This window comes from Mytilus edulis, chromosome 1 (assembly GCF_963676685.1).
Source record: "Mytilus edulis chromosome 1, xbMytEdul2.2, whole genome shotgun sequence".
Lineage (NCBI taxonomy): Eukaryota > Metazoa > Mollusca > Bivalvia > Mytilida > Mytilidae > Mytilus > Mytilus edulis.
This window is the reverse complement of record NC_092344.1, coordinates 78,832,913-78,977,091: the sequence shown is the minus strand read 5'-3', so window position 1 is coordinate 78,977,091 and position 144,179 is coordinate 78,832,913. Positions and strand designations below refer to the sequence as shown.

At 32.1% G+C, this 144,179-nt stretch overlaps 5 protein-coding genes across 11 annotated transcripts in view; 2 read left to right on the top strand and 3 right to left on the bottom strand.

Moving 5' to 3' along the window:
* Positions 1 to 34,322, bottom strand: part of LOC139490879 (uncharacterized) — a gene marked incomplete in the record, with an annotated part of 58,493 nt that extends 24,171 nt beyond the window's left edge. The window contains 4 exon segments of the mRNA XM_071277999.1: positions 821 to 1,251; positions 2,616 to 2,701; positions 16,351 to 16,381; positions 34,172 to 34,322. Of these exon segments, the coding sequence (XP_071134100.1) occupies positions 821 to 1,251; positions 2,616 to 2,701; positions 16,351 to 16,381; positions 34,172 to 34,241 (618 nt within the window).
* A 12,379-nt stretch (positions 34,323 to 46,701) lies between these two features.
* LOC139490878 (uncharacterized) lies at positions 46,702 to 61,778 on the bottom strand. Of its 2 annotated transcripts, none has more exons than XM_071277971.1 (5): positions 61,603 to 61,778; positions 58,031 to 58,394; positions 57,336 to 57,430; positions 54,062 to 54,170; positions 46,702 to 47,138 (listed from the first exon to the last, which is right to left on the bottom strand). In XM_071277971.1, the coding sequence occupies exons 1-5, from the start codon at positions 61,759 to 61,761 to the stop codon at positions 46,921 to 46,923; spliced, it is 945 nt and encodes a 314-aa protein (XP_071134072.1). In that variant the 5' UTR covers positions 61,762 to 61,778; the 3' UTR covers positions 46,702 to 46,920. The 2 variants fall into 2 exon arrangements, with proteins under 2 accessions (XP_071134072.1, XP_071134083.1); XM_071277982.1 differs by having other exon boundaries at positions 61,615 to 61,778.
* Positions 61,779 to 64,047: 2,269 nt separating this feature from the next.
* On the top strand, positions 64,048 to 86,139 carry LOC139490860 (uncharacterized). 3 transcript variants are annotated; one of them, XM_071277949.1, is made up of 6 exons: positions 64,048 to 64,214; positions 65,552 to 65,627; positions 70,961 to 72,385; positions 81,613 to 81,715; positions 83,378 to 83,447; positions 85,312 to 86,139. In XM_071277949.1, the coding sequence occupies exons 2-6, from the start codon at positions 65,594 to 65,596 to the stop codon at positions 85,531 to 85,533; spliced, it is 1,854 nt and encodes a 617-aa protein (XP_071134050.1). In that variant the 5' UTR covers positions 64,048 to 64,214; positions 65,552 to 65,593; the 3' UTR covers positions 85,534 to 86,139. The 3 variants fall into 3 exon arrangements, with proteins under 3 accessions (XP_071134050.1, XP_071134058.1, XP_071134041.1); XM_071277957.1 differs by having other exon boundaries at positions 64,098 to 64,218; XM_071277940.1 differs by lacking the exon at positions 64,048 to 64,214 and adding an exon at positions 64,227 to 64,617.
* Positions 86,140 to 91,739: 5,600 nt separating this feature from the next.
* On the top strand, positions 91,740 to 92,924 carry LOC139490849 (uncharacterized; the record flags this gene model as incomplete). The annotated part of the gene is made up of 1 exon (XM_071277930.1): positions 91,740 to 92,924. A coding segment is annotated over one exon (831 nt), but the record flags the coding sequence as incomplete, so codon positions are not given.
* A 5,885-nt stretch (positions 92,925 to 98,809) lies between these two features.
* LOC139490835 (prostaglandin reductase 1-like) lies at positions 98,810 to 137,613 on the bottom strand. Of its 4 annotated transcripts, none has more exons than XM_071277900.1 (9): positions 137,232 to 137,534; positions 136,183 to 136,228; positions 131,816 to 131,875; positions 131,372 to 131,533; positions 130,292 to 130,409; positions 126,278 to 126,430; positions 125,857 to 125,962; positions 100,138 to 100,256; positions 98,810 to 99,084 (listed from the first exon to the last, which is right to left on the bottom strand). In XM_071277900.1, the coding sequence occupies exons 1-9, from the start codon at positions 137,335 to 137,337 to the stop codon at positions 98,974 to 98,976; spliced, it is 981 nt and encodes a 326-aa protein (XP_071134001.1). In that variant the 5' UTR covers positions 137,338 to 137,534; the 3' UTR covers positions 98,810 to 98,973. The 4 variants fall into 4 exon arrangements, with proteins under 4 accessions (XP_071134001.1, XP_071134010.1, XP_071134019.1 ...); XM_071277909.1 differs by lacking the exon at positions 125,857 to 125,962 and adding an exon at positions 101,090 to 101,195; XM_071277918.1 differs by lacking the exons at positions 125,857 to 125,962; positions 126,278 to 126,430; positions 130,292 to 130,409; ... (2 more) ...; positions 136,183 to 136,228; positions 137,232 to 137,534 and adding exons at positions 101,090 to 101,195; positions 101,723 to 101,875; positions 104,653 to 104,770; ... (2 more) ...; positions 114,938 to 114,983; positions 116,965 to 117,223.
* Between the last annotated feature and the right edge of the window lie 6,566 nt (positions 137,614 to 144,179).

The following is a 144,179-nucleotide window of genomic DNA, read 5'->3' as shown; positions in this document are numbered from 1 at the left end:
CTAAACCTTCAATTTGTATAATCCGTTGAGCTTAGGTGACGCACAAAGTTGACTTCATGTGATGATTATAAGACGCTTTTTGATAAATGTTTTGCAATGTTTATAGCGTTTTTTCGGACTTAATCACTCTGATTTCTTTACAACTCCTTATCTTCCCATTTACCTAAAATATTAAATAGCCCTTCTCTTAGCTTGTTGCACTGAAACACACAGCAAATGTCATTCAGGTTAAGAAATATAATGTGTCAAAAACTTTCATATTAAAAAATATAAACGTGTTTCCATTACCTAAAAATATGCATAATGGTGTTTTTAAAAATGTTTTTTTTATGGGAATGGAAAACTGTTTTCCTTTATTTGAGCACATACTCAATATATAGACAATTTATAGAAGTCAAATCAATACTATTCAGTATTTATCATAATTATACTATTAAGCTGTTACTTTGATGAATATTTACTGTAATTATAAGAACTGAACAGACATTGGTTTTTCGCAAATTTAAAGGATCAAAGGCTGTATAACGATTTTAGCCATTAATCGCCTATTTATGCAAAACGTGCCACGTCATCAACATTTAGTCCACTAACAATTTACAAACATTATATTCTAGCTTTTAAACGTATAATCATTTAAGATGTTTTATACTTGTAAAGTTGTATACTATACCATACAAAAGTGTGTCAGATAAAATTATGGTCAAAACATATTTTTATAACGAATATACTCCTATGCATTCAATTTGTAAAGTAACAAAATTTTAAAACAAGGAACAAAAAATAAATCATTTATTAATTATATTTATGAAATTACACTTACCGTAGCTCTCTTAACAATGTGATGCGAATATCCATTGTGTCTTGGTTCTCCGAGACTATTTATTGGGTCTGCCCACCAATCTTTGTCTGTCCTTAATATAACAATAGCCTTTCCTGTTTTAGTATCTCCTTTATCCAACACATTTCGCACAGATAGGTCAAGTCTATAGTCTTGCCCATTTTGTAATGTTGAACCCTTACTTAGTGATATACTACCATCTTCCGGATTGATAGTAAAGTGTCCATCATTTTCGTTTTTTATCGAAAAGAAAAGGTCTGCGCAGGGACAGCTTTGTTCTTTATTGTCACCGCAAGTGTCGATCCGATCTTTATCTATCACTTCCGGTCGAAATAATGTTATATCGTCATTTTCGAGAGAATTAATGCTAACTTCATAAGTATATTGAGTAAACTCTGGTGCATAGTTATTAACTGAAAAAGAAAATCATACTCCGTGAAAGTTGACCAAAAATTCAAAACCATTAGTTTACTAAAGAAGTTCATTGTATGTACGTGTTAAAAATTAAAAAAAGGGTACATCGAAACATTTGAAAAATCAATTTTTTGGTAAAAAGATCAACAGTATGAATACCTCAGCCGTTGTACGAGCTTAAGTCATTGCTGTATGAAATATTTATAAGATCTGAACAGACATTTGTTAAATAATATCGTACAGTATAAGATAGTGTAAAATAACAACAACAAAAAACGAACTCCAAGGAAAATTGAAAACAAAAAATCCGAAGACAAAAGCAGCTGAAACACACCAAATGAATGGATAACAACTGTCATATTCCTGACGTGGTACAGGCATTTTCTCATGTAGGAAGTGGTGGATTAAACCTGGTTTTATAGCTAGCTAAACCTCACACTTGTATGACAGTCGTATATGATGGCATGATTTCTATATTAGCATTGTTATTGCATTTTTTTAAATAACTGTTCGTATAATTTGGTATTATTTACTTTTGATAGTTTTTGTTTTGTTTTATAGTTCATTATATCGGCAGCATACATTTTTTTCTTATTTTCTTGCATATTATTCTATGAACCTTCTATTGTTCTATAATACGAAACTAAAGGGATGGATGTTGTATCATCAAACACCAGTGTAATTCAGCAACATATATTTTGTTTTCTTTGATATGGTTTTATTTAAGTAAAGCATATTTGTACCAGTATTATATCGCCAGGTATTTTCTCGATACCAATTTTATTGTAAATTCCTGTATCCTTTTTTGAAATGTATAACACATAATAGCAATTTATCTTGAAACACATATCAAATTTAAAACTTTTTCCTTTTGGCTTTGTGAAATTTATAAAATAAATATGTAATTGGTTGTAACAAATATTCAAAACAAATCTTTTTTATATATTTGAATATATATTGACAGATGTGTTCAACTATATATTTTTCTTTTCCTTTTAATTTGCTGTCAGGAGTAGGGGTCGGACGGCAGACATTGGCATTAAAGGCAAAGACTATCATCATTTCACTCAGATTTTTAAAATTCGGTGAATTGAAGTATGCAATATAGTTTCGTTCACTACTTTGTCGAGAGATGGTTGTTTTTACTAATTTTTGTCGTCTTCGTTCCAGGCCTGTTGTTAATCTGATTTCGTAGGAGTGATACCAGTATTCTAACCGAATGTTTGTGATATTGAATTTGAGATTCATGTGTTTCTTTGATTTAAAATTTATGTTTATCTATGTGTGTACTGTACATTCAAAACAACCGATTGGTTCAAGCATGACTCTTTTTAGCTCAGCAAAAGATCACTGCGAAGTTTACCTTGAACGTCACAATTGTCTCCAGTCCAACATGGGAGACATGAACAGGTACCAAATTGGTCTAGGATACCATTTCTACATGGAAGTCTGCAAATAAGTAAGCAGGATTTACTTTATGTATATTATCTAAATTGTGAACATGTAAATAAGCACAGAAACAATACAATGAATACATCTAACAACTCAAAACATTTTTCAAAAATCTTATTCTATAGATTTTTGTGGATTGCATTGTTTAAACGAGTATAAGTGGTTTGTAGATGTATCACAAACTGGAGAGCATAGCTTATTTAATGACGTATCACCTAAAGGTTATCCACGCGAAACGTGTACACTAAAATGAAATAAATTTTTACACGTTTAAATTACTATCATTGGGACTATACCGCGACATTAAAATTGTCCGTCCCAGACGCTACCATAGCCCTTTGGCGTTTATGCATTTATGTTATTGAAAATATCGAAAGTATTTTAACATATTAAAAAACTAAAATCCCGCTTCTGAAACAAAAAATAATTCAATGATGTCGACTGTGAAATGAACTTTCATTATTGTTTTTAATTAATCAAGCGCGAGGAATTTGTTTGAACGAGAAATGTACACATGCGGCTTCTGGTCAACGGCGCACCAAACAATGATCACACGCAAACTCAAATCAGTCATAAATATGTATGAATTTAATTGGAACAAAGCTAATAAAATGTCCCTCCGCGATGGCACCACATCTTAGTATATAGTGCTTCTGAACTTCAATCATTTAAAGATACACTTTAACTATGCACTTTTAGTTTTTGAAAATTATAGTTGTAATCAAGTTGCAACCACAGAGTGACGCTAAACATTAACGAATGAACTGGTTAGGTGTTTTTTGTTCTGTTACTTTAAAATGTGTTTTGGTTCCCAAACTTTTGTTTTGTAGCGTACTAAAATATATGTGTCATGCTTGCTGAAATATATGACTAAGTCGGTTACAACTGTTGACGGTGTGTAATTCATGGAGGATACCAGAAGATAGCAATGATAAGATTAAAATCATGAATTATGGTCATTGTATATTTTAATTGATGTGTATGTCCCTGTAAATATGAGTAAACTGATTTTGATGTGTACAAATCAAAATGAAAATGTTATGTTTCTGTTGTGTCATAGTTTTCTTTTATTTGATTAGTAAAACATTCGGAAAATATGCTCAATTTTTAGGTTTTTTAATGTTCAGCAGGAACGCATCCAAATCATTAGAAACTAAATATATATATATTAAATCTCAGGTAGGTGGAAACTAGAACAGATTTGTACACATCAGTGATGACAAAACATATCTCTCATGACTACAAACATTCGCTATGATGATACTTCGTTAGATCACATTATTGTGCAATACTTCAAAATTCAACACAATATATACATAGCTAGGCTTTTTTCATTAAAAAAAAGATCTGTTAAAGACGAACAATAAAAGAACTTTGGCTATTATATGTTTAATCAGTGTCTTGGTATAAATCAATGTGAGATACTGATTGATAGAAGGACCTGTTTAAACAAACCAGAACACGCACTTGCTTATATACTTAAATCTACCCGTAATGGGAAATATCGATTGCAATTTAACACAACTGAGACTGGCGTGAAATACTATAGAACAGTTGATGCCTCAAACAAAAGGAATAATATCGATAAACCGTTAAATTATCAACCGTTACATGAACGGAAATTAAATAGTTTACTATGTAGAGAGTTCGATTTGTCATTGTTCCAGATTTGTTTTCTTGAATTCAAATGTTGGATACATGAAAAAGTATTATTGCTTTTTTGCTTTCCTGAAAAGAGATTCTGTTAAAATGCTTTTAAAAAATATAGTTTTATCCATGGACATCAAAAGTAATATCGGAGAATGAAAAAATGAAATTTCGTGACCGTTACGTCAGTATTGAATTGGAAACTGATTAAAATCACGTTCATTGTGTTAGGTAAAATAACAGGGTTAATTAAACATATTTTCAATATAACAGTAGATTTTTTTTACAAATCCGTGTTATGGAGAAAAAAACCCAGAAAATACTATGTATCGTTTTTTTTTATATTTTTAAAATTATAATAATATAAGTTATTTAGATAGACAAAAATATAGGAAAAAGCATCAAAAAACGATATCATATATTTTAAAGTATCCTTTTACTTAAAACTGTTAATGAAAAGAGCTTTAAAATTATTTTTCATTCTATTCAAATTTTACTGAAAATCTAGAGATGAAAGATACCAAAAATATAATATAACAAAAACAACGAACTCTGCGGAAAATTCTAAACTGAAAGTCCCTAAACAAACAGAATAATCAAAAACTAAAACGTCAAACGAATGGATAACTAGTGTCATATTCCTTACTTAATATAGGATAAAACCTGGTTTTATAGCTAGATAAACCTCTCACTTTTATGAAAGTCGCAAAAAATTCCATTATATTGACAACGATGTGAGAATAAAATAAACTGACATATTATGTAAAATGTCAAAAATAGGGGTATATCAGCCAACATTGTGTTATAATCTTAATCACTAAAAAGGGGCATCCAAACTCATAAGTCGAATTTAAACTGACAACACCATGGCTAAAAAAGACAAACAGACAAACAATAGAACACAATACACAACATAGAAAACTAACGACTAAGAAACATGAACATCACCAAAAACTGGTGGCAATCTCAGGTGCTCTCGAATGGTAATCGAATCCTGCTCCACATTTGGCCCATGTCTAGGACTTTAACGAATTATGTCTCCTAAATATCAGAAAACGAAGTCCTTATATACTTTGGATGGAACCAATATATTTTCAGTAATTTTGTAGTGTAGAGTATTTGTTTAAGCTTTCTAATTGTTCTTCCACTAGTTTGAGAGAAGTCGGCAAGGGTAGCTAGTGCATTAAACTAATTCTTATTTAAAAAAAAAACTTACTGTACATCAAATAGATCAATTTTTCAAATATTTTCTATAGATGTAATACCGAACTCCCGTACCTTGGTACACTTTTCAATTAAAAAAAAATCAACTGAAAGCAAATTATGTCAACTTTAATTACGAAAATTTAAAGGGATTAATAACATTTCATTTTCAATATATACCACTGGTAAGATTATAAATCTATCCATCATTTAATCAGCATTCGATATTTGTAATTACCAGGCGTAAAACGTTTTATAATTGAACTTTCTTGTTCAAATCAACTGCTTGAGTTCAACAATTTCTACACAGAACGATTTCTATGACGACCTTGTATTTTACATTAAAAATTGACAAAAGAGACTAGAAATTACACAGGGCACAGAAATTCTCTTGCAAGAAATAAAACTTACAATATATATATATTTGCTGATATTGTATTGAATATTAGGTTTTCTGTCTTATTGATATAGAGTATCACAATATGTTTTAAGTGAAACTGCTATTGAGCTTAGAACAAGACTGACTTCAGCATTTGTATTCAGTCTATCTGTTAAAAGGTTCACATCGGAGTGTGGAAAAATCATTTTGCATTGCTTACGCTAATATATGTTCCAAAAATTGGAAGCATTTTTTTAAATGGAAAATAATAGTGTGAATATTTCTAGTAAAAAAATCAATCAAAAACTGTTTCATAACTAACTAATACAATATTTATCATAGTGACATTTGTTTTTCACAAAACAGCATATAATACAACGAAATATAAAAACAATAATTAGAACAACCGACCTTTTGGGTCTATAAGTCACTTTGAACAGTTATGTCAATGAAACGACGAACAAAATAAATCAATTTTATTGAAAAATGTCATATAAAACGTCAGTTCTCTTATTGAAAATTTGCAATAAATATTTAGCAGGTTTTTTTTCAGATGTTGACATAGTAAATATTTAAATTGATCATGTTGTGATAGTAAATATAAATTTTAGGTTTGTGAGAATTTTTTTTTAACATGGAACGTGTATGAAAATTTCCATGACGAAATGCAACATCGTGATCAATACATCCAATAGTTACAATGACCAATAATAAAATGACGAAAGATAACACCATGGCTAATAGTTTCCAATAGTTAAAAAAGAGAAGCATCAGGGTCAATATTAAAATGACGGAAGTCAACATAAAGGCCAACAGTGAAAAGACGAAAGTCAACATCATGGTCAAAAGTCAAAAGACGAAAGGCAAAGCAACGAAAGACAATATCATGGTCGATATAGCAAAATAACTAAAGTCAACATCATGGTTAATAGTTAAAAGACGAAAGACAAAATCATGGTCAATATAGCAAAATAACTAAAGTCAACATCATGGTTAATAGTTAAAAGACGAAAGACAAAATCATGGTCAATATAGTAAAATTACGAAAGTCAACATCATGGGCAATAGTTAAAAGACAAAAGACAAAGTAATTGCCAATTATAAATGACGAAATGCAACATCATGGTCAATAGTTACAAGACAGCATAATGTCAAATAATAGAATGACGAAAGACAACATAATGGCCAATAATAAATAACGAAAGACAACACAATAGCCAATAGTAAAATGACTAAAGACAAAAAAAAGGCAAAAAGTAAAATGACAAAAGACAAAAAAATGCCAATAGTAAAATGACAAAAGACAATCCAACGTCAAATAGTAAAATGACGACAGACAGCACAATGGCCAATAGTAAAATGACAAAAGACAACACAATGGCCAATAATAAAATGACAAAAGACAACACAATAGCCAATAGTAAAATGACAAAAGACAACACAATAGCCAATAGTAAAATAAAAAAAGACAAAAAAATGCCAAAAGTAAAATGACAAAAGACAAAAAAATGCCAATAGTAAAATTACAAAAGACAACCCAATGGCCAATAATAAATAACGAAAGACAACACAATGGCCAATAATAAAATGACAAAAGACAACACAATAGCCAATAGTAAAATTACAAAAGACAACCCAATGGCCAATAATAAATAACGAAAGACAACACAATGGCAAATAATAAAATGACAAAAGACAACACAATGGCCAATAATAATACGACAAAAAACAAGATAATGGCAAATAATTAAATAACAAATGACAACACAATATCCAATAGTAAAATGATGAAAGACAAAAAATGCCAATAGTAAAATGACGAAAGACACAATGGCCAATAATAAATAACGAAAGACAACACAACGGCAAATAATAAAATGACAAAAGACAAAAAAATGGTCAATAGTAAAATGACGTAAGGCAAACAACTTGCTAATAGTAGAATGACGAAAGACAGCACAATGGCCAATAGTAAAATGACAAAAGACAACACAATGGCCAAAAATAAATAACGACAGACAACACAATGGCCAAAAATAAATAACGACAAAAAACAAGATTATTGCAAATAATAAATAACCAATGACAACACAATAGCCAATAGTAGAATGATGAAAGACAAAACAATGCCCATGATAATAACAGGTCATTTCTAATGGTAAAAAAACGAATAACAATGTCATGTTCAATAGTAAAACGACATAAAAAAGGGAAAATCAACGAAATAGACTACAAAGAAAGTTAAAATATAAATCCTGTTTATATGAGGGTTTCATTGAGGTATTTAGGAAGGGTATGTTTCATGTTGCATTGTCGTTTGGGTGGTGTGTTTTGCAATTCAGTGTCCTGTTTTCACGTTGTTTTCCTCTAATAGTTGAAGTGTTTCCCTCTGTTTTAGTTTGTATCCCGGTTTATTTTTCTGTCAATCGATTTATGACTTTTGAACAGCGGTATTCTACTGTTGCCTTCATTTATGTGATGCTAAAAAAAAAAACAATTGGAAGGACAGAGATTTGTCACCTTACATGTTTTTTTAATTGGAAATGTCTAGGTGTACGTCAAATATGAGACAACCATTACGGTACCTTTAAAAATAGGAATACAGTACTGCCTTTTTAATTCATGCGTCATCAACTGTTTGTATTCATTTGACAATTGTTGATAACCCATAATATATTTTTGCAAACGAGATAACTTTATCATTTTATGACTTTTGCTTTACCTTGAATTCCTGTTTTACTAATGCTTTAAATGGAAATAAATAATATTGTATAACATTATCATGAATCATTTGAAACACACTGCATGTCAAAGCAAAACGATTCAATACACAATTATATTGATAACATCAAACAATTCTTTCAACTGACATTCATAAAAAAAACAATCGGAAAAATCAGTGCCGGAAAATGTGAAAATTGAAAATTGATGGAATATTTTATATTCTTTGTAACATTCACGTTAACTAGTGATTTAAACACTTCATTTTTTAAAAGTAATGATGCGAGACAAATATATTGCATTGAAACGTTCGTGACGTGAAGAGAGTCCTATGTAGCGAGTGTCAAACAAGTTTATTGCGTTCCTGCCGACCATCAGTCTTTCGAAAATCTTGTTAAATGCGAATTGAATTGTTGATTTTCGCTAAATTTACCTCATTCAGTACGAATGAATACCAAGAATCGTGTTTTGCCAAATAATGAAAATAGTTTTAAATTACACTTTCAGTTATCATTAGTGTGAATTAAAGGTGATATGACGTATTTGACGATGAGGCATCGACCAAAAGACAAAAATAACCAAACATGTCCAATCGTAACATGCAGTGTTTATCAATGGACAGATACGGTGTCAATACAACATGTTAACCTATATAATCTTAATATCAAATGAAAAGTCAATGTATTGAATTTACCTATTAAAGAAAAGAAAATTAAGGTGGTACCTAACACTACAGAGAGACAACTCTGTAAAATCAGCTAAACGTTTTAATTACGTTGTGTTGTAAATGGAATATCAAACTTCTGAATGATCAAAATTGGCGTTTGTCAAACTACTATATAACCAGTGTAATTTTTCTGACAAAACGGTTGGTTCCAAAATTTTGAAATTTTGAAATTTAAGTTAAAGGGTCAAAGTAAATACATTGTCAAAATTTTATGAAAATTAAACGAGCCAAATTAATTTTAGTGAAAGTGTTGGGTACCACCTTAATAGCATAGGAAGAACCAATTTATCATTTGTCTAAAAATGTTGGTATGAATATATAAAAGAAGATATGGAGTGATTGGCAATGAGACAACTCTTCACAACAGACAAAAGGTCACAGAAATTAACAACTATAGGTAAACGTACGGCCTTCAATAATAAGCAAAGCCAATATCGCATAGTCAGATACAAAAGGGCCCGAAATTGCAAATGTAACATGTTCAAACGAGAATAACTAACAGCCTAATTTACCTATGAAAAGATGAACGAAAAACGAATTTGTAACACAGCAACAAACAACAACCACTGAATTACAGGCTCCTGACTTGGGGCAAAGAATGTGGCGATGTTAAACATGTTAGAGGGATCCAACCTTCCTGTCAACATGGGACAGTGGTATAGCACTACAACATAAGAACGAACTATAAAAAATAGTTGAAAAGGCTTAACTCATCAGAGGGATACAACAAAAATACATCTAAGGAAAATACCAGGATCATTCTTATTTGAAAGTCTCATAAAAGTATATCGGTGAGTAATATATTATGAGAAGAAATTGATGTCGCTCATAAAGATCAAGAACAATATTTTTTTTACAGAGAACATATCATCTAAATATCTGCAATTTTCAATGCCTGCACTATGACACATTGCATTGACAATTTTAGATAAGCACCATTAAAATGTACGGAATATTTTCCTGAATAGTCTTTGTAAAATAAGTTTACCTGAAGAGTGGAGAGATATTTTTATGTATTTGATGATTATGATGCAATATGAACTTCAGTATTTAAAACAATTATGGATTTTTTTACGTAATCAAACAAGCCTTTATCTACCAAACAAGACTGAATTCAGAACTATGCAAATATACTTAAAAACTATGCAAATATACTTAAACGTAAATATTATCTAAATAACAAAATTTATAAATGTAAAATGCAAAAATAAATTCCTTTGAATATTTCAAAGAATTATTTAAACAGTGCCTGTGATCTGTTTTTGTTTGTACTTTTCTTTGTAAGATATAAATTAGAATTAAATCAATAATAATGATTTCCTGTCATATTGGGAACCAATCGTGAAAACCTTACCATTTTACATAACTGTTTCGATTTTAAGGGATTTGTTTTGACTTCCGATCCACAGTTCCCAAAATAAAAGATTAAGTGGATACTTAGTATAATAGTTAACAGCATTCACTTAAAGTTTCATATATAATCTGATGAATATGGTCTCTTGCAGAGAAACTATTTAAAGTTTAAAACTAAGATTTTTTTTTTATTAATTATTCATTTGTTATAACAAATTGTAAAAAGTAAATTAGCATGGCCCTAAAAGGCTTCCGTACAATAATAGGAAGATGATCATGCCACCTTTTGAAACAGAAAAAAAATATGACAATTTCTTGTTCATATCACACAAATAGCAGAATAAGAATAAGTGTTGCCAATGGAGGATAAACAACAAACGTTAACTTTTCCTTTTACTTTATACTGATCGCTTGTTCATTTTTGCGCTTTATTAAATGGGGCCATTTTTTTAATCTCTTGAAACCGAAAGACTAATATAATGAAATTTCAAAAGATTTTTTTTTAATTAACTATAGTTATTGGTATTTGGTGTACTTAAATAGATCTATAATGTTCACGGAAACGGATATTTGCAAAAAAAAAATATCTCTCCTGAATATATCTGTCCATTGTGCATTTGTTAAATTTCATGGATTGCAATCGATCTCAAGTATTAAACTAAAACACAGAAACGACAAGGAAGTAAATAATATATATTTCATATTTATTCAGCTTTTGATATCTTTTTATTTAAACACATATAGTTACAGGAGCGCATTTATTCGTAATGCATCTTCCATTAGGTATAATTGGTGCTCCATGTCTTATTTCTCGAAAAATACAAAAAATAGAAAATGGGTAGCTATTCCTGTTATCAGATAGGTCTGTCGCTGTGTATATGATAGTCCGAAAAATAAATATGGTCATGCAGCAAGACTAGAAATGCAGTTGAAAAAACATTTATTTCTATGCTATTGGTAAAGGTAATTTTGTTATGGCTGCTACGTGCATAAAAGGAATATATTCTACGCTTTGTAATATTTGAATTTTATTTTCTGGACTTTTTAAACTAAATACTTTCGTTTGGAAATAGTTCCAACCCAGTATCATCCAATCAGAAGACACAAAGATTTTACTCTGAGTAACAATTTGCTGGTAAAATGTAAACAAGTAATTTTGCTCGTGTAACCATATGTTATAGTTATAAGAACCATAGATAAACGTGTTCTTAATGTCCTATGTTAAACAAAAACATTTTCATTTAATATTTACAAACTTTTGTTCAGATATTTGAGTTAAGAATTTATTCAGGTAAGTAAAATATGTTATATTTTGATTATTCCTTTTCTGGTCTTTGACTTTGTCTTGAATTTCAAAAGAGATAAAAGTGTAAAAGAATCAATTTATAAGACACTTTAAATGTTTTTGACGGAAAAAGCGTAGACGAATTATAGCATTTGAAATTTAACGATATTTTTTTTTGTGCATGTTGCATAATCTTAAAAAAAGGGAAATAAGGTGAGACCAAACAAACTTTTTTCTCTGATATGAAAGAATACAATGAAATCATAAGATTTTTCTGTAGTTAAGCTGCACCAACTAATTTAGATACGTAATTTCCCTTTTCTCAATACACAGAAAAATATCTGGCCAAAAAACGTTTCATAACTTTATCTTTTAATAGAACTTTGGACTTTCCTTTTTATACGGTGCAAGCAAATCAAAAATAAACCGTATTGTTAGAGCTAACTACTACATAATTTTGAAATGTACTCTTCGTTGATATATATGTTCGTTTTGATCTCATTTTGATTTAACTGTTTTGGTGTAAATATTTAACATTACTTAAATCTTTTATGGAAAACCATTTTAATTTTATAACTTGGATAAGAGCAATTCTTAACCTTTTTGTATCCGTTTCTAAAGGCCCATTCAGTCATGTTTTATACGTAAGGGAATAGTTATAGATAGTCAATAACAATCACGACCAAGTCAAGTCGTCATTCAAGATGGTGACCAAAGCGTTTTGCAAATAGAATCAATGAATTCCTAAATACTTATCTTTTATTGGAATTCAGGATCCGTTATATAAGCCAGGATGATTGTTCTATTGGCCTCAGCAGCGATATAAGTAAAAGGATATGTTGAATGATTGCCAATAAGACAACTCTTCAATAGTAACTCCTAACTATCTTACTGTCTGTCTTTGGTCTAATGTAAAAGTGGTAATGCCATCAATTGAAAAGGAATAAAAATGTCATAATTTCTGGTTTATTTCACAAAAAAATATCAGACAAAGAATAAGTGTCGCCAATGGAGGATACACTACAAACGTTTCCCTTAAACCATCACTGAGTGCGTTTTATTAAATGCGGCCATCTTTTTAATCTCTTGAAAGCGATAGAGTAAAATAATGAAATTTCAAAAGATTTTTTTTAATTAACTAAAGTTATTGATATTTGGCATACTTAAACAGATCTATAATGAACATGAACGGATATTTGTAAAAAAATATCTTTCCTGAATATATCTGTCCATTGTGCATTTGTTAAATTTCATTTATTGCAATCGATCTCAAGTATTAAACTAAAACACAGAAACGACATGGAAGTGAATAATATATATTTCATATTTATTCAGCTTTTGATATCTTGTTATTTATACACATATAATTACAGGAGCGCATTTATTCGTAATGCATCATCCATTAGGTATAATTGGTGCCCCATGTCTTGTTTCTCGAAGAATATACAAACTAGAAAATGGGTAGCTATTCCTGTAACTAGAAAGGTCTGATTTGTATATTTTAGGTCGAAAAATACATATGACCATGCGGCAAAAGTTGACTAAAAATGCAGATGATTTTTTTTTTATTTCTATGATAATTGGTAAAGGTATTTTGTTATGGCTGCTACGAGCATAACAAAAGTATATATTTACGCTTTGTAAAATATGAATTTTATTTTCTGGACTTTTTAAACTAAATACTTTCGATTGGAAGTAGTTCCAACCCACTATCCTTCAATAAGAAGACACAAAGATTTTACTCTGAGTGAAAATTTGCTGGTAAAATGTAAGCAATTAATTGGGCTCATGTTACCATATATTATAGTTATAAAAACCATAGATAAAGGTATTCTTAATGTCCAATATTAAACAAGAACATTTTCATTTACTATTTACAAATGTTTGTTCAAATATTTGAGTTAAGAATTTATTCAGTTAAGTAAAATACATAAAACGTTATATTACATTTTGTTTATTCCTTTCCTGATCTTTGACTTTGTCTTGAATTTCAAAAGAGAGTAAAGTGAAAAAAGAATCAATTTGTAAGACACTTAAAATGTTCTTGACGGAAAGAGCGTAGACGAATTATAGCATTATAAATTTAACGATATTTTTTTTGTGCATGTTGCATAATCTTTAAAAAAAAAAAAAAAAAAAAAAAAAAAAAGGAAATAAGCTGAGACCAAACAAACTTTTTTCTATGATATGAAAGAACCTATGAAATCATAAGAATATTCTGTAGTTAAGGGGGCTCCTGGGTATAAATGAATTTTTTTTTCTAATATAGGATTTCGCTATATTTTTTCATAAATGAACTTTATCATATACTTAAAAGAAAAATGAAATAAAAAAATGGGGTCACCGTTCATTTAAGCTAAAATCTGCCTCTAGAAGAAGCATACATTTTTGTTAATGTCCTTTTTTTCTGTTGAATTAATAGGAGAAAAAGAGGAAATATCAAAATAAAAAAATAACCTAATCGCTTAAATTTTACAATTATTTAGTTTATGTACAGCTTATTTGAAAACAATAATAAAAAATATAGGTCACCGATGAGTTAAAAAGATATTTCAAATTTAAGGCCAAAAAATGGCATTTTTGCACCAAAGGGAGATAATTTGGAGCTTTTTCAATTTTTAAAGTCATCTGGGGCCAAACCAAATATTTTTTTTGGGTTGTTTTTTGTACCATATCATAAAGTAACAACTAATAGTGTAATAATAAAATTTGTAATGAAAAAATAAAGGTTTAATTTTTTGATATAATTTTTGTACCCATGAGCCACCTTAAGCTGCACCCCTAACTTACATACGTAATTTCATTTTTTTTCAATTCACAGAAAAATATCTGGCCTAAAAAAAAGAATCACAACTTCTTCTTTTAATAGAGCTTGAGACTTTCTTTTTGTTACGGTGCAATCAAATCAAAATATAAACCGTAATGTTAGAGCTTACCAAAAACTAACTACTTTTAAAGTGTACTCTTAGTTGATCAGTGTGTTCGTTTTGATCTCATTCTGATTTAACTGTTTTAGTGTAAATATTTAACATTACTTAAATCTTTTATGCAAAACCATTTTAATTTTATAACTTGGATAAGAGCAATTCTTAACCTTTTTGTATCCGTTTCTAAAGGCCCACTCAGTCATGTTTTATACGTAAGGGAATAGTTATCGATAGCTATAGTCAATAACAATCTCGACCAAGTCAAGTCGTCATTCAAGATGGTGGCCAAAGCGGTTTGCAAATAGAATCAATGAATTCCTAAATACTTATCTTTTATTGGGAGCCGTTATATCAGCCAGGATGATTGTTCTTTATGCCTCAGCAGGAATATTAATAAAAGGAGATATGGAATGATTGCCAATTAGAGAACTTCAAAAGTGATTTAAGTACGAGGATATAAACAACAACTTGTCACCGTAAAGTCTTCAGCAATGTGCAAAGCTCAAATTGTATAGTAGGGCTAGCTATAAATGAACCCGTTATGACAAAATGTGATACAAAAAGGAAACCAAATCACGCTTTTTAACTAAATGAATTACAGATTACTGACTATAACGGACGAAAGCTTAACAGTGGTACAAAAATTGATTCTCAACTTTTCAAATTTTCAAATTGTATAATTTACATTTAAACACCCTATTCCCTCTTCATTCTACAGATGAACTTTTTCACTTTCAATTTAAATTAAAAAAGGATAATTTAATTTCGCCTTTCTCCTTGCATTTACTCATTTGCTGCATACTTTTCATTGATGAATTTGTTTTCTTTCCAGATGTGTTTAACCATAAAGAAAACAAATAACATTAAGGTTGCTATTGGAGATCATTGCCCGAAATTTATTTTGCAGTTTTGTCTTATGTGTGATGAGGTCTTGATTGATAGTCCTCTGTAGACAGTTTCTGTCTACTATTAGTTTCCATAACATATTGGATCTTTTTATCACATTAAGCGCGAGGTTTGGCTAGCCACAAAACCAGGTTCAATCAACCATTTTTTCCTTAAAATGTCCTGTATCAAATCAGGGATATCGCAGTTGTTATCTAATAATTCGTTTCAATGTATGTTGCATTGTCGGGTTGTTTTGGTTTTTTTGGGTTTTTTTTGTTGCACTTCACTGTTTTGTTGTTTCGTTGTTTTCTTCTTATTGTTAATGTGTTTCTCTTATTTTCAGTTTGATACCCGGATTTGTTTTCTCTCAATCGGTTTATGACTTTTGAACAGCGGTATAACACTGACATTGCCTTTTTTACCCGTATTGTATTCTATGTCTGCATGGCAAACTTACATATTATGCATCACAAAATATTTCTATAGATTATAAGATATTGAATGAGTCTTTCTTACCTTACTCCAACAGGTCTTTTAAGCAATTCTCCTGTAAATAGAAAAAAAATGATAACATTATTTTCAAAATGTATGAGCGGGGAAAATACAATATTTGATTTAAATTTACATGAAATGATGTGATTTCGCACAATTCGTAATTCAAGAATAACCATCACCAAGGACAATCAAGACTCAATGTTTAGATAAAACAAATAGCAAAACACAATCCGATTACCTTAAATCTCACAAATATGTCAGAATGTTATTTCAAGATTTATGTCTTTATTCATTTCCAAATCATTCCAGGTTTTTGTCTCGGAATGTATCATAAGGTAAATACAGTTACACATTTACAAAAATGCATGTGCTGTCCGAACGTCATCTTTTGAACTAACATATTTGATTTAGTTACATTTTGACAACAGAAATGATAGAACAGGGACTGAGAATATTTTTAAATGGCATTTCGTGCAAAAGAAAATTAATCTTTTGATTGAATTTTTATCTCTTTTTTTTGTCATTTGGTTAAAGCCATAATGTATACTCTTATTTTTGACTAGTTCTATCCATGTAGTGCCAATAAATATCTTACACGCTATCCCTTATATTTTTTTTTTTAATTTCATGACTTTCATAAAGTTTAAAAACCCAATTTTGAAAGTCTTATAAAAATCCTAGTTATTTTTTCATAGTTTTGAGAGGGAAAAGGTGTCAATGTTAAATGCATCCAAAATTTAGAGAAAATTATTAAACCTGTCATTATATTCTTCTTCTTTTTTGGTTCCTTCAATTATATTCTAACAATTTATAACAGTCTTTTAACTTCCAAAAATGCATTGCCTGTGTTTGATCTCTTCGTCTTACTTTTTATATAGGTAAAAAGGGGGTGTAAAAGAAAACTTGTTGCTGGTGTGTTGTAATGTTTATTATAATGATAATGTCATTACGATTTATCGTAGCTGTTATATAACAGTATAACACTTAGAGTCCAAGAAAAAAAACTAAAAAAAATATAAAATTTGAACAAAATAAACTAGAAATAAGTAAAATTGAAATAAATGTACCGGTTTTTTCGTCTTGCATTGTATTTGTCACCATTATAATATTTTTTGGATTTTTTTCATCATTAATACCCACTGGACACGTATTATTTCATGGAATTCACACGTTACAATGGTATACGGTGGAATGATAAAAATAAAAACGACATCTTAGACAGAATTCATTAGTTGTCAATAGATGGCCGTGTGAGGTTCGGTCACCAAGTAAAGAACATAGGAAATTTTAATAGAACCTCCTTAAAAGACCAATACACTCAAAACAAAATTGAGAATGGAAATGTGGAATTAGTCAAAGAGCCAGCAACCCGACCAAGGAGCTAACATCAGCCGAAGGTCACCAATAGATCTACAATACACACGGAAACGGGCTTCTTCTGGCCCGTTAACAAAAATGTGTACTAGTTCAGTGAAAATGGGCGTCATACTAAACTAAACATATAAATGAACATGTTAAAAAACATACAAGACTAACAAAGGCCAGAGGCTCCGGACTTTAGACAGGCGCAAGAATGCGCGGAGTTAAACATATTTTGTGAGATCCCAACGCCCTTATACCTCTAGCCAATTAAATATTAAGAATGTGGTGCACACTGTAAAATAACCCGCTACGCAAGTTATTCAGTGTGACCAGTTTTTTATGTTATTTATTCATAGACAGAAAAAAATATTACAGTCATTCCTTAAAGAAAGTGTAGTTCATCTTCAATGTCTCCATTGTTGCAGCAAAGACATACCCTACTCTGCCTTGGTATTTTTAGATATAAGTATGTACACTGCGCTTCAATAGAAACGATTCCCTTTTCAAACAATTTTATGTGACTACATGTCCATTATGTATTCCGTGTGCATTGAATGGGTTGACATGTCATAAAATGTGTCTATATTGTTGTATGGTCCATTAAAGCTTGTGTAATATGATTTTTTTAAATAAATATATGAATTCATAACTACATAAAAGTCATGGCCCGTACAAGTGTTTCTTACCAAAAAACACAATTATCGTCCTTGAGGTCAAAGTTCAAGGTCACATGAAGGTCAAAATTTTAAGAAGGCACACCACCTCATGATGATACATCCACATGTCAAAGATGTAAGGCCTAGGTCAAAAGGCAAAGAAGTTATGGCCTACATGGTTGTGTATTTCACGAAAAAAAACCATAAAGTTGACCTTGAGGTCACATTTGAAGGTCACACAAAGGTCATCATGATACAAGACACTGAACCCTGTGATGATACATCCACATGCCAAATAGCTAAGACCTAGTTCAAAAGACGAACATAAATATGGCCATTATGTACTTTTTGAATAGATTTTGCTCTTATTTAATGAACCAATTTGAGGGTGGGGCGTAATTTAAACTTAAATACCAAAAAATCTAACGGTTAAATCTTTAAAAAATTTTGCAAGAACAACCGACTAGTATAGCACTCCAAATGCTTAGTTTTATGAATAAATTAAACGACACATTTAAAAAAAAAAAAAAAATTCTTCTTCAAATACTAGAAGCACAGCATTCACTTTTCAGGGCTGATTCTGATAACCCCTATTAAAGTTCTGGCAAAATTTTAAATCCGGAATAAAAAACTTACAAGAAAGGGGTATCAGTGAACTAATATTCACCTCAGCTATCATTATTAGCTATGCTATTGTCAATTTAGGATTAAATTTTTAAAAATTTAACAAATTCAACCCTATACCCATATTTCAGAAACTTCCAATTTTGGCCAATATAAGAATGTAAAAGAGGCCATATTTGAGTTGCCAAATCTTTTAAACCTATGGTTCAAATCTTTTAAAATTTTTACAAGATGTTTAGGTTGGCCTAGTTTATCAATGACAAAAAATTAAGAAAAATTAAACGACAGGAATTTTTTGGGGTATAGTGTTGGGTACCCCCTTAAACAAACACACAGCAATCAGATTACATTAACACAAAGGCATGCATAATCTGGTGCTTGCTCTTTACAACTGCTACAATGAAAACAAATTAAAGCCTTAAGTGCATTTTGTTTCAGAATACATTATTTATGCTTAAAAGGCCTTCAGTACAATGTGTTTGAGAATAAATAATTTACGTTTTGTTGATAAAAGCAAAACTTTATTTCAAATTGCGACATACACTTGGGAATTGTCACTCATCCCACATGAAATTAAATTTGTAATTGTTTTCAAATGTCATACATGTATAAGGTCTTTCAATCAATTGATGAAATTACGTAGTGTCATAATTAATTCAATTCATCCATTTTGATTGCAATCAAATATGATTTACAGCGTTACCACACATACTGATACGGCAAATGACAGAAATGGAATATTGACAATTAAGCAATTCTAATTGATGCTTGTTGAAAGTAAACTTGTATTACAATCGTTTATTTGCACTACCTTGAAATTTCACTTGAAATACTCTACTTTTAAGATGAACAAATAATTTTTGTTTTGGAAAAAAATGAAAAACGGTTGAGATTATTATTATATTATATAACCAGCATGTTCATTTGTAGTGAAGATCCATTTGATGCTGACTTTTTCACCTAATAGATTATTACATTAGAATAAGTAAAGGGTATCCATAAAACTGGTTTGATTTAGCCTACGGCATAGCGGGATGTTTCAAACTGATTGTTACCAATTATGTGTGTTACTCGTTTATTAGAGGAATACACCCCCAATAACCAGATAAACCAAAGTTGTCCACAAAAGAGGGGAAAACAAATTCGAAACACAGATAATGAACTAGTTCTTCATCAATAATAATTTAGAACAGACGAGACAATTTACGGACAGTGACGTATAAGAAAAGACATTTTCAGATAGCTATCTCATTCAGCTAGTCGTTTGAACAATTCAAATTCTTACCCAAACAGGAAGTGATATCAATTACTCCGGCAGAGCAAGCTAAACTCATAACTACAATAACCGTTATCGTTTGAAGTTATCGTAGCCAATAAGAAGTTAAAGTTTCAGAAAATGACGTGAAATATGGATATATGTCTAAATTGTTGTATTGACGATATTATAGTCATGATTAAATATGATCACTGTGACTTTGAGAAGAAGAAGAACAGCAATAAGAGCGCTGTTTCTTAGCTGTGTTGGTTTTTTTGTGGGTTTTTGTGTGTTTTTGTGGGTTTTTTTTTGTGTGTATTAACTGATTTTTATGCATGGATTGATTCTCTATACTCTCTGTTATTCTATCTTATCGAGAAGTTATTTGACAATTATCGTATTTCTCTTAAAAAAAGAACTGCAATGAACGCAAGCTATTGAGATTCAACGTACTCTGTTATTTGAATACACGAAATGCACGTCGTGATATATGTGGTTTCTATTCAGTAATAATTCAATAGTTTCAACCTGTATTTTGTATTTAAGGTTAGAGTTTGTATATAAATCTTCATTCATAACTATGATCAATGTAAAGAAGAGACTAACAAGTCCACAAAGCATTTAAAAAAACTATAAGTAGATATAGGAAGATGGGGTGTGAGTGCCAATGAGACAACTCTCCATCCAAATAACAATTTATAAAAGTAAACCATTATAGGTCAATGTACGGCCTTTAACACGGAGCCTTGGCTCACACTGTACAACAAGCTATAAAGGGCCCCAAAATTACTAGTGTAAACCTATTCAAACGAAAACCAAGGACTGAGTTACACGAACGAGCTATGAATGAGCTTTGGTTCTAGCTCAAGACTTTGTATTTTATTTTTGTGTAGGTGCCAGCTGAAGTCAGGCCACCTCGGGTGCGAGACTATTCATTGGTAGTTTTGTTTGCCTTTTTCTACTCTTCTGTTGTCCCTTTAACACATTCCCCGTTTCCATTCTCAATTTGATCATTGTGTTACAATGATTTCAACTGGTACAACTGTATGTACACAATTAAACGAAAGTGTGACGGAAGCTTCAATGAGACAACCAGTTTAAAAAAAGTATGCATGTCAACAGGCAAGACAATTGACCATTTGTAATAAGTATTACAACTGAGGGAATATCAAGCTTTGCGTTTTTTTAATTTTTCAGAATAAAATTATTTGACCTACTGAAATATATAATAATTAAAAACCAATTGTTCAGAGAACAATTGAAGGTCTTTCAACCAATAAGGGTCTATTTAGATATGAAAATATTAAAATTCAGTTGAAAATGTCAGTTCCTATGGCTTAATGATGTATAAATATGAATTTTAAGCAAAGGTCAAAATCTAGAACGTCCAATTTACCTATGACCTTGACCTCAATTTCAAGGTCATAGACTAAACATCTCAAATAAAAAGACACTAGTTCCTTAATATGTATGGTTCATGAGTAAAATCACTTTACGCATAATTCTTAATATAAGAGGGGCGAAAACTCCCTTTTATTGTTTACGCACCCTCGCAACCAAAATTTATAAGTTACGACATGTCGCAACTAACAATTTAGTAAAAAGAAATTGTCGATATCTTATAAGGTTAATGAAAAAAGGTGAAAATAAGCCAAAATCAAAATTAAGAATTTGACCTTGACCTTTGACCTTGACCTAATTTTCATTTTTTTGGACCAAGGATCTTAAATCAAAAGACCCTAGGTTTCTATCACTTATAGTTTACCAGTTAGAAATGCATATCACTGATATCATATATAAAAGGGGGGATAACTCTCATATGGAGTCTCCGGATAGCTTCCGTTGAAATGAAACAGAACATCCTAAGGATATAACGAGCAATTTGTAAAAATAAATTTGTCGGTTTCTTATACGGTTGCGAAGTAGTAGTGGCCACAAGAAAAACAGTGTTTGGGGAGATAACTCTTACAAGGTAAAGGTTTTTGTTACGCGGTGTCAGTTTCAGAAGTGCATTAACTGTTCGATATCATATACCAAATATCTAAGCGACATCTTGTGAAACAAAAAAACAGCGAAGGAAAAAAAAGTTGGCGGAAGAAAAAAAAAAAAAAAATAATAATAATAATAATAATTAAAAACCAATTGTTCAGAGAACAATTGAAGGTCTTTCAACCAATAAAGATCTATTTTGATATGAAAATATTAAAATTCAGTTGAAAATGTCAGTTCCTATGGCTTAATGATGTATAAATATGAATTTCAAGCAAAGGTCAAAATCTAGAACGTCCAATTAACCTATGACCTTGACCTCAATTTCAAGGTCATAGACTAAACATCTCAAATAAAAAGACACTAGTTCCTTAATATGTATGGTTCATGAGTAAAATCACTTTACGCATAATTCTTAATATAAGAGGGGCGAAAACTCCCTTTTATTGTTTACGCACCCTCGCAACCAAAATTTATAAGTTACGACATGTCACAACTAACAATTTAGTAAAAAAAAATTGTCGATATCTTATAAGGTTAATGAAAAAAGGTGAAAATAAGCCAAAATCAAAATTAAGAATTTGACCTTGACCTTTGACCTTGACCTAATTTTCATTTTTTTGGACCAAGGATTTCAAATCAAAAGACCCTAGGTCTCTATCACTTATAGTTTACCAGTTAGAAATGCATATCACTGATATCATATATAAAAGGGGGGATAACTCTCATATGGAGTCTCCGGATAGCTTTTGTTGAAATGAAACAGAACATCCTAAGGATATAACGAGCAATTTGGAAAAAAAAATTTGTCAAGTTCTTATACGGTTGCGAAGGAGTAGTGGCCACAAGAAAAACAGTGTTCGGGGAGATAACTCTTACAAGGTCAAGTTTTTTGTTACGCGGTGTCAGTTTCAGAAGCGTATTAACTGTTCGATATCATTTACCTTATATCTAAGCGATATCTTGTGAAACAAAAAAACAGCGAAGGAAAAAAAAGTTGGCGGAAGAAAAAAAAAAAAAATAATAATTAAAAACCAATTGTTCAAAGAACAATTGAAGGTCTTTCAACCAATAAGGATCTATTTTGATATGAAAATATTAAGATTCAGTTGAAAATGTCAGTTGCTATGTCTTTATGGTATAAAAATATGAATTTCGAGCACAGGTCAAAATCTAGAACGTCCAATTTACCTATGACCTTGACCTCAAATTCAAGGTCATAAACTAAGGATCCCAAATCAAAAGACCCTAGGTCAGTATTATGTATGGTTCATGAGTAATATCACTTCACGCATAATTCTAAATATAAGAGGGGCAAAAACTCCCATTTATTGTCTACGCACCCTTCCAATCTAAATTTATAAGTTACGACATGTTGCAACTAACAATTTAGTAAAGATAATTTGTCGAAAACTTATAAAGTTAATGAAAATAAGTGAAAATAAGCCGAAATCAAAATTTAGAATTTGACCTTGACCTTTGACCTTGACCTAATTTTCATTTTTTTGGACCAAGGATCTTAAATCAAAAGACCCTAGGTCTCTATCCTTTATAGTTTACCAGTTAGAAATGCATATCACTTATATCATATATAAAAGGGGGGATAACTCTCATATGGAGTCTCCGGATAGCTTCGGTCAAAATGAAACAGAACATCCTTAGGATGTAACGAGCAATTTGGTAAAATAAATTTGTCGTAATCTTTAACGGTTACGAAGGAGTAGTGGCCACAAGAAAAACAGTGTTCGGGGAGATAACTCTTACAGGGTAAAGTTTTTTGTTACGCGGTGTCAGTTTCAGAAGCGTATTAACTGTTCGATATCATATACCATATATCTTAGCGACATCTTACGAAACAAAAAAACAGCGAAGGAAATAAAAGTTGGCGGAAGAAAAAAAAAAAAAATAATAATAATAATTAAAAACCAATTGTTCAGAGAACAATTGTAGGTCTTTCCACTAGAAAAGATCTATTTTGATATTGAAATATTAAAAATCAGTTTATAATGTTAGTTCCTATGGCTGTATGATGTATTTATATGAATTTAAAGCAAAGGTCAAAATCTAGAACGTCATATTAACCTATGACCTTGACCTCAATTTCAAGTTCACAAACCAAGACCTTAAATCAAAAGACCCAAGGTCTTTTATATGTTTGGTTTATTAGTAATATCACTTTACGCGTAATTCTAAATGTAAGATGGGCAAAAACTCCTATTTATTGTCTGCGCACCCTTTCAATCAAAATATACAAGTAAGGACATGTCGCAACTAACAATTTATGAAAAATTATTTGTCGATATATCATAAGGTATTTGAAAATAAATGAAAATAAGCCAAAATCAAAATTTAGAATATGACCTTGACCTTTGACCTTGACCTCATTTTTATTATTTTCGACCAAGGACCCCAAATCTAAAGACCCTATGTCTTTATCACTTATGGTTTACCATTTAGAAATGCATATCACTTAATTAAATGGAAAAGGGGGAATAACTCTCATATGGAGTCTCCGTAAAGCTTCGGTCCAAATGAATATCCTAATCCTGAAGATGTAACGAGCAATTTGGTAAAATAAATTTGTCGTAATCTTTAACGGTTGCGAAGGAGTAGTGGCCACAAGAAAAACAGTGTTTGGGGAGATAACTCTTACAACGTAAAGTATTTTGTTACACAGTTGTAAAGTTTTAAAGCGTATAAACTATACGATACCATATTCCAAATATCTAAGCGACATCTTTTGAAACATCAATAATACGCAAGGAAAAAAATTAGGCGGAAGAAAAAAAAAAAAAATAATAATAATAATAATAATTAAAAACCAATTGTTCAGAGAACAATTGAAAGTCTTTCCAAACTAAAGTAATTTGGATAAGAAGGTAGTTTCTTTAAACTGATGCGATAAATGATGGTTTAATCATATTTTTGAGTGATATAAGGGAGATAATATGCTACTTCCGGTGAAATTAATGTCACATCCGGTCTCATATGATAGCTTCTTTCACACTGATTCCAAAAATATATAGTTTCTATATACTTTTGTATGTAGAATGGGAGATAATTGGCCACTTCCGGTTTGTTGGAAGTCATTTTTAGTCTTCAGTAATCTGTTCATGTATCTATATGACAAAATATATGGATTCTGGGTACTTTTAGGTGAAAGAAATTGCAAAAATAGCTACTTCCGGTTTTCTAAAGGTCACTTCCGGTAGCCATTTTTCAAGGTCATTAGTCACTTAACCTTTTGTATGAGGTCAAATGTCTTTATAATGAACTTAATTGAAGTTATAATCAAATAACTTCATATCAAGACACTTCAGGGGCACCAACTCCTATAAGATGCCATTTAATTGTATAAGACTAAATGTAACATATCTTCATTACAATAAAGCTGACATTTTGCACTTGTTCTTTTATGTGTATCTCTCAAAGTGTCGGAGAAAATGCAAAAACAAGCAAAAGTCACAATTTAGAACTTGACCTTGACCTTTGACCTTGACCTCATTTTCTAAGTTGGGACCCATTGGACTCAAATAAAAACATTCCAAGGTTATACGGTTAACGGTTTATGAGTTAACTAAACATACCGACAAATTTATTTTGTAAAGGTAGATAACTCCTATAAAATTTCATCGAATCGCTTCGATCCAAATACGCCAAAAATTACTGAGGATGTAACAAACAATTTGTAAAAAGAATTTTGTCGCTATCTTTTTTTGTTACGGAGGAGATGCACACAGAGGATAAACAGTGAAATGGGAGATAACTCTTACAAAGAAAATGGTTCGCCTTAGCAGGGTGAAATTTAAAAGCGCATAAACTATACGATACCATATGAGAAATATCTAAGCGACATATTGCGAAACAAACATTTTGCGCAAGAACAAAATTTGGCGGAAGAAAAAAAAAAAAAAATAATAATAATAATAATAATAATCAGAACAAAAACAATAAGTCTTTCCACAGAAAAGTGGAAAGACTTAATAATAATCAGAACAAATTCAATAGGTCTTTCCACGGAAAGGTGGAAAGACCTAATAATAATAATAATCAGAACGAATTCAATAGGTCTTTCAACAGAAAGGTTGAAAGACCTAATAATAATAATCAGAACAAACCCTATAGGTCTTTCACCTGAAAGGTTGAAAGACCTAATAATAATAATAATCAGAACAAATACAATAGGTCTTTCAACAGAAAGGTTGAAAGACCTAATTATACAAATGTCCATATGGTTACCTGTGACACCAATCAATGGGGTTTTATTATGCAAATATTGAGTAGAAATAATTAGTTTTATTATTATATCTACAATAAAACTAGTAATATTTATGTATTGTAAAATATCTTTGTTTTCAGCTACGATAAACTTTATTTGAAATCGATAATGATTATACGTATACATATAAAAGAGACAGAAAATTAAAAAGTGACCATCAAAAATCACAAACTTGTCCAATGAAAAACAGGCAGTTCTTCTCTTGAAATAAGAAAAAAATGGCAAAATTGGTTAAGTCGGCGCAAAATAGTCTGCATCAAATACTTTTTAACTATACGGTCCAAACATATATATATATATATATAGTTGTTTTTTAACATCTTCATATTTATTATCAATGTTGTTATGCAATGGTTGGATTTTTATAAATGATCCTTGTTTTGTTTTGTGTTCACATATAAGAATCATCATAAACATACAATTTTTGGGCTTTATCAAGTGCAACTTAGAATTTAGTTACCATGATGGTTGAACGTTTTAAATGATTTACCACCAGCAGATGGTTGAAAAAGGTTAAGATACACTGTGATGGTAAATTTTCTTGGACTTTTTATGCAATGGAAAAGACAAAGAAGATTGCATAAAGCTGCTTGAAAAATTAAGCGCAAACAATGGAATATTCTATCAATACAAATTCCGCTTTCTATATGATCGTTCATCTGAATATTTTTTTACTGGAATTGTTAGTCGAGTTTTTTCTTCTTCCTCAAAATCTCATTTTCGAATAATAACATACTAAAACAAAGATCGATAATATGTATCAGTATTTTGTGTGAATTTTAGTCTAAACGGCATTTACTTAGTAATTAACAAGCGAGGTGACCTCCGAAAACTATAAACGGTCTTATTACTCTTTATAAAAACATTTAATAAAAATAAAAATAGATAGAAAACTCGTGCAATTTGATTTTTCAAGGTCTGTTTGATTTCTTTTTATAGATTGAATATAAAAAAAAAGATGTGGCATGATTGTCAATGAGACAACTCTCCACGAGAGACCAAAATGACACAGAAATTAACAACTATAGGTCGCCTGTTATTGATGAGTTTGTTTTTTAATCTGATCAGCCAACCAAATGGTTTATTCTTGTTTCTCTAATTTTTGTGCTATTTTCACATTTCCTGCCTGTGACTGGTGTGAGAAAAATATTTCTCCTCACTAGTGAAAAATCTGTTCTCGGCAAATGATTAGTCGAAATTTGATTATGACGTCAAAATGTTTTGTTTTCTTCTCAATTTTCCTATTGTGACGTCATGAAAAAAGGCGACCTTGCCTGATGACGTCGCATATAAAGAACACAAGTTTCTGAAAACCTTTGAAAAAGAATGATTAAAGTCATCAGAGAAATAGATTCCGACACTATAACTCGTGTATTACGATATTTCTCCACTCTCGACAGTTAAATTAAATTATTTAAAATGGTCGGCAAGCCTCGCGCTTTAAATAATAAAATTTAACTGTCTCGAGTGGAGAAATATCGTAATACACTTGTTGCAGTGTAGGAATCTATATTTCACTTCCAATGTTGATATTCTTTTCCTTTTAATATCAGAACACGCCTAGTTTATGCGTAACCGACATATAGCTAAGGGATTAAATTAAAAGTCACATGAATACGAATTCAATGAGGTCGAATTATTCACTTGCAAGAGAATAATTCAGCAACGATGTTTCTTAGCTTATTTTGACAAAATTGAACCAAACTGGCTACTTAAAGTGAATAACTATTTCACTATTTTTCTTTCATTAATGAATGATCAAAATAAAATCATATTTTATATTTTTATGTATATCTTTTAGCTGATACACCTTAGAAGCGTAAATGTTCATAATTTTATGAGCGCAATGTTCTTGTGTTTTACAGGCAAGCATCTTGCGCTTCTGTTGTTCATGGTATTTATAAATCCGGTGAAAGGCTCATTCGATGTCACAATCAATCAATGCCAATGTTAACTGATATCGACTGATATCTGAGTATTAAAAAGGACAATTAACTATTTCGGAAGATACTATCTTTTTTTCTCTCACTAACTGTGACAATTATTATTTGATGCTTCCTTTCTACTTCTTGTTTGTTTTACTGGTTAAAGTTTGCATCTTTATCTGAACCAAATTGGATAATCACAAAAGTAGTTAACGAGGATCTAGTATTAAATTGATTTTATCCTGATTTTTTTGTCTTTATCTGGTAAAAACTTGCACATTCAGTAAAACCTATTGTATTGGATTGAAAATAGTAAAAGAATCGTTCAAAATTTCAAAAAGGAAATAAAATCTTACAAATAAAAAACAAAACAAACAAACAAAAAGGATTATGATAGTTGCAAAAAAAAAAGTGGACACAAACTGTCCACTTTTTTTGATTTTTTTTTTTGATTTTTTGGTCATCTTCTATATGATATTCGAAAATCATACGTGATATGGCAGTAAACATTACCATAAATGTAGTAATCTAATTGGATGACCCTTTAAATAAATATCAATTCAAATTTATAATAAATAATTGCAAATTAAAAAATATAATTTTAATTATAATTATTTTATCCTCAACTACTGGAATTTGATTTTAATTCTCATTTACTGTAATTTGTCAATTTTGCAGGTTTGATTTAAAGTTCAATATATTTTTTTAATATAAAGTGCAAATGGATTTTATAATTGATATTATTGTATAGCAATATAATATTTTCCACAGAACGTAACCAAAAGTTAGCGTGCAATAAATTCTAATATTGCACTAGTGCAATAAATCTTTAAAATTCATGACGTCATTAACGAAAAAATCTTAGTTTAAACCAATTTTTACTTTCAAATATTATATTGCTATACAATAAAAGGGTTATTGCATGAATATTGGGGAATATTGTCCCTCGTAGAACATTTATTGCACTCGCAAGCTCGTGCAATATAAAATTCTACTCGGGACAATATTCCCCAATATTCATGCAATAACCCTATATTATTTGATGTCACGTATTATTAATTTTTCTTACCGGGATTTTTTGGTGAAAAAAATGCATTGCAACATCTAATTTTTTTAAAACATGTTTTTAACGAGAATTTAATACAGCAAAAAAAAATTGGACCTCTTGTAAAACAAAAAGAGCTATTCTTTTTAACTGCATGTATAACATTGTTTTTGAAAACGTGAAGCAACAACTATATGTAGAAAATAAAAACAGAACAGCTTTTGTCATTCACAGCGAGTGAAGTATGTTTTAAACCAGAGGTGAAAAGTTAATAGCATTTGTAATTCTCGACGAATAAAATTTTATTCAACTTGAGATTCGGCCACATGTAGGTTTTGCTTTAAAATGCATATTCTGTCGGAATGCAATGACTAGACCACCATACAAAAGAAATACAGCATTTAAAGTTCAATCTATTTGCGTAATGCAGATACTTTGTTTTATGGAAATGCATTCATTGATTGACAAAAAGATATTGTGCTGAGTAGGATGAATTAAAATGGAAAGCACAATTAGATTAATTTGAATAATCTTTAGTTTTATTACTTTTTCAATCTGCTATGAAAAATGAGCTAGTAAGACCAAGGTCTCAGTGTTTTTATCTGGTGTTCCTGCTAAACACAGATTTTTTTCCGTTTTGTTTTTAAACGCTCATTTTCACTCGATTTACCATAGTTTCGATTTTCTAAATATAAAAAAGAAGATGTGGCATGATTGCCAATGAGACAACCGTATCTCCACAAGAGATCAAAATGACACAGAAATTAAAAACTATAGGTCACCGTACGGCCTTCAACAATGGCCTTATTTCATTTTTTTTATGATTCTTTTGACTGTATGAAGCAATCGCAAGCAATTGTTCAACGATGTCAGGCCTATAAAACATACTTTGTTATAAATTATATTCTTACGATGTCAGGCCTATAAAACATACTTTGTTATAAATTATATTCTTACGATGTCAGGCCTATAAAACATACTTTGTTATAAATTATATTCTTACGATGTCAGGCCTATAAAACATACTTTGTTATAAATTATATTCTTACGATGTCAGGCCTATAAAACATACTTTGTTATAAATTATATTCTTACGATGTCAGGCCTATAAATCATACTTTGTTATAAATTATATTCTTACGATGTCAGGCCTATAAAACATACTTTGTTATAAAGTATATTATTCTTTGTTGTCAGTATAATATGTATGTTGTACGGAAGCGTATTAGGGACATAGAAAAAATAAAAGTAGTAGTGAACTTTTTTTTCAAAGTCGAAATTTTGACATTTCAAATCTTAAAATTTCGACTTTAACTCGAAATTTTAACTTTTCTTATCTTGAAATTTTGACTTTCTAAATTCTAAATTTCGACCTTTTTTAAAACTGGAAATTTCGTTTTTTTCTAAACTCGAAATTTCGACTTCTTTTTAACTCAAAATTTCGACTTGTTTTCAACTCAAAATTTCGACTTGTTTTCAACTCAAAATTTCGAATTTTCCTAAGTATTTATACGTTTGCGATTACCATATTCACAGTCATTTATATCAGCAAGCGGAGAGCCATATACATCATCAACTTAATAAGCACATTTTAATAAACTTAACCATTTTAATTTGTTATTTTAGATAGAAAATCTTGTTCTTGCCGAAGAATAAATAAAATATGTTTCACGTTCAAATACATATTTCAAGTCTGGACTTCAGATATGTGTATCAAGACAACCCCGTTATTCCGATACACCCATGTTACGACTTATTTTTATTCAACAGTCTGATATATAAAGACAAGGGTTAATAGTTGTGTCATAAGAATGTCAACTTGTAGAGTTTAATCAATATTCCAGAAAAAAGAACCATTTATGTATTTCAAAATTCCAAAACTAGAAAACCGAGCTGCTCAGTTGTCGTTCTGAATATGCATGGCATTTTTGGCTACTTAATTTACCATTGTTTAAACAAGGCAAAGTCAGTGACTTGCTATTGGGAAACCAAACAGGCCTTTGAAACTGCGATGCTATATGTTCTCAGATATGACGATTCTATGACAGTGTCGTGGGAACTAAAACATGGAACAAAACCTATTTCAAAATATAAATTGCCAAAATGTGTTGATGACGCTTTAATAATTTGCGTCCATGTCTACTCCTTCTAAAATTGTAATAACTGTGTTTGAATACTAACATCAAAGTTTTAAAAGAGGTCAAAGTCGAAATTTCGATTGTAAAAAAAAATCGAAATTTTGAGTTTAAAATAAGTTGATATTTCGAGTTTAAAAAAAGTCGAAATTTTGAGTTTACAAAAAGTCGAAATTTTGAATTTAAAAAAAGGTGAAATTTCGAGTTTAAAATAAGTCAAAATTTCGAGTTTTAAAAAAGTTGAAATTTTGAATTTAAAATAAGTTGAAATTTCGAGTTTAAAATAAGTCGAAATTTTGAGTTTTATAAAAGTCGAAATTTTGAGTTTAAAAAAGTAGAAATTTCGAGTTTAAAGTTAAAATATCGACTTTTCATAAGTCAAAATTTCGAGTTTCAAAAAAGTCAATATTTCGACTTTTCAAAAAGTCGAAATTTCAAGATTTTTGAAAGTCAAAATTTCAAGTTTATGTCAAAATTTCGGGATTTGAAAAGTCAAAATTTCAAGTTAAAGTCAAAATTTCGAGATTTGAAAAGTCAAAATTTCGACTTTGAAAAAAAAGTTCACTGCCAATTTTATTTTTTCTATGTCCCTAATACGCTTCCGTAATGTTGTACAAAAACACAGTTATAAAAAGTTTTCTGAACTTAAGTTAAACGGAAATGTTTATCTCAGTTTAAATTAAAATTACCGATAACATAAACTTTGACATTTTCTTGATCAATACCTTACTTAATGTTAGTGCTTCTGATTACCTCAGGTATACAAATGTACAAACGGCCAACGACTGATATTTAATTAGTACAATTTTCAGACAATTGAAGAATTTATTTCTCGCGGTCATTTGGACAAAAGGAAAAATTACAGATTTTTTGTAATGGTGAAATACAATATCAATATAGGGTGTCAATGTAACGGCAATCTAAAACTCAATAAACACACAACAGATACCTAGCGGTCAATATACTGCTTTGTTTTAAGGTCATGTGGCATGTGTTTAGCTTTGAAATTTCCCAATCTTGAAAAATTGTAAAAACATGATTTACATGACACACATTAAGTGTGGTGGTCAACCATTATTTTTTGAAAGCTGTTATGCATGCCCATTCCAGATTATTTTGTTTATAGAAAAGCAATTTTAGTTTTAAAGTACTTTGAAAAATGGCTCAGGAATATAACAAAACAACAACATTGGACTATGAATTTTATTGTCTTTAACTGAAAACCATAAACGCTCACTGTTGATATCTGAAAGTATTTTATGAAACAATTTGTCTACTTTAAAACAATGTAACACAATTGAATCTTTAAAAACAAATATCGAAGAATGTTTTGTTCAATTCTATTAACAGTAAAACAGTTTAATATTTGTATCAGTATTTTTTTTTTTAACTTTTATTTGATTTCATACTTTAAATATGTTGTAACATATGTATATAATGCAGGGCCTTATTGTAAACTAGTCTTTGGACTTAATATGCTATCCCGTTGAAATAAAGGCAATTATTGTTATTATTAGTAAATCAATTTTTCAGTAACATAACTTCAAACGAATTAAGAGGTAAAACACAAAGATGAATTGTTCAGAAAATAGCAAATTGCTTGGAAATATCAGTAAACCCAAGTGTGATACATTAATATGGCAACCATGATCTTCTTTCGACTGACAGTAAAACCATTTGATAATATCTGTTTAGCTGATCGAGATGTATAATTTTGCTGGTGAGCCGATGGCTTGGTGGAAGAGGGAACCACGCTCTCTTGCACTTAAAAGAACGAATGTAACTAATCTTTGAGGGGACCGTAGGTGAACCTAATCAAGGCAACATTTCTGTCCTTAAATTATCCAAAATACAATTGTTTCCTAGTGGAGGTCAAAATTTTCCGTCCTTCATTCCTACAGCCGAATCTTGCAGGACAAACATTTTCAAAAAGTTGTTTATACTTTCTTGCCCTCAATATTCATGAAATGGTTGTCACTGGATGTTAAGCAACAAATATCAGTATTACAGAAATTTAAAAAAAACAAGCTACTAGTACATTCATAACGATACCGTATTAAATAAAGCCTGTTGGTTATTAGTACTAAATCTGACAAAACAGACAACCTGTAATCTTATTTATCATGCAGTCATATGTTCAAAATAATGATAAACGTTACATTCCCCCTACGTTGAAGTGACCGTAAGCTAATGTGCAGTATTGCTGATAACGTTTTCGTACATGGCGATCATGATGTTCTTGATAATTGAAATAACAATTATAAATTTTATGAGTCCGAAGATCTTTCCGGTAAAACGTTAATAAAAGGTGAAAGAACTTAGATGACCAAAGGTGACCTTAATAGGAGAATGGTCAATCAACATAAGGTCAGCTTTGGAAATTGCTTGAGGGAGTTGGGACCTTAGTTTCAAATTATAACTGAATTTATCAACAGTGATATTAACAAAGATAAATAACAAATCTTGTCGATGCCGAGGTATATTACTCATTTAATAAGTAACAGATATAATTAAAACATTTTATTCTTAAATATTGAAATAATATCCTTAATGAATTTAATCAAAAACTCACCTTTAGAAAGAAAACACAAAATGGAAAATATTAAAGAAATCCAATAAAAATAAATTGTTTGATTGTTCATATTTGTTTCGTAAAAGTAAATGAAATATATTCCTCTCTCTCTTGGCACTATTGAATGCGTTGTAATCACTAGCTTCAGGTAAAGGCGGAACTATCGACCGCTAATTGCGTGAACCAGTATCGACTGGAAGCTACCTAGCACCCCATCGATATTATCCCTAAAAGGAGGCCCGGTAAAAGAATTTCACTGAAAAGTTTTCTTTGTGAAGAATTAATTTCGAATAAAGAAGAATTCTATTAGTAACCACTAAATTCATTGTATAGATCGAAATTAAATGTAAAGTTCATTGATTCTCGTCATTATAATGCATTAGACAAATGTTAATGATGAATGTTGACAATTTTAGCCATTTATTTGTGAAATACGGTCTTTGATTTAAAGTTTTTTGGACCTACATCTTGATGATAATAAACATTATGACGTTTAACACGGATTCTGAACAATTATAATTGATTTTTATTTTAGAACCAAATAACGCGGGATACAGTTAAATGGGATCTTAATTGATTGACACATTAGTATATAAGAGGACAGACAAAGCATGGTTTCACTTGCAAATACTTAAACTGAGAACGGGTAGGATGAATATATTCCACAATGCTGTGAAATATTGATTGATTGATTTGTGTTTGCTTGATGCCTCCTCAGCACAAAAAAAAGCAATATCGTGGCGAGAACTAATCCAAATATTGGTACAATGGTCGCTTTGAAAGAAGAGTAAATATAAATTGCCTATATTTTATTTTCATCATAGGAATTTAATTACGATTCGCGTTATTTGTTGGGTTACTTGAACGATCATGGTTCTTTTGGTTATGGCCTTTCTTAATTTGTCTGATGCACATGTGTTGGTGCCAAGCATAAAGGATGACAAAGGTTATCCAAGAAACATCAAATAACGAGGTGGTGCCAAGACAGGCATGAAATTAAAAAAAAATCTAATTAATTTCAGGTAAAAGATTTCGATAGATGCAAAGTCTTTTAAAAAATAGTATACGAAAACATTATCAAAGTAAGTCTGTTACAAAAAAAAACCACACAAAAAACTTAAGGGTAAAATGAAAAGGAGAAATATTCCAAGTTTGGTTGCTGTTTTTGTTATCTTTATAGTTTTCTTTCAGTCCTTATTTTGCCTTAAAAGAAAATCATTGCACAAATCAATGTATTAAAAAAGGAGTCAAATGATACCAGAGGGACATTCAAACTCATAGATCGAAATTAAACTGACAACGCCATGGATAAAAAAGAAAAAGACAAACAGACAAACAACAGTACACAAGACTCAACATAGAAAACTACAGACTAAGCAAAATGAACCCCACCAAAAACTTGGGGTGATCTCAGGTGCTCCGGAAGTGTGAGCAGATCCTGAAACATGACTGAGTTAACTAATGAAAAGAAACGGATGTAGGACAGAATAGTATCATCCGAACAGAAATAGCTATTGAAATGAAATAAAAGTTCATATGTACGAGGAGAAACATCAGATTAAATTGACATCAATCATATTTTGCGCACACAACGTTGATGTTGAGGAAGAACATTGTCTCGTTCAATTCATGTTGATCGGTTTACTGCATTTTACATTTCCCTTTTATGATTACGGCATGTATGCATGTATTCCCCCTCCGTTTGTGTTATACATTTGACCTTTCTACTGACTTTGGCCTATCAATCTAGTTAAGACATTCATTCAAAGTAAATTAAGATTTTTCAATTTTTAAAGAAAAAGTTAACGATTTAAAAAGTAAGAGATTAAGATAACGGAAGCTATTCAAATACAACGCGGGTAAAATCATCAGACTATTACAACAAGAGGAAGAGATATAATCATAGTCATATTACATCATTTTAATCTTGTTAAATCACTGAAAGTGATGGTGATGCAAAAAACACCTATTGATATCATTACAGAGGAAGCCGGATGCGGACAATTTCGCGTTTTCTTTGCTTTTTATTTGTCAATTTAAGACCGTATAATGATCCCAGACAGACAGATCATCAGCATTCACAAGATATTTATAGAACTAAATTAAAAACACGCATTATACTTATTCATCTTAACATTGTATATAGATAAAAGATATGGTATGAGTGCCAGTGAGACAACTCTCCCTCCAAGTCACAATTTGTTAAAGAAAAACCATTATAGGTTAAAGTACGGTCTTCAACACGGAGATTTGGCTCACACCAAACAGTAAACTATGAAGGACTCCAAAAATGACCACTGTAAAACCATTCAAACTGGAAATTGTGCTCAGAAGTAAGGCATACAATATAGAGAAACATATGAAATACTACGCTCTCCCACCAATGCCGGATTTAGCAACTACTTGTCGTATGCTTATCTCAAGCTTACTTGATTGCTCATCCTTCGAGTTATTACCTTGCCCTCTCATCAACCTTTTCACTCACATTTCTTTAATGCATAATAATATTTTTCAATAAAAATGTAAAATCTCTCTCAAGAGAATTTGAAGTTATTTCTATGATTTAAGTTATTAATGATTTACACGATAGAATCACTTAAGTCGACATCGATTTGTAGTACTTTAATGGTACAGGAAAGTCAATAGATCAGAATGCTATGTGCTACAAACTGTAGCTGTGTTAAATTAAATCACGAAATTCAAAATCAAGAATAAATTATGTGATGTCGCATGACATTAAGAAATTTGAAAGATTGATTTCAAAACTGGATGTAGTTTTGACAGAAGTAAGGACTTTAATTTGCATGTTAACCTCTTGGTATGCCACTATCCGTCACGTCTTTTTTCAATATTTTGACTATGAATACCTTCTAAAGTAAACCTTAGACATGTATTTCATAAAGTGGATTATTTGTTGTTGCAGTTCCAGCTTGTCCCTTCCGCCGGCTAGCAGCTTTATTTACGTGTCTCATAAATTTTAAGGTACAGTTTTTCTAAAGCAGCAGTTTAAGTTCCAGAATGTTGCAATATATATGCAATATAATTATTTATGCAGTTCATTTAATTGTTCCAGTTTCAAGTTTTTAACGGAGGCAGAAATTTAATAGTTTTATTAGCTATAGATAGAATAACGCATGCATTGTCCGTGTACAGTTCTTTAAAGGCAAATAATGTCAACATTGAAGGTAAATCATTTGATTGATTGCTTCGATCCACAAAAAAAAATTCTCATGAGTTAAACACGATGAACATATATTTTAAATCTATAATGTAAAATTAAACATATGTATAAAAATCCAATTACACGAGTTGCTTAATCTATTTATATCTATATTTATGTTTGCATCGCTTAAATGGTCATCAGAGGTCAACTCGATAGTTAATTAGATGGCGTCTAAACTAAATTACACACGAAACGAACCTACTTGTTATCGAGACTATGCCCTGCAAATTATTTATTTTAGACTGTTGATGGTTTTGATAAATGTTTTATATTGTTATAGATAACATATGAGAATTTTAGTCAAATCGGTGAACATGAATTTGACAGCTAGTGCCCCTTTAAATAGAGTGATAAAGAGCATTTGGTTATGTCATTAACGTGAAACAATAACAAAATTAGTGTAATAATAATATAAAAAAAAATCTTGGTGCTGTCAGTTTGAGAGTAAACCAGAATTATACCAACTCTTTACCCCATGACAAATGTTTGTCGGAAGATTTTAAACACCAATCATGTCGCTCGGTTAAACTCCCCAAAAATGAATGAAAAATCTGTCATATTGCGACAAGCCGATGTTTCCTTTCCACTGAAACCTTCGTGCTATTAGTGACCTTTACTCTATGGTCGTCTTTAAAGATAAAAAGTTCTTTATAGCAAGAGTTAGGGAAATTATTTTCACGTTATTCACCATTTATTTACAAAGAATTTAACCAATTCTTATTCTGCTAGGTTCTTATACATCATTCAGGTCAATTTAACGGGTAATTTAGTGGTTATCACCTTAGATACAACAATAACACTTAAAGAATATAATAAAATCAATTAAAAAACGGATAATAACACAACACTTCATCAAATAAAAATACGATTAACATTCCAAGGGAGATCGACTGACAAAGAAAATCAGAAATTTCATTGTTATAAAATCTATTTACATTGTCCTCAAGTCTGATTTTGACTGGATCAAAATATTTCCTCTGATCATAAAGCTGAAATTAATTGTGTTAGCTCTTGTTTGGTATGTATAATCGTCGGTATTTATCGGAAGAATGTCTGCAGTAAATATGACGTCACAAAGACCGGAAATGCTCTATTTCAGAAATTATGAAAACTGTTAATTTAATGCAGAAGTCACATATTCTTATTTTAATCTCATATACGACCTACATTATGTATATGAATAATGCATTTTTAAACTTCAAAAAAGATGAATAATGAACAGTTCATTATATGAAAAAAACGAAAAACTGAAAAAATGAACTGTTTGTAGAGCGTTTTAAATTTATTATTCATTACCTAACATAATTAAATGTTTGCTTTGATTGGCTTAAGCTGGTGTTATGAAGGTAAATCCGCATAAGATAGATTCTTCGTGTACCTCAACTTCTTGTTGAAGAGCAGTGTCATAGATAAATAAAAATAGCTTCTTTCGAAAACTAGAGTGAAGTTCTGTACATATGCATTGTTAACAATAGGCATCAGTAGGGATTCAAAATTCGGCGACAGAACTTCATCGATGTGAAGTTGCATATTTATTTTCTTAACTTTTTGTTATTTTTTTTTTTATCAAATTATTTAATATGATTTTCTATTCATCGTGTTTAATCAAACAATTATATTCTACATACCAAAATATTTATTTTATTTCTATGCAAATCTTTTATGAATATTGCAAATTTATAAACTTTAGCTATCTGGCACCATGAAGCTTGGACGAGTTGACGGTTATGTAACTTGAATTTTATTGAAATAAAGAAAGTCTAATTAGAGTTTTACAAAATACCCACAAGAAATCAGGTATAATATCCAGATTAACCGATACGATAGCTTGAGGCACCAAATAACATCAACTATCCCGCAGATTTTCAATGTCACCAATGAATGTCTCAGCATGTACCAAAAAACCAAAGCGATGAAAAAATTGATTTCTAACCGCTTCAAATATTTCCAATAAGCAAAATTAGAAATTCCAATAAGTAATTATATTCATACATGCACATTTTCTACACTTAATCAAACAGTTTTTAATGAATAGATTTTACTAACATCCTACGAATACATTAAAACGTCCAATCATACAAATGTTTGTGAACACGGAGGGCTTCCCATTATTTATATTCGCTCCGATTGAGTGAGATTGAAAAACAAACTTTTGAATTTTTCGATATCTTTGATTTATTTGAGGATTTATCAAATGGTATGTTAATGGCTTTATATATGGGGGTTTAGATTTCACCAAAGAATAAAGAATGTGAAAATACGATTATTGAACAGCGGTATACTACTGTTGTCTTTATTGATCACTACTAGTTTGCATTATGTTTTTTTTTTAAGTTTTGGATAAGCTGGATTGTTTTAGGTTCGATTTCTGTTTTAATCTGTTAAGGTTAATTCTTTTTAGAGCTAGTTGCACATGATGAAAGTAATTAGGTTCTAAAAATGTGATCTGTTAGTGCTAATGTCACTTAAAGAGTTTCATTTGAGAGCTTATCATTCCAAACCTTTGTTTATTGACACTTGTGGGAGATAAATTAGAATTTGATAATTGGAAAACAGTAAAAGGGATTTTAATTATAAATGCTAAAATTACAGAAAAGTGTAAAGCTACATGTATATATAGTCGTTCAAATTTAACAGATAAACTGAAAACTCGAAAAATTACAATTTTGCCTTTCGTAATTCACCCTCCATAATACAGAAGAATTGTAGTTTTTCTTCCAGATATTTTTCAAAACAATTGACAACCAAAAAAGCTTCCTATTGTTTAATAATCTAAACTAACTGAAACCATTGAGTGGCAATGGACGTGAGAGCGCCAGCTGGTTTTTTTACTACACAGAGGCTAAGACAGAAATCCTGGAACCAAGAAAAAAATTGAAAATCATAATCTTTCGTGTGTGTTTAAAATCACGCTGTCTTAACCCTTCAATGTTTTATGTTTTCAATTGAATTAAACGGGAAACTCGTTTTCATGGTCAATGGTGCAGAATTGTAATCTCACAAAATAAGATCTTTAACGAATATGGAAAAAGAAACTGTTAGTCTTCAAAGAGTATCAAAGAGTCAATTAGTAGAAGTTTCAATGATCCAGAAAACAAAATAAAATATTTGGTTGAGTGATGACTTAAATTGTTGTGTACGTTGTTCCTCAAACTATCACATATGATTTACAATTCAATCGTAAAGTGATACTAAGTAGAATTGAATCAGATGAATTAACATGTGCATCTTGGTAACGTCTTTAGTATCTTTTCTTGAAATTAATTTCCGTAGATCACTAGTATCCATTTCCCTCGATCTTTTCCATTAATCTGAATGACAACTTTTTGTCATTTTCAGTTTAGTAGGACATCATAAAAAGTCCACAAATAAAGGCAACAGTAGTATACCGCTGTTCAAAAGTCATAACTTGATTGAGAGATAACAATTTCGGGTTACAAACTAAAACCGAGGGAAACACATCAACTATAAGAGGAAACAACGAAATAACAGAACACAGACGTGCAACGAAAAGCAAACAACAATCATAGAAACGAACTATTAGTTAACGACTGCCACATTCCTGACTTGGTATAGGACATTTTAAGAAAAAAATGGTGGGTTGAACCTGATTTTGTGGCTAGCCAAACTTCTGCGCTTTATGGCAATGCTAAATATACTGCTAAAATGACAACATTACATGACGGGAAAACAGTACAAATAAATGCAAAAACACCAAAGACAGAGAAATATATAAATTAATAAAAATAATAGTACATTTCGACATGTTAACCACAAAATAACAACGAATAACTAAAACAATTTAGGACGGTTCACAAAAACAGCTTAATAGAATTACAAACTGTTTGAACACGAATGGATCAACGCCACGAAAAGTAACGTGAAAGGTATTTCTTAAAATTGGATATAAATCAAGATTAGGTTTCTAATTATGTTATTTGATGTATTTTATAACAATTACAAGAATAATAATATATAATTGCCTTGGTAATATAAAATAGTTTTCTATAAATAGTCCGGTTTTGTTATTTAAATTCCAATCAACCTTTTAGACCAACATTTATTAACGTAAATTTTTAGTTATAATTTGTTTGTTTTTAAATATAAAACTATAACAGAGAAAAAGTTAAATGTAGAGATTCTAAATAACTATCTAATTGCGCCTGTATTAGTCTGGAACCGCATCAGTTAGTTTGGTTTTAATTTTTTTTTGCCTGGTTTTCCATCGGAAATGTTTGGTTTTTTTTTTTGGGGGGGGGGGGCTTTTGATATTTATAGCTTAATATATCGTTAGACATACGTTTATAACTGTTGAATACTGAACGATGTCCGTAGTGGATGTCGTTTTTGTCCTATGTGTTGCACTTTAAATGTCTTTTTTTTGGAAGACTGAATGTTGCCCTAGAGATGTCCATGAATTATTTATATCGTTATTTTACTATATCATTTACGTACTATACTTCTCTGATACTTTTATCCAAATTCAATAGAATATTATTGGGAATGACGGTCAAATTGTCAATGGTTAAATAAAAATAAGAAACAGTATACAATTAAAGTACTGAAATAAAATAAACATCAATAACCTTTAAAACATTTGAATGAACCGATATCGACGTGTTTGTTTTGTTGTTCTTTTTTAAGAAAAACATATATATTATTAGACCAAAGCATACAATTTCAAAGTTTTCAAACACTTTTTAACAGCATGAATTATACAAATACGAATGGAGCGAAAAAATGTTCTAAATCACATTGACGTTCACGGAAAATCATTTGGTCATAGTCAATTTAACCGTTTCATCTATATATGAACATTTCGTTTTGTTCCACACTTAAAGATGTACGAAGATAATATTAATTTTGATAAAATATGATAATATTTTGATTTTGTGAAGCCTTGAGAATGTTCTTTATTTGAGAATAATCCTTAATTAGTTGACTAAGCAGAATAATTTAGACACTCGTCGTAATCGATCTCCCAAACCTGTATGTAGCGCACATTCCCAAAACGTCTCAAAGAATCGACCAAAGGTCACCCATGACTTAAGAATACATGTGCATACTAATACTACATTTCTTCCACTGCATGATAATAACATGATCGTCAATCAAAAAATGTTACAATGTAGGAACAATATGAAAAAAAATGAGAAGAGTTGAGAACAACTAAGCTGAAATTAATACGCAGTGTTTTTGTGTTCGTACTAGCTGACAAAAAATAATGGAATCAAAACTATTTGGATGTTTTAGACAAATAACTTCGATTCAATGGCCCTTTGGTAGACATTAATAATTGCTTTTCAACTCTCTATAATTTATTTTCATACATTCACATTAAACATACGCTTTCCTATATACCTAAATGGTCCTTTGTACATTTGAATGCACTTTTATATCCGTATTCTTTAAATAAGGACAATACATTGCATGTCATGAGGTCGTTCTTTTATTAGAATTTTCACGACGTCTTTAAATTCAATCCGTTGGAATCGTACTTATTCAAAGTATCAAAACGCGTTTATTATAAGTGGGTATAAAATCTAAACAAGATTTCAGTAACTGCGTGTACTATTAGATCAGTACTTTATGTTGTGCTTTCTACCGATCTAAAGAATCCAAAGTTTGCTCTTTTATTATGGAAATCATTATAAAACCACATTGTACTCTATGAATAAAAATTAGAAGATGTTGTATGATTGCTAGTGAGACAACTCTACACAAGTGACAAAACGACATAAAAGTTAACAACTATATTTTACCGTACGACCATCAATAATGAGCAGAACCAATACCACAAGGTCAGTTTTAAAAGACCCCGAAATGACAAGTGTAAAATAATTCGAACGATAAAACTTACGGACTGATTTATGTTTTAAATAATGAAAGAAAAACAAATATGATTAAAGCAGCAAACAAAAACCTCTGAATAACAGGCTAATGGGTATATATAGAATGTAGTGGGGGTAAAAAAAAGTTTACGGCATCAATCCTCCCCTAAACTGGGACAATGGTGTAAAAGTAAAACAAATAAACAAATTAAAAAAATCAGTTAAAATAGCTTTACTCATCAGATCGATACAAAGCAGACAAACAAGTAACAAGTAATAAAACGCCGACCGGATGTGGCCGAGTATTTAAACATCCCTACAACAACAAAAAACTACAGATCTGAGAGTACTCCCAACTAATGACAGCTAGTTCAAAGCCTTTAACAACTTATGAAAAAATCAAGTATCAAAAACTTAAGTATCAATCAATACATCTCTAGTGTAATTAGTGGAAAGACGTCATTAACAGTCAGAAGAACATATGACTTTGTCCAATGCCAAAATACAGGTATCGATAGATTGTGGAACTGTGAATGTTCATATGCATATGTATATAACAATACTATTAGTTTAGATTCTAATTTACTGAAAACAAAATCAATATGTATACCAATAAAACAATATTAAAAAATCTGTTTCCGGTGTTGAATTGGTAACCTATCATAATAAGTTAATTTATAGTTTATCAAAGTTTATCGTATCTAAAACTCGTAGCCCTGGAAACCACATCTCCTTACAAATTGGGATTTGCTAGCATGTTTGAAATAAGTTTTTTAAAGGTACAGCCAAACTTAAAAAACAAAACTTTTAGTAATAATGTTTTAGAACAGGGACGAAAGATACCAGACGAACAGTCAAACTCATAAATCGAAAATAAACTGACAACGCCATGGCTAAAAATGAAAAAGACAAACAGACAAACAATAGTACACATGACACAACATAGAAAACTAAAGAATAAACAACACGAACTCCACCAAAAACTAGGGGTGATCTAAGGTGCTCCGGAAGGGTAAGCAGATCCTGCACCCGTCGTGTTGCTTATGTGATTACAAATCCGGTGAATAGTCTTATTCAGTAGAGTAAGTTGTGGAAACGAGATCCATGATATTGAATAATTTTGTTTATTACTAAATGATGCAGAACACAATGTCATCATACCAAATTATTCTGTTTTAAACATGTTAAGGTGACTCACTATTATAAAACATGTTTATCACATCAATACTTCTTAATGTATATGTAGCAAACCTATAAAATCGGCTTCACAATTCCAATTATCCAAAGATTGTTTAAACAAATAAAAAAAGTCAGGTTAAAACAATAGCTGTGGACTTATAAAGCAGCAACATCATTACTTCATTTAAACTTTAATGGCTTTGGCAAAATAAAATCAATATATTGTGATGTCATATATTTTTCAAGAGTAACTGCTTATATGTAATGTTCATGGTTATATCATTAAGAAGGTTGAGGAATCTTTCTTTAAATTTTTTTGTATTGCACACATTGGCAATAATCGTTTAGTTGAAATATTTAATTATGTCCTGTTATTTTCACGTATAAATCAATTCGCTTGATTTAAAAAAAAAAAAAACTCTAATCAAGCAGTGTATAACAATTAGGATGCAGACAGGGGTATTCTTGTCATATCAACATCGATAGGTTTGATATGAGTCCCCAAAGAGTTATAAAAAAAAATCACAAAACAAAATTGAACTCCGAGCAAAATTCAATCGGAAAGTCCCTAATCACATGGCAAAATCAAATGACAAAACACATCAAACGAATGGACAACAACTTTCATATCCCTGACTTGATACATGTTTACTCTGACATTTTCGTATATACATGAATGTCTTTCGAAAGTACTTAAAACCTGAGTATCATCTGTCAAATACCATGTTTCTCACTGTGATCCTTTTCCAATGTGTATTATTGGTATTTTCCCCCCTTTTAATGCAATTATATACATAGTATCCTTAAATATTTGCAAAGTTAATAAATATTTAAACATGGTAAATACTATATTTTGTTGCTCTGTTAGAATACGGATAGAGTCCGCTCTTCCTTAAAATTAAGACAACATACTGTTTACTCTAATATTTTCGTATATTTGCCAAAGGAAATATTTTTAATGTGCTTTTCGTTTAATAATTGCTAACGCTTTCATTGTACACGGAGACATTTGTCATCCTAATGTAAAACATATAGACAATTTCTTCACTATCAAATACTGTGCTCAATTAAATATTTTAGTCTTAATAAGGGTATTGATCACTACATTTCATATTATCAACTTTAATTTAGTATGTTATAAACATCTTTATAGATACTTGTTAAATAAGAATACCTTTGTGTGTAATAATTTGTAATAACTTAGGTTCTAATCAATATCTAAAAAATAAATCTCTTCAAAGTTTCATTGAAAGTTGTCATCATGATCATGATCCAGTACATGTACAATGCACTGGAAGTTGTTGTTTTTACCACGTTTACAGCTCATTTAACTTTCATTTAAATTGTATAATACTTAATTAACAATGAAATTAAATAAAAAGGAAATTTTTTATAATATTGTCCCTTCATAGTTAGAAAAATTAACAATTTTCATATTCCTAGCTACAAACTTCAAATCTCTCAGGCAGAGTGTACCTAAAATGGATTTGGCTATTTTCTCTACCCCTTTTGGTCATATTGATCTTCCATTGATTCGGTTCTTATACATTTTTGGCTTTCAAATATTTGGCTTTGAGCATTTCTGATGAAGGTTAATCTAGGAAACACTTCGTACGTGTGAACTGTATAAATTGTTTTCATTGTATATAAAGTTTACACATGAGGAAGGTCAACAAAACCATCAGCAAGCACTACAAAAAAATAGACAAGTCAACTAAACAACTACCGAATACTAAAAAGAAAACTGTGGCCAGTTCACTTAACCACCACCAAAAGTTCAGATACATCATCTTCAAAACGATTCATTTTTTCTGATCCGTTAGTTCAACATTAAACATGCAATTATTCGAAATATAACTATGAGGTCTATACATCAAAGTAATATTTACTGAAAAAAATATGCATAAATTTGTTCAATACATTCCTGTTAACACAATAAAAATCGAACCAATGCTTAAACAAAAGAATTTAAAATAGCTATAAACATTTATTGAAATACCAATCGGTTTGCCTTTTCCTATCTTTCTTTGATATAGACTTTGTTGAGGTTCATTTTTGCTATCGTCTTTTGATGGAACAGACCAAAAGGTTATATATTGAGTTTTATCTTTTAATGTCGGATATCATATTTCTCGTGTCTATAAATGGTATTTACATACGGAGTTCTACTGAAAAACAATAATTTTTCAAACGATAAAGTTTATCCAACTGTAAACAGAATAACACTCAGCAAGGAAATTATTGTAGCATATTGCAAATCGATCAGGTAAATGGATTTAAAATATCGAACGCAAGAGTAGTTGTTCAAACTTTTATTTATCTATTTGCGAATGATCGTGAATAATACGTCAACATCTTTTTAGTACCCAATATAAAAGTTTGTTTCCTTCGGGTACTACGTATTTGTTTATGTATTTTTACTATATTTAGCTTAAAACTTTTTCATACCACTTTATTCCGTTCCAACATATTGGTTTGACATTAGAGAACAGAACATTAATCAATGCAACCATTATCTAAACAACAACCCTGTTTCTAAACAAATTCATCAATGAGTTGCGGATTCCCCCAAGCACAGTTCTGGAATTCCCAGTTCCATCCAACATATTTTCGTTGTCATTTTCTTGTCCACGGTTGGCCTTATGACCAGTAAAGAGTCGTGATATGAGTTTACTCTGAACTTGAGATGACACATCAGTACCCTCCTGTACCTCAATTGTAGTGGGTATAGGTTCTGTAAAAAAAAAAACAAGTATTAATATCAAATATTTACCACGTTTCTATCAGTCCACAAAAGATTGATATATCTCGATGAAAATTGTTGAAAGAAAATGTACTATTATTTAAAGTTACAATATTCACACTGCTGGGACAAAATGCGAAACTACACGCCTAACTATGGAGTGGTTCCCAATGTGTCATTTTCTTGGACAAAGAAAAACAAAACTGGACCTGAATACCCCTTCACCTTTTGTGATGTCACCTAATCTAAAAGGTAACTAACAAGACAGAAAATAGGATTTTATTTTGGTCTTTGAATGCTACAAGGATTCAAATTGACTTAAATCAGAAGACTTTTGATTGAGATTTGAAAACATGTAAACAACTACTGCTGCATCAATTTAAAACGCTAGTAATATTTGGTACCTGAATTGACCGAAAAAGTGACATTTCAATATGATCTGATATAGCGCCAATAACTAATTATTATCACTTATTACAAAGTCATATGCAACTTAATTTTTAAATCAAATTTTAAATACAATACTTTTTGGAATTTGGATCCTCAATGCTCTTCAACTTTGTACTTGTTTGGCTTAATAAATATTTTGATATGAGCGTCACTGATGAGTCTTATGTAGACAAAACGCGCGTCTGGCGTACTAATTTATAATCCTGGTACCTTTGATAACTAATTGGATATGATTTAGGTTTAAGCAGACGACATAACTAACGTGAAATTTGAAATAGTTATTGATGACTATGATGACTAGTAGGAACATTGTTTTTTATGTCTGTTTATCAAAATTAATTACATTGATTTTAATTGCAATTGTTATCAACCGTAGTAACAGTTCCTCGTATCGCCAAGTTCGTATCAGATATTTTAATAAATATTAATATTATTCATAAGGTGACAAATATCAACCGATTTCATCAACCAAATTTCATTTTTTCTTCTTCAATATATTAACAATCATAAATAGTTGCAACGATGAAAAGATAACTCGAATACCGTGAAATCATGTTTAGATTAATACACTCTATTGGAAATATTCCGATAAATGGCTAGTCTTTACCACATTACATGTTTGATTCATTGAATGTATCTAACGCGATTTTCAGCATTCTTAGTTATTTCGTGACGTGATTTGTCGGCAATTTTTAATCAGTACATGAACCAAAAGTGACTTGATAGACCCTTGGCATTAGCTTTTGACATGATATAGTGTAATATTTGTCAAGATAAGAAGAAAACAATCTAATGAATAAACACATTTCGTCGTATTATTTTTCTTTCATTTTGAGTTTAGCGAGTTTGATAAAGTGATGCAAAAAGTTATAATAATTTGTGAGTGCTTGAGTGATGCTAGTTGGCCGTCGGCCGAGTTTTCATCAATTGAAAACAAATTGAATACAAAACAATTTCCTCATGCTTACAAAACGAAAACGTTCATTGCACACACTTACTATTTATTATCATACAATACTTCAGCAGATCGTCGGCGTTGAGACAAACCGGCTAAAACATTTTGGTCTACAAATTTAGTAGTATGTAGTTATATGTAGATAGATAGATAACAAATATGTAAAGAGTCTGAACTTTTTGTCAAAATTACACATAGTAATAGTTGTCAAGTTCCTGTAACCCCATAAATTGATATATGGCTTTTCCAACTTTTAATTTTTTTCTGTATAGTGTTCTCTAGTTTTATTTATCCTCATTTAACGTGTTGTTTTTCTTTTTTTACAGCACTGGGTCGAAACCTCTACTGGTGGACTATCAGTCAACGAGGGTATTATTAACTTATCAATGCTCTTCAACTTTGTACTTGTTTGAATTATAACTATTTTGACCCGAGCGTCACTGATGAGTCTTATGTAGACGTAACGCGCATCTGGCTTACTAAATTATAATCCTGGTATCTTTGATAACTATATGCAGTAGTCAGAACTTGTGTACTGGCATGATCCATAACAAATCTTTCTAAAATTATCCATTTAAAAAAAATGAAATTATAAAGAAACTAAGGTTGCAACTCCTTTAGGAAAAGTTGACCTAAGATGGGTTTGGCTATTTTTAAGTTATTCTTTGTCATATAGCTCTTCAACTGTTTCAGTTATTATACATTTTTGCCTTTGAGTGGTCCTGATAAATATAATTTGGACGCAGGAAATTATGTAGCGTGAGGTTTTCATTTTTTAAGAGATTGAGAGGAATTATTAACAAAATAAACTTTCCAGATGTGTTCCATGATAAATATTGTGTATATCTATGTTATTAATTGAATAAAAGTCATGTTATCAATTTATATTATGCAAGGGTTACATCTCTATGAATAATATTTCGTCAACTCTCTGTTTTAGGTCCGCCCTAAGCATTGCTGGTTTTAACATTTCATGTCAGTTTTATAATTTTCCTACAAAAAATGTAAGTGTGAGTGAATTTTAAAATCAATTTTACATATGAATAATATTTCCAAGGGGCAAAACTCTTTTTTTTTTAAATGATTGATCAGCATTGGGGGTGTTCATATGTGTCCAGAACAGTGAGAAATAGCAGAACAATTTCTGGTAGCTCTTGTGTTGCTTATATTATTGTTTTGAAATTCGTTTGACTATCGTTATCATTCTTTAAAAGAAAATTCATATCTTCGTACGCGAGACGAATGTTTCGTCTACATAAATCTCATGCGCGTCACTCGAACCAAAATAAGTTTGAAGGCTAAAATCAAGAACAAAGCTCAGATGTATTGAAAACCACAAATATCGAAAAAATGTGCAAAATACGACTAAGTTTGTTCTAACCATGGAGTAAAGGAACATAAGTGTTCCGAATAATTCAGCATTTTATGAACAGGTAATTTACAGAAAATGAACTTGTAAATAAGATTTCATGTCAACATAAAAATGCTGACAACTGGGCTGATGACACCCTCGTGAACGATTCGTCTGTAAAAACGCAACTTAGATACATTTTGATAAGACCAGACTTATAATTGTAAGTTAGATATCAATTCTACCAGGGGAGGAATGTTTTGTTTTATAAGACTAGTCCTTGCAAAGTTACTTTAGTACTCTAATAAAATTATACTGTTTTATACTAATTATGTTCAGAGGGATGCAAATTTATAATAAAATAGGTCTGTAGTTCAATTATATAAGATTTCATTAATTATCTCTTTACTTTGAAGTCAACGACAATGTTTCTGTGTTATCGAGCAGAGCATGCGCGGATATATCATTTTATAATTGGATTTGAACACATCCTTCATTGAATTCTAAAAAGTAAAGAACTTTAAGGAGTAATAACCTTAATTTAATATTTCCTTGAGATTTGCATTTTTGATAATTTTATTCAAATTGCTTCAAAACATACCTAGAGTTCTTTGCTTCCTTTTTTATGACATAATAACCTTCCTTGTATCGATTGTTTTCCTTACGAAATGTTTGATTTGTCTATCCATGAATCAACATTTGGCTATTCCGTTGAAGGTGAATCCAACAATGCGCATAAAATCGAGCAAAAACGATAAATGTCAATATGATTTATGAGAAAAGTTCTCTTATCACATAACTAGCACAATTTAACAAAAATCAATGCTGTTGTAATTGACTAATTAGCATTAAGCTAAGGTTGAAAAAATTGTAAGATATGTCCATTATTTGTTTGTAACATGTAATTAAGGGGAAGTTTTTTCTCTGAAGATTTATAGACATTCCAACGTTAATGTTGCTTTTTAACTTACTTACTTTTGGTAAAACAGTTTTAAAAAGTCCAATGTAGGTCCTTATAACTTCATCGTACTAGCTCATTTAGACGTTACAGTTTTTGTCGAAGCAGAAGATCAATTTAAAAATTACCGTTTCCTAGGCAGTGTCATCTGAAATTTCAACGTTGTTCTCTATTTAAACACAATATCGGTCCGTTTTATCAATTGACTCTTTTGAACTGAGCGTCACTAATGAGTCACTGATGAGTCTTATGCTATTTCGTCGTATTAAATTATAAGCCTGGTATCTTTGATAACTATTAACACCACTGGGTCGATGCCACTGCTGGTGAACGTTCCATTCCCGAGGGTATGGCCAGCCCATAAGTCAGCTCTTCGGTGTTAACATGAATATCAATTATATGGTCATTTTTACAAATTAACTGTTTCCAAAAGTATGAATTATTCAAAAGACTTTCTTATCCAAGGCATATATTACCTTAGCCGTATTAGGCACAACTTTTTTGAATTTTGGGTCCTCAATGATCTTCAACTTTGTACATGTTTGACTTTGAAACTATCTTGATCTGAGAGACTCTGATGAGTCATATGAAGACGAAACGCGCGTCAGGCGTATCAAATTATAAGCCAGATGCCTTTAATAACTATTTGTGTATTATCAACTAATGTGACTTTTTATCTGATTCTCTATTGCATGAATGATTCATGCATAACAGGAGACGTTTACTCTATAGACGAACAGGAGACGTTTACTCTATAGACGAACAGGAGACGTTTACTCTATAGACGAACCCGGTCTCACTCATTTTCGTGGTCAAGCAAACGTATTTCTCCCTCAGTTTTTGTTTGTTACCTTGATTTTTCTACTTGATCGATTTCAGAGATTTGACCATCGATAGACTACCTATGACTTGATTTGAATTGAGAAATTAATTATCCTTAGTATAGTGTATATTCTAGCATAAGTAGAGGACAGGCCTTAAAGATTAAATTCAATTGATTTTCAAGTATGCAGTTGTTTTATGAAAATTACGGGGTTTGGTTTGATTGACATTGAGTCAACTCTTTACCAGAGACCACATGACGTAGAAGATAACAAATAAATGTCACCGTTCATGATTCACCAATGAGCAAAACCCATACCGGCAAAAAAAGCTAGAAAAGGCCCCCAAATGAAAAATATTTAACAATTCAAACGAGAAAACTAACAGTCTTATTTATGTTCAAAACAGGACAGAAACACAAATATGATTTATAGCAAAAAACGAAATCACTGAAATACTGGCATCTGGCGTGATGTTTCCACCCATTTAATGTTGTTGTGAGAAAAATGTCTACGGGCGCCTCCCCCCCCCTTCTTTGACTGGCATGAGACAGGTGTGCTACAGCACAAAATAAAGAGCTGAAGTCGTATAGTATATTTTTTTCTCTCTCGGTACAAGGCACAAAATATCAATCAGTACACATCTAACATCCTATAGATCTAATGTAAAGCCGTCATTATCAGCATGCTCCAATATGATGAAAGGGTGTCTTTAATGACCTGATTGTTTCCAATATATTATGAGGACGATATTTTGATGTTATTTAGTCTTATGATCTTAGACGATCTTGTTAACACCCATAATAACATAGTATCATATCTAACATTTGATGATTCACAGCCTCAAGTTGAAGTAACATTGTTGACATCTGACGTAACGGACGTATACAATTTATACATCTGCACTGGTTTTATAGTTTGTTTACGAAATAATAGGTAGCTCTATGTTTTCAAAATAAGTACACAGCTACTTTTGCATAGGTATTATTTCTGTACTTGAAAAATGCAGTACTGGAAATTTACTTTCAATATTTAGTACTATTTCTTTACTTTAAAAAAATGTTCAAACTATTGTAATAATTAGGTGCTTGTATTTTACAGTACGTGATTTATACTAAATATTTTGTACTAAATAATACTTGTAATATTCCATGTTTGAAAATCAGATTTGAAATAGAAAAACTTTCAAAATGCTGAAAATGAAACGGTAGTAACCAAAAATCTGTAGAACCTAAATTTCAAGTACAAATAAAGTATTGTAAAATACAGGTACCTAAATATTACAATAATTTTAGAGTAACAAAATAGTACTGAATATTAAAAGTAGATTTCCAGTACTACACATTTTTAGTACAGAAATAGTACCTATGCAAAAGTAGCTGTGTAGGTATAAAGTTTTCAATGGTAAGGCGTACATCTGCAAAAATCAAATTCTGTCACAGTCCAAGAAACATGTGTTTTAATTACTTATTAGTATTTTACCACGTTTTCACAATAACTAATGCCCTACGTAGTTTTTAAATATAGATAAGAGATCGTCAAATTTATAATTTGTACGATATTTATCTATTCAACTAGCGGTTTTTTCGTTGTTGATAAAAAATATGCATACAACTTTTAATGTTAGTTTAAACATATTTATTTATAGTGGATTGGGAAACAAGTTATTGCAACTTATATTAATTATTATTAATATTAATTAATTTTTTTTCTATGTAGTAACTCATACGAAGAGTGTTAAGACACGTCAAAAATATCGGGCTAATAATTCTAAATACAAACATTTTTTTTCAGATTTTCTCTCGAAACTCGTCTGAAAAAGATTCTTCGGTGACGCTAGAATCAAATAAAGTTTAAAAAGGTCAAATAAAGTATGAAGTTGAAGAGAATTGAGGACCAAACATTCCTAAATTATTGCCAAATACAGCTACGGTAATCTATTCCTGAGGTAGAAAAGCGTTAAGATTTCAAAAATTCTAAATTATGTTAATAGTTAATATATAATTATTACCATATCAAGGATAATTCATGTCAACCCAAAAGTGCTGACTACTAGTCTGGTGACAACCTCGTGGAATAAAAACTCACAAGCAGTGGCATCGATGTATAACAATGATGAATTAAAGTACTTAAAATTTGATTAGTTGTATATAAATATAGGATGATGTGGTATGAGTGCTAATGTATGTATACTTTTGTACTTGTATCCTGTGATCAGTTCCGAAAAGAGGATTGCTTGGGCGAAATCGGATAGTGTGGACTGCCATTGGAAAGAGAGAGCTTGTTTGGCGTTTAAAAAGCGTGACAATCTCTCAAATCGAGGCATCTAATTAAAACGCCGGACATGAATGGAGTTTTTTTAGAAGCATATACACCAACCTTGGTTCTTTCGGCGTGTACGTTTGAAGAATCGTCTATTCTTTTTATTTGACACTAGATTTTCTAATTCCTCTGGTTCCAATACTTTTTTTGTTGACGATTTACTCCGCTGAAATTTGTCAAATAAAAAAAAGAGATTTTGATTAGATTAGAGTATCAAGTATTATATTATGCATTGTTTCATATGTGATCGTTAAATGGAGGAGAGAAAAGACAGAAATCACAAAAGTCAAAACGTGGGAAAGTTTATTGCACGACGAAAAACTGATCTGAAAGGATCAAATGTCAACTTTATGAGCATCTGATCAATGTTGACGGGTAATGTTTAGAGAGACTAGTCATCGATCAAGCTTATGTTGGCGTTACAGTTTTCGGCGAAGCGAAAACTCATTCTAAAATTTAAGTTTCCTAGGCAGTGACATCTAATACCGGCGTCACACATCAGCGTATAGCTCCGACGTACGACGGGAGTTCAAGTAACGTATGATGGCGTATGCCTGGCGTTTGTCTAACGTAGATGGAATGCACGCTACGAAGGAAAAAGTCTCTTGCACGTATTGGAGACGCGCCCCAGTCGTATCTGGGACATTAATCCGTGCTTTCGGCGTGTCTGGGACGTTTTATTATGGGGTGTTTGTTACGAACATACCTGCATACGTTTTAGTTAAGTCGGACGATCTTGGAGCGTATACAACGTGTCCTAAATAAAGGAAACAGTAGTATACCGCTGTTCGAGTTTCATAAATCGATTGAGAAAAAAACAAATCCGGGTTACAACGTTTAACTGAGAGAAACACATCAAACATAAGAGGAGAACTACGACACAACAGAAACACAACATTAAAAAGTAACACACACAGATACGAACTATAATATAACAATGGCCATTTTCCTGACTTGGTACAGGACATTTTAAGAAAGAAATGGTGGGTTGATATAAAAAAAAAAAAAAGAAGATGTGGTTTGATTACCAATGAGACAACTCTCCACAAGAGACCGAAATGAAACAGAAATTAACAACTATAGGTCATCGTATGGCCTTCAACAATGAGCATATCCCATACCGCATAGTCAGCTATAAAAGGTGGTTTGTGGCATGACAAACCTCCCGCTTTTATGGCAATGTTAAATATAACAATAAAATGACAACATTACATGACAGGACTACAATATAAATAAGTGGGAGAACATATAGGACAGAGAAACACATGAATAAACGCTAACAAAAGGTTCCTAAATGTGTCTAAACTTATCTTTAGCGTGTTCAACGCGCTTGTAGTGTATGTATTACGTGCGTGTAGCGTACAGGTATGTGATTGACAAACGCTCGAGCTGGATGAAAGTTTTTATGCTGCATACAAATTTCTTTGAGTTATAGCGTTCACCAAGCGTATACGTTTGCATTTCGACGTACTTCAAACTTATGCAACGCGCGTTTAGCGATTGCTTATCGTTCCTCTGGTGTGCAACTTACGTATACGGTTTTGTCATTTTTTTCTGACATATGTTGCACGCCGGTCTATACGCCAACGTTTGACGACGGCATTAAACATCAACTTTAAACTCTATCAAAACACAATTCCGGTCCGTTTCATCAATTTTCTGAAAAAGCTAGTGTTGATATTAGAAAGCCTAGGACAAAACAAATCATGTTTTCGCCGTATAATAAAAGCAACGGGTGTTGACTGCTTATATTACTGTGGCATCAATAGTTATCAAAAGTACCAGGATTATAATTTATAACGCCAGACGAGCGTTTCGTCTACATAAGACTCATCAGTGTCGCTCAGATCAAAATAGCTATAAAGTAAAACAAGTACAAAGTTGAAGAACATTGAGGGCCCAAATTTTATAAAAAAAAAAGTGCCAAATACAGCTAGGGTAATCTATTCCTGGGATAAGAAAATCCTTAGTTTTTTGAAATATTCATAGTTTTGTATACAGGAAATTTATGAAAATGACCATATAATTGATATTCATGTCAACACCGAAGTGCTGACTACTGGGCTGTTGATACCCTCGGGCATGAAACGTCCTGGTATCGACCAAGTTGTGTAAATAGTTATCATAGGTACCAGGATTATAATTTAATACGCCAGACACACGTTTCGTCTACATAAGACTCATCAGTGACGCTCAGATCAAAATAGTTATAAAGTGAAACAAGTACAAAGTTGAAAAGCATTGAGGACCCAAAATTCCAAAAAGTAGTGCCAAATACGGCTGAGGTAATATATCAATACTCGTTATACGTAGATTTGTTTATTTGCAGAATGACAAGCCCTTAATCGTGTTTGCATAATTAAAGACAACAGGAGTATATCGCTGTTCAATAGTCATTATTTGTTAAGGCAAAAACACGTCTGGGCAACAAACTAAGACCAAGGAAACTTATCAACTATAAGAGGAAAAGAACGAAAACATAGAAACTGGTTGTAGATAACAACTTCCATATACCTGATTTAATAAATAAAAAATGGAAGGTTGAACCTGTTTTCAAAAGATGTGAATACATTGAAGTGAAAATATCGAGTATCTGTCATAAGATCAACTTTCACCCGATGACTAAAATCATTTAGATATGGCATATGACAACAATTAATTAGAAAACTACTTCATTCATGAATTAGTTCATAGGGTAGATGGAATGGTCATTTTTTTACGACCTGGACAATTTATCAAATGTTTTTTTTCATATGTAGACGAAACGCACGTTTGACGTACACAAGTATAGGCCTAGCATTTTTGATGGATTTTTTTTGTCCATCAGTTACCAAACAGAAGATAACAATTAATGATAAGTTGCAATCTACGTGTTTGGCACAAAACATTTTATATAATTTGGCTATTGATTTAGGCCTTTTTTGTCATATAAGTCAATACCGTAGCTCGAAGGTATTTTTAGCGTTCTTGATGATAGTAAATCCAGAAAAGCGCTTTTTACGTATATTTTTTTAATTATTATTATTGTCACCCCTGTGTACATTTCTGGTCTCTCACATAAAATGTTTGTTATAACATGACATCCGTCGCCTACTTCATATTTTGATATTCGTATTTTAAACAACCAACTTCCACAAAACATGCATATGATTTGAACACATGAATTGTTTGTGGTCTCATAATTAAAAGTATTCAACAATTACACGAAACAAATATTTAGTTCAGTAATCGAGCTTCAACTTTCTTTCAAAATGTTTTTCTATTAAATTTATGTATTTGTTTTTCGTTCATAATATATAGATAATAATTTCTATTTGATAAATATAATTACATGGAAAATCGTGTTGAAAACGTTGCGGATAGAGCTTGTTCGACCAACTCCAAAGTGGTGACTTTTTGCTCGTTCTCGGTCTACAAACTTATTCCCTGCAAGAGACAAACGATATGTTAAGCCATATACAAGTAAAATATTACACCAAGGGTTCAAAAGGTAAAGTTGAAACTATTCACCAGTTCAATAGACATTAATATTTTGTTCTCCGTTTAGGAATATCTAAAAAGGTGATCACGGATATATTTACCTTTTTGCTTAGCACCAAGCACAGTACTTTTTTTCGATTCAAACATCACCGAAAAATAAATATTCAAGATCGGACATATAAAAACCATTAAAATAGCAGTGATATTGATAGAATTTGTTAATAAAGCGTTTGGTGACTATACTGACTACATCTATACCTGTGAACATTGAATAGATCTAAATTATTCTCCAGCAACAATTTAGTATGCCTACAGATGACCATAATCCCTACTCCATTTTCTTCAAATTGACATTACCAAAAACACTTATCACCTGAATGTTACTTGAATAAATGAATCGACTGTTATAAGTGTTTCAATTCAACCCAATCAGAAACATGACGATCAACTGTCAATCGATCCCCTGATAGCCCTTTTTTTAAAGTTATCAAGGAAAATAGATACCAATATTTGAATTAAAAAGTCTGATTTGGTATAATAGCTCACCCTGTTCATTACTCTCATTAACTTGAAAAGTCACTGTCTCTTGTGTACCATCCGTTACCCTATCCAGAAAACTATTACCCTGTTCATTATTCTCGATAATTTGAACAGTAACTGCTTCCGGTGAAACATCTGTATCCTGTGCATTGCTCTCGATGATTTGGAAAGTTATTTCCTCCTGTGTACCTTCTATTAACCTATCAAGTATAATATTACTGATGAGTTCTTCTTCTTCATCTTCAAGATCCAAATCAAAAGACTCATGTAGCCTCCTTACATCGAACAACTTATCTGTATACTTCGATACATCCGTGCACTTGATTGTAGGGTGTAACCAATCACCAACAGAATCTGGTATTATGACTTCCTGTTAACAACAAAATAGATGTTTTAAACGATGAACTGTTAGTTTACATCTATTTTGTTGTCTTAATAAACAATAGGATTGGATGCAACTGAACATAATCCTCTCCAAATAAGTACAAGATACAAAATTCCTAAATGACAGCAATTCTATAATTCTTTTCTTTTCTTTCTTACCTATGGCGTTGTCAATTTATTTTCGATCTATGAGTTTGAATGTTCCTCTGGTACCTTGCGCGGAGGGACATTCAAACTCATATATCAAACATAAACTGACAACGCCATGGCTAAAAAAGAAAAAGACAAACAGACAAACAATAGTACAAAAACGCAACATAGAAAATTAAAGACTAAGCAACGCGAACCCCACCAAATACTGAGGTTTATATCAGGTGCCCTGGAAGGGGAAGCAGATCCTGCTCCACATATATTACCCGTCGTTTTGTGCATGCTAGTAAAAACCCGGTAACAGTTTTAAATCGGAAGTTCACGTTCGTAAAAAAGGGACAGGATTGTAATTATGATATTACTTTAGTCAACCAACCCGTGATGGCTTTCGTAAAACTAACGAAGGGATGATTTCAACTGCACCATTCGGAAATATTGGTTTGAAAGCTGCCTTGTGACTAGCAACTCGATATTAAGGAAATCATGATAGGAAATACAAACGCGGGAATAGTGTATCAGTTTTGAGATATATACTAGTACTCCGTAAGCAGGCGCTGCTGGAATGTTGTTACATAGAGTTGGAACGATTACAATAAGGTAGCTAAAATCATCTTTTATGTCGTAAAGTTTTATTTTCAACCGATCCTGGCTGTCAATTTCTAGACGTAAGTCATGATATGAGGCAGACTTAACTGTATATGTAGTATAGTATGCTGTATCTCAAGTTCGATGGAATAGATGCGTTCAATATAGTCACCGAATTTTTAATTATTAAGTGAGAGAACATCATCTATATAGCGGTAAGTAAAGTTAAAGGATACTGCTAAATTCTTTTGTTTCTTCCTTAGAAGTTCCCGTATGAAGTCAGCATAAGAAGAATAAAGGAACTAGTCGGCATGAAGAGGAGCACAGTTGTTTCCCATGTGAATGCCCACACTTTGTTGAAAAACACGTCTTCCAAACAAAACAAATATGTTGGCAATCAAAAAATCAAGCATCATGATAACTTTGAATCATAGTGATTTTTCAAATGTAGGATTTAGCCCTCCCTTAGGCAAGATACTTGTATCTACGTTGGCCATTCATTTTTTTGGAACATGCAATAACAAGTCTTTAAATTTGTCTTTAAATTTGGAAAGGGGAAAGGGGAATACTTGTCTAATGTGTAGAAAATTCTAATGTTTTGAAAGATGAAAGAGTCTTAGATTGTATGTACTCTAAAAAAAAATCTTTCGAATCTTTTAGTTCCCACATCTTATTCGCGCCACCTCTAGAAAAGGCAAATTCAGAATAACTTTGAAGCCCGGCTTTGTTTGCTGATTAAGTTGGTGTTAATGATTTAGAAAAAGGTTCCGTGGAGTTTTTTAACTCTTGTTTTAATTGCTTCCTTGTGAGCAGCAATATCATTCATTAGGTGATGTTTGAATCCTATCATCTATTAGATAAAGCAAGAGCACAACATCATGATCTATTCCACGTACATAAATTCAAAGCATGTGTATTTCTAAAAATCTAGTTAGGCAAGAAACTTCAGGTGAACAATTAGTTATATGTGGACAGTAAGATTAGGTATAGTTAAAGTAAGAGCATTGTTATTCGTGATTTCCCCTAAAACTATTTGAGTCATAATTCCTAGCAGAAAAGCCGGTTATTGCTGTTAAGGGAAAAAAATATAATTTTCTTACTTTTCATTTTTCATGCTATGAAACATTTTACAATCACAGCCAAACTTGAAATATTAAGTTGTTAAGTGTGACATTTTTTCAAGTATGTATTTTGGTACTTAAATCCGTTTAACAATGGGGCCCTTGAAATATAAGAATTATGTGAATACTAAAGATTCTTTAATTTCAGGATTTAGCTATTACGAGTGGATCATTGTGTGAGTCCATGTCAACATGGAGGTCATAACACCCTTGAACCGGATATTACGTCATTCGTGAACTCACCGATCAGTCTAAGTTTAGATTTATGCGCAAGTACATAAAGGAGTACGACCCATGTATTTTGAAATTGTTTTGCAAATATACGACGAATTTATCTAACATCTCATGATATGTTAGTGATGTCTTGCAGGGAAAATGACGAAAGGTAGCGACTGATGTTGTGGCACTCGATGCAGATTTTCGGACCTGCGTTTTTATATGACTTCACGGGTCCAACTCTTTAAAACAAAAATAGAAACACATTCAATATTACTGCTGATTATTACGGAACTGCTAACGAATAGATTTTCAAGTTTGTCTTCAAATTGAAATCAATTACCGACTTTGTTTCCAATTTCAGTTTGCATTGTTTTTTTGCAGAGAGAAAGACACTCACTCGACCAGGTTAGAAATACTGTCTCCCTGCATAATAAAATCTGGGATCTGGTAATAATATTTCTTTATAAGCGCCAAACGCATTTAGGACTGCAACTCCATAAAGGTTAAGCACACGAAACCCATCGAAACATGTGGTTTTTCGTGAGAATTATATCGTCAGCAATTCGTTTTATCCTACCCTCTTTTTCAGTTACCTTTGGGTATAATTTTAAAATAGGAAACAAAATATTTTAAAATAGCATGAAAAACAATGAGCACTTAACTATTTTGGAAATATTGAACTGCATAACATCATGCATATATGTAAACATATATTATACGGAACAATCGATTCTATGCAATTATAAAACGCTTGCAGATATCATTCAGTACGGTTGAACTTATTATAATTCTGAAGTAAAAATAAATATTTCAATTGTGTACGTTTTACAAACAATACTGTTCATGTTAAACAGTAGCAGACAATCAAGATGAAAAGTAACATAACCGACAAACGGATCGATCAATTACAAAACAAATACCACAGTTTGATAGAACTTCATTTGAGACTGAGGATAATTTCATCACACTTAAATATTATCTTCAGTAACAACTGTAATACACTACTGTTGCACGTTAAGATGTATGCAGGAAATGGTTGTGTTTTTTTTTAAAATTTTATGACATAATCTACTTTTATTTAATTTTTAACATTGTTTTCCTGTATACTTGACTACAAACCTGTTTACTTACTTCATCCGACATATTCTCCTCAGTTTCATCGAATGCAAATCGGTATTCCCCTAATACACTGTCGATAACAAATTCTTGGATAAAATGACTAAAGATGGAATCAAAAGCTTCTTCACAGTTAAACGATTCCTCCTCTCCCATTACCATGCATATTTATCTTTAACCTGTTGACGAAATAAATTCATGATAAACGTTGGACTACATTCAACTTTATCCAGGCCATTGAGCACTGACTATACTATATGGTAAATTACACATTCTGTTGTACATTTTTTTTAATGAATACAACATAATTTTTTAAGAAAAGATTAACTGGATTTTTACTGTTGTCTGTCTTTTGGTCTTCTTTGTCATAATTTCACTTTTAGAAACATGTTTTTGGTCACTTGTGGATAGTTGTCTCATTGGCAACCACTTCTAATTTGTATATTGTATAACCGTTATAAATGCTTCCTTCAGTGGTTGTCTTTTGTTGATGTTACATATTTGTTTTTCGTCAATTTTTTGTTTATAAATTAGGCCATTAGTTTTTTCATTTGAATTATTTTTACATTTGTCATTTCGGGGCCTTTTATAGCTAACTATGCGATATGGGCTTTGCTAATTTTTGAAGGCCGTACAGTGACCTATAGTTGTTAATTTTTGTGTCATTTAGTATATTGTGGAGGGTTCTCTCATTGGCAATCATATTACATTTTCTTTTTTTATATTCAATATTGAGCATGACCGCAAATTGGATAGATTTTCGCAAATTTGGAGTATCTATTCGGAAAATGTTAAAAAAAGGACATTTAAATTCAAAACCATATTCTATCGACTTATACTTTTTTCATCGTCTTTTAAATGTAAAAATCACGAATTAAATTAAGATCTTTTCCATAACATGTTTCATATTTGTGCCATATAGTTTTACCCTTGTCCGTAATTCCGTAATTACGAAATTCCGTCATTCCGTCATTCCGCAACAAACCATTATACAGAGTTTTTTTCTAAACGCCTTCAGATATTGGGCTGATTTTTGGTATGCGAGTTAACCATGATGAGTTATAGATCAAGGATAAGTTTCGTTCCGCTCCGCTAATTTTTACCGAAGTTACGGGCTTTGGACTTTCATAAATTGTTGAAAAGCACAGTTATACAGACTTTTTTTCTAAACGCTTTCAGATATTGGGATAGTTTTTGGCATGTGAGTTAACCAAGATGAGTTACAGATCAAGTTTAAGTTTTGTTTTGCTTGGCTAATGTTTGCCGAAATTACGGGCTATGGACTTGATAAATTGTTGAAAATCACTGTTATATATAGATACGGACTTTTTTTCTAAACGCTTTCAAATATTGGGCTGATTTTTGGTTTGTGAGTTTCCGATGATGAGTTACAGATCAAGTTTAAGTTTTGTTTTGCTTGGCTAATGTTTGCCGAAATTACGGGCTATGAACTTGATAAATTGTTGAAAATCACTGTTATATATAGATACGGACTTTTTTTCTAAACGCTTTCAAATATTGGGCTGATTTTTGGTTTGTGAGTTTCCGATGATGAGTTACAGATCAAGTTTAAGTTTTGTTTCACTGGGCTAATTTTTGCTGTAATTTTGGGCCTTGGACTTTAATAAATTTTTGAAAAATCGCATTTATACTTTTTTTCTAAATGCTTTCAGATATTGGGCTGGTTTTTTGTATGTGAGCTAACTATGATGAGTTGCAGATCAAGTTTAAATTTCGTTTTGCTCCGCTAATTTTTGCCAAAATTAAGGGTTAACAACTTTGAAAATTGTTGAAAATCACAGTTATACAGACTTTTTTCTATACGCCTTTAGATTTTGAGCTGATTTTTGACATGTGAGACTACCACAATGTTTGTGTCCACATGTGTTATTGAAATTGGAGATTGTTCAACATATTGAGACGGGGCCCTTCGTGTCGGTTTGACACATCTAGTTTTATATTATTGTAAGAATAGCTTGAGAAAACTAGTTTTTTTTATCATTCGGTAAAATTGACATGCATTAATCAAATTACTAACATTAACAACGATTTTATATGGCTATAATCTACTCACAAATTTACATATATATCAAGGTCGATAAAACTTACACTTTCTGGTTGAAACTGACAGCGACTCTTCCAACGTTACCATAACGCGACTGTGACGTCGTCATCAATGCTTGATACATGGTTCCAAATTTCTAGTCAATACTGAAGATTCGGACTGAATATTAAGATGACAGGCTAAATGTCTTTAATCATATCACATTTTTGATAAAAATCGTTGAAATAACATTTATGTTGATGATATTAAGATAGAATGGCCTTTATTTTGTATAGAATACTTATAAATAAGGAAGTATGTATATAATTTAATCTTTAAACCCGACAATTTGAGGTAAATTACGCTTGTTATAGATACATTGTGAAATGTTAAGTATATGTATTGACCCATTGTACATTGAATGTATTCACTGGTGCAAACATCTTTTTATTTAACACAAAAATTTTGTAGCAGATAATTTCACTTCCTTTTAGTGAAAATGTGGCCATGTGATGAAGTCCATTGCAAACTATGACGTCAAAAAAGTTCATGATATAAACAAAACTCATCTGTAAGTATGTAATTTTTTTTATTGATAAGTAGGTCTTTCAAGATAGATAAAATGCATGATAATACAATGCTTTGTATATCGCAGCGACCAACATCAATTTAAAAATTAAAAAATAAAAAAGTGGAAAACTATAGAAATTTGAATGAAAAGTAATGATGTAATATATATTATTCCTACTTTCATTTAACCATATTTATTTACATCAATTTGTAGATATGCACTTTATGAGTTCAATTTAATTAAATCAGATTTTCATTTGCTTTGGTTCACTTTAATGTGAGCTTCAATTTTACACGCGGAAGTGAAGAAACCGCAAAAAAGGAACTTCGACATATATTGTTACTTATCAGGGGAAAACTTATGTAAATATTGCAGCTGATGGAATGTGCGCAATTACTTAAAGGTCAGTTTAAATATTTTGGTTCGAGCTTTAAATTTAGATTTTAAACTACTTGGTTTGTGTTAGATTATTTGTTATTATATGCACTTATATCGACACCACCTGTTTAAAAGATATATATGTCTTAAACGCTTTCTTAACCATGTACAATTAGTAGCTACAAAAATCACGAGGGGTGGGGTCGGGTCATTCCATCATTAGTTTTCTATGTTATATTCTTATTCACTTTGTTTATTTTTTTTGTCTTTTTTTTATTCACTTTTCACTGTATCTAGGTATCTTCACATTTTTCATTAATAGGTTTTCTTCTTCTTCTTAATCATCTTCGTGGTACTTGGACATGAGGCCACAACCAACGCCCTCCACTGTTGCCTGTCTTATGCCCTTCTTTCTGCCTCTCCCCATGTCATTCCCATGATTATAACTTCACTCTCTTAATGATAAATGAAAATGATACTTTTAAAATTTCGTTCGTTTTTATCGTCATAACTTAATGACAATTTAGTGATTCAGTTGTCTATTTACTGTTTTCATTCGAATGTATGACTATAATAAAATTTGAGGTATAAGTCAATAAGACAGCATTCCAATGTCATAAAAAAATAACATCTAGCGTAGCAGTCAACATTCAGTCGGTGTCTGTACATTGGGTAAAACAATAAGTAATAAAAAGTCTGCATTCAACTAATATTTCTTATGCACTATCAAAAAATTATTGAAAGCAGGCACACATTCTTAAATAAGTTGAAATATATGTTGGTTTAGATGTACTATATTATTTACAATGAAGAAGTTATTTGTTTCCTGTTCCTGTCCACTTATGTATATCTTAACTTAAATGTAGGTTTAAATGATATGATTATATACTTTTTTTATTGTTTTATTGTTTATTTATCTCCTATTTCAAACGTGTAGATATCATATTTTTTTATTGTAGGTATACTTCTCTTTATGTAGAAGAACTAGTATACATGTAATAATGAAAGCCAGTTGGTGGATTTTATCTCTTTGTGGTAGGTAGGACAGTAATAGTAAGCTCAGGATAGACTGTCATATATATATATATATATATATATAGATTGGAGGTAACAAGTGTCTGGACAAAAAGATGAGGTGTTTCGGGAGGTTGACAACATGCGTAAAGAAAAAAATAATCAAGTCATATTCTAAAATTATTCAAATAATATGTAAACATAATAAAACGATTCTGCAAATAGTCATACATTTATGTGCGTATAATTGTACCCTATCTGTCAGACCATGGCAATACATTATTGGTAATATGCTATTTTCAGGATCATATGTAAGTGGTTTATTAATTAAGAGGTACCACAAGTTGGCCACACGCGGCTTCTATTTTAACTCGGAAATCCATTTTTAACTAAGGTACTAAAGAAGTAGAAAATGTTAAGATATGCTTTATTATCGAACTTTCAATAACTTGTTAAATATAAGAAGTTTTGATTTATTAAAAAATGTTTATTTGATTTATAAGGAGAGATAACCCAGTTTACTTTTTCTATGAAGGTAAAAACAATACAAGTAGATATATATATATAAAAAAGATGTGGTATATTATTGCCAATGAAATAACTAGAACTCTCGACCAGACAACACTTCGTTAGGTTTAATTTGTTGAAGAATTTTTGATCGCCTATTTCTTCTCGTGTAAAACGACGAAAACTAACGGCCTCATTCATGTACAAAACATTAAAAGAAAAACAGAAGTACAACAACAAACTACATCCACTGAATCACAGACTCCTAGTTAGAGACAGGCACATACAGAATGTGGCAGGTTTAATCATGTTTGTAGGCGGCAAACTCTTCCCTTTACCTTGGACAGTGGTGTAACAATAATACAACATAAGAACAAACTATAAAAATAAGTTGAAACGGACTTAATTAATTAGATTGATACAAATACAAATATTAAAACGGTCACACAATATAGATAATCGACCAGACAATTCAATAACATGTGTTTTATTCCTCATATCCATATATATAAAAATAAGAAGATGTAGTATGATTGCCAACGAGACAACTCTCTACAAAGGGCCAATAGGAGGATCCAGGGGGTGCCCTGGGGGCCGCCCCCCCCCCTTTCGTGGGAAACATTTGGTTGATTATATAGGGAATCATTGAAGCATGACTGGAGCGCCCCCCTCCCCCTTAGGAAAAGTTCTGGATGCGCCACTGGGGCCTTCAACAAAGAGTTAACCCCATACATCATAGTCAGCTATAAAGGGCCCATAAATCAATATGTAAAACAATTCAAATGAAAAGAACGGCCTTATTCATGTTAAATAAAAATGAACGGAAAACTAAATATAACACACAGTATCGTGGATTACAAGCCCCCACCTACATTAAAATGCGTAGTACTTGTGCAAAATCAGCAAGATGCAGGCAAAACCCATACAAGGAAACATTTACCGATGAAAAATACCAAAATTATGCAATAGAAGTACTCAGGCGTAGAGATTATGAGTATGTTCGTGTCATTAGTTACAAATTTAATTATGTTGTCTGTAAAGGGGTTTATGTTTTATTTGCATACTTTTGTTAAATGTTCTATTAAATTACTTTAAATGACATTTACTAGTACAGTTGCAAGCAGAAAGAGGAACAGGGAAGTCAGTATTTTTCAATGAATTGACGAAATCGCTAACTTTTCTTTTTAGCATAAATGATATCAGATATTTTGAAAACCAGTCACCAAAACGTAGCTTAGGGTTGGCTCAAATAAGTTGTGGCTAAAAAAAGGCATACTATTGGCGAAAGCTATTTCTCTTTTGAATTTACTGTTTCAACTAAAGCTTTGCAGACTCTGTTTGATATTCGGATAGAATAATAACTGCTCAGATGGTACTAGAATGAGGAAAGATAAAACAACCAATGACACACAGGCATGAACTGGTGATTTTCCCTCACTCATACACAGTCCATATTTCATTTAAGATGACTGCATACTATTAACTGGAATGAGTGTCGTAATATCATCAACGACTCACTCCGCGCCTACTGTTTGAAATGGGTAAAACGGGAAAAAGCTGACAAAAAATCTTTGGACTCTTTTATTAATTCAGTAATGAAGATAGTTGATATTCGAATACAACATTTTAAAGAACATTTTACCCTCAACAAAAACTATAAAAACCCTATTTCGCGTATCAAAAATAAACTAACAGAACTAGCCAAGGAATTTGTTTTTGTCCCGGCTGATAAAGCTGCTAATAATATCATTATTGTTTGACGTAAATTTTATATAGAGGTTCTGCAAAAGGAAATCACGAATTCACCAACATTCCAACTGACTTCATTTTCAGAAAACGACATCTGTAACAAACATAAACTTTTAGCTACTTCTTTACAAGCAGAACCAAACACAATGAAAGTCCCAACTATGTACTGGCTTCCGAAGCTGCACAAAAAACCTTACAAATATAGATTTATTTCATCTTCCAGCCATTGTTCAACTACTAAATTGTCTGTTTTACTTACTAGTACACTTGGTACAATAAAAAACCTGATAATAAATTGTTCAAATAAGGCCTTTGAAAATAGTGGAATTAATTACTTTTGGAGTGTCAAAAACTCGTTGGAAGTACTTGATAAATTGCATGCATATATTGGTGATTTTGAATCTGTTCAAAGTTTTGATTTTTCTACCCTATATACCACTTTGCCTCATATTCTTATTAAGAAAAAATTCACATCCCTAATTAACTGGGCATTTAAAAAGTCGGAATGCGAGTACATATGTTCAAACTCTTTTAGATCATTTTTTAGTAGCAATAAACAAAAGAACTATGTCAATTGGACATGCTTTGATACTATTTATGCACTTGAATTTTTACTTGATAACATTTTTGTTCGCTTTGGAGATTCCGTATATCGTCAAGTTATTGGAATTCCAATGGGGACTAACTGTGCACCACTTATTGCGGACCTGTTTTTGTATTGTTATGAGTTACAATTTATGACTAAAATTAGCAAAGACCCATCAAAACAACATTTGATACAAAAATTTAACAATACTTTTAGATATTTGGATGATATATTGGCTCTAAATAATGACGACTTCAGTATGTATACTAAAGAAACTTATCCTGTAGAACTTACTTTAAATAAAGCTAATGATAACAATGACCACTGCCCTTTCCTTGATCTTGATATCTATATCATAAACGGGAAGCTTAATACAAAAATTTATGATAAAAGAGATGATTTTTCATTTCCTATTGTTAATTATCCATTTTTAGATGGTGACGTTCCCTTGTCACCATCTTATGGTGTTTATATATCTCAACTTGTACGATTCGCTCGTGTATGTAACAATGTATTAGATTTTAGCGAGAGAAATTTATGTATTACTGAAAAATTATTACACCAGGGTTTTCGATATCACAAACTGGTCAAAACATTTACTAAATTTTATCACCGGTATAAGGAAATAATTCGTAAATATAACTCAACATGCAGACATCTTATACGTTCAGGTATTTCACATCCAAAATTTTATGGAAATATTCTTTATAAAGCACAAAAATGTCAGTATTCTCCTCAGAAACTAACAAAACCTTTAAATAGACTTATTAAAAGGGGATATAGTTACGATACTGTTGTCAGGTCATTAAAGATTGCATATTTTGGCTTTAACATTGATTCACTGATAGGGTCTTTGCATCGGAACTAAACACATTTACTTCTAAAAAAACAGTTGTTGGCATGACACGGGTTATGTTCTTCTCATATATTTTATGATAGTATGATACTAAACCCCTAACGGGAGGGATTGTACCTGATATTCATATGATGAAGACATAATCTTTCAATCAGTTTAATTGAGGTCTGGAGCTGGCATGTCAGTTAACTGCTAGTAGTCTGTTGTTATTTATGTATTATTGTCATTTTATTTATTTTCTTTTGTTACATCTTTTGACATCAGACTCGGACTTCTTTTGAACTGAATTTTAATGTGCGTATTGTTATTCTTTTACTTTTCTACATTGGCTAGAGGTATAGGGGGAGGGTTGAGATCTCATAAACATGTTTAACCCCGCCGCAATTTTGCGCCTGTCCCAAGTCAGGAGCCTCTGGCCTTTGTTAGTCTTGTATGATTTTAAATTTTAGTTTCTTGTGTATAATTCGGAGTTTAGTATGACGTCCATTATCACTGTACTATTATGCATATTTTAGGGGCCAGCTGAAGGACACCTACGGGTGCGGGAATTCTCGCTACATTGAAGACCCATTGGTTGCCTTCGGCTGTTGTTTGCTCTATGGTCGGGTGGTTGTCGCTTTGACATATTCACCATTTCCTTTCTCAATTTTATTGATTATGCCCAAAATGGTTATATCAGTAAAGTTGGACATATCCTTTTCTTTAGATTTTTTTTTAAATGACATACAAATTGGCGTAGCTGAAGAAGTAAGGTGTAATTCCAACCCCACTGAGAGCCTATAAAAATCCTCTTTAAATGAATCCTCGATCTGCGCCGTATAATGTACATCATTGCAGTTTTTATCCAGCAAGACCGAAACGAGTACTCTACAAGCAAAAGTATAAGCGTTCTTACTGTAGACGAAAGGTCTATGTTGGTAACATTGTAAGATCAAACCTTACAGCATACTCTGTGTAAACGACCTTTTGGAAATCATAGGCACTTCATTTACAAGAATCACACATAGCAGTTGTGTATGTGATTCTTACATGAAAGTGTCTGCAGAAAGAATATACTAAAGCATTCAGAGGAACAGATAGATCGCCATGCGAAGATTTAATAAGTTTCCCCAGTCTACCAATACACAACAGTCTTTCCTCATTTTTTAAATCCAAAACTTTCTCAAGTTACACTGCTTCAAGATTCACAAGGAACCCTATATGTGTCAGGGGAATTACCAGATTGTGTCTATGTCCTTTTTCTTTAATACTTACAATATATATACAAGCGTTTTTTTATAATATATCTACCCATTGACTCGCACCATTCATATTCTTGCTTCCGCATACTTCTTATTGTTATTTGTCTTGTTGTCGATTAGATACAAATCATTGTTCGAACTTGTGATTTATGTAAATATAACATTTGTGGTTAATTTTATTTTTAAAATACGGATTTCCAAAGTCTATAGTTCCTTGTTTTTCGTCTTGCAGTGTTATATACAAAATATATATTGCAAAAATATAACATGTAATGCTAGAACGAATTCACTCTCGACTATCATATAATGAAATGAAAACTTCCTTGCGGGATCTACGATCTAGGTCCATATAGCTAGATGACTTTGTATTTGTTTTGATATTCAAATTTAAGTAAACCTTAACTTATCTTTTCAGTTGTTGTACATGTGATGGGAGTATGTACACAAACAGATATACTTCCTAGCAGCGCAGGTATTGTTCCTACACCAACAGAACAAACAATGGCAGATTTATCATTTAATAATAGCCCAATTGCATATCAGACACAATCTATTTTAAGTACTGACTTTTCAACTCTGAAAACACAGATATTTTCACCTGGTATAAATGTGACATCGTCCAGTATTGTGGATCCTAATACAACATTGACTTCCGTTGTGTCATTTGTGTCTACTTCTTATGTTTCTTCATTGCTGGCATCTACTACATTCGATATATTTCTAACAGACAGTGAAAAGCTAAGTATAGCAGAATCGATAAAAAGTATTGCTAGTGATCAACTTTCGGTAGAGACAAGCGAGTTCATAGTTCAAACTGAATTAACTTTTATAACAAGTAGTTCCGCAAAATTTGAATTAACATTGTTGGAATCAGTAAATAACACGGACAACATAAGCAGCGAATTTTTCAGTAGTGTGTATAAAACATATTCTCATTTTGACTTTATACAGACAAATTCGTCGCTTAGCTTGACGACAGACGCTGGCGAGAACTTTCTGTCTGTTCCTACAATCATAGAGACTGTTCCTACAATCACAGAGACAGTTCTGTCAACCTCACCTGAATCAACACATGACATAGAGATAACGAAGACTTTTGGTAAAGGAAGTAGCAATCATAGCATTGCAGATATTTCAACACCTTTAAACTTTCATTTATCAACCACGAGTATGGCGGAAATGTCTGCATTAAGTAATTATTCCTTTAACACACCTGACCTGGCAAGTAGTGTTTCTAAAATAAGTAGTTCGTTTACCGACAGTATCTTATCAACACAATTAACGCCTAATCAATCATTTAATTCAGCGGTAACTTTTACATTGAAAACTTCAGAAGTCTTGTCAAGTTCAAGTTCGGATGGACGACTTAGCTCTGCGCCTCTGTCCACATTAATTGCGACTAGCATGGATAAAATAGGACTCAATACAAGTTCGTCAGTTGTAATGGATAAAACAACAGATTTAGCTTATTCGTCAAGTGAAATTTATAGTTCAACTTTAAATGTAATACAATCGGATCAGATAACACCAGGATCTGACTTAGTTTTATCTTCCTTTTCGAGTACTTACGATTCACCTGTAATTTCAACAGTGAAAAACAATTTGGGGACATCTTCATATGAAACATTTATCCACACGAGTGAACAATCATATATCTTTTCAAGTACAATTATACGATCAAATATCGATGGAATAAAAAGGACTATTTCCTCATCTTTGGGCTCGATCGTCCCAACCACGCCTCATGATACAGGTGTTACTTCCGCATTCAGTAAGATGCCTTCATCTACCCCAACCGCGGAGGATTCTTATCCAGCAGAACTACAGACACAGATAGACGGTAAGCGTATTAATTTGTGTATAAAATGTCTATAAAAAGGTGTATTGTGAGGTTCGTGTTAATTCATGGTCTTGTGATGTGTGTAAACATTTGTAAATGTCAAATATGTTAATATGTTTAAATAATTATGTAGTCCACATAGAATAGATTGTAAGCTACCTGTGAAATTAAATACATAAAGCGATTTAAAGGTTTAAACCGTATCTTAACTTAGTGAAATGACATCTACCTGGTTATGATTTTTTTAAGGATAATAAATGAATGAAGAGTGAATTCACTTTTGGTATTCTACCAACACCTCTATTCAGTATTACAGGGACGTTTCAATGAAGTACATTTGATGTAAGATAATGAGACGTCAAGGTCTTGAACCGACTCCTGAAAAAAAATATAAAGAAACAAATGCCAATCAAATGTTCTTCACTCAATACGAAGAATTCTAAGTGTTCAAATTACTGAAAATATGATAATAAATAGACCAATTTAAATAGTCTACTATAAAAAGTTTTCAATACCTGGCTATAAAAGAAACTACATGTAAAAGGTCAAAACAATAAAATACGAAGTTGAAGAATATTGAGGGCCTAACATTTCAAAAGGTTTTGGCCAATAATTTCAAAAGGTTTTGCCAAGGGTGCAATCAACGTTTTTTTTCTATGACGTCACATTTTGAGGGACCATGCATAAGTGACCCTTAGTGGTGGACTGATTGATAAAGATACTTGTATAAAACTAGATATCACCGGAATCAGAATGTTCTCTAGTTTATTTAAGAATTGAATGCTTCTTTTTGTAAATTCATTGGGGTGTAAAAGCGTTGACCGAAGTACATTTTGTATGAAGCGCGGAAGCGCTTCATACTAAAAATGTGCGCACGGTCAACGCTTTTACAACCCTATGAAGTTACAAAAAGAAGCATTCATTACTTATAATTACATTTTTTAGCAATGACCATGAAAACACGAATTTTATTATTGTTTTATTCAATTCACATGTGCACTTTATTGTGGGACCACGTGTTATCATGAATGAAAAGTTTTATTGAGCAATGCAATTGCTTACGGAATTATAACACGTGATGTGCAGTTAGCCAATCAGAATAGTGTATCATAATGAAACATACATCTAATGTAATTATAATGAAGTAAAAATAATGTGTACTTTTAATATATTAAAAATATTCCATCCAATGAACATGGGGGGAAAGGTCTAATTTGAACATAAAACACTTGAAACCAGGTCAGATGAAGACATGATCCATGCACATTTTACATAATCAAAACTGTATGAAATATAGTATGAATATACAAATACTATGAATAAAGTGTATTTGCTATAATCTGCTATTATTTTCAAATTTACTATCCACGGCGGGCACAGAGTTTATTAAAGGGGGTCTCATTTGGGATCCAGAATCCCGCTTACTGTTTTGTCAGATTCCCGTATCCTGCTTACACTATGTACGTAAGGTAGCAAGCAATACACAGTTAGAAGTTTAGTTTCGCACTATGGCTCCTGTGAATTTTTAAAATATGAAAGTTTTTGTACAATAAAATTGATTTTTAGATAATTGAAGAACAATATAGCCTTCTTAGTGGGTTTATATGAACATTAAGATTATTTTTAACATGTTTTATAGGCCATTTATGTGATTGACAGTCCGTATTTTCCTATCCGTACCGTTCATAGGTCCATACATTATTGTAGTTATCAACAAAGATTTTGCGCTCGATCTTTTCAATTCAATTTTATGGAAAAACGAGCAGATAAGCATATGATTTTTTTGGGACCACTTGATAGATATAAACCTATGGATTCATGAAAGGTATTACTGTAATTGATTGAAATTTTCCTTTAGACCAAATTTTGGAGACTTTTGTGACATGTTCACCCCCCTTTTTTGCTATATTTTGTATCTAAGAAATGCAGATTGTTGCCATGGTTACGTTGGTTTTCCCGTTTGAATGGTTTTACACTAGTTATTTTGGGGCCCTTTATAGCTTGTTGTTCGGTGTGAGCCAAGGCTCCGTGTTGAAGGCCGTACTTTAACCTATAATGGTTTACTTTTTAAATTGTTATTTGTATGGAGAGTTGTCTCATTGGCACTCACACCACATCTTCCTATATCTATTTACACCCAAGAGGGATTATATTTCACCCTTATGACCATTAGAAATCAAATATATGGAAGATTCTCTTTCTATAAGTATAAACATGCATAACACACATAAAGCCTTCTTTGTTAGACAGGAGGGGAAAGAGGGTGATTAAAAATTATGAGTGTCAATTTTAAGTTTTTTTCCTAACTGTGTATTGCTACCTAAGCAATTCTCATTTTTTTGTCATTTCCCGTGTCCCGCTAGACTCCATTTCCCGTTTTCACGGTACAATAATTTGACTTTCACGTGTCACGCTTACAAAAAATCGTCAATCCCGCGTCACGCTTAGACCCCAATGAGACCCACATTAAATAGAGAGGGTCTATATAATATGTCAATAACCGCCGTATTCCGTATACTACATACATATACTATGAATAAATTGTATTTGCTATAATTAACTATAAATGCAACGGTTTACCAGTGGGTGGGGATGGTCTTTACTATTCACGGCGGTATATAATATATCGGTGACCGTTTAGGCAAAAAAAAAGTATGTGTGGTTCCAGTTACATCTGAAAAAAAGTAAGGGTAGGTAGGTAGGGATTTTTTTTTATTTTGTGGGTTTTTTTTTACATTGAGTCTATGGGAGCAAGCAACATTCTGACTTTAACAGTGCTTAATGAAAAAAGACAATTAAATCTTTAGGGTAGGCTATTTTTGAGGCGAAAAAGTAGGGAAGGTAGGGTTACTGAAACCACACATATATTTTTATTTGGCCTTATAGTAATTATAGTATATATATGTATGTTCATAGTATACAGAAAACAGAAGGAATAAAAATCGGTATTTGGAAAAAAGGGGGAGGGCATTATGATACCTCTCCTGAAATTCTCCAGTTATAATTTTTACAGTTTACATACGCTCTGTTTCCCCGCGATTTCGCGGGTGTGTTCTAGTAAAATTGAAAGTTCAAACCTGAAGTCTACACCTGTGTCATCTTTAATATTTTATGTTCAACATCACCAAGTGTGTGGCACATACAAAAATCATATGGTATTTTTCATACATTGAAAAGATTAGTTAAAAAGGACACGAGGATGGTATGATAGCCAAAGAAACAACTATCCACAAGAGTACGGCATTCAACAATGAAATAATGCAAACAAGAAAACCAAAGGCCGGATTTATGACAAAATAATAAACGAAAAACAAATATGACAGACAGTTACCAATAGCAACTACTAAATGTGAAGCTAAATTAATTTTCTCGTTTGCATTGCTTTACTTTAGTCATTTTGGATCTTATCAGTCGGAAACCCGGTTGAAATAGAACAAAAGAATCGAAGCTCTTTGTTAGAGAAGGCGAAAATGCTTACTGTAATGTTTACTATAGTGACAAAAAATTTAAAAGTTAATCGAAACAAACAAAATTACAATTTTCTTCTCAATTACGAAGTGTTTTATTTTAAAAACACCATTTGCATAAGTTTTCAATTTATCTCGTACATAGTTAGCAAAACAATTAGATATCAATTCGACGACATGGGTATCTTTCAAGTTGGATGTAGAAAATGCATAACCTCCGATTTTTTTTGAAACTTTACCACGGACGGAAATATATCAATCTATTAGTTCAGTAATTTTCGTGTCTGACCTTCCATTATGTGACTCAAGAAAAAATTCCAAAAAATGGGTAACAATTGTATCGAAAAGAGAAAATCGAGTGCACCTTTTTATGTTAGGGCGTGTTTGAGTTGAATATTTCGTCTTGATATCGTACAAAGCAAGAATAGGTCATACATCGTTTCGCTTCAGATTCTATCATTTTTATATATCACAGGTTGACTTTATAACATAAAAAAATCACAGTATTAAAAGATGAAATATATGATTCAAGTGAAATACCTATATAATGAATCACAAAAACAGAGTAGGTGTGTTCGAATAGCTATTTTTTACAGAAAGTACTTGACGACAGTCTTTCAAGTTGGATGATGAAAATGCATATCATCGAAAAATTATAATTGTTTGTGTGTGATAACCAGGGTTTATAGTCTTCAACCACTAGAAAAAATCTAGTCTGCCCTTCCACGAAATATTCAATTAAAATGTTTTTAAATGTTTGTGAATTTTCGAAAATTCCACCTGACAACCGATCAGACAATAGTTTTAAGTTGAATCAATGCAGACAAGATCATTAACCGATGCTCATTAGCTAGTTGATACATTTGTCTTTTAAAATACAACTGACATATAAGGATCGTTATGGTGCAATGTGGATAAATTTATCGGTTTCAAAGAGCAAAATTGGTAGCGCGTCATCCCTACAATGGCTACCATTTCTACGATTGTGAATCTGAAGCGAGACGATGTATGAAATATTCTTGATTTGTACGATATCAAGACAAAATATTCAACTAAAACACGCCCTTATATAAAAAGGTGCACTCGATTTTCTCCTTTCGATACTATTGTTACTCATTTTTTTGAATTTTTTCTTGAGTCACATAATGGAAGGGCAGACACGAAAATTACTGAACTGATAGATTGATATGGTTTCCGTCCGTCGTAATTTTTTTTTAAACCGGAGGTTATGCATTTTTTTCATCCAACTTGAAAGATACCCATGTCGTCGACTTGATATCTAATTGTTTTGTTAACTATGTAAACTAGATAAATTGAAAACTTATGCAAATGGTGTTTTCAAAATAAAACACTTCGTAATTGAGAAGAAAATTGTCATTTTATTTGTTTCTATTAACTTTTAAAAATTTTGTCACTATAGTAAACATTACAGTACACATTTATCGCCTTCTCTAACAAAGAGCTTCGATTCTTTTGTTCTATTTCAACCGGGTTTCTGAGTGGTATATCATGTTGATGGTACTCTAATCAGTCAAAAAGCTTTCTCCTTCGTTGTATTGCTAGTGTAAATTTGTATCATTCAAGTTTAGAGAACGTGACTGATTAGATCGATGTTTAGTTTAATGACTTTCATATGTTTTTGTACGATTTGGCGCCATTTTACATCTGGTTGCTGATAACAGAAATAATTATTGATGATATTTTTTTTTTTTTTTTATTATTGTTATTGCATTTTTCCCTGAATTTAAGTATTGTTGTAATAAATTGTATATGTGCATTTTTATGTGTACTGTATCTTTTTTCTTCACAACGGTCTATTGAATGATTGGAACTATTTATATGTAGTAGTCAAAAAAGTTATCCAGTGGTGAACACATTGTAGTTGTTGCAATACAATAAACAAAACGCTGAATGGCTTTCACAAGAAATAACTGCATCCATAACGATATATAAATATTATTGGAAATAAAGATGAATTTTAAGTATATTCTATATGTCTGAGCCCCTATATATCATGTATACTGTGTTGTAGTCCAAGCCTAAGACAGCTAGAAAAGAGTAAGTCGACAAAACATATTCTAAAGACTAGATGCTAAGCCACTGGTTACAGTACAGACCGTGTTCCAGTTGATGTCTCACACTTTAAGCTTTAATTTTTTTGAAAGAATTATTCATTTTCAATGCATTTGTTAACTTGTTGCCTCGCCAGTGACGAAACTTTTTATAGCATTGTTGTTTCCGATGTCAGCATCGGCGTCATCAACAATGTTTTAAGTTTGTGATTCGGGCACAAATTAGACCGAATTCAAGATATAAGTATACGCGGTAGGTAATGAGAATTAACTGTGAATAATAGAAAAAGAAATAGATAAAAAAATATTTCATAAAGTTAATTTCAAGTTATCATTTGTTGCAATCAAGCATTGAAACAGACTTTCTGCACGTGTTAAGATTAATTATGTATTTACATATGTTTTCATACCTTCTCACTTTTAATTAATATCTACAGCAAAGTGGAACAGTACTATAAGCCATTATTAACTTTCACGCCACTAGGATTATTTAAGATGGTATAAAATTGCAATTTATTTCTATTTCAGTATAGAATTAAGTGCTTCTTTTTATTATTTTGTTTTGGTCAAAAGGCATTTATCAAAGTGCGAATAAGCGTTCATTCATATATGTTAAATTTCAGATTATCTAAATAATATTCCGCGATCTTTCTTTTGGGCCTCTATTTGAAAATTTTAAGGTCCCTGTAAATGCGGGGTTCACACATTGCCGATTATTGCTCCCGTTTGAGATCAGACAGCGATAGGACACGAAAAGTGAAAAAGTCGGAGTACTATCCTCATTTATCTGGAATGTCCTATCATTGTCTGAACGCAGTCGTTTAAGTTCGTAACAGATTCCTACGGGTCGGGAATGGTCCGGATAGTTCGGCGAAGCACCTCGACAGTAAGATGCGTCCCGTAACATTCGGGGAAACACAGCCGATTGTGTCTAGTCGGATTCAAGCGTGACTATGTCATGACAAATTCTGATGTATCGAATCAAAATCCTAACAATGTTCTGTGTTATCTGGATGGTGTCCTGTGGAACGGGAATGATTTGGAGAAATTTTTCATTGCTTTTTTTCTGCCGATTAAGTCAAGATTGCATCCAGATCTTGTCGATTGCGAACCATTTTTGTCGAAACTGTTCCGGAACAGTCCCGTTATTAATACGAAATTCGTCAATGATACCCACGTCAAAGTGCTGACAATTGCAGAATACAATACGACTAAGACCAGACAAAGCCGATTGCAATGCGATAGAGCGGACCGTGATAGGATTACGTTCCGACAGTACCTTAACATCCCAAGTATATCGACAGTTTTCGAACGGATACCTTCCGTCAGCGTCGGTTCATTGTCTGTTCACTGTCTGATCTCTGTCGGATCACATTCGGTAGAATCGGGACGCAGTCGTGACAGACTCGGTCGAATTTTACCATGCGAAAGATACAAATCGGATTAGAAGCGGATTGAGAACGGGATTGTCGGGACAAATTCGCTTGGAAACGGTTGAATATCGACGCTTCCTGAACAATATCTGATTGTTCTCGTATTAAATTATTTTTTTTACAAATTTTAATTAAAGTTTGAATTTCAATCCACAATTCACAAGATCTTGATCAGACTTTTGACGAATTTTAATCGGGAATGGTCATGTCAAGGACGGCAGTAAAAATCGTGAATTCGTGACCCCATGCAGCTTAATGTCAGGCTTCCTAAACAACATAAACACCCCGTCAAATGTTGTTCCATCTCAGCTTCTAGTAAATATTCTACAACTAATCTTCCTGTCGTTAACTAGTTCCCATACTTTAAAATATAAAAATACTTTTGTAATAAAGGTTATGCAAATATTTTGATTAATTATACTTGGTAATTAGGTATAATTGTTTTTGACTGTAAAAATCTGTTAAGAAAGGAGTATGGCCCGTAAGAGCCGATTTTGGCCTCATTCAGGTTCATCTGACAAAAGATTTTGGACACTTTAAACACTTTTTAAGTGTCTATTTCAGTTGATTCAATTAGTTTATGTAAAAGATTTTAACTGATTTCGTCATTAGAAACGCTCTGATTCAAGTTTAAATATTAAAAATCTATCAAATATGCTAAAAAATGTCACTTTTCAGATGGTTTTTGTCAAAAATGAAAGTGGCCGCATCCGTGTTCATCCTCAACCTTTATATATGTTATGTATTATTATCAAATACAACATGCATTTCAATATTAAGAATGAACACTAATGCGGCCACTTTCATTTAAGACGGAAACCGTCTAAAATTTAACTAAAATTGAAAGATTTCAGTAATTTAGCATGACTTTATGCTAGTACTCGATATAGGTGCATTGTATTGTCAAAAACAGCCCATATTTATGTAGCAGAAGCATTCTACTTTCCAATAAATGACTTAAAGTTTACATTTTAACAATTTTGTAAAACTGCTTTATTTTGGGACAAAAGAGGGGTCTTACTGTACCTACTCCTTTAATAATTTCTTTGCTGCAACTCATATTAGCCTTCTTCTTTAACTGATGAGAAGGTAAAAATGCTAGATACATTTACTGGAAATGTGATAAGGTGATTTAAGCTTTTATTTTTGCATTAACAGCTTCTATACATGTACGTTTCGGCACTTAAGTTTATCGGTCGGTTGTAGGCATTCCTATAGGCACTAAATGCACCTCTTTCATATAATGCTTGTTAATGTTTTGTTATGAATCACCGGTTATGGCTGCATTCGGTATAGAGCCGCTTAAATTCATTTGATAGTCAAAACTAATACCATTTTTTTTTAAGACTTGAAATACATTTATTGAAAATCAACTGAATATAATTTACCTTGTATAACTCATGGAAGTATACACAAGGGGCCCTGTGTTTACAATGATCCATCGTTCAGGGATAAACGGTGGACTCTTTTATATAAAAAAAATCTATTTTATATTTTTGGCATACATAAGTTATACATTCATATTAATTACACAGATAGAGTTTGCGTATAAAATATTTATAACATTCTACAGTAAATAAAATACACCAAAAGTCCCCAAAAGACACACTTCAATCTACACAATAAATTACCTTTACTTATAATTGACATTTATTTTTTGTACTTTTAATACCACTTTTGGTTGCCATGGTTTTGCGTTGAATTAAAATTCTGTCATTAAATTGAAAAAAAAACCCAAAGATAATCGACCTAAAATGAATCAAATATAATCAGAAATTATTATTCCTTTCTAGATTTGGATATTTCAATTTCAAACTGGGCACTCGACTTGGCGATTATTCTTGCCTTTTAATTTATTTTATTTTGGACGGTAAAGTGCTGTTGGTCCGTTCTTGCGATCTGTACTTTTCATAAACCGTTCGTTAAGCACGTATCTGTACTGGAGTTTGATATCTCTTTAAGTTATGGAAGGTTATCTGTCCCTGTGGAAAACTTTTTAAAAACAATAGATTTTACATCTTCAATTTTAAACAGGAGTTCAACAGAGTGTGCTAAATACTTATTCACAGCTTCATCATGACCACATTGAAATTCGTTTTTCTCTTCAGAATTTATATGATCAAACTTGTTCTAGTTCTGCATGCTTGTGTAATATTTTCTGATTTGACTTTGAAAAAACAACTCTCCGATTGCACTGCTGTAGATTGAATTTTGCGAAAATACATATACCATTATAGCCTATATTTTCTTTGCAGATCTTAATGAGACGGTTAATGGATACAAAATCGCCGTGGTAGTACTTGCACTGATCATAGTACTTTTAATAACATTAATTGTTCTTTATATCATTAGACGAAGGTAAGTCTACGTAACTGTTAATGTTTCGAGAACCAAATTGAAAATACTGCATTTTTATTTCCTATAGCAGTTTACAAAAGAAAATTGACATCGCTCAACATAACAGAAAATTGACATCGCTCAACATAACAGAAAATTGACATCGCTCAACATAACAGAAAATTGACATCACTCAACATAACAGAAAATTGGCATCACTCAACATAACAGAAAATTGACATCACTCAACATAACAGAAAATTGACATCACTCAACATAACAGAAAATTGACATCACTCAACATAACAAGCATCAATCAATATCATTTCCTGTCGTTTTTGGTAAAAAAAAAATCTATCGAAGGAAGCATTCGTGAAAAAAAATTGTCATTTGATAGATTTTAAAATGGACGAACATATGGCTTATAAGTTCGTCCATTTTACGGTATACAATGAAATGCAATTCCATTATGCAAAGTATCTTTGATGTTTTTGGCTTCCGTCTGGTTTAGCCATAGCTTTTTTTAATGCTCTTCATTGACATTTAATGCATTTCGCCTTTGAACTTTTGACCACGAAAGTATCTGTTTCTGGGTTTTCCGTGTATGAAAAGAAATTGAAGCATTAACTATGACGTAGATATGTATATATGAAAATACCCTGTCCGATGATTAAGAAATTCACAAAAATATTACCAATGCTTTCAAAAAGGCAACCGTCGTCTGAAAAGAGGTAAAAGTTTACCTTTTACCCTTGGGTATAGGGGGCCACTTTATATTATGTACAAAATGGTTGGGATAATTCGCTTGAATATGTCACTATTTCAATCTACGTGGTATAAAATAAGGTCGATAAATTAAGAGAAAATAAATAATAAACAGCTGCGCCATGAGCGCATGATACGCCCGTCGTTTTGTGTAAGGTTTTTGCAATAAAAAATCATAAACAGTTTCTGAGATACAGAAAAAAACATCAATAACTCTAAAATATAATTTTGAGTCATCACCAAAAAGTATACAGATCTTTAGATTCATATTACAAAGAAGTGTGTATAGTTTTAAGCAATAATCATACATCGTTTTTGAGTTTCAGCGCGACATGTAAAAAAACCCTCCCCCTTTTTTTACAAAATACTCAATAGATCAAAAATAAAATCTTGAATCATCACAAAAAAGTATACAGATCTTTAGATTAATATAACTAAGAAATGTGTAAAGTTTTAAGCAATAATCATAAATCGTATTTGAGATACAGCGCGACATGTGAAAAAACACATCCTTGTTTTTTAGTTACAAAGTCCCGTAACTAAAAAAGTTTTAATCTGATTTCAACCAAAAAGCATACAGATCGTTTGACCATCATAAGAAACAACTATGTTAAGTTTCATGAAATTTTGATAAGTCGTTATCAAGTTACGGCGCAACATGTTTACGCCGGACAGACAGACGGACGGGACAGACAGATGGAGAGGACAGGACGGACGGACAGACGGACGGACGGACAGACAGACATTTGTATATTAATATATATTTATACCATAATACGTCCCGTAAAAAAAATTGACGGGCGTATAAAAACGGTGTCGAGTGAACCTGATTGTTTGCCAGCCTTAATGTCTATATGATGAACCTTGTCTAATATCACTGTTCATAACTTGTGGTTAAAATTATTTATGGAATTACAGGAGATATTATCAAAGAAAACTATCAGTTCCTCCAGGGATGGACGAGGATTTGTTGAAAAACGATGGAACGGTAAGAGAGTATATTACCTTTAGTTTTATCCAATCATCTACATTTGATTTGTTTCTGCATGTGTAAAACTTCAAATTTAAAATCATTTTCTTTTGTTAAATAGAATGTGACCATAATATCTAAGTATAAATACACTGTCAAAAGAGTAAATAAACAGGATATAGAAAAAAAATGGGCAAAATATTAAAATATGACAAACTTTCAGACTGTGTAAAATTCGGTTGACATAGAGATATGTCTTGCTTTTTTGTAGTTTTGGTAGTCAAATGCAAATATTGAATCCAAATAAAAATAAACATGTAAATTATGCAAAAAAAATCGAACCATGGAAATGAGATGTGCCAATGCTAACTATTAGTAAGTTTGTGATTAGGTCAGTTTATGGGGAACCGTTAGTAGTAGGTCAATGATATTCGGTATGCACATTGCTAGAAAAGAAAGAAATAATGATGTCAACGTTAAAAACGTTATTAAGTTTAATCTGCTATAAACCGAGTCCCTGTTCTTTTTATCGCGCTGACGCCGACGCCACCTTCAGAAACAGTATACCTAAATCTTGCATTATTGATTCCGTTAAAGCGATACAAAAATGGTCAACGTTTTATAAATATGATAAACTGTCAGTAATATCTGGTTACCTACAAATGCATGATCACAAACATTCCTACCAAGTTAGTCCGAGAGGTTAACCGTCAAAGATTACTCTGACGTCCAACGGCTGTTTTGCCAGACAAGCTGGGGCCGTGCCGTGGGGCGCCCAGCTTGTCTGCCAAAACAGCCGTTGGACGTCAGAGTAATCTCGGACTCCAGCTTGTCTGGCAAAACAGCCGTTGGACGTCAGAGTAATCTCGGACTACTACCAATTATGTATGAAAGCGTTTAGAAAATGATCGGAAGTAGCGTTCATGAATTGTATTGGACTGACAATTGAAGACTATCATTTTTTATTACTATGTTTCGGTCCGGTCGGGGACAAACAGATAATGTGTTGTACAAAAAATAAATTGCTATGGAATTACAAACACAGCATCTAAATATGATCGTCTTTAATCGATAATCTTAAAATTGGGGTTCAGAGGTTGTCTTAATTACGTTTCCTAATCATTTTCATTAAGTGATAAATCTTCTAGTTTTGTTAAATTTAATTCGAAGAGACACCAATTAAGACAGTGAACGTGTTCATATTGATGCTTAAATGATTAGAAGTTAAACACAGGTTATCCCCACAAGAGGATCGTTATGTATAAGAATGAAGTTTCTTTCTCACTTATCATTGACGTATAGGAACCGGGAGCGAAGAAGGGCAAAAAAGTCCCATCCTCCATATATCATTCTCATTATACCAACGGTCTATTCTAAGTGAGACATCACCTGTCATCTGCTTAGTTTATATTTTAAGGTTATCTGGTTATGCCCCCGTGACAAAATGTCAGGGGAGAGGGATATCAATTGACCACTGTCCATTCTTCTGTCCGTCCGGATTAGGATACAGGATACATTGTTTGTGCGGCTATCTCCTCCTACAGTTTTGGAGGTTTTAATATTTTGCAGGATGTTCATACACATAATGAAGGTGTGCGCATGGTCAAATATTCTGAAAATAAAAGGTAGTTGGACTTAGTCAATTGTTTTGGTACTGGCTCCATAAAGAGATCATGGCATTATTTGTGTCTTACAAACAGTGTTAAAATTTCAAGTTGTATGACAAAAACCACTGTTTGTCAAATCTAAAACATGTGGGACTATACTCATGCATATGGCAGAACAGAAAAGGGGAGGGGAGCATTGTCCATATATAGTTTTTTTTTTGTAAATTGGAGAGATTAAAAAACTAATTCAGTTTTAAATTGTTTTACTTTTACAGAAGATGAGACAACATAACAGAACGTATTTTGATACTGCGCAGACAGGTGAATTACGTATTAGTGGAAGAATGAGCACAGCTTCACTAGAAAATAAAGACAGTGAACCGCTTAGTTTGTTAGAGTCATTTAACAAAACTAGGAACCAAACATTACTAGAATCTACCACGGAAAATGGAGATAACAAGAATAAAATTGATAATATTAAAGATGAGGAACTGTAATATTTCTATTAGTTATCTCATGGAAAAACATGGAAATATGTTAAGTAAAAGTGATTCTGATGGGATAACACCATCTGCAGTCAATTTCACGGTGTTTCCGGGATGTTTCAAATGTTTACTTACATGGAACAATTTATACTACATTTGCATTCGAAAAAGGAATGATAGTGGTTGTGTTTGAAGAGCTTCAATCGTCAATTTGTGATATTGTTTCCGCTCCATGTCACCATCCAGTACACTTGCATAACTTTTGCATAGTCAAATCAGCAAATTGACGTCGCAGCTCTTCCAACTCATTATTTAAAAAAAAATCTGAAATAGCTGGAATATATGCGTAGTAAATGATATGAAAAGCTTTATATAATATATGTGCAATATTTGTAAATAGTAAATACATTTATATATTATTTGATTTTATAAAGTATAATAGGTTGTTAATGAATGAATATATATATATATATATAACTATCTTTACGACATCCAGTGATTGTTAATATATGCATATTGAATGATTCAGTTATAATTTAAATTCAATTGTATTTTTACATGTGTTCTTTTGAAATTTTATATATAACATATTTTAAAAATAATAAAATTTTAAGTCAACGGTCAGTGTTTACATTGCGGTGGCATTCTTTGAGTTTAACACATGACACGGGTAAATTCTCTCTGTTCTTACTGTGCTATAATCTGAATAATGCACATCTAAGGTGTGCATTAACTACCTCAGATATACTGCACAGTTCAAATCTATTTTTACCTTTAGGAGCGTTTCCTGGATTCTGAAAGGGGTGTGACATGTATTCTATAGAATTAAAAATTATAACGATTGTAGCGAGACTAAAACGTTTCGTTCTCCAATTCAAGGATGAACAGCCTATTCGACCCCCCCCCACCCCCCCCCCCCCCAAAAAAAAACACCAAACTAATCCGCCAACTGACTTGAAGTTACAAAAAAGTTGATAAATTAAACACTTTGTACAAACATCGTAGTTTCAAAAAAAGAAAAAATGATAGATTGATTGTTGGTGTTTTAACGCCACATTTTGGCTATTTCGTGGCGTCCAGTTTTTATTGGTAGAGGGAGCCGGAGTGCCCGGAGAAAACTACACACATTTGATAGGAAATCTGACAGTCCTAATCAATAATATTGGAGTCGAAAAACCCCAGCACGGGTGGAGTTTGCCCTCAAACCCTAGTGTTGACTGTCTAGTGATTACTGCAGAAGAACTACTTAGACTTCTTGGCAAACGAGGGCCCTGATGAAAAAGGAAAGGTTTCTCCTTCGTTTTTTATTATCTAAACTGGGACATGAAATATGTTATTTTATTTTGTGTACATAATGTAAATCTTAAATCAGTGTTTCAAAGTCAGAACAGATAATAACGATTTTTTTGTAGTTTCTGTAAAAAAAGAAATCATGTACTTAATAATATTCAAATAAATGAAATATGATTTGAATAAGTTTTAGACTCAATGAATTGCATTACGATTTTTGGCATATTTATTCCTATAAAGGGACTATTTGGGTATGGAATTTAAAATTTGGAGTCGGGGGAGGGGGTTGAAGATTGGACAGCGGATCGTTGTTTTTGTTTATTTAACATTTTAAATTTATGTACTAAAATCTTCCTCGTTTCATCTTTCTCTAAGCATACCATTATTATTAAGGAAAGAAACGCAATTAATCTTTACTCCATAACACCGATTTGAAAAAAAAATATGTCAAAGTATTAATCGTCACTGATTGCAAGAAAGAAAAAAAAATAACGAAAAAAATTTAACAGAAACGATAGAAAAAATTTGCAATTATATCGCAAATAATGTAAAAATTGAGGGAGAAGCTTAAATATAAAAAAAAAAATAGATAATTTAAAACTTACCAACCTCTTACTACATAAAGGCTCATTTCCCCTTTCTTTTCTCTTCAAAAAACTTTATTCAGGAGCCGTGGATTGCGGAACATCGTTTGCATATTGCTAAAACGTTCACGTAAATTGATGGCGTCATGTGTGTTAAAACAGTTATTGGCCAATCAAATCGGTATATTGGATTTAATCTGCACGCTCGTGCGACCCTTTAACCCGAACTCCTACGTCGTTCGGGTGAATCAGGGTCACACAAGCCGTGCAGATTTAATCCAATATACCGACTTGCTTGGTCTATAACTTAACGGGTTTTGATTTATGTGTGTGTATGTATGTTTGGTTGATTGAAGATTGTTGGTGCTTAACACAACTTCCAAGTGGTGTCGGTCAGTTTCTTTTGTGTGGTTACACATAATATGCGCGTTCCGTTACCAATTGACGTTTCATTTGCCCTTATTCGGACCCGACCTATGATATCTATGTGAAACCATCCTTCTTTGCCGGGGTTTATTTCCTTTTTTTAATATACTGGACTGATGTTAAATAATTGCACATTGCGGCGAATAAATTGCGGATCATAAATTAAAAAAAAACTGCATGTTTTATTCTGTACGTGAATGTGTTCTATCTGTTTTCAAACATGCTCTATAATTGTAACAGTGCCTATCGTAGTTGGTCCAACTATTTTTTTGGGACAAAGGAAGATAACTCCAATGTTTAATCGTAGCAAAAAGACTTTACGAGTACGGTTGAGCAATCGTTCTGTAATAAGTAGTGTAATAGAAATTTACAGAGATTTTCAAATGTACATTATAACTCTTGTTCACCCATATTAAGACTGTGGGTTGGACTCGGATTACTTGTTTAGTGTGTAGTCCTTGTCTTTCCAATAGCTGTATTAATGAATTTTAAATTGCCGATTAGTTTCACATTGCATCTGTAGAAAAAAACTAAAACCATTGTTTAACAGGTATAAGTCTTAATTTAATACGAAAGTTGTTATACAGATGAAAGCATTACATGGGCTAAGTAAACTTTATTGACTAATATATATATTGTGGTGTGAAAATCTTCGTCGAAGATCATAATATTTCGGTCGGCAGCGCACACGCTAATTCTATAGCCTAATCGAATGCACAAATTCGAAACATAATCTTTGTGATAGCTGATGGTTTTGTCACCTAAATTTGGGTGAGATGGAGTTTGCACGTATATAAAAGATTGCACGTACAAAATACAAAAAAAAAAAAAAATACACGTCATTTGCCGAGTCCTAGTCACTTTAAAACAAATCTCAATTGATATGTTTTCTGCCTCACTAGGTCATCTTTGAAACTACTGTGTTCATATTTAAAAGATGATAGAAAGGAGATATCAGGCTAAAAACTACTTAATTTTGTTTTCTTTTTTCAATAAAGACATGAATTTTCCTTCCATTTTTTAATAAAAATTAAATAAAAACTAAATTATTTAAAACACAACATACAACATGTAATATATAACATAGTCCTACTGTTTTCATTTAAGAATTGAATGCTTCTTTTTGTAAATTTATTGGGGTGTAAAAGCGTTGACCGAAGTACATTTTGTATGAAGCGCTGAAGCGCTCATTCTAAAAATGGGCGCACGGTCAACGCTTTTACAACCCTATAAAGTTACAAAAAGAAGCATTCAATACTTATAATTACATTTATTAGCTAGGATCATAAAAGCACGATTTTTATCAAGTTTTTATTTAATTCACCTGTGCACTTTATGTTGGGACCTCGTGTCATCATGAATGATATATTTTATTGTGTGATGCAATTGATTACGGAATAACACGTGATGTGCAGTTAGTCAATCAGAATAACGTATTATAATGAAACATACATCTAATGTTATTATTGCTTAATGCTTTGCGAATTTTAGCAACTGGTTTAAACGTCTATATAGGAATGCTCAAAATCGGAAATTATAGCTTACCGATGTCTTAAATAAAGTCAACTCATTGTATAAATTATCCAGAAAGAATTGATACAACTAATTTCTTTTTTAATGTCACATATATCAACTGAAATTCATTGAAATGTATACATTGCCATTTGAAAAAATGTATTATACATAGACTTTCCCATTCTTGCGACTTACTTAGTTTGATAGCACACGATTTTTTCATATTTGTTGTTTGTAAAAAGCCGATTTTTGCCCTTCCTCAGATTCATCACCAATAGTTTACATAAGACTTTAAATAGTTTACATAATACTTATTATACTATAATACTTTAAAAGTTTACATAATATTTTAAAAACCGCTAATTCATTGACACATGCCTCATGTAATGTGATAATTACGGAAGCGTATATCGGTCATGGTAAATTAATAATTTTATTGTATTCATATCAATCATTAATAATTCAGATGTCTCTTCGCTGCTTATGCAACATGGCTTACAGTGTACAGTATAATTTAGTATTCATGATGCTGTGGTCTCTTAAAAATAGTTGAAAATAAATATTCAAGAATAATTAAAAACTAGCATTATACAATATTGTTCGTCTCTAACGATAAATATATATTTCAGCAAAGATTGGTGAAATTCGCAAAATGATGCCGTGTCAATCTATTGCCATGACATACATGTACAAACAATTCACAAACTGGAAATCAATCCCTTCGTTGAAATATGACCTTCGGGACTGATACACGAACATTGATAGCTTTATTTAAAATTGATACTATATTAAAAATTGATACATTAAGCGATACTTTTGATACTAGGTCATTGCATGTTATATTTATCATCGAAGGTTCACATCTAATGCATACTGATATGTGTAGCTAAAATTCTGTTAACATTTCAATGACCATCAATTCATTTCGAATATAAAACGGACGGGCGCACGAACAGATATCGACGATTTTCCAGCTTCGTTCAAGTTTTGAACAAACATTCAAACTAAATTGAAACACGTGTATAAACGTTGGTTTGTTGGCATCCACTTACTGTGGTGGCTGAATGCGTCCATTTCGCCTTCGGCACGCGGAATCGAGAAATCGGGAAATCGGGAAATCGAGACTGAATAGGGAAATCGGGAAATCGAGAAATCGTCGAGAAATCAAGAGGGCAAAAACGCGACAACACTTTCTTAATTTCGCTATTTCGCGTTTTCGCTTTCTCGATTTCCCAATTTCTGAAAGTCTCAATTTCTCTATTTCGCTTTCTCGATTTCTTGATTGCCCGATTTCCCAGATTTCGCGTTTGCAAAGTAAAAGGAGAAAATACGAAAAGGCCGGTGAAATGGCCGCATCCAGCTTCCATACATTACGGAATAATTAGAGATTCTAGCCTTTCAATTACAATTCATTTAAAAAAAATAAACTAACGGGTGCTATCATTGAACTTCTTGCTTTTTTTCAAGTCTTAACCAAATATTCAAAAAGAAATGAAACATCTGCATGTATAGACATTGAAATTTTGGCATCGCCTTATGGAATAATACTTATAATACTTCAATAAAGTCTGGCACCCGTCCTGTCGAAAGGATGCACTGATCCAGAAGCCCAGCCTTTCAAATATTAAACACCCGATCACATAATATTATCATTTACCCATTGTAAAACTGTGTGAAAATATTTTAAAATAAGCTATCTTTTAAACGGGACACAACAATCTGAATGGCTATACTAATTAACCTTGTAATAAGCTATAGTAATAGTAAAATACTTATCAGTTTAAATTGTTGGATTAAGATCAAAGTTTTTAATCCACAAGAAGTTGATTATCCCACACTATTTATCATGTAAATTAAAATTTAACTTCACAATTCTATTTGAATATCTTTAACTTATTTATTACAGTATAGCAACGACTGTTTATTAATGAATAAATAAAGTATGCTAATTCTTATTTCAGATTATCAGATTAAATCAAATACAATTAAATCGCCCCGTCGTTAATACAATTTGTTGACATATTTTGAAGAATTTATTGGCACTAATTAAATAACGGTAAACAAAAACGTGTGTTGCTTCTGGTAGGTAATATATGTGATAATGTGGTAATTTGGTATAATTACACCAATGCCGAGGAAACTACTGCCTGTGGTTGTATATCATTGTTTGGACGAAGGGATGTTACCATATAAAACTTTGTAATTCAGGATAAACATTATTTGAAAACTCAGTTCAAATCAAGTTACACCTATATTTAGTGCGAGCAGAATAAAAACAAATTTGGAATATACTAGATTCAACAATTATTGTACAATTTTAGAGTATGCTAAATTAGTCTCGTGCTAGTTTTTGTGCTATACCGGAAATCTACTGTGTGAAGCCTAACTTTGGATTAAGTGTAATTTTACTTATGGATATATAGACCTGAAATCATGGATACGAATTTAACTCCATTTAAAAGAAGATATGTGGACAATTGGAGAAAAGAAGTGAACAAGCATCTGCGAGCAGGTACAATGTGTATAACACTGACTGACACATCATTGCCAAATGTTGCACTGGACAATCAAATCAAAAACAAATTTGAAGTTTCTTCAAATGGAACAATCTCTCATGAAATGGCGACCCAAACGGTTAACAGTACAAAACAATCATCAAATATAAAGCGAGTCTCTTTTAAATATTCTAAAAATGCCGATCAGAATAAAGGAACAGAAAAAGTGCATGAAGGAAACCATTCAAACAGTGCTCGCAAGATTTCCCAGAAACCTTCATATCAGCGTCACGAAATAAATGCGTGTGAAGACATTGAAGAGGAACACACCCCATTAGTTATCATTGATCCGCAGTTAATGACCCCGATGAGGAACTATGAAATAAATTCTCAAGAGAGATCATCAAATAATCGCCCTAAGTCGATCGAAAGAAACATAAATAACCCATTCAAATTCACATCAGTCCAAAACTCGCGAGACATCATTCCCGAGAAGAAAAAGGAAGTGTGGTCTATCCGGTGCCAAGTCCAGTCACGTGACAGGAATAGTTTTGTCGTTTCTCGTTCAAATTTATTCAAATATAATGATATATCCAATCATAGTTTTCTGAACTTACCATCTCGTTTCCAAAATGACAAATACAATCAACAGCAGACTGCACCGAAGCCGGAAGTTTCGCTGAATCAACCCTCTCCGCGAAGAAATATTACTTCAATGTTTGCTGTACAAGCATGGTAACGCACGTAAATGTTCTGTTTTATTACTTCAATGTGTTATGTACACGAATGGTAACGTCAATGCTCTGTTTTGTTACTTCAGTGTTTGCTGTACACGATTGGAACGTGAACGATCTGTTTTTGGTACTTAAGTGTTTTCTTATACAAGCATGATGATGTGAAAGTTCTGTGAAAGTTCTGTAATAGTGCTGTACAAGTATGGTATGGTGAATATTCTGTAATTCCCATGAGTGATATTATATCTTGTGTCTAAAGTCTTAACTATATCCATTGACAAAGGACACTAATTCCTCATGACAAACACGCAACACATATATTTAATCTTGTAATGTGGTAAAAGATTCAAAATAAAATTGTATTCCGTGTAGATAGTTTTACTGTCATGCTACAAAAAAAAAGTATACGTGTAGATAGTTTTACTGTCATGCTACAAAAAAAGTATACGTGTAGATAGTTTTACTGTCATGCTACGAAAAAAAAGTATACGTGTAGATAGTTTTACTGTCATGCTACAAAAAAAAAGTATTTCTATGTATAGACCACGTTACAGTCTTACTACCGGACCTAGGAATACTAGTAAAATAATTGTAGAAACAATGCAGAACTATAAAAGATCAATTTAAAAACAAAACTGCGGTACAGTGGCACGTAATGTATATTTATGGAAAAATCTTTATCAGTTACTCTGAAGCCAAATAGAAAAGAGCTATTAAAACACCTTCAAATTTTAAATTTTAAAATGGAATTTAAAAATCACCAACGGGAATTTAGATCTCAGTTAAATATGTTATTACATAATTTAAAAACAGAATATTTAACTATCAAAATGTGTCATTAAGCTCTAGCTTACGGTCAGTCGTCTCTGTGTATATCACTAGGCAAATATACCTCAGTCCTGGCATGAAAAAAAGGATTTTGCTTTATTGAAAGGAGTAGGAAAGGTTTCCACTTGTTTGATGTAACCTTGGCCAATATTTTTAAGGTCTTACAATCTTTAGTTAAATTCATAAATTCACAGTATCACAGTCCAATTTACGCACCTTACGGTTTAATAAATATTTTGACTCCGTTCAAGTTAGAGCATCTACGAATGTCAGAGGTCGTAGAGCACAGCACTACAACTTTATACAGATTTTGGCAAATATTCAGTATTTATACACCAAATAACCCAAGCAAAAAAAAAACCTCTTTCTCATCTTATTATGCAAACCCTGTTATGATTGTTTGTCTTTTTGGTGGTGGTTTCATCTCTATCTACAATGTATGTCAGTCAATTTGGTGCAGGCATCTGTCTGTGGTGCGTTTTTCAAAGCATGTAACCAGTAGTCTTCCCAGCGATGTAAGGGCAGGTGGTCTTGTAAAATGTTCCTTTATGTTGTATTCTTGGCACGGTCTGGTTTTGGTATACCGTAAGCATGTAAAGTTTTTGTCTGCTACATGGAATTTACAGCTAAGGCGAAATGAGAACACACCTTTCAATCATGGTTTTTAACATACATATTTTGCATTTTGATGGACTGTTCGTCCCAGATAATAGCATCAGCCTAGTAGACAGTATTTATTGAAATATACTAGGAGTGCATAGCTCTGGTACTTTTGCCGGTCCTTTTCGAAGGTATCAACTCTTCAAAGTTACTATTAGTATTTGTTTTCAAATAGTTCGCCTCGGGCACCATTTAAGAGACATGCCGAAATGCCTTAACCTGGTGCAGTATATACAATTGGCTATTATGTATATAATCTGTACCAAAATTCTAGCAAAATCGATACAAACCGATGAAGAAAGACTTTATTTCAAACCAAAATGCCGATGATAGCACTTGAGATATATAAACAATAAAAACAATTTAAATGAAAGAACAACATCACAAGAGAAGGATGTTTTAGAGGGGAGGGGGGAAAGGGGCTTATTGAGCTGCATTGGTGATTAATCGGTAGACATTTTACAAGTCTCGATCCTTGTGTTGTCTTGATGTCTCCTTCCCTTGTGTCATTTTAACTCTCTTTGGATGTTGTCTGTGGACATATTCCCCAATATGTAAATTGATTTCCACTTAACAAACATAGATGTTATCTATAAACATAAATGCTCAACAGATATGTTTTTCATTATGTCACTAAAACTTTATACTCTGAGCATTTTCATTTTCGATAGATCTTCTTAATTCTCTAGTATATGAATGAATGCATGTCAGATAAATTCGACCTAATTTTGCCAGAAAGGAGAACATAAAATTGCTTTATCATTATGACGGTCAAAGTTTTAGTTTTACAACTATTAATAGTCGTTATCTATCTAAATAAATGGGTTTGTTAAGGAATGATTTAGTGGATATTTTGGCCGACTTTCGGTTATCAATTTTTATCAACTACAAAATAGATATCTTTCAGTTTTAAACTTTTTACCGTGTATAGAAATAATCTGATAATTTCAGTAGCATGCTGTCAATTGATATTGAAGGTAAAAATTAATAAAGTTTTTTTTTTTTTTTTTTTTATTATATATTCATTTTTCGGATAAGATGATCTAACTTAATTTCAGTTATACTATGTATATTCAATTACTCCAGCTAACCAAAGAAAGAGAATGAAAAAAAATATATAACTGATTTGATAAAAAAAAAAAAAAATCGATACATGCCATATGTGACTTTGTCGCGTTCGGTGCACTTTTTTTTTTTTATCACAAGGGACAGTGATGGACAAAGCATTGAAAACCATGATATAATTATCTTCCTCTGCTTCACTCATCGCTTCAACAACGAATGACAGAGATAGTTGTACATAGGACATGAAACAGGAACCCAATGATACAACAAAATTAGAAAGAAATATAATGGTCGTCAACAAAGATAAGGTTTGACGTGTCTATACACACTGCAAGTGTTGATCCGGGATTTTGAAAAAGGGGTCCTGGCAAACCAACGTTTGGAATGATAATTGTAAAAAGCTATGCAATTAAAATATACAATTTATGAAATCCATACTTGGACCTGGCCCCCTGAGTCCTCCCCTAAAGCCGTCTCTGCCATATGTGCAGGTCAAAAGGTAATTATATAAACGTTTTCCGTTTGTTTTATGAACGTGCAAGAATATTCTCGTTATGACATTCAACATATGGATTTTCATTACTGTTAGCCATTGAACAGTCAGTCTGTGTAACTTGAATAGCTTTTTCCGACGAAGTCGATATAGTTTCGGTTTGTGCTCTTTGAACTTAAGGACGCTTAACTATGGCAACAGAATACGCATGCTCGAAAATCCTTTCTGTGATTGGACAAAATGCTGTCATGGTGGGTGATTTGGTCGTGTTTGAAAAAACGTCTCGTTAATTATATCGTGATGGAAAGCAAGTGAAAAACTATTATTATTTGAACTAGATCTTACAAAGATTTATATTTATACAAGTTTGTCTCAACTAAATTTAGTGAAATGTGTATACAATGCTTACATGTATTACCGGTACCTCTAAACTCGGTTTAAGTTCAATTTTTAGCAGCTTCACTTTTACAGTTCTTGATTTATGTACCTTTATAATGTTATATGCTAGCGGAGGCATCATCACCATGACTGTATGACATTTACACTTTAATACTTTATGATGTATTGAAATGAGTAGTTGAATAATTACTGTTGCAAACTCCATTAAAAATTTGATTTGAGATCATTTTTATACAACCGCAAAAATTGAAAACTTTTTGGTTGTACATTGGTATCACGTTGGCATCATCGTCTTCATCCAAAGACATTCGGTTTTCGCACTCTAACTTCAGTAAAAGTAAAATAGAAATATATGAAATTTAGAAACAAGATAACTTAAGTATTAGTAAACAGAAATCTACGATATTTTAACATAAGGTCTATGGCCACATAAGGAGGGTTGGGATAGATTTTGGTAATTTTAGTTCCAACAGTGTAGGATTTAGGGGTCAAAAACAGGCCCCAAATAAGCATTTTTCTTGGTTTTTGAACAATAACTTTAGTATAAGTTAATAGAAATCTATAAAGGTTTATGACCACAAAAGGAAGGTTTGGATTAATTTTGGAGTTTTGGTCCCAAGGAATAAGGGGCCAAAATTAAACTTTGTTTGATTTCATCAAAAAAATGAATTACGGTATTGTGCTTCTTTGATGTGCCAAATCTAACCATGTCCAAATTCTTAATTTTAGGTCCTGTTTTCTAATTGGTCTACATTAAAGTCCAAAGGGTCCAAAATTAAAATAAGCTTGATTTTAATAAAAATTGAATTCTTGGGGTTCTTTGATATGGTGAGTCTGAACATGTACTTAGATTTTTGATTATGGGCCCAGTTTTCAAGTTGGTCCAAATCGGGGTCAAAAATTATTATACTAAGTATTGTGCAATAGCAAGAAATTTTCAATTGCGCAGTATTCTGCAATGCGCAGTATTGTTCAATAGCAAGAAATGTTCAATTGCACAGTATTGCACACTAGCAAGAAATCTCCAATTGCACAGTATTGTGCAATAGCAAGATATTTAATTGCACAGTATTGCACAATAGCAAGAAATATCTAATTGCACAATATTGCGTAATAGCAAGAAATTTTCAATTGCACAGTATTGCCAATAGCCAGAAATATTCAATTGCACAGGATTGTCCCGTTTTCAAATTGGTCTACATTAAAATCCAAAGGGTCAAAAATTGAACTTTGTTTCATTTCAACAAAAATTGAATTCTTAGGATTCAAACGCATTGATCTCAGCAATTTCTTCACTGTCGTTCCCTCAATAACTGCATTAAACAGTTTCTAATCATTATTCATTCAAAACCATTTTAGTATACCAATGTCTCACACACAACATATTATAGTATACTGTTGTCTATCAGTCCATCATCCACACTTCAGACAATAACTAGAAAACACTTCCCCCTACTCTCAAGAAACTTTGTTGAAATGTTTATATCTATTGACATTAGCTCCACATCGATTTTATAAATTTTAGAATTTTCATTTCCATGTTATGAAGAGAGATTTTATCCTTAAAAAAGAGAGAATTTTCCAATTTTGAACAATAACACAAAAATGCATCCATCACCTTTAATTAAACTTTGGTGAATTGTTTACACTATTGACCTAAGGTCCCTTTTGATTGTAATAAATTTCAGATTATACATTTCTGTGTTATGAATTTTTATATATGCTAAAAAAAAGAAGGGATTTTATAGTTTTTGGACACCTATAATTGCAGGAGTTTCTGGCTACATTGAAAACCCATTGGAGGCCTTCAGCTGTTGTCTACTCTATGGTTGGGTTGTTGTCACTTTGACACTTTCCTCATTTCCCATCTCAATTATTCACATAAACACTTCCACATCATTTTATAAAACTTGGGTGAATTGTCTATGTCTGTTTGTTGACTTCAGCTGCATTCCAAAATTTAAAACAAGATTAACAACTACAGGTCCCCAAATAGCCTTCAACAATGACAAAAGCTCATACAGCACAGTCAGCTATAAAAGACCTTAAAATGACAAATATAAAACAAATGAAATGAGAAAACAAATAGACTAATAATTGTACAAAATAAAATAGTTCAACCTTTAAGCAAGCTTAAAAGGAATCAAGACATATCATGCGCTTACAGTGCAGCTATTTATTAACAAACACTCAAACAACTAATTCACAGAGAGGGGTGGAAGTTGAAGCCTCCTTTTTTTATCAGTCAATGCATTTGAATGAAGACATGTACACATCAACTCAATTTGTTAATACACATTTCCAGTCTAGCTTTCAATACATATGTAACGACCTTTAACCCCACTGACAATTTGCGTCTGTGTCCATACTTGTATTTATATTAAAATAATTGTTTCTCCAATAGCTCTTTGCATCCGTGACAGCTGTTTATTCGGGACAATAATATAATTTTTAATGTAAACTTTGTTGTACGAACGTACATGACTTTTAGAACGTACCTACGCATGTCACGGAGATTTCCGCGGGGTTTTGGTGAATGTAAACAGAAAGATACGAGGACCGAGAATACTGAACACAAACAGAACAAACGTTATTTAAATGGTATCTTTGTGCTTCTGAAGGTTATCGAAATGATAGTTTTAAACATATACTCAAATTTAAATACGTCGGATATCTTTTTGTACTCAGAGAAAACAGAACGATTTGTAACATATCGAACATGCATATGCAAAGCAACATGTAATGTCACTAACGGTTGCTGAGATTTTTAATAGTATGTTAATTAAAAAAAAGATGTGATTGCATTGACACGTGTCCTTTATTTGGTTCAGTACATATTGAATCTAAAGGACTGAAACAAGAAATATACATTCTAATTATCTTTAAGAAATCGGCGAATTCAACACTGTTAAAATGTAATACATTATGCGTTCCAATAACTTTTAAGTCTTTACATCTACACTTCAGCATTTGACAATGGCCTTGCCAGTATTTGATCCTTTGAAAAGTCCTCTGAATGCTGTATACATATTCTCAAATCCCTCTGTTACAGTTTCTTTGTATGTTATTTTTCCCTGAAACAAATAAAAAGTTATGTATTACACGATCACATGTTGGTCTCGAAAATACCGTTTGAAGTGTAATGCAAGTGATTTGCATAACAGAAAAATCGAATCTGTTTGCCTCATTTCAAGGTGCCAGGCTATCAGTTTTAACAAGAAGTATGCATGACTGGACTAATGCAAGCTGTTAAATATATCTTATCTTCTTCGTGTGATTGTTTTTTTGCTTGGTGATAATGACAACTTTAGTAATCTTCGTATTTCATATCAATTTGAAAAGAATTTGCTTCTGTAAAAAATCGATTGAAGGTTTATTAGTTTTTGCTTGTTTGTTAGTTTCAAATTCACAAAATCTGTTCTTTATTCTTTATTTGTCGATTCATATCATTTTCTCTGTTCTTTCTTTAGTTTGTCCATTATTCTTTTTCTTTATATTTTACTGTGACACCATCTTAAATCTCTATTTTTTATGTTTCAACACCCAATTTTTAATCTCTATTATTAAATATTTTATCACCCAAATAATCTCTTTTTGTTATATTTATCTACACATGTTTATGTATTCTTTATAAACTAACATTCCAAATAATCTGTTTTGCCTACTTTTCTCGATTTGTTTTTGTCCATTAATATTCTCTAATCTGAAAACCGCAGTCAAACCTTGAACGATTTCCATATCGAGGTCATTAATCTTTTGTAGACTTTGCAGATTATCTATATGTTGTTTGCATTTCATTTGCATTCATCTTTTTGTGCACTACTACAACCTCAGCACATCCATGCATTTTAAAGTTACTTGAAATTAGAAATAGCAAACCATATATATATATATTTGGGCTTAAAATTGTAAGCCTGTTAGGGTGTTTTTTTTATTTTTATGGACTGTCTTTTTTAAAGTTTGACGAATTTGGCTATACTGATTATGTTATTCTTTGTTTGGTGCCGCTTACATGGCTCATGTTGCTGCGTAAAGGCGCATCACAGTCACTGGCTTTCAAATGTTAAGGTTGGGGATACCTCATGAAGGTAAAGCTTTTAGGACGAACTTTTCTTCTACTTATTTACCTCTCTGATCCATTGTGACATTTGTTTCTCTCCTTCTGCCCATCTAGGATACCATCTCGTGACAATAAACCCTTGAACTAGGAGCTGCTTAAACAATATCATCGGAAATGGCAGTTCGGCTATGGATACAAAATTTAAACATAAATGTCATCGTATTCTATGTCGCAAAATCTGTCTTTACATTCCATATAAGTTCTTGAAAGTGTCGAATACTGTATGATTGTACGTATTATATGTTTATTGCACATAATTATTTTTTCGAAAACTTTTTTCTCAGTTAAGAATTTAAGTGAATGAAAATGTGAAGTTGTATTGATGCCATATTGGAAAATGTCAGAATTTCGATACATTGAATGAATTTCATTCGTCTTTTCGTGGTATTTTATAGCTTACTATGCGGTATTGGTTTTTACTCATGGTTGAAGTCCTACGGGGACATATAGTTAATAAATTCTACGTGATTTAGTTTCTGATGCCATGGAGAGTTGTCTCCTTAGCAATCATACCATATCTTCTATCCATATATTGAGATAATTTAGAATTAAGTAAAGATTTTTACAGCAGTTAGTTCGGACGTTTTTTCTAAATAATCATTCTTTGTGTGTACAGATATTATTGTGGGAATGTGTGTGTATAATCCGTTCAAGACATTTCAAACATGCATGCTTAGTGTAAATGGAAAACATTAATAATAACAATATATGCCATTATAGATAATCTTGCATGCACGCCGTGTGGTATGTAATATGATACCCTTACCATGTATCCAAACTCTATATAAAAAAGGTCAATATTTTTTTTCCAAAAGCTTGACAAGAAAAAGACTGCTAAATGTAGGCATGTTGTCTGTTGGGTTAAGTGATCTAATCTAAATGGAAATCAGGTTTGCTTAGCCTTAGACGTATATTATATCGAGTGTATTCGTAGATTTACATACTCGTGGTTATGTTACCTTTTAATTTATCAGTAGCGTTGTACTGCGATATTTGTCCACAAATTGACATCCGACCAAAAAGTTTCATATTTTTAAGAACACTTAATGTAAATTCTCCTCCGACCTTAAAAAAAAGGTAAAAAAAAGAATTATGCATTGTGTATTCTTTTCACGACCAAAACCTCATCTCTGCAACTCATACATGATCATGAGCTCACATAAATGAGATATTATTGTTCATATGCTAGTACACACATATACTTTATTTTGTTATTCGATCTATAAATCACTATAATATCTAGTGAATATTGGGATCTTCTATCTTCTACATAAATATTACTTTGACCAGGTTCGAAAGTAACATGTTTTTTTAAAGTCTCATGACTACATTTAAAAGAAATTAGAAAGTATTTTCTAGATACTAACTAAAAAGTTACTTTGTGTAGGAATGTTTGGATGTTTGGTATCTTTAACGGTAGTATAGGTTTCCACGTTTTTTAAAATTCATACAAAATTAATTCACGTATTTTCCCGAATATACAACAAACAAAGAGGTTATTTGTTTCATGTTTTCCGTTTCGGATCTTTTTTAATTTTTATTTTTTTTATTATCTAGGTTTATAGTTTTCTTCAACCTAAAACGTATCTTACGTTATCAAAGTAACAGTCGACACCTTCTGGTGCGGCTTCCTTCAGTGCATCGTCAATGTTAACCTTCTTATAGTTATAAACACAATCAAATCCTAAACTTTTTATCCATTTGCATTTTTCTTCGTCTCCTGCAAATCCTATAACTTTACAACCCTGTAAAACAAAACAAGAAAAAATTAACAATGGGGATGTCCCGCAAACTGACAGAAAATTGAACAAGAGGCTCTAAAAAGCCTGTGTCGCTCACCTTGGTCTATGTACATATTAAACAAAGGACACAGATGGATTCATGACAAAATTGTGTTTTGGTGATGGTGATGTGTTTGTAGATCTTACTTTTACTGAACATTCTTGCTACTTACAATTTTCTCTATCTATATAGACTTGGCCCTTAAGATACAGAGGAAAATATTTGGTAAAAATTTACAAATATTTACCAAATAAAAATTGTTAAAAATTGAATATTGTGGTCATGTTGACTTTTTATTAGATCTTACTTTGCTGAACATTATTGCTGTTTAAATTTTATCTCTATCTATAATAGTATTCAAGATAATAACCAAAAACCGAAAAATTCTTTAAATATTACCAATTGGAGGGAAGCAACACAACAACCAGTCGTCCAATTCAACTGAAAATTTCAGGGCAGATAGATATTGACTTGATAAACAAATTAACCCCTGTCAGATTTGCTCTAAATGCGTTGGTTTCAGAGTTATAAGCCAACATCTACATTTTACCCCTATGTTCTATTTTTAGCCATGGTGGCCATCTTGAAAGGTTGGCTGGGTCACCGCACGCATTTTTAAAACAAAATACCCTAATAATGATTGTGAATACATTTGGTTAAATTTGACCCAGTAGTTTCAAAGGAGAATATTTTTGTAAAAAAATACCAAAATTTACGAAAAATTGGTAAAAAAATATTATAAAGGGCAATAACTCCTTAAGGGGTCAACTGACCATTTTGGTCATATTGACTTATTTGTAGATTTTACTTTGCTGAACATTATTGCTGTTTACAGTTTATCTCTATCTATAATAATATTCAAGATAATAACCCAAAAAAGGCAAAATTTTCTTAAAATTACCAATTCAGGGGCAGCAATCCAACAACCGGTTGTCCGATTCATCTGAAAATTTCAGGGCAGATAGATCTTGACCTGATTAACAATTTTACCCCCATGTCAGATTTTCTCTAAATGCTTTGGTTTCAGAGTTATAAGCCAAAATCTACATTTTACCCCTATGTTCAATTTTTAACCATGGCGGCCATCTTGGTTGGTTGGCCTGGTCATCAGACACATTTTACTAACTAGATACCCCAATGATAATTGTGACCAAGTTTGGTTAAAATTGGCCCAGTAGTTTCAGAGAAGATTTTTGTAAAAGTTAACGACGACGGACGACGGACGCCAAGTGATTAGAAACGCTCACTTGGTCCTTTGGGCCAGGTGAGCTAAAAAAAAATATCTATAAAACAGACATTTGGCAAGCCAAGGATATTTCATTTTAGAGAAAAGACAACATTGGGTCTTAGCCATTGGGCAATTTGACATCCGAACCTTCTGTCGGCATTGATGGCAAGAAAGAATATTTTACAATAACATCGTTGTGATTTTTTCTAAGACGAATGCCTGTGGCTTTACCCTACCGCATTTTTGTGTGTATGAAGTTAGTTTATATTAAAAATGTCTTTGTATGTGCCTGTCCCAAGTCAGGAGCCTGTAATTCAGTGGTTGCCGTTTGTTTATGTGTTACATATTTGTTTTTCGTTCATTTTTTTTTACGTAAATAAGGCCGTTGGTTTTCTCGTTTGAATTGTTTTACATTGTCTTATCGGGGCCTTTTATAGCTGACCATGCGGTAGGGCTTTGCTCATTGTTGAAGACCGTACGGTGACCTATAGTTGTTAACGTCTGTGTCATTTTGGTCTTTTGTGGATAGTTGTCTCATTGGCAATCATACCACATCTTCTTTTTTTATATATACTTGCTAGTTGTTGATTCTCTTTGTGCATCTGTTCTGTTGGATTAGTTATCTTGATGGTTGGTCTGCTGCAGTTTCCAATATATTTTTATAATACTGTTATTATCCTTATATATTTAGTATAGCATTCTCACAAAGACCGCTGCAGTTTTAGGTATAATTCAAAATTAACAGCAATGTCATAGACAGACCAGAACAAGTCGATTTTTCAGAGCATGTAGATAAACATGTTCTTACAAAAATAAGAACATGTGGTATAAGTGCTAATGAGACAACTCTCCGGCAGACATCAAATGACATAGATGTGAATCATGTGATCATATATAGGTTACCGTACGGCCTTCAACAATGAGCAAATCACATACAGTATAGTCAGCTATAAAAGACATCAAAATGACAAATGTAAAACAAGTCAAACGAGAAAATTAGCAGCTTGATTTATGTAAAATACAATGAACGAAAGACAAATGTGATGGATGGCAATAGACAACCACTGATAAACAGGCTCTGTCGTGGGATAGGCATATACAGAATGTTACGGGGTTAAACATGTTAGCGGTTGCCCAATCCTTCTCTTAACCTATTGTATAACAGTATAACAAATGAACAAACTATGAAAATCAGTTGAAAAGGGCTAAACTTATCAAATCGATACAACATCCGTTTGGTATCTTTCAGCTCTCTTTTAGTAATTTATCTGTAATTTATAGGGGAAATATGCGACTGAATGACTTGTAAATTGAGTTTACCTTAATTTTAGCTATTTATCCTACCAAACTACCAACAGCCCCAGCTGCCCCACTGACAACTTACCTTAATTTTAGCTATTTGTCCTACCAAACTACCAACAGCGCCAGCTGCCCCACTGACAACTTACCTTAATTTTAGCTATTTGTCCTACCAAACTACCAACAGCACCAGCTGCCCCACTGTCAACTTACCTTAATTTTAGCTATTTGTCCTACCAAACTACCAACAGCACCAGCTGCCCCATTGACAACAACTACTTCACCTTCTTTAGGACTGCATATCTCCAGGAAACCGAAAAATGCAGTCATCCTGCGAAAATATTTGTTAACATATTATTCAATGTTCCATTACTTTTATTTATTTGGCAATTCTATATAGTACAAAGTGTTTTGAGCAGAAATATTGAAAATATTCTTATATTCAATACTTGAAAATAAAAGTGACAAAAACATATTGTTGGTATTAACGTCCTTGTGTATGTTATTTTGGGTTGAAAACCCTTCAATATTCAATAGTTTGTACTTGTATAAATGTCTGGTATCGACGAAGACCAATGACGAGAGTTCAGAAAAGTTTTAGTAATTTGTATTCAATACGACAATTTATTTTCGTAATTTTCAATCCGGAAATACGGTGTATGTCCTTATTAAAATGTTCAAAAAATGCAGTAATCCTACACTACAACACATGCTTAACAATCAGAAAATGATGTCCATCTTACCCGGGCATGCCCATTACACCAAGAGCTGTGGACAATGATAAATCCCCAAGTTCAGGCATTCTACGGCAAGCTTCTGCTGACACAATGGTACGACTTCTCCATCCTGAGTAACTTCTTACTATTGTTCCAACTGGGTAGTCTTTGTTTTTACTTTCAATCACTCTATAAATGTCGTTTTATGATATTTTAGGAATTTTATTTTAAATTAAATTCAGAACTGTCTATTCGTTGATTATTTTATTTTTATATAATCACGAAGTACAGAAACGCATTTTTTTAAATCATTTAATAAATCATTTTTTTTTTTTAAATAATCACGAAGTAAAGAAACGCAGATTTCAAACATTTCTTGTACATGCAACAAAATTAAAAAAGAGTTTGTTTATAAAAAAAAATAATTTCAAATGAGACAGCTATTCACCAGACCAAAATTACATCGTAAACGGCTATATGTATAATTCGTTGTGACGGCTATATATGTATAAAATATTTATGACGACTATTTCTATAAACTCTTTGTGATGGCTATATATATGTGTATGAAATCTTTGTGACCGGTCTATGTATAAAAATTTTGTGACGGCTATGTGTATGAAATCTTTGTGGTTGCTTTATGCATAAAATCTTTGTGTCAGCTATATATGTATAAAATCTTTGTGACGACAATATGTATAAAATTATTGTGACGACAATATGTATAAAACTATTGTGACGGCTACATGTATAAATCTTAGTGACGGTTTTATGTTTATTTTTTTTTGTGATCGCTATATGTATAAAATATTTGTGATGGCTATATGTATAAACATTTTGTGACGGCTTTATGTATAAAATCTTAGGGACGGCTAAATATGTATAAAATTTGAGTATTGGCAGGACATTATTATTTTGTTCGGTGGGGGAGTTTAAATTGACCAACCTATATTTACTTACTTTGATATTTGTTCACCCATCATTGTATCTCCAACTTTTCCATTTGTTTCTAACCTTACTCTAAAATCAGAAATCATATTTTTACTCTTCTGTAGAATATATATATATATATATATATATATATACAACTCGTCTAAACATCAACCCAACAATGTTAGATCTGTAAATTTGCTTTCGCAAATTTTTGGTTCTTCCCTCGCCGGGATTCGAACCCATGCTACTGTGATATCGTGACACCAAATCGCCTGCACTGCAGTCGTCCCGCTAGACCACACGACCACCTGGGCTCTCATAAAAAGAGCTTTCGGTGGGCATGTGTTACCTTTCCACGTCAGTTTTAATCTAGCGGCGTACTACAGTACATGATATATAAGGCATGAAGATATATATATCAGTACATGATATATAAGGCATGAAGATATATATAAAATTTTGTGACGGCTATGTGTATGAAATCTTTGTGGTTGCTTTATGCATAAAATCTTTGTGTCAGCTATATATGTATAAAATCTTTGTGACGACAATATGTATAAAATTATTGTGACGACAATATGTATAAAACTATTGTGACGGCTACATGTATAAATCTTAGTGACGGTTTTATGTTTATTTTTTTTTGTGATCGCTATATGTATAAAATATTTGTGATGGCTATATGTATAAACATTTTGTGACGGCTTTATGTATAAAATCTTAGGGACGGCTAAATATGTAAGAGCCCAGGTGGTCGTGTGGTCTAGCGGGACGGCTGCAGTGCAGGCGATTTGGTGTCACGATATCACAGTAGCATGGGTTCGAATCCCGGCGAGGGAAGAACCAAAAATTTGCGAAAGCAAATTTACAGATCTAACAATGTTGGGTTGATGTTTAGACGAGTTGTATATATATATATATATATATATATATATACATACATAGCTTGTGAAGTTTTAAAAATACTAGTAGTACTCAAAACCTTTTAAAACTATCAGCTTTTATTTTGACAAAAAATTTCGACTAATTAGTAATTTGCAAATATTCCCCAAAAACTGTTAGACTTGCGATAATATATATCGCCAGTCATGTTATCATGGTTATTGGTAAATGCCAAACATGACGTGGCGAGTCGCAAAGAAACTATTTTTTCCCTTCATTCTGTTTTTTTTTGTGTGTGTGCCGAAGACTAGAAACACAAGTTATAACACACTTGTCACAAGTTATCCTCTGACGTTACAGAATAAAATAGAAGTTTGAAATTAAAATGCCTCTATAATTAAAGGAATGGCTAGTTTTTCAAACCATTGCAATTTTTAAAAGGGATTCAGGGACAATCGAAATCGCAAAGTCATGATATTCTTACATCTTAATTATCTAATTGGGTATTGAAATAGCGAAAGCATCGGTTTTCGAACAAATACAATAACTTTGACTTCTGCATGTATAATTTTGGAAAACATATATGTATTGAGCGTTGTTAAATTCGGTGAAAATGAAATTAATCAAACTCCAAGTCAATCTAATTAAAATATTGATCTCTGATTACGTTATACTAATCAGAGATCAATTATACTTTAATTAGATTGACTTAATTAAAATATTGATCTCTGATTACGTTATACTAATCAGAGATCAATATTTTAATTAGATTGACTCCCAGTTTATTTTATTTCATTTTCGGTCCATACATGTACCGGTTAACTTTCCGGCTCATATTTTCTGACTTCCAATTAATATATTATGCATGCATGGAAAACTAAAAAACTGAAAAGCATGTTTATCGGTCGTTTTAGAAGTACAGTTTCATCGATATATCATTATGTTTTAAGCGATATAGGGTGAACTGCAGGTTTCCTATAACAATAAATAGCTTAGTCTAGTTTTCAATATTTATATTTATTGCATCGGAAATGGAGGTTTTCAAGATAAAGGGTTTAAGCTTAACACATTGGATTGCAACCTCTCCCTTCTTTGTTTTCGCTTCCTTAAAGTGTATTAGTAGTAATAGGATGTGACGTAGTGGTAAACTCTACTGTTACAATGTAAACTAATATGTATTACTTTGTTCGTTCCACTTCCGCTAAACAGGAAAGAAGTATGTGTAAATGAAGTACATACATGTAGTTTACTTATCTGGTTTAGCTTAGTTATTATTATTATTCCTTTTCCTCTTCCGCCATTTTCACAAAATGGTCTGTTTCTAAACTCAATCTAATCTCTTTTGTTAAAAATATAGCCGGGCAAATATTTACATCACTATTCTTCAGGCTAGCCATATCCACGGCGGTATCAGAACTGTATATATCTCCAACTTAATTTTTAGTCTGATTATTGTATTAATCTTACTACAAAGTAATGACATTGAACAAAATCCTGGACCAAATTCATCAAGATACAGCTATCAAAATATTAAAATAGCTGGTATTAATGTTAATTCCTTACGTTATAAAATTGATTTAATTCATTCAGAACTAGGTGAATGTGATGTGATTTGTGTATCTGAAACAAAACTGAAAGCAAATGTTGGCAGTACTGATTTGGTAATGCCAAATTTTCATAATCCTGACTTATTCAGAAAAGACAGGTCAACTGACGGTGGAGGAGGAATTTTGATCTATGTAAGAGATAGTCTCCATTGTAAACGCCGTAGTGACTTAGAAATAGCTGAATTAGAATCAGTTTGTGTTGAAATTACAACACAAACTGGTAGATTCTTAGTTGTATGTTTTTATAGACCTCCAAATGCACCAGTCACATCACTAGACCATTTTGAAAATTTATTAGATAATGTAATAGATACTGATAAAAATGTAATATTGCTTGGTGACTTAAACATAGATTTACTAAAAGCAAGTCCGACTAGTAGGATATCAAGAATCTGTGAAAGATATGGCATAGAAAATGTTGTTAAGGAACCTACTCGAATAACCTCCTCAACTGCAACACTCTTAGACCCTATATATATAAATAATCTTAGTTTACTAAGAAATAGTATGGTACTACCAAGTTTTTGTAGCGACCACTCTCCAACACTTATTGAGATTAATTTTTCCCTTGCTAGACAAAAGGCTTATTCAAAAGTTGTTTATGACTATGAGAGTGGTGACTATGCATCAGCAAACATGTATTTACAAAAAAAAAACTGGAATGAATGCTTTAAAAATGTTCATGACATTAATAAGATAAATGGTCTAATTAACCAAGAAGTTCATCATGTCATGGACACATATATTCCAAAAAAAAAGTATTGGTTAGACCCAGGGACAAACCTTGGATCACAACCAGTATTAAAGTTAAAATGCGAAAGCGTAACCGTGCTTACAAAAAAGCTAAATCAAGAAATTTAATTTCAGACTGGAAAAAATTTAAAGAACTTAGAAATGAAGTGATTGATCTAGTAAGAGAAGCTAAACGTCAGTACCTGATTAACTTGCATAATTCCCTAGTCGATAAATCAATCCCCCCAGGGAAGTGGTGGAGAATAGCTAAGAGTGTTTGCAAATTTAAAAATAAAGAGAGTCAAAATTCTCCCATTAAGGTAAATGGAGAGATTCTCATTCACCCCATTGAGAAAGCCACAGCCATAAATGATTATTTTTGCTCAATATCAAAATTTGACACAGAACCTCAACTGCCTAATGTTCCACCTTTGGCACCCTATGAGCTGTCTGACATAGTGATAACAGAGCAGGATGTGATTGACCATTTCCAAATTTTAAATATTAACAAACCAGCTGGACCTGACAAGCTACCTCCAAAATTTCTTAAGGCAATTTTCCCATCACTGGTTACACCTTTAACATTCATATTTAATAAAAGCTTACAATCAGGAATAGTTCCCAGTGATTGGAAACTTGCAAATGTATCAGCTATCTACAAGGGTAAAGGAGATCAGGACAATGTTTCAAACTACAGACCTATCTCTGTTACTAATTGTTTTAGCAAAATATTGGAGAAAATTATTTTTAAGTATTTACATAACTATATACATGATCATGCAATATTAACTGACCAACAGTCAGGGTTCCGAAACAAGGACTCTACTATAAATCAGTTACTTTTATTATATGATGAGATTGTAAAAAATCTTGACAAAGGGAAAGATGTCAGATTTATTTTTTGCGATGTGTCAAAGGCATTTGATCGTGTATGGCACATGGGACTTCTATATAAGTTAAGAAAATATGGAATAAAGGGTAATTTGCTTAACTGGTTCAAAAGTTATCTTTCTGATAGACAACAAAGGGTTGGAGTAAATGGGTTTTTTTCTAACTGGAATACTGTCAAGGCAGGAGTCCCTCAAGGGTCCATCTTGGGCCCTTTTCTGTTTTTATTGTTTGTGAATGACATAGTAGATGTGGTTACAAACAAAATAAAACTGTTTGCAGATGATACTTGTCTATATTGTGTTGTACATGACGAGAGATCAGCAGCTGAATCCCTGGGGCAAGATCTAGAATCATTAGACCAATGGGCAGGAGAATGGGGTGTAACCTTCAATGCAGACAAAACCAAATCTATGTACTTTACGAGAAAAAGTAATATTGATGTCACATCATTATGCATGAATGATGCACCTCTAGAAAATGTCTCAGAACATAAACATCTTGGTATAACCTTATCATCTAATGCCAAATGGTCTAGTCACATACAGGATATTTATTCAAAAGCTTGTAAACGTCTTAATATTATGAGATATTTAAAACATAAGATTGATAGACAGTCTCTGGAAAGACTTTATATTGCATTTATAAGGCCTATTTTAGAATATGGGAACATAATTTGGGATAACTGCACACAAGAAGAATCCGATCTAATTGAGTCTGTACAACAAGCTGCTGCCAGAATTGTAACTGGGCTTCGAAAGGGAACTCCTAGATGGAAATTATATAAGGAATTAGGTTGGGATTCCCTCCAAAATAGACGTCAGAAAAACAAATTATTGTTTCTTCATAAAACTATTTCTGGAGATATTCCTAGTTATATTGCTGCTGATATCTTGTCGTATACAAACACTAATGACCAGTATGGACTGAGGAAAAAAAGGGAATTTAAAACTCCTCAGTGTCGAACCACAGCCTATAAGAACAGTTTTATTCCACATACTCTTGAAAAGTGGAATTCACTTGATGGAGAAGTTAAAAATATTTTAAGCTTTACAGGATTTAAAAGAAAACTGAATGAGGACATAAGTCCTTGTCCTGTTTTCTTTTCCACTGGTTCACGTAAAGTTAATATAATCCACTGCCAATTAAGAAATGAGGCTAGTGATCTAAAACAACACCTTTTCTGTGATCATTTGTCAGACAGCTCTATATGTGCCTGTGGAGATCCAGTAGAAGATAATTTTCATTTCTTTTATGTTTGTCCATTTTACATTTATCAGAGATATGAGCTCTTTAGAAAAATAAGTAACTTTAATAATGTCAATCTTGATGTCCTACTACAGGGTTGCTCAGACTTTAATATTGATGAAAACACAGAGATATTTACATATGTACAACAATATATTCATGAAACTGGAAGATTTTTATAATATTTCATGTGATACTATACTGTTTAGAAATCAGCTTATAACCACAGTGTACCACTCTTTAGTCTTAATTAAAGACCAACCTAACTTTTAACACAAAAAACAACCAATTGTGTTTAGCATCTTTTTGCAAATAAATTTATATATATTTTATTTTATTTTTTTGTATTAGTAATTATATTTTCAAAAATCAAGAAATTAATAGTCATGTAATAAGATGGTACACTAAATTACTTATGTATTGCAAAAAAGGGCCAATCAATTCTTGTTATTCATATAAATAGAACAACTTTGTTGCAGTGAGTTTGTGAATTTGAGTAAAAAATCACTTAATGATCTACTTGATTCCTTACCAACACTTATTAATGTGGTATAAGATTCGACACCACCTTCAGTAGGTCTTGCTTTGACTTTGTTAACATAGTTATTTATATACATATACACAATAAAATACTTCAAGAAGTGGGGGAATTGCCTCCCCTGACTCACTGCAACAACGTATGATCTATTAACTTATCAGAAAATTATATACTATCATGCATGTTATTCAATCCATCTTGTATGGGAAAGGATTTGTATAGGCACTGCCTTTTGTCCAATCCCTTTGTTTAAATGTACATTTGATATTTGAACAATAAAATATTTTGAATTGAAATCCACGGCGGGTATGGTTGTCCTGCGAGAGAACGTTCTGTGCTGGTGGGTTTGTTTACATTGTATCAGAACGGCAATAAAACGACTGTTTTGTTGCTTAATTTTTCTCTGATGCGTCATAAGTATCATGCAAAGTATATTACAACAATATTATATTGCAAAAGTCGTGCAAGTTCGTTAAACGGAATTGTCCTGACGCTGTGCTGGTGATAAGAAAAACGGTCCTGGTTCTGTGGTCCTATGTCCTGGTTCTGTGCCTTTATATTTTAGTTAAAAGTGGCATATATTCAAGATCATTGATGCTGTACTGTTATTGACTAATTAACTGTTGTCAGCGTTCTTGAAATTGACATTGTTGTGAATCTGTTTACTATTATAATGAGAGAAAAAAATACCCCTATTTTCTATTTTTTTTTAAATTAACTGTAATCTTATTTATTGGCCTGTTAATGGAACCCTTCTTGCCTCCTTTTAAGATAAGAAAATATGTTTACGATTTCGGGATTACGATCATTTTGCAAGATGACCAAAATACGTTGTAATTCATACAATACTTATATAAAGTAGGTGATGTGGTATGTTTGTTGTCAATGGACAAATTTCCATAAGAAACCAAAGGAAGTATGTGTTAACAACCATACGTCATCGTACGACCTTCAACAATAACCCATAAAATAAAAATGTAAAAGTTTTTGCATAAAAATGGAGAGCAAAAATATAGAACAAAGGACTTTCTGAGCGTTTGAATCATATGTCTTTAGCAGCTTAAAACACATTTGTTTGTGAACAATTTTAAGTGCTGACTATAAGAATGACAATTGTATTGCGGGTTTGTTTGTTTCCGTGCGTCAGGTGCAACAGCATACGAACATCTAACATGCCTCGTCAGGGTGGAAGCTAAAAAGTCCACGAAAATTTGATTTAAAACCTTTATTCGTTCCAACAAAGTTATTGAGATTTTGTTGAGGATTTAACCATCTACGACAACAAGATTTTTTTTTTAGAATTTACAGTTCTTCTATTAATATATGCAAAGCAAACCATTGATAAAATTGCTTGCTATGATTGTTTGGATGTTTGTAAACGACAGGTAAGTAGTCTGTTTACTATATACTAGAATTTGTTTGGACAATAAACATTAACTTCAATTCCTGTCAGTTTGTATTTGTCCAATCAAATCCCAGTATGTATTGAAACTCCGCCTACCTATTGTTTGAAAACATCAAAGCAAACATACCAGGCAAGTCAATCAAAGTTTTTTTTTTGCATGCTTTTATAGAAGAGCTGTACAAAATAATGCAAAGAAGCGTTTAAGTCTTTCGCCAAAAAATACTATCAATTTCTTTTTGTCCTATGTAAACTTCCGTACCATTTCCTTCCATTTATGATCATTAAAAATTGAACTGTAAAATATTTCTTGGTACCTTCTTAATTCCTTTTTAAGTCTTATGTAAACATAATAATGACAATAACTGTTGTGAGCACAAGATTCACTGCACACTTTTAAAGTTCTGCTTCATCAAACATTAAAATGTGAACTTAAGTTTTAATATTTTTTTAATCGACAAGATTAGGATTTTTGTATATGAGAACATGGTTTATCTATTAGTTGAAAATGCGGCTTTGAACTAGCTTTCAGTATCTGCGAGCATTCGTTGTTCAATAATGTGTGTCTTTGTGTTATTATTTTATGTGATAAATTGTTGTGTTGGTACACCACTGTAACAATGAAGGAGGAAATGAGGAGGGTTGGTTGGGTGGAAGTGGGGAGGGTTTTGCGGAGCGCTAACAAACATGTATATGCGGCATGGGCTTTGATCATTGTTGAAGCATCAATGTAAGGGGCATTTAATATCTTAATAAAACTATTCTTATTTTAGATACTATATCATGATTGTTATCTGATATTGGACGACAGATGTTGCCCTTTTATGTAATTATGTAATACAAGTTACGATCATTTGAAAACACACATTAAACAGCCAAATGGATGCACAAGAGCTAAAATAGGAGTCATAGATCCTATTGACAACAATTAATTATCTGCCCAATTTTATTGATTTTGTAACATTTGTTTCAAATATTACCAACTTATCCGAAATCACCAGCACCGTATCAGGACCCACCAGCACAATGACAGGACCCGCCAGCACAGTATCAGGACATGAATAAATTTAGAAAATGCTAAATTTTAATAAATTGCAATGTTTTTTCACAAAATAGTTTTGTCGTGTGGATTGCGGTGTAGAAAGCAGACTCTATGAGCATTTTTGTTTTATTTTTTCAGTGCTAGATTTTCTGAAAATTAGCATTTTTGTGTTACGCTTACTGAAACAGTTTAGAGAGTCAACTTTTTAATGGTTTACATATGAACCCATAAGAAACAAAATTTGAAAAATCTCAACTGTTTTCTTTCATTTTTTTTGAGTGAAAACGTCAAAAATCATCATTTTCGTCTTTGTTTACATTTTTTCATTGATCACCAGCACCCGTCAGGACCGAATCACCAGCACAGAACGTTCTCTCGCAGGACAACCATACCCACCGTGATATCATAGTCCCAGTACATGTACTATTCATCCGGCTAGCGGGACGAATAATAATTTGTCATTAATCGAAAGCTGTAAAAGCCGTTTTCATCATAAAATAAAGAAAGTACCTCATATATGGATCAACAGTCAGATATACAGCCTCGATCAACATCTCTGAAATAAAATGTGAGATGTCATGAATATATAATTTTCATTATGACAATTTATTCATTTTTGGCCAGGTTCTTATTAAAGTAGGGCGATGTTGATCGCGCGGTCGCCCGCGCGAACGGTGGTTTCCGTTGGGTGGGTTAGAATTGTTTTTAGATGCAATCGAGTTATCTTACAGATTTTGATGAAAATCCAAAACCTCACTGAAAGATATATATATCAGTCATGCATAATGGTATATTATGGAATTGTTTAAGGAATTTCACCTCTTTAAATAGACTTGCGAACTAATTCATTTTTATCAAAGTTTACGAAAGATGGTTGTTTTCCTAGTTCCTGTACCAAGAGGCGTGCTATAGCTGCCCTTAAAGCCTCGGTCACACACCTTTCCGGATAGCACGAACGGACGCCTAACGGATGAAAATAAATGTTATCCGTTGGGAGTCCGTTGATGTACTGACCGAGTACAACGGACGTGTAACGAATGCCTAACGGCCACACACCGGATATGCAACGTACGAGAAACGAAAACGTACCGACAGAACGGATGTCGAACGTACATCCAACGGACGAGTACCGCATAAAACGGATACCTAACGGAAGCGTACCGACAGAACGTATGTCGAACGTACACCCAACGGACGAGTACCGCATAAAACGGACACCTAACGGAAGCGTACCGGATAAAACGGATGAACAAGATATACGGAAAAATTAAAGGCGACAATAATAATACATGTAAATTGCATTAATATTCAAAATGTTTCTGTGCAAATGGTTTTGGTTTGTTCTTCAAAATGCCGCCAATGGACAATGTCTGGCCTGAATAAGAGCTGCTTGATTGTGAAGACGTGCCCTTACTTTAAGACTGATTATGAATAATTAAAATTTATGAACCTTAAGAAATCTGACATACCGATAATTGTCATTTCTGACGCGAAATTTTCAATTGGCATTTATCCGTTTCAGATCCGTTCATCATCCGTTTTATCCGTTATACGTCTGGTAGAAGTCCGTTTCTCATTCGTTGAACATTCGTTTTATCCGTTAAACGTCCGATAGAAGTCCGTTGGTGAAATTATCTTTCAGATCTCCAACGGATGTATAACGGACACGTAATGGATACAAAACGGACACCAAACGGACGAGTACGGTACAAAACGGACGCCTAACGGACGTTCAACAGACATTTTATCCATTGGACGTCCGTTCAAAGTTTTGAACATGCTCAAAATTTGCCACCGGACAGAACGGACGTCGACGGATAAAACGTACGCTTAACGGACATGCAACGGATATGGACGGACGTCTAACGGATTAGAACGGACGTTTAACGGATATGAACGGATTGAAAAAAAGTTATCCGTCAGGCGTCCGTTCGAGCTATCCGGTAAGGTGTGACCGAGGCTTTATGCAATATTGTATACTAGTTTGCATCTATATTGAAGTAAAGTTAAACAGAATGAAATACATATGAGATATTTGTAACCAAAAAGGAATTAAATGGGGACAGCAAAGCATGTGAGTCTAATAATGGCAGTATCTAAAAAAAATGTAACCGTTATATGTATAACATCATGGACACCCTTTTATGGTTATTTCTAAAATACTTGTCTTAATTTTCATTTATAATCAAGTGATGATTTTAATTTAGAGAAGCGAACCCTTTATAGTACATGTAGTAGACAAAGCAACGAACCAATTTTAAGAAACGATGTCCAGAAATAAGACAAAAATGTGATCAAGAAAAAGGAAAAATAATATCGTAAAAAATTATCATATCTATTTCTTCATATGATAAACGGAAGGAAATATCTAGTTTTGTTAATAGTTTTTTCTCTACATTTAGTAAAAGAAGCTGTACACTGTCAAACTAGAGACTAATGAAAAATAATGAATTTGTTGATAATGAGACAGTGACATTAGTTTTACATATGCCGGTCTAGTGAGAACTGAATGAAATTATATATATATGTTTACTTACCTCCGTCTTTCAACCCTGGTAAGTCTTCTTCCACCAGCTGTAAATCTTCATCTTTGGGCACTCCATCAAATAGCTTTGCAATTTTCCAAGATTTTGCTTTAACCATTTTCGTTTTCTTTTTTATTTTATCTAAAAGCTCAACCAAATTATATTTTGCAACTAATCTTGTCCTAAAATTTAACCCTATATATACCTTATCGTGTTTACATAAAATACGGTTTGACCTCGGGTACTTGGTTTGCAATCAATACATACATATATATACTTCTAAACCATCAATGCATACATGTATATTTTTTAAATCATCACTACATACATGTTTATTTTTAAACAATCAAAAATTTGTGTAGTAAGAATGAAACAATCAATACATACATTGTATATTTTTAAGGACTGTGTACCCTTGTGTTGATTTGATATTAAACATATAGAAATTTTATAGAAAATCCACAGCCTTTCTACGTGTACTCTCATATTTGGCAATTCGTAGCTTGGTAGATAGAGGATTATAGCATGCAGTGCTAGCAATGATTTCTTTAAAACAAGTTTATTAAGTAAGATATTGGTTAAAACAACATAAAAATAGACCAATTCAAGTACACATTCTTGGATGACTCATAAATGTTATGAAAAAATAATGACATTAGATGTATGTGTCATTATAATACGTTATTCTGATTGGCTAACTGCACATCACGTGTTATTCCTTAAGCAATTGCATTACTCAATAAAACATATATCACTCATGATAACACGAGGTCCCACAATAAAGTGCACAGGTAAATTACATAAAAAATGATGAAATTCGTGTTTTCATGGTCTTAGCTAAAAAATGTAATTAGAAGTATTGAATGCTTCTGTGGAAGGGTGAAATTTAAATGGTTTGTATGTATATAGTTTTAACTTTCAGAATTGTACTTTGATCTATATGATGTTATGTTTTTCTGTATAATAAAATATCCATTGGAACGTATTTACTTATTTACAGAATAGAATCTTATGTCAATAATAAAAGAATACAGCATGCTGTTTTGTTTATCTTTATATGCTAATTAAGGTGATGACCTGAGTTCTGGTATGTGAACCCTTTAAATGCCTATTCATAGTACTGATGGTCAGTATTGGTCACTTTGTCTATTCTCATTGGTCAGTTAAATCACATGTATATTTGTGGAGGGAAATCTCTTTGTTCTTTGAAAGTATTCTTTTGGTTTTACTCAGCATGAAGGCAGACATTTTGAACTATATAGGAAGTACACCACTAATTCATGGTCCCATTGCTTTCTATGTTAAATTCCTCCGTTTCAAGCAGGCACACCTCTTTTGTTTTAAGTTCAAATAAAGTGGCAATCATTGCATTTCAAAGCAACACTTTATGGTGTCTTGTACTGAAAAAATCAACATACCTTTAATGGCATATATATAAGAAAGAACTGGTTCCCGGAACTTCGGATGTACCAAAACAGGTACTTCAGATTAAACAAACAGACAAAATGTACCCTCTTTTTAAAATTTGGTGCAGTTTTTTTAATATTCAAAATTAAAAGTCCAAAAGTATTCTACAATGATCACTAGTCCTTCAGCTTTCATTTGATACAAAAAATACCTAAATATTCTACATATTTCTAAAGTTACACTCATGCGTAGGAACTATTTTGTGTTAAATATGTACTACTTTCTGTATGTGCTTTCTGGCCGGGCCCTTATTAGTGGTGTTACATATACACTAATTCATATTCTGATGTCCATTTGAGTCTTATATTCAGCCACTGTGTTACTTTGTCATCATATTATTCATTTAGGTATTTATGATTACTCACATATATTTAATTGTCATTTAATTAATAATTCTAGTGTATTTGAAATGAGTGATTGATTGACTGACGGATAATACAGCTAAATTGAGTAAATGGTTAAAAACTATAAAAAGTATTAAAAACGTTTATGAGTTAAAATTTAAAACCATAAGATATTAATATAAACTATCTGAGTAGTATTTTTCATTAAACTAGTAAATATAAACTAAAAGTAAAGTTTCATGTACAAAATGTGTATTAGTGTAATTGTGCATTTTTGTGGCACAATAGTTTTATTCCTTATTTTATATTCAGGAGTTACTATCCACTATGTACTGTTGATTCCATCCCATGATGGGATATTGTTATTGACCTTTGCATCTAAGTGTGAGGTAAGCATTGAGTTGGGTTTTATATGTTTTGCTATCAATGCTTATTATTTTGTTTGCTTATGCTTATTTTTAATTGCTTTGCTTTTGCTTAACATTAGCTATTTAGTTTTTTTTCGTGTAGAATATAGTTTTGCATGTAATTATATTTTTAAGACATTAAACTAATTGAATAGTTTGTAAATCAATAAGCGACTTAATTCAATTAGATTACATTGATATTTTGTTAGAATAACAAAATAAGAGAAAGATGAAGAAATTGTATTATTTATTTTAATTGGAAATTCATTGAGTTCATATTGTACTCATGTTATTATTCCTGAACCATTGGTTATAATTTTATATTTAATTACAGGGTCTTTTGTTTACAACTTTTTCGTTAACATAATAAACAGAATCCAAAACCTGAGGAGTGTTTTATTTGTGTTTAAAGCCAAGAGAACCACTCGACTACACTTCTTTTTGTAACTTCATAGGGTTGTAAAAGCGTTGACCGTGCGCACATTTTTAGAATGAAGCGCTTCCGCGTTTCATACAAAATGTACTTCGGTCAACGCTTTTACACCCCAATGAAGTTACAAAAAGAAACATTCAATTCTTAAATACGACAATACGCAGCGACATTGATATTGCAAATGTCACGAATGCCATTCTCAGTCTATGGAAGAAGCGAATCGATATAAACGTTTCTTATATCAACGAGCGATATTGTCTCATATCAACGAGTTGCATTGTGGGAAAAAGACGAATGTTAGCATTTGTAGGAATAGTCTCGATTATCCCGACGCTCCATATGCATATGTAGAGTCTGGATCCAATCGATCGGTTCGAATGATTGTAATGTGAGGGCGTGTCCAAATATGCAAACACATGAGTTGGATATTTTCGGAATGTTTCTAGACTTATCGTTCATTTGCGATAAAACTAGATGAAAACAAACGGAGGAAGTAATCACCATGCCTGAAAAATTTGTAAAGCTAGGTAATTATATCTGAAGCTTTGTTTTTGTAAATATACTTTCGAATACTTCACTGAATAAGAACTACTTTCTTCTTCTTTATTCTTTCCTCCACTATCTGGAGTACCACTACTTTTGTAGTGTAGCACGGATAAGCAACTGTGTGCATGTGCAGGAATATTTTACAGTGAATATGATCGGTGCACAAACCAGTATTATTTCGCCTAAAATTAATTGTTCAATATACTGGTGTAAAGGATATAAACACAGTCTGGCGTACCCACCACCAATTTACAACGCAACGGCAGTTGGTCTTATCCAAAATGAGCTGAGGCTGCGATCCCAGATGGGTGCTCAATTAAAACATAAAACTTGAGTGTTATTAAAATAACTTAATGCAAAATCACTTTTGTACAAGTGCAGGAAACTGTTCCATCACCATATTATATACATTTGTACTCCATTTAAGGCACACATGTTATTATGTCAATTATACACTAATCAATGTATATTACTTTAAAAGTTCATGCACTGTTTACACTAATATTTTCTACCTCTAAAGAAATAAAACACTACATACTCAAGTACGTGCATTACTTTCTTGTAGATACGTCTGTTTGTTATTTACAGTCCCCTTTATAATATCATTAAACAGTTAAAGTTGCAATTTTGTCATTTATAATTTTCAGATAAATTTTGCACATGTTGGAGAGAAAGTAAAACAAACAATGGAACGTAGCAAAGTGGAAATTATTCCTGATGAGTGCTGAATATGAAGATTGTTTGAACGCCACGGCAGTATACAACTCATGTTGCCTTTATTTGATAAATTTACTGATAGGATAAATCTTTAATTGTTTATTTTAAACTGACTTTGAAATAACCAATAGAATTTCCATAACAACATTTACATGTAGTTTCTTCCATTTTCAAGCTGATTTAATCATTCATAATGTGATCAAGAACAGAATCCTCTATAAACTGGTGGTCCCAAGATTTGACAATCAAATATTTTAAAGGACTTATATATGACTGGTTATTTTTTGCAATAGCAATTATAGATTTAAAATTACAGGTTGAATTGCCTGTCATTTATTCACCATTTACACTCGAACTTGTCTCAGAAAAAATATATCTCGGAACATTAACCTCACTTTCAGGTAATATATGGTTATGTTCTAAGATAAGTGCTTGTGACCATCCACAAGAACTAACGGTCATCCGGTGTTCATTACTCTAGTACTATTTTTCCATTTTCCATTTTATTCAATTTTCTGAGGCCTTGCAAATAAACTTCTTCCTTTTGTCCCGAAAACACAGTTATTTGTTATTTCTTTCAAACCATAAATTCAAATTAAAAAAATCGCACATGCTCTATCTCAAAAAGATTTTTGCCTTATAGTGTACTACACAGGGACTCGGTTAGCAGATTTAAATTTCGTTAATCAATGTTTTTTAATTTTTTTTTAGTATTTCCTGTCTATTTGTATTACATTATTCACGTATTTGACGTTAACAACATTATTTCTTTGTTTTCCAGCAATGTGCAGTTTACTATTCATTGTTAACCTAGGTTTTTTCAGTATACGGATATGGATAGTAAACTAGGTTTAAGAGAAGAGTTTAATAAACAAAAGTCTAAATCTGATCAAATTCAATCTGAAATATCAGAAATTATTGTTCCAGAAGCTAAAATTATAAAAAAACACATGCAGTACAAGAACAAAAACCGTTCCAGAATACAACATGTATACCTTCAATTTCTGAAACATGCAGTTATCAAAATTACAATACTAGTAATAGTCAAAATACAAGGGGTATGCAATCTCATCCTAGTTTATATCATGCTGGTGTTACACAAAAACACAAAATAAATATGAAAACACAACCTTATGATGGTACTGATGATATAAAAGAATATCTCAGTCAATTTTAAATTTTAGCTGAAGTTAATGGTTGGAATTAAATACAATGTCACTCTGTCTGGCTAGCAGTTTGAAAGGTGGTGCTACAGCCATTTTAAATGAATTAAACGAGTTTAAAAGGCGAGATTTTGATAACCTAGTTGATGCCCTTCATAATCGATTTAGTTCAGTTCATAGGTCTGAGATATTCAGAGCCCAGTTACAGACTAAAGTAAGAAAAGATAATGAATCTCTATCTGCCCTCAGTCAAGATATTAAAAAAATGACTCGCTGTGCTTATCCTGGTGCCCCTTCCTCTGTGACTGATATACTGGCTTTGGATCGGTTTATAGATGCATTACATGACCCTGAAATGCGTCTTAGAATACGAAAATCAAGGCCTTAAATATAAATGATGCTGAAATTTTACCAGTAGCTTAACTTAACTGCAAGTGTTGATCCGGAATTTTGAAAAAGGGGTCCTGGCAAACCAACGTTTGGAATGATACTTGTAAAATGCTATGCAATTAAAATATACAATTTATTAAATCCATACTTGGGCCTGAGTCCTCCCTAAACCCGTCTCTCCCATATGTGCAGGTCAAAAGGTAATTATATAAACTTTTTCCGTTTGTTTTATGAACGTGCAATAATATTCTCGTTATGACATTCAACATATGGATTTTCATTACTGTTAGCCATTGAACAGTCAGTCTGTGTAACTTGAATAGCTTTTTTTTTTTTATCTGTAGGCCTTATATAACACAACACATATCTTTTTTAATGTATTTTAATAAATATAGTAGAAGCCTGATGTTATGTTACCATGTTGTTCATATATATAGAAGAGTTGAATGAGTGATACAACAGACCAGAATATCACCGGGAATACAAGTCAGAAAGCATTTTAATAATCTGACAGAAAAAAATAATGAACATACGAAAATAAGGCTTCGCAGACACTGTTCAGTTTCTCTTTTTGTACTCAGAGAAAAGAGAACGATTTATAACATATCGAACATATGCAAAGCAACATGTAATGTCACTAATGGTTGCTGAGATTTTTAGTAGTATGTCAATTAAAAAAAAGACGTGATTGCATTGACACGCGAATTCAACACTGTTAAAATGTAATACATTATGCGTTCCAATAACTTAAGTCTTTACATCTACACTTCAGCATTTGACAATGGCCTTGCCAGTATTTGATCCTTTGAAAAGTCCTCTGAATGCTGTATACATATTCTCAAATCCATCTGTTACAGTTTCTTTGTATGTTATTTTACCCTGAAACAAATAAAAAGTTGTATATTACACGATTACATGTATTTAAATAAGTCTCGAAAATACCGTTTGGAGTGAAATGCAAGTGCTATGCATAACTAAACTTCGGATAAGTATTGCCTCACCTGAAGGAGCCAGGCTATGTAAATATATAGATTCTGTTTTTACCAATTAAAACAATAAATCTGCGTTGATGGATTAATGCAAGCTGTTAAATATATCATATCTTCTTCGTGTGATTGTATTTTGCCTGGTGATAATGACAACCTTAGTCATCTCTGTATTTCATAGGTACTAATTTATCGAAATATGAACAGAATTTTCTTCTGTAAAATATCGATTGAAGGTTTATTAGTTTTTGCTTGTTTGGTTAAATTGTTGTGCTGCTAGGTAAATGTTTGAGTCATGTGCATAATAATCTATTTTGTATTTTTTTTAGTTTCAAATTCACAAAATCTGTTCTTTATTCTTTATTTGTCAATTCATACCATTTTCTCTGTTCTTTATTTAGTTTGTCCATTATTCTTTTTTCTTTCTATTTTACTGTGACACCCCCTTGAATTTCTTTTTTTTTATGTTTCAACACCCGATTTAAAATCTATTATTAGTATTTTAACACTCCAAATAATCCTTTTTTTTTTACTTATCAGTTTCTCGATTATTTTTTACTCCATTAGTATTCTCTAATCTGAAAACCGCAGTCATACCTTAAACGATTTCCATATCGAGGTCCTTAATCTTTTGTAAATTTTGCAGTTTATCTATATTTTGTTTGCATTTCATTTGCACTACTACTGACTGCAACGTTAGCACGTCCATGCATTTTTAAAGTTCCTTGGTACTTGGAATTAGAAATAGCAAACCATATATATATTTGGGTTTACAATTGTCAGCCTGTACGGAAATATAAGGTTTATTTTAGAGACTATCTTTTTTCAAGTTTGATGAATTTTGATTTTTCTGTTTTAGGGAGCTACCATTTGATTTTAATGGGGGGGGGGGCTAGGATGAAATTTGAAAAAAATAGGCAGGACAGGATTTTTGAGTAAAAAAAAAAGGCAGGATGAGACACTTTGCAAAAAAAAGGCAGGATGACAATTTAGGTAAAAAAAGTCAGAATAAACTAATAAAAAGAAGGCAGGACCAAATAGAGTGAAAAATAAAAAGGCAGGACAGAGATTACAACTAAAAAAAAATGCAGGACAAAATTTGTCATCCTAGCCCCCCCCTAAAAATCAAATGGTAGCTCCCTTAGGTTATATTTTGTTTGGTACTTTTGCTGCTTACGTAGCTGTGTATTTACGCATCACAGTTACTGGATTTCAAATGTTCAGGTCGAGCATACCTGATGAAGGTATATAAAACTCTAAGGACGAAAATGTCTTTTACTTATTTACCTCTCTGATCCATTGTGACATTTGTTTCTCTCCTTCCGCCCATCTATTATACCATCTCATGACGATGAATCCCTGAACTAGGAGCTGCTTAAACAAAATCATCGGAAATGGCAGCTCAGCTGTGGATACAAAATTGAAAATAAACCTATTATCGTGTTTCATTTTCAAAATTTATCCGTTTTCATACAAAATAATTTCTTGGAAGCTGCAAACAAATACTAAGGATTTTCCCATTGCATATACTGTTGTTCTAATAATTAAAGTGAATGAAAATGTAAAGTTGTAGTTTTGTGTATAGCTTAATTACTATGCGGTATATGTTTTGTTCATTATTGAAGGCCATATGACCTCTGGTTAGGAGTTGTCTCATTGGCAATCATACCACATCTTCTTTTTATGCCCCACCTACGATAGTAGAGGGGCATTATGTTTTCTGGTCTGTGGCTCCGTTCGTTCGTTCGTCCGTCCGTCCGTCCGTCTGTTCGTTCGTTCGTTCGTTCGTTCGTTCGTCCCGCTTCAGGTTAAAGTTTTTGGTCGAGGTAGTTTTTGATGAACTTGTATATATGTTCCTTATTATATGATCTTTCTAATTTTAATGTCAAATTAGAGTTCTGATCCCAATTTCACGGTCCTCTGAACATAGAAAATGATAGTGCGAGTGGGGCATCCGTGTACTGGGGACACATTCTTGTTTATATATATCATATTCTTATTTTCATATTGAGATATATAGGATTAAAGATTTAAGCAGTTTGTTCTGATGCATTTCAAAATACTCCGTCTGGGGTATTTCTTTGTGCATATAATAATACTGTGGGAATATGTGTACTAGTGTATGTATAACCCGTTAAAACATTTCCAACATACTAATGTAAATAGAAAACACTATTAGATAATAATAAATTAATAAATGGCATTTTGGATAAGCTAGTTTATAGACACGATGTGTGATTTGTGATAACCGTTAACAGGAATGATCAATCCTTATCTCAGATCGTTATCTTTTTCTTTTGGAATGCTTTATAAAACTGCTAAATATAGGCATGTTACCAGTAGGGGTCAGTGATATTATCTCCCTGAAAATTATGTTTGCGAAGCCTTACATATTAGATATTTATTATATTAAAGAGTATTTGTAGATTGGTTTACTTGTGGTAATGTTACCTTTTAATTTTTCAGTAGCATTGTACTGCGATATTTGTCCACAAATTGACATCCGACCAAAAAGTTTCATATTTTTGAGAACACTAAGTGTAAATTCTCCTCCGACCTAGATAAGATATAAAAATAAAGATTGAAACAATGTGTATACTTTTCACGATCGCCACATCTTGCTTGCAACTCATAGTACATGCTTATGAGCTCACACAGTCAACACATAAATGAGAAACATTTTCCATGTCCTTGAACACGAATAATTTATTTACGGTGTAATTCACTAAAATCTTTTGTGAATATTGTTATCTTCTTTCTTCTATATAAATATATTTCTTAGGTTTGAAAAAAAAGTATTTATTTACGTTTCGTGTCTTTCTTATTTTTCTTTCTTTTTTCTATTTTCTTGTTCCCCCTAAAATTATCTTACATTATCAAAGTAACAGTCTACACCTTCTGGTGCGGCTTCCTTCAGTGCATCGTCAATTTTAACCTTCTTATAGTTGTAAACACAATCAAATCCTAAACTTTTAATCCATTTGCATTTCTCTTCGTCTCCTGCAAATCCTATAACTTTACAACCCTGTAAAAGAAATCAAGAAAAAATCAACAATTTTGTCGTCACGTCAAATGACAAAAAATAAAAAAAATATCTACAACAGATATTGTGCAAGGTAGTGCTACCTTTTTTAAATAAAAGAAGTCATTGGTTCTTAATCATATAGGACAATATGACATCCAGGCCTGTTACGATTGGAGGCAGAACGAAAATCCACTCGCCGTATGTACATACTTTTGGTACACTTCACATGTGTTAGAGGTTTACTTGTTTACAGGCGAAGAGGAAGGTTGAACCGCCTCGCATTGTATGTCTGTATCAAGTTAGTTTATCAAGAGCATGTGTTACGGGTAGTAGTTATTGTTCATCTTTGTTTGAACGTCTGTTATGTCGGGGGAGTTCGCTGTTGATGGTATGTTGGAATGTCCAATGTTTTTTTTTCAATTCCTTTTTCGTAAACATAATTTTTTTATATACATATTTATTACACTCTTATTTCAATCGCTGTAGAATTCAAATAGCATTGTGCTGGACAGTGCCGAAAAAAAAATGATCTTGTAGTGTAGAGACACATTTAGCACAATGCTCAACGTAATTTGCAGTACAGTATCTATACAATTAAACGAGAAGACCTCATTTTGTGTGTCGCTTCTCTTCCTTCCACAATAAATCAATCATTATGCCTCTGTGTCCTATAGGTAACATGCACAGTCGCATTTTTCATTCATTCTTATGATTATTCAGATTAAGTTATTTTGTGAGAAAAACGACAAAAAAGGAGTCCGGACATGATTCCGTCATCAGACTGTCTTTTAGTCATAGATAAGACTTCCGGTTTGAAACATGCACAAATACAACCAATCGTATTATAGATAACAAAAATGAAAAATAGATAAGCCAATCAGAGCGTTCTCCATATTATGGTGTTACGATCGCAAGAACCACAACTATTATACCTCCTTAGAGAGGAAAATTATTTTTCGCGTTTATCTACACATGTAAACTACGATTATACTACTTTAATATATAGAGAATCTCTGTATTCTGTCTACTGTTCAGTTTTTTTCCGACGTAGTCGGTATAGTTTCGGTTTGTGCCCTTTGAACTTAGGACGCTTAACTATGGCAACAGAATACGCATGCTCGAAAATCCTTTCTGTGATTGGACAAAATGCTGTCATGGTGGGTGATTTGGTTGTGCTTGAAAAAACGTCTCGTTAATTATATCGTGATGGAAAGCAAGTGAAAAACTATAAATATTTCAACTAGATCTTACAAAGATTTATATTTTTATTAACATAATTGTTTCTCCAATAGCTCTTTGCATCCGTGACAGCTGTTTATTCGGGACAATTATATAATTTTTAATGTAAACTTTGTTGTACGAACGTACATGACTTTTAGAACGCACCTACGCATGTGAGATTTCTGCAGGGTTTTGGTGAATGTAAACAGAAAGATACGAGGACCGAGAATATTGAACACAAACAGAGAAAACGTTATTTAAATGGTATGTTTGTGCTTCTGAAGGTTATCGAAATGATAGTTTTAAACATATACTCAAATTTAAATACGTCGGATATCTTTTTTAAAGATAGTTCTTGTTTTAAATGTTTACTATTTAAGGGGTCATACCAGTTGCATATATATTAAAATAAGTAAAACATGTGACACAAGTACAACCAATCGTAGACCGTTCTCCATATCATGGTGTTTAGATCGCAAGAATCACAACTATTATACCTCCTTAGAGAGGACAAATATTTTTCGCGTTTATCTACATGTAAACTACGATTATACTACTTTAATATATAGAGACTCTCTGTATTCTGTAAGGGAATTTTTCTATGTTAGTATAGAAAGTCCCTGATTCTGTTTACTGTTTTCTTTGAAATGTTTACTATTTAAGGGGTCATACCACTTGCATATATATTAGAATAAGTAAAACATGCTCAACTTCATCTAAAACTACCTTGACCAAAAACTTTTACCTGAAGTGGGACAGACGGACGAGACGAACGGACGGACGACCGAACAAACGAACGCACGGATGCACAGACTAGAAAACATAATGCCCATAATTGGGGCATAAAAATTTATTGTTAAAAGGGAAAATAGTGATTTGGCAAAAATGAAAGTAAGGTAGAGATTAGAAGGGCGTCGGGATCGGGTGTTTTTAAGCTCGGGATTTGGGGATTGATCCTTACGGGATCCGGGAATATATTTTTCGATTTCGGGATAGGAATTTCTTTAAATTCTGCATCTCGGGATTTCATGGTTTTAAGCCCAGAATTTTGAGATCAGGACTCCTCCGACAACCCATCAAATTAGCCTTAGTCGGTATTAGTCATTTATACATGATTCAAATCCTACCATTGGCATGTTAATAAGGCTCTCAAAGAAAAAAGCACCGATGATTTTAAGCCCGGGATTTTGAGATCAGGACCCCTCCGACAACCCATCAAATTAGCCTTAGTCGGTATTAGTCATTTATACATGATTCAAATCCTACCATTGTCATGTTAATAAGGCTCTCAAAGAAAAGCACTGATGATTTGTCATAGAAGCATATATTTTAGACTTATAAAGTAATAATGGTCCTGGTATCTATAATGAGTTTATCTATATATAAGCAGTTACATTTATTTCATGTTTGAAACGGTGCAAATTTTTAATTTGATTTGACTTTTACCAAAAGAAGCATTTTAGCAAAGGAGAAGAATAATTGTGGTCGTAGGCCAGAAACACGAATATAATTGAATTTAACAGAAAGAAAACAAATATCGGACTTTGGAAAAAGGGAGAGGGCTTTTGATACCTTTTATGTAATTCTCCATATATACATAATATCTTTTACAAAAAAAATCATCCTACAACAGTTCACAAGCTGTATACATATGCCCGGCGCGATTTCGTGGGTGTGTTCTAGTTGACCGTAAAAGTAAAACACCGTCCTCCATCCCTCCGAATGTAACCTACCGAATAAAACTTATCGCAACGTTTGATACTTATAGCCCTGGTCACAACGAACCCACGACACATCTATGCAGCTCCACGACATGAAATTTGGTCAAATCGCGGGTCATATGTGATCGTCGTACGACAATCGCACGACAGTTGCGCGATGTTTTGAGCATCGTGGCGCTGTCGTGTGTCGTATGACGAAAATTGGACATGCACCTTTTTTGCTCTATGATTTTTTGTTGTATCACTGTCTTGTGGCTGTCGTGAGAGTGTCTTACCACAGTCATGCGACTGTTGTGCGATATACACATTGTCGTGGGTACCAACATAAACCATTTTAATTAAACAATCATCGTAGGACTGTCATACGACAATCTCAAGAATGTCGTACGATTGTCGCACGACTGACGCACGACCGACTTGTGACAAGCACATAACAGTACAATTACATATTTTTTTCTGTCTTATACCCATTGTGGAACCATCGTGGGCATGTCGTAGCTGATGTGACCACTCGAAATGTTATTTTAACATTTTGCACGACAGTGCCACGACAATTATTCTATAGATCCTCCACGACAAAAAGTCGTTCGATCTGTTGTGACCGGGGCTTTACATGAGCAACACATGCATACACCACAGGTGCAACATCTGGACCAGGACATGTTTACCCTTCCAGAGTACCCGAGATCACCATCGGTTTTATAGAGGGGTTCGTTTTACTTAGTCCGTAGTTTTCTATTTTGTAATTTTTGAACTGTTATTTGCCTTTTGGTATCTTTTTTTTGTCATGGTGTTGTCAGTTTATTTTCGACATGCGAGTTTTAAAGTCCGTTTGGTATCGTTCGTCTAGTAAATTATCTGTAATTTATTGGGCAAAATGTGCGTCTGAATGACTTATAACTCTGCAAATTGAGTTTACCTTAATTTTAGCGATTTGTCCTACCAAACTACCAACAGCACCAGCTGCACCACTGACAACAACTACCTCACCTTCTTTAGGGCTGCATATCTCCAGGAAACCGAAAAACGCAGTCATCCTGTGAAAATATTTTGTTTACAAATTATTCAATGTATAATTTTTAATTTTATTTATTTGGCTTTCAAAAAACTTTGGTCGCGATGGCACAGGAAAATGATTACAGAAATCAGCAGCTTTGCAATAGGCTGTTTACGTATCAATAATTTTAAGTACTGCAAGAATTTCAGCTATTTGTCCTAATTGCCACTCTATTATATTGAACAGGATCAGAAGTACAAAAGAACAAGTTAAATAGAAAAGCAAGGAGTCTTTTCAATGCAATATAATTTCTCGAAGAGTAGGTTAATTGTTTTAAAGTAGTTGCAGTTTAATTTTTTTCAATTGCCATGTTCAGAGTTGCAGTCTTGTTATATATATATAGTTACAGTTTTTATTACAAACTCTCTGCTTTTTAACGATTTTGTCAGTCAAATGTTAGCTCAAGATAGTACAGTTTATAGTAGTAGAAAATGTTGCTCAGTAAATATAACTATGATATCCAACTAATTTTCTTTCGTTCATGTACGATACCGTTGAACGATAACATGTTGGTATTTACATTCATTTAAATATGGTCTATTTATCAACCGAATCACTTTCATTTGCCTGAATGCATGTCTAAATAACCCTTTTTCGATGACATTCAACTAGTTTATTACCAAGTGTTTTGGCCAGAAACTGTCATATTCTTACAGTCAATACTTGAAAATGAAAGTGACAAAAACATTTTAACTTTGTTTAATTTTAAGATAATCAATCCTAGGTTGGTTTGAAAGTGGGTTTTTTTTTGTCCCATAATTGGGAAATTATTTTTTCTGGTCCGTGCGGATGAGGCATACGGTTACTATGGACACATTCTTGTTTGCTTTTATGTTTGGCTAAAAAGCTTCAATGTCTGATATTTTGGACTTGCAATGTCTGGTTTTGTAGTTGTCGCATACTACTGCGTACATATACAGAAAATTATTTCCATTATCTTACCCGGGCATGCCCATTACACCAAGAGCTGTGGATAAGGATAAATCACCAAGTTCAGGCATTCTACGGCAAGCATCTGCTGACACAATGGTACGACTTCTCCATCCCGAGTGAGTTCTTACTATTGTTCCAACTGGGTAGTCTTTGTTTTTGCTTTCAATCACTCTAAAATAACATCAAATGACAATTTAGGAATTTGATTTTAAATTTGATTCAGGACTCTTCCATTCTTTTAATTTAAGATGTTTTAATAATCACGAAATAAAGAAACGTTTTCCAAGCATTTCTTGTACATGTATATACATGAATTTGTTTATGAAAGTAAGTAGATGTGAAATAATTTCAGCTATATGTATAAAATCTTTGTGACGGCTTTATGTATAAAATATTCGTATGGACAGGAAATTACTGTTGGGTTTTAGCTTGATTAACTTTATGTTTACTTACTTTGATATTTGTTCACCCATCATTGTATCTCCTACTTTTCCATTTGTTTCTAACATTACTCTTAAATCAAAAATCATATTTTACTTATCAATAGAATTATATATATGTTACAGTAAATAGGTGAAATTAGGAATTACATGTAATTACTAAAATTTAGGAATTACAGGTAATTCCCGATGCACTTAGTTAATACAAGTAATTCCTTAAACGGCCCAGTTATTACCAGTAATTACTAATTTTAAAATGAATTTTTACACCTATTTACTGACTGCTAAAACAATGTTGTATTATGGTTAGATGATCAAAAGTTATGGTAATACTAACTAGAACATGTAGAAGAGCAGTTAGTACTCTTAAAATTTTGAATGGTTGATTTGTATAAAAAAATCTATTGAATAAATATGGACTTTCAAATATTTGGTTAAATCAGAGTAAAAGTTTAGTTTTAATCCAAAATGGTTAAAGTTGACCATTATGCAGATAATTTTTTACCAATTTCAGCAGACATGGAAATCAGAAATGTAAAATTCTCCCAAAGCATTATGTTTTAACTTTTGAAAGAAAACTTTGAATTTGAAGAATATTTAGACTTATTACCTTATAAAGATAAGATAAAGTTATGTCATTAGCTTCTAGATATAAAAAAAAAAAATATCTTTTTGTTGTTGTTAAATCATTAATAAAAATGATATAGTGAAATTATAATTCACTGTTAGCAGCGAATCTGGTTCTATTTTGTTAAATTAGCTGAGAAACAAGGTTGATGAGTTGTGCACTTGCGAGTGAATATTTGGACCTCATTGAATACCTTCAATTCAACCCCTAGCTGGAGATGGGTTATTGATGTATTAAGCTATTAAAATTGTAAGGGTTTTGCAGAACAAATAGTCTTCTTTTGCTGTTAATCGCAGGCTCAACAAAAATGAGGAAAAAATATTAAAATTTTCCTCTAGATACAATGTACTATCTTTTGACTAGTACTGTAAGAAGCTTCTGTCAAAATTGGGTAAAAATACTGGATGGTTTATAAATTCTGATGTTTTAAAAACTTTAACTGCAGAGTGTATGTAATGTTAACTGGGGAAAAACTAGTCCTTTTATAAGTAATATACGAAAAAAAGGATTTTTTTTCAAACTTTACTTTTGGATATTATCTTATGATCATAAGCATTAAGCTTCTGTCCAAGTTTGGTAGAAATCCAGGATATTTGGAGAAAATGATTTTAAAGTTTTAAACCACAGTGCATGATGGAGATTTTAGTTTAACAAAATTATGAAAATCAATTTTGAATTGATATCATTGTCTTGCATGCATATATTTACGGAGTTTCAAAACCTATAAAACAACCATTTTCCAGTTTCAATTCATAAAACACTAAAGAGTATGCACTTTTGATGTGTCTTATATTCCAACATCCCTAAGTAAGCTCACTTAAAATGCCCTACCCTTTACTTTTTTATTTGGTATCTTGAATTATGTTTTGAATTTTAAAACAAAAACATCAAGTTAGTAAATAGCTGTAAAAATGACATTAAAAATCAGTGATTACCAGTAATCACTGAAACAACTAGTAAATACATGTAATTACTAAATTGGCTAGTAATTACAGGTATTTACTGAAATGTTTAGTAATTACATGTAATTCCTAATTTCACCTATTTACTGTAACATATACATAGTAAAACTTTCAAGACAGTATACATAAAAAATAACAATCAGCGTTTATTTTGACAAAAATCTCGATTACTGTTAGATTTGGGGTTACAATTCAATACAATATTTTATTTAAGTCTCATCTCTCAATAATTACATTAGATGTATGTTTCATTATAATACGTTATTCTGATTGGCTAACTACACACCACGTGTTATTCCTTAAAGCAGTTGCATTACACAATCAAACTTATCATTCATGATGACACGAGGTCCCATATAAATAATGTGCACAGGTAAATTAAATGAAAACTTGATGTAAATCGTGTTTTCATGATCCTAGCTAAAAAATGTAATTATAAGTATTGAATGCTTCTTTTTATAGGGTTGTAAAAGCGTTGACCGTGCGCACATTCAGTTTAGAATGAAGCGCTTCCGTGCTTCATACAAAATGTACTTCGGTCAACGCTTTTACACCCCAATAAAGTTACAGAAAGAAGCATTCAATTCTTAGATAGTATATAATACAACATTACATTAGATGTAAAAAAATATATAAATATAAAAAGAGAGCCATTCTGTACAGAATTACAAGAGACTATAACATTAAAAATTATATAAAGAATTCATCTATTATAAAACATATTGACATTAACATTATTTACAGTATAAAATATTTGTAAGTCTATTTAAAATAAGATTACAGGCTTTGGCACAGCTACGAATCATATTATTATCTGTAAATAAAAACACTAATTTCTGTTTATCATCAAAAGACATTAAATCACTATTAAAATGTGTTGCTTCATCAAATATTTTTTTTTCTAAAATCGTCATATAAAGGACACGATAAAATAACATGGGCTTCATCTTCTAAAATATTCATACAATTATCACAGACTCGATCTTTTAAAATAATTTTTTTAAATCTCCCCGTTTCTATTCTTAGTGGTGCTACACCACATCGAAATTTGGCAAAAGAACTCCTTTGCGAAAATGGCATTGGAATCTTACAATAAGTTTCCGTTTCAAAACTGTTCCTAAATAGATTATATGCACGAAGTTTGTTACCACCTTTACCAGATAAAGCTTTCTCTGATTGCAAATTGCCTTGCCACTGTTCGACATATTTACTAAACATTTTAGACGTAACAGTATTGACAACTGAAGTATTATCAACATATTCTGTAATGATATACAAATGCTCTGCATTATACTCAGAAAATGTTTTCCTTACATAAAAATTCCAATTTTTTTAAACTTATGTTTTTTACTCATAATGTCTGCCCATATGAATTTTTTTTCTGCTTAAACGATCAGAACTCATATTTTTCAAACGGCACCATAGTCGAATTAAGCATTGCCATTGTTTTTGAAAGAAAGGTATCCAACCCATATCCCCTGCAACTGCAGCATTTGGAGTATATTTACCAACTCCAAGAAAAAATCTGCAAGCTCTATTATGAATTGCATTTATAAAAGAAAGGATTTTACAACCCCAAATACATGTGATTGGCATTCCAATGGGGCCTAATATGACGTGACAAGACAGAAAGAAACACAACTTGTTTTTTCCACTGAATTTTTTGTATTTTTTTTGTGAGGAAAACTCTGGCCATTGCAATGTGCATGTCACTTTATCACCATGTCAGCAACACGGGGCCTTGTGTAATCCGATCATTGATGTTGAGATCATTGCTGAAAACGGAGGTATCGATGTTCATTGTGATAAATTTTGCAGTTTTCATAACTTGACACGCGAATTCGATAGTATGCACTCAAATAAAGATCAAATTTTATAAAAGGGATTCAATGACAAAGGAAATCGCAAAGTCATGATATTCTAATATCTAATTTATTTAATTATGTATATTGCAAATTAAAAGAAACAGCAATCAGTTTTTGTAGATATACAATAATTTTGGCTTCAGCATGTATTCTGTCGCCTTCTTGAAATGTATTGAAAAGTATTTATAGAATATAATGTAAATTTAAGATAAACTCAACAATGTAAATTATAAAGTTTTCCTGTGTTCGTTTCCGTTGAACAGGGAAGAAGCCTACACAAAATGAAGTAAATAGTTATTTATATCTTATTGGTTTTGCTCATAATTATTTATGTTAATCATCTTCCTTTTCCGCCGTTATCACACAATGGTTCATTTCAAAACTAAAGCTAATCATTGTTTAAAATAAATTTATCTGATTTGGTCTCTAGTGAGGATTATGAACCATTTTAAAGGATAAAAAAAATGTTAACAAAAATGTAATATGTATATGTGTATAATTTTTTTTTAACAAAAATGTAATTTGTATGTGTATAAAAAATTTGGTCATACATCATCACATAAGCCATTATTATTGGTTTATCCAGACGTGCAGACAAATTGATGCACCAATACACAACTGAATAAATAGTGCCACCACTAATACTTTGGCTACATTGGCAAAAAGTCACAGTGCTTATCATCCGGGTAGCCGAACAAATAGCGGTTAACCGGGAAAATAGTCATAGCACTATTCTTCCGGCTATAGCCAGACAAAAATTCCAACTCCTATTCATCTGACTAGCCGGACTAACAGATACAGCACTTCACTTATTCTTCCAGCAAGCCGTACAAATAGTCCCAGTACAATTAATCCGGCTAGCCAGACAAATAGGAAATGCCATTAATTAAAAGTTGTTTCATGATAAAGAAAGAAAAAAAAGTACCTCATATATGGATCAACAGTCAGATATACAGCCTCGATCAACATCTCTGAAATAAAATGTGAGATGTCATGAAATATATAATTTGCATTACTATTTATTATTTTTCTTTGGCTAGGTTGGCGATGTTAGTCGGGCGAATGGATGGTGGTTTCCGTTGGATAGGGTTAGAATTGTTTTCCATATAATCAAATCATCCTGCAGATTTCAATAAAGATTCATAATCTCCCTTCAAGATTGCGAATATATTTTGGTTGTGCATTATTCTGTAATGGATTTTTGTTAGGGGTTCCGCCCTCTTTTACTGGAATTGCGAACATATTTAATTTTATCAAAGTTTACGAAAAATGGTTGTATTCCTAGCTCCTTTTTATCAACGCAGATCCTTTAACTTTAGACAAAATAGAATTGATATTTGGAACGAGGAATGTGTTAAAAAGGCAACAACCCGACAAGAGAGCAGATAGTCCCTTAGGCTAGACAATAATACATATATACTAGTTTGCATCTGAGATTGCATCTATATTGAAATAAAGTTAAATAGAATGAAATACATACAAGATATTTGTCACAAAAATGAAGTGATATGTTGACAGTGAAACATTTGTGTTTAAGAATATCAGTATCTACCATTACACCGTTTTGTGGTTATCAATAAAATTATAAAAGAATGGCTTTATTTTCATTTATACTAAGTGACGATTTTAATTTTGGGGAGCGAACCATTTATAGAAGTAAACAAAGCAACTAACCTAATTTAAGAAACGGTGTCCAGAAATATGACAACAAATGTGATCAAGAAAGAGGGGAATAAAAACATTTATCGTCAAAAAGTTCCATATAAATTTTTAAATCTCTACAAAACGAAAAAAAATATCCAGTTTTGTTCATTGTTTAACTCCCATATAGTTTGCTTACATTTAGTAAAGGAAGCCATCAAACTAGAGACTAATGAAACATAATGAATTCGTTGATAATGAGACAGTGACATTAGTTTTACATATGCCGGTCTAGTGAGAACTGAATGAAATTATATATATATGTTTACTTACCTCCGTCTTTCAACCCTGGTAAGTCTTCTTCCACCAGCTGTAAATCTTCATCTTTGGGCACTCCATCAAATAGCTTTGCAATTTTCCAAGATTTAGCTTTAACCATTTTCGTTTTCGTTTTTATTTTATCTAAAAGCTCAACCAAATTATATTTTGCAACTAATCTTGTTCTAAAATTTAACCCTTTATATACCTTACCAGTGTTTACATTAGATATGGTTTGACCTCGGGTACTTGGTTTATAATCAATACATACATATATACTTCTAAACAATCAATGCATACATGTATATTTTTAAACAATCACTACATACATATATATTTTTAAACAATCCCTACACACATGTTTATTTTTAAACTAACAAGAATTTGTATAGTAAGAATGACACAATTAAGGTTCATGTGGACCCTATATATAGCTATTTAAATGGCCGTATTTTCACCTCAAAATTCACTCTGTGTACAAACAAACCTATGCATCTGGAAAAGTTTTAAGGCATAGCATGCCCTAGATAAATAAAATTCAAATACATTGTGTGATTCAGAAAATTCATTACTTAACTGGATTTTTCCTTGCACTTTTTTGTTGAAGTAATAGGAGAAATAAAGGTAATATCGAAATAAAAAAAAAGAAATTTATTACAGAAATCGCTAAAATTTTACAATAATTTAGTTTAAGTACAGCTTATATGGAAATTATATTAAAAAAGATAGGTCACCGATGAGTTGAAAAAGATATTTCAATTTTAGAGCCAAACCAGATGCTCCGCAGGGCGTAGCTTTATACGACCGCAGAGGTTGAACCCTAAACGGTTGGGGCAAGTATGGACACAACAATCAAGCTGGATTCAGCTCTAAATTTGGATTGTGATTAAATAGTTGACACAGCATAGGTTTCTGACACAGAATGAATGTGTTCTAATGAACTGAAAATTTTTGTTTTCTCTTAGAGCAATTCACTATGCTGTTGAATATTAATCCTCTCAAAAAAATGTTTGAAGAAATTTTCTTTTTTATTTATGAAATTTCAAATGAGAAAAATTGAACCCAATTTTTTTAATCACATCCCCCTTTCCCTTATTCCAAAACTAATCTCAATTAAAATTTCTAATGGAGTTTGCAACAATAACTACTCATTTAAATACATCATAAAATATTAAGATGTAAAAAAACTGCTTGTTATCACTGAATGGTAAAGATTATTTTAATTTATCAGTTGGTAGTAAAAAGTGAATATACATTGTATATTGTATATAACAAAGATTTAAGTTGATTCTGGACAAAGAAAGATAACTCCAATTAAAAAAATATTTTGCTATTGCACAATATTTTGCAATTAGATATTTCTTGCTTACTATTCTGGACAAAGAAAGATAACTCTAATTAAAGAAAAATTTGCTATTTCACAATATTGTGCAATTAGATATTTCTTGCCATTGCGCAATACTGTGCAATTGAAAAGACTTGCTATTGCACAATACTTAATATAATAATTTTAGATCCTGATTTGGACCAACTTGAAAACTGGGCCCATAATAAAAAATCTAAGTACATTTTTGGATTCAGCATATCAAAGAACCCCAAGATTTCAATTTTTGTTAAAATCAGACTAAGTTTAATTTTGGACCCTTTGGACTTTAGTGCAGACCAATTTGAAAACAGGACCAAAAATGAAGAATCTACATACACAGTTAGATTTGGTATATCAAAGAACCCCATTTATTCAATTTTTGATGAAATCAAACAAAGTTTAATTTTGGACCCCGATTTGGACCAACTTGAAAACTGGGCCAATAATCAAGAATCTTAGTACATTTTTAGATTCAGCATATCAAAGAACTTAACTGATTCATTTTTGTCAAAATCAAACTAAGTTTAATTTTGGACCCTTTGGACCTTAATGTAGACCAATTTGAAAACGGGACCAAAAGTTAAGAATCTACATACAGTCATGACAGTTAGATTCGGCATATCAAAGAACCCCAATTATTCAATTTTGATGAAATCAAACAAAGTTTAATTTTGGACCATTTGGGCCCCTTATTCTGTTCGGACCAAAACTCCCAAAATCAATACCAACCTTCCTTTTATGGTCATAAACCTTGTGTTTAAATTTCATAGATTTCTATTTACTTATACTAACGTTATGGTGCGAAAACCAAGAAAAATGCTTATTTGGGTCCCTTTTTGGCCCCTAATTCATAAACTGTTGGGACCTAAACTCCCAAAATCAATACCAACCTTCCTTTTGTAGTCATTAACATTGTGTTTAAATTTCATTGATTTCTATTTACTTAAACTAAAGTTATTGTGCGAAAACCAAGAATAATGCTTATTTGGGCTCTTTTTTTGGCCCCTAATTCCTAAACTGTTGAAACCAAAACTCCCAAAATCAATCCCAAGCGTTCTTTTGTGGTCATAAACCTTGTGTCAAAATTTCATAGATTTCTATTAACTTAAACTAAAGTTATAGTGCGAAAACCAAGAAAATGCTTATTTGGGCCCTTTTTGGCCCCTTATTCCTAAAATGTTGGGACCAAAACTCCCAAAATCAATACCAACCTTTCTTTTGTGGTCATTAACCGTGTGTTAAAATTTCATAGATTTCCATTCACTTTTACTATTATAAAGTTAGAGTGCGAAAACTAAAAGTATTCGGACGACGACGACGACGCAGACGACGACGCAGACGACGACGCCAACGTGATAGCAATATACGACGAAAAATTTTTCAAATTTTGCGGTCGTATAAAAAGGACATTTTTCCACCAAAGGGAGATAATTTGGAACTTTTTCAATGATGTATACATTTTGAAAGTCATCTGGGGCCAACACGAATTGATTGTTTTGAATGATTTTTATACCATATGATAAAGTAACAACTACAAAAGGAAATAAATAAAATTTGTAATGAAAAACAAATGTTTGATTTTTTTCTGAAATTTTTATACCCTCGAGCCTCCTTAATGACCCCAAACACGATGAGTAGATATCAAATAATGTAAACTCGCCCCACTTGCCAATCGGCCCAAACTTATCGCCACTTTATAAAAAAAAATCGCCCCACTCTTGTTTACCGACTTGCCCCACTTTTGAAAAAGTGTAAAATCAAATTGAACAATCAGTCTGAAAACTCACTTATTCATGTTATTAACGAAAAAAAACCCACTGAATAAAGGTTTCACAACTCGCCCCACTTATAAAAGGATATTGCTTTCTTTAAGTACTAGTATGTCAAATTACTATCAAGTATCCAGTCGTCCTGGTGTAGTGGTATGTGATCGTATGTGTCGTGGCTTGATATGCTAAAGGTCTTGAGTTCGAACCCCAGCATATACACTGGATTTTTTCTACGTGAATTTTGATAGATAGTCTTTTCCGTATAATTAATTATAAGTTTTATAGTGGATTTGACATTCCCGCCAAAATGTTACGGAACAAAGGAAAGCATGCATAACAAAGAAACTTAAACTGGGGTGACCTGGTAGGGGTGAACAGGCTCAGATCACCCCTGTTAGAACAAAGGAGCTGGGATGTAATAATCATGTTACCCGATAACCAATTTGATTTTTTTTAATACAATTATTCTGTGTCAGAAACCCATTTCTTCAAATAATATTTTTTTCGGGGAGGGGGGAGCAAATTTCAACAGCATAGTGTATTGCACAAATGCAAAAAAATGAATATAAATTCAAATCATATAACCATGGAAGTATTATATTGACCAATATAATACTTCCATGATATAACTTATGTCAAGTTCTTTGACTCAATTTTAGACCTGTATCAGAGTGAATATTGTGTCCATATTGGCCCGAACTTTATCAGGGTTGAACATCTACGGTCGTATCCAGCTGCGTTCACCGAAGTAATTTATTGGTTATTATCTTGAATATTATTAAATATAGAGATAAATTGTAAACAGCAATAATATTCAGCAAAATAAGATCTACTAATAAATCAACATGACCAAAATGGTCAATTGACCCCTTAAGGAGTTATTGTCCGTTATAGTAAATCTTACAAAAATCTTCTCGTCTGAAACTACTGAGACAAATTTTACCAAACTTGACCACAGTCATCATTAGGATATCTAGTTTTTAAAAAAGTGTCCAATTACCCTGCTTGTCAACCAACATGGCAGACATAGCTATAAATAGAACACAGTGATAACATGCAGTTCCTGGCTTATATCTCTGAAACTAAAGCAAAAGTATAACGATTGCATTAATCTATGCATCAATTGTAAATACAAAATAACAGGTGAGCGACACAGGCTCCTTGGAGCCTCTAGATCCTCTAGTTATAAGGTGATGCGTTAATACAATATTGTATTGTTTATTAAGTATTGTATTATTTTATTTATAACATACTGAAACGTATATCCAAATTATAATAAGTCTGAAATGATCAGTTAACAATGAATGTACTTGATCATATTCATCAGAATTCTGTGTGTATTTTAAGCTAAACTTCATCTAATTAATTATCGAGATGACTTTTGAAGACTACCGACGGTCACATAACCCGATATAAACATAAACACAAAGAGAAAGAGAAAGCGACCTCGTGCAATTAGATTTTCTAGGTCTGTTTGATTTCATGTTATAAGTTGAAAAATAAGTTAGTCGTCGTTTTTATCTGTATTGGATGAATTTTTTGTAGATTGAATCAGTCAACGAAATGGTTAACCTTTGTTTCACTTACAATGTTGACATTCTTTTCCTTTTAATAGCTGTACACGACTAGCCAATCATTAGCTAATGAGTTAAATTAATCACATGAATTCAACGAGGTCGATTTTTTCTCTTGCAAGTGAATAATTGATCAGCGATGTTTCTTTGATTATGTTAACAAAATTGAACCAAATTGGCTGCTAAAAAGCGATTTATTATTTCATTCATTATTTTCACTTTCATTTTTGATTGAACTACACTAAATCATATTCTAAATTTTTTTTACATATCTCGTAGCTTACCTCATTAAATTCTATACACCCATGATTGGTGTCAACCTGGTTTGCCCAGATTTAGTAAGTTTTCATAAACGTAACGTGTTTTGTTGTTCTAACAATGATATTGAAATAAGAAGTGGTATAATTGTCAATGCGACAGCTATCTATGCACCAGAGACCAGGTGACATAGATGTTAACAACTATATGTCACCGTTCTGCCTTTAACAATGAGCAAAACTCTTACCACATATTCAGCTTTGAAAGCACACTAAATTACGGAAGGGAAAGATCCTATTATCAGAAGAAAATCAAAAGGTATTTCCACTTTTTCTAACTTTGAAAAAGAACCAGACCGAACGTGGCAGTGTATTTATACTGCACAAGCACTTGTCTCAGATTTTTCCCCATATACACCTTAATATAACACACTAAGGTATATATTAAGCAAATCTTAGACAAGTGCCTGTGATTCATACATCTCTACAACAACAAAGACACAAAGAAGATATCAATCTAATCAAAATATAGATCTATGAATTCGTTATACTGCATAAGTAGTATAACGAAATCAGAGATCTGTATTTTAATTAGATTGAAAATATATGTGAGTACTCGAATTTACTGACAGATTGATCAAAGCCAATAACAACTAATGAAAAAGTCATGCACCTAAGACTAAAGTATCAATTAGTACACTACCAAAATCACACGGATTTAGTGTAAAGACGTAATTAACAATCACAGGAAAAAACCATAACCTTGTGCATATTGCCAAATGCAAGTGATATCGGCAGATACATTTGTATCTAGATGATCTATTAGTTTATCCATATAACATTACCGGAGAGACTACATACAATATGCATTCCAGTGGCGGATCTAGAAATTTTCATAAGTTGGGGCCCACTGACTGCCTGAGAGGGGGCCCCGTTTCCGTCACGATTCAATGATTCTCTATATAATCAACCAATTTTTTTTCTCAAAAGGGGGGCCCTGCCCACCCCTTAATCCGCCTCTGCATTCCCCAAACATCTTCGAGATCACTGAACAACTGAAAAAAATCAAAAAAAAAATCCAGGTAAAGCCTTTAATACATAGAATTTTCCATTTTTACTCCATTTAAAGAACAAGAGTGCACACCCCGAAATGTCTCGCCATCTTTACTAATCATTGATATTATGTTGATAGTCCTGAATATAAAGCTTTATTACGATTGTGACATAAACTTAACATTAACCAAGAAAACTAAACATTGACCTATGAGCCATGAAAGGCAGACATGTACAGCTAACAATTCCTCCGCGTACAACAAATACAGTTGACCTATTGCTTATAGTTTAAGAAAAACAGACCCAAACACAAAAAACTAACACTGAGCAATGAACCGTGAAAATGAGGTCAAGGTCAAATTTAACATGCGCGACTGACATATAGATCATAAAATATTTCCATACACCAAATATAGTTAACCTATTGCTTATAGTAATAGAAAAAAAGACCAAAACTCAAAATCTTAACTTTGACCACCGATACCATGAAAATGAGGTCAAGGTCAGATGACACCTGCCAGTTGGACATGTACACCTTGCAGTCCTTTCATACACCGAATATACTAGACCTATTGCTTAAAGTATCTGAGATATGGACTTGACCACCAAAATTTAACCTTGTTCACTGATTCTTGAATAGAGGTCGAGGTCAAGTGAAAACTGTCTGACGGACATGAGGATCTTGCAAGATACGCACATACCAAATATAGTTGTCCTATTACTTATGATAAGAGAGAATTTTACATTACAAAAAAATCTTAACTTTTTTCAAGTAGTCACTCGGAACCATGAAAATGAGGTCAAGGAAATTGGACATGTGAGTAACGGAAAATTCGTAACATGAGGCATCTATATACAAAGTATGAAGCATCCAGGTATTCTACCTTCTAAATATAAAGCTTTTAAGAAGTTAACTAACGCCGCCACCGCCGGATCACTATCCC

Excerpts from the sequence above, each read along its gene's own strand:
- LOC139490860 (XM_071277949.1), top strand. The coding sequence starts at position 65,594 with ATGAAAGCCAGTTGGTGGATTTTATCTCTTTGTG. Across the intron at positions 72,386-81,612 it reads ACTACAGACACAGATAGACG|ATCTTAATGAGACGGTTAAT; the intron begins GTAAGCGTATTA and ends TTTTCTTTGCAG. Across the intron at positions 81,716-83,377 it reads CTTTATATCATTAGACGAAG|GAGATATTATCAAAGAAAAC; the intron begins GTAAGTCTACGT and ends ATGGAATTACAG.
- LOC139490835 (XM_071277890.1), bottom strand. The coding sequence starts at position 137,337 with ATGGTTAAAGCTAAATCTTGGAAAATTGCAAAGCTATTTGATGGAGTG. Across the intron at positions 136,229-137,231 it reads ACCAGGGTTGAAAGACGGAG|AGATGTTGATCGAGGCTGTA; the intron begins GTAAGTAAACAT and ends ATTTTATTTCAG. Across the intron at positions 123,299-124,692 it reads TGTCACAATGGATCAGAGAG|GGTAAAATAACATACAAAGA; the intron begins GTAAATAAGTAA and ends TATTTGTTTCAG.
- LOC139490878 (XM_071277971.1), bottom strand. The coding sequence starts at position 61,761 with ATGGTAATGGGAGAGGAGGAATCGTTTAACTGTGAAGAAGCTTTTGAT. Across the intron at positions 57,431-58,030 it reads TAATGAGAGTAATGAACAGG|GGAATAAGTTTGTAGACCGA; the intron begins GTGAGCTATTAT and ends TGTCTCTTGCAG. Across the intron at positions 47,139-54,061 it reads TACACGCCGAAAGAACCAAG|AACCTATACCCACTACAATT; the intron begins GTTGGTGTATAT and ends TTTTTTTTACAG.